This window comes from Cibotium barometz, chromosome 54 (assembly GCF_041138505.1).
Source record: "Cibotium barometz isolate CiBa-2024 chromosome 54, ASM4113850v1, whole genome shotgun sequence".
Taxonomy (NCBI): Eukaryota; Viridiplantae; Streptophyta; class Polypodiopsida; order Cyatheales; family Cibotiaceae; genus Cibotium; species Cibotium barometz.
The window spans coordinates 38,793,374-38,937,552 of record NC_141099.1 but is presented as its reverse complement, the minus strand read 5'-3'; the positions used below and the strand labels follow the sequence as shown (position 1 = coordinate 38,937,552).

At 46.1% G+C, this 144,179-nt stretch overlaps 2 protein-coding genes across 3 annotated transcripts; one reads left to right on the top strand and one right to left on the bottom strand.

Annotated features, from left to right (window-relative positions):
* Positions 1-27,955: 27,955 nt before the first annotated feature.
* Positions 27,956-97,565, top strand: ZR3 (Zim17-type zinc finger protein). The gene is made up of 2 exons (XM_086790027.1): positions 27,956-28,156; positions 96,684-97,565. Exons 1-2 carry the CDS (start codon positions 28,090-28,092, stop codon positions 97,259-97,261), a joined length of 645 nt encoding a protein of 214 aa, XP_086646153.1. The 5' UTR covers positions 27,956-28,089; the 3' UTR covers positions 97,262-97,565.
* A 15,660-nt stretch (positions 97,566-113,225) lies between these two features.
* Positions 113,226-143,220, bottom strand: LOC147608131 (uncharacterized). 2 transcript variants are annotated; one of them, XR_015264601.1, is made up of 3 exons: positions 143,019-143,220; positions 114,277-114,392; positions 113,226-114,186 (listed from the first exon to the last, which is right to left on the bottom strand). XR_015264601.1 is itself a non-coding variant. In XM_086789913.1 (2 exons), the coding sequence occupies exons 1-2, from the start codon at positions 114,434-114,436 to the stop codon at positions 113,618-113,620; spliced, it is 729 nt and encodes a 242-aa protein (XP_086646039.1). In that variant the 5' UTR covers positions 114,437-115,024; the 3' UTR covers positions 113,226-113,617. The 2 variants fall into 2 exon arrangements, 1 of the variants encoding a protein (XP_086646039.1); XM_086789913.1 differs by lacking the exon at positions 143,019-143,220 and having other exon boundaries at positions 114,277-115,024.
* Between the last annotated feature and the right edge of the window lie 959 nt (positions 143,221-144,179).

The window sequence follows — 144,179 nt, the reverse complement described above, 5'->3', positions numbered from 1 at the left end:
ATACGAGAATATCCGAGATGAGGCTACAGAGAAAGCTTACAGGACCATGTCTTTGATGATGTAAATAAAGCTAGTGGACAGATACAACAGAGTCATTCGCCAACAGGATTGCAAAACAGGATTGCAAAAGTACATGAGGAGAAAGAGGACGATTGGGCATACTATCTTTATAAGGAGATGGAGAATTACTTGAAAGCCCACCAATCAAAGATATGTAACCCATACATCCTCACACACAGGTTCTCAATCACGTAGCAAAAAGGCCTCTCAAAAGGAGCCCGAACCAGAGGAGCAAATGCAGTTTTGGTACTATTACAGGAACAACCCAAATTAACAATTAAAAATGTACAGGAAGGGCAAGCTATCTTGATGGAGACCAAAGAGATCATAAAGCAGATCAAGAAAGAGCGCAAGAAGAAAACATATAAGAAGATGAGAGGAGTGCACAGATGTTGGTGTGGAATCACAAAGACTAGAGGATGAAGTGGCCACAAAAATCAAGAGAATATTCTCAGCCATACCACATAGGAACCCTAGCAACAAATCACTCCTCCGACAAGCCCAACATAACTCATATTTACAGACTTATCTCCTCTCAAGGAATCAAGTCTGGCAGACACGCAAAAATGAGAGAGCTCAAGAACAACCAACACTAATACAAGCTGAGGATGTGGAGGTGGCCACAACCTTAATACAGGAACCAAAGGCTTCCATGGAGGCCTCCAGAGGCCTCCATGGAAGCAAGTAAACAACAAAGAACTCCAGAGCCCTCAAGTCCAAGCAAAAGGAGAAGATTAGAAGATGAAGAAAGATTGCCCCAGCTGGCCTCCCTGCAAAACATCGACTATCAACAATTCTTTTTGCAAGAGACCATGGAAGGGATTGACGAGTTGCTTAACCAACCATAAACTGGGCTAGAGGCTGAATCAAGCACAAATACAAGAACAAAGGGTTGGGCGGTGCCACCTCCTGTCAACACATATGCTCCACGACCGTAACGCCGCCCTCTGAAAGCAGGTGAAAGATGCATCCACACAAGTACAGAGTTTAAAAGCTAACTTGGAAGCAGCTGAGGCTACCCACAAAGATGTCATCACATGAAGAGTTTGAAAGGTACAGAGGAGCAGGAGAAAAGGTACAATGCCAACTTGGAAGCAGCTGAGGCTACCCACAAAGATGTCATCACATGAAGAGTTTGAAAGGTACATAGGAACAGGAGAAAAGGTACAATGCCTTGGAGAATAATAACTTGGTCTCTTAAGCCAAACAATAGTACAAAGAATCAAGGAGAATGTTGACCTCAACGCCAAATTGGAACAAGCAAAGCAACAGCTCTAGAAAGAAGTCACCCACACAAAGGAGCTCACGACACTTCATGCACAACAAGTATAGGAGTTCCAAGCCAATGCCAAGGCCAAGGAAGAAGCATTGCAATGCCAAATCACGCAGCTAACAGCACAGATCAAAGCAAAGGAGGAGAGGGAAAACCATTTAAAACAAGAAAGTGAACACACAAACAAGGCTCATCATGCAGAGAAGATTCGAGCACTTAATGAAACAATAAGTGCAAGCCAGGTAGAAGCACATAAAAAAGAGTTGGAACACCAAGAGACAGTGACGTAGCTTACACAACAATTACAAGACACTCAGAGGCTGGCGACCCAAAGGCTACAATAGATTATCGAAGCTCAGGAAAGGGAAGCAACCGCCCGGCGGGCCCACGAAGATGCAACAAGAAGATTCGAAGATTTAGATGATGTAAGGATGGTCAGAGAAATGTCCATTTCAAACCTCCTTAGCAACACAGACTCTTGCCTACAATAACTCGAGCGTCAGCTCTGCTGGCGGTCCAAGAAAGAAGTTAACGACCGGAGCCAAGCGATGATCTCCGTCTCCTCCTTGAGCGTGCCTCCGAGTTGGGTCAGCTGCCAGTAACTCCTCGGGCCCCTCCTCAAACTCTTTCCTTATTTTTGTCTACACTAACACTCTCTCTACTTCAGTATGATATAAATCTATCTAAAGATATAGGCCTAGGAGAACTAACATTAATCAAACAAAATACTGAAAGAGATGCTAATCCTATTGTAATCATGGAAATTTTGAGGGGAGACTTAGTATTAACTAATCCCCAGGAAATCTTTTTCTATCCTCTATATCCTATCATGCTAAATGTTCATAGTTGGTGTCATGTTCTCCAAAACTTAGAAATTTTGGACACAATAGTGTCAAAAAATTAGACCTATTTGTCCCAGATGATATTCCAGAGACGCCAGCCAACTATGAGGTAGTAGCACATAGTTACCAATGGGTTATAAGTCATGGGTGGCTAGAGGTATAGCGCACTCACCAACATCTAAATCTATGTGAGTCCACTCTATATCATCCTTTGGGCATTCTTAAACTCTACACTAATATCTATAAACATTTAGAAGCCATGCTAACAAATGTGCAATATAATTTTGATGCTACCCACATAGAATATCCCACTATCAATGCCGAAGAATTCCAGACTTACAAGACTTTATTAAGTCTCATAAGTCTAGCCACCTGCCCCCCTAGAACAGGTCAGGGTCAAGAAGAATCTTCTTCTTCATTTTAAAAATCAACTTACCTTGTATATACTAATGTTGCTAGTAAGCTACTTAACCCATATCCTAACACGCCACCTACTAACACCTCTCAAGCTGACTGTATTTTCTCATCTTTCCATCCTCCCAAAATAGATTTTCCCACTAACCCTCTCGCCCCCGAGGAGGTACTAGCACCTCACTCATCTCCAACACACGGCAATCTCAAGAGGTACGACACCCCATCCCACAAGATAATCTTGAAGCATTTACTGATGATACCATCTTGGATTCTTTATCAGCTGCAGAGTACGAGGGATTCATTCGTGCGGGCAATCCTCTCTTGAAACCAAAGTTAATGTTCAAGGTACTCATGTAGATAATTCCATTTGAGCCCACACGCTGAATCATGCCAGAAGCATATTCAGAAATCACTCCAACAAAACAGCATAATGTACCATACGCTATCAGTGCCCCATGCCCTGACTTAGACGAACTACTTCCATTGGCCGGAGAGGGTACATTATGGGGCGAATGTGGTAAAGCACAAAGCTGGAAAATCCTCACTTAGCTGATTTGCTTGAGATACGCATTGTTACATTCATGATTAGCTACTATTTCAGAAGATGGCAAAGGGAAAATCCTGTGCACACTAGAGGTGGCTACGCCACCATAATCACCAATGAAGAGCACCCCCAACTGCAAGATTTTGGAATATAGCCAGAATGGAGGACGGAGTACCTGGCAATTCTAGAATACAGCCAAGTGTAGATGAACGCCAAGTACGCGCCACCAACATTGCGGGTCGATCCATTACACATGCCAAGTAAAAGAAGATGGACGCCAATTAAAAGAAGATGGATGCCACTGGAATTTCATGAAGCCAAGAGGCGTGACTAGCATGTGTGCTACAACTTCCCCATTTTCATACCAGCAACATTTGCAAACATTCAGGAACAAAGACAACAGATACTTACATGGATCAGGGCATGGCGCAGAATTCTAGACCCCCGTTATTGTAGCTAGCATTAGATTTTTGAGATTGGTGTTGGTGCTGATAGACCAACCAAAGGAGCCCTATGATGGCTATGAAGCAGAACACTTGAAGTTCGACATGAACCAAGGGCCATCCAATACGGGAATCATGCTTTACTACCACCGATTCCGATGTCTTCCAGGCTACATGCATATCACTTTTGAAGACATGGTGGATACAGGATTCTAGAAATCACATTCAGCATTTTGACACACACTCAAGAAGCTCCAATCCATGAGGAACTTATACTGACATAAGTTCAGTGATTGACTAGGTCTTTAGACCTCGGTACAGGTTCTGTAGATAGAACCTACATTAGGAAGGGGGGGATATTATGGATTAACAAACATGATCCTCCAATTGAGGACATTAATAAGTATCATGAAATGGCACTATAAAAGTTATACATTATGAGAGATTGGCCACCCAAGGCCTAGTAAGTAAGTTTTGGACGCCCAAGTGCGAATAAGGACCAAATGTATATAAGGAATTTTCTCACAATGAAAAGACACAATCCCCTTTATGCTATAGAGAGCTTTCCCTTGTGTCTTGAGAGAGAGAGAGCATTCTAGCATTGTTACTCTTTTATGTTTATGTGATTCATGCTTGTGTGTGAGTGTGTGTGTGTGTGTGTGTGTGTGTGTGAGAGAGAGAGAGAGAGAGAGAGAGAGATTGCCTTATGCGACGGTGCGAACGACTCTACGGTAACAGCCTAGAGGTGGGCCTTGGAGGTTGGAGCTTAACAAGTGAGCTTGGAGGCCTCAAGGGACTCAAGTTCGAAGCATTACATATCAAACACCTGACCATTGTGTTTGAAGAATTAAGGAAAAACCAACTCTTCAAAAATGCTAAGAAGAGTGAGTTTTTCCTTTCTGAGATCTATTACTTGGGTCATATTGTTTCTACAGATGGTGTGAGTATGGATCCAAAAAAAGTTCAGGCAGTAATAAATTGGCCTCAACCCAAGAATATACATGAGTACATAGCTTTCTTGGCTTATGTTCATATTATAGGAGATTCGCATTTTGCTCACATAAGCAAAGATTGCACAAACAAAACACACAGACAAGATAACTCCTCAATTGATTTATTCATGTATTCCATACAATTATAGCAAGCTAACGAGCACCGCTTGACGTTCCAGTATGACTAGTTGCGACTCTTCATTAATGTGTACAAACCGGCGACCGCCCATTACAATGAGCGACAGACCCTTCGTAGAGGACTCAGTAACAACTACTAGATCCACTGCAGTCCATATGTGTCAAAGGTGAAGAATGGGAAGGTAAGAGTGTGCATGGACCTCAAAAAGGTCAATTCCACCATCATACCCGATCATTATCCCTTACCCTTCACTGAATATGTGCTCAAATGAGTTGCATTGAAAGGAAACCTAAAACTTCCTTGATGGATTCTCCAGCTACAACCAGGTGTTGTATCAGCTCCAAGGATTAGTACAAAATAGCCTTTGCCACCATAGAATGGGGAACTTACACATACCGTGTCATGCCTTTCGGGCTGACTAATGTTCCTAGTACCTTCCAGCGCCTAATGTGCACAGCCTATAAGGAATATCTTCGTAAATTCCTTGAAGTCTTTATGGATGACCTCTATGTCAACTCCTCATGGAAGGCACAGTGTTAGAAAGATGCAGGCTATATCGCATTTCATTGAACCCACTAAAATGCCTGTTTTGGGTTAGGCATGGAGTAATCCTAGGACACATTGTCTCTTGACATGGAATCTCGACGGATGATAGCAAGGTGTGGCTCATCCTTAAGCTGCCCCCACCCACCAATTTTAAGGGAGTCCAGCATTTCATGGGACATGTTGGCTATTATCGGCGTTTCATTTTTATGTATGCTACTATAGCTCGACCTCTTTGTGGACTCTTAATCCTTTTTGAGTGGAGAAGGAATGCCAACAAGCTTATACTATCTCAAGAAAGCCTTGGTGGGTGCTCCTATTCTAAGGTCCCCCAGCTAGGACATTATCTTTCATGTCCACATCGATGCCTTTGCCTTTGTTGTTGGATGTGTGCTGGCCCAACGTGGTGAACACAAGATGGATTTCCCCATTAGCTTTGCCAGTCGCCAACTAAACAAGGTCGAGAGAAATTATACCATAATGGAAAGGGAAGGGTTGGCCATGGTCTACAATGTTAAGAAGTTTCGCCACATTATCTTCTGGAGCGACCAAGTTTATCATCTTTGTAGACCATCAACCTCTTCTATACCTAGTAAATAAGCCATGTACAACAGGAAGGATCACCAAGTGGCTACTGATCCTACTTGAGTTGGACTTCACCAACACAATAAGGAAGGGCTCACAGCACATCCTAGCAGACCACATGTCAAGAATCCCTAACGGTGAGCCACCCGTGGGAGTTGATAATGATTTACTAGATGCCGCCCTATTCCAATTATGTTTAATTCCTGAGTGGGGTGAGGAGATAACACATTTTCTAGCTAGTGGCTTACCGATTGACCCCCCCTAAACAAGGACCATGCCCAATGTCTCATTAAATAGGTAGCCCCCAACCAACTTATTGCAAGAGGCCAACTCTACAAGCAAGAAAAGACAAGATTCTCAGATGCTATGTTTGTGAAGACAAATATGTCTTCCTTCTAGAACAGGTTCACTCTGCCTATGTTTGGGGGCACTTTGTAGTAGATATCACTGCACGTAAAGTCCTCACATTTGGGCCCACCTTAATGGCTAATGTAGAAAAATACATCAAGCGGTGCGATGAATGTCAACGAGTGGCAATCCCCCGCTTTAAGGATAGCATGCCCCTAAAGCTTGTTATGTCCTTGTAACCATTCGAAAAGTGGGGAATTCATTTCATTGGGCCCATTAGCCTCGCGGCTAGGTACACTCAAGCCTGATGTATAATCATCGGCATGGACTATTGCACCAAATGGTTTGAAGCTCAAGCTACCTATAAAGTTGATGCGTGCTCGATCGTAAAATTCCTGTATGAGTCAGTCATCACACGCTTTGGTTGCCCCCTTGAGCTTGTGAGTGACAATGAAACGCACTTCATTAATGAGGTAGTCCAATTCCTCTTACAAGAATTCCTTGTCACTCATAGAAAATCTTCCCCATATTGCCCTCAAGCTAATGGCCAAGCTGAAAGCACTAACAAAGTTTTATGTGCCAATCTCACCAAAACAGTTGAGGCCAGCTGCAACGATTGGGAGCAAAAGTTGCCGGTAGCATGCTGGGCCTATAGAACTTCCTATAAGGCAACTACTACTAATTCCACACCCTTCAATTTGACCTATGGTATTGAAGCGGTTATGCCAACGGAGTTCTTGGTCCCAAGCTTACGCATTGCTGAACAAGAGAAACTCATAGGGAATGTCTTAGGCTGTCACCTTTTTGAGCTTGAAAAGCTCAACAAAACACGTCTCCTAGCTGTATATAGCCGAAGGCTAAGGCATAAACAATGATTCAACAACCAGCTAAAAGATAAGAAAATGAACGAGGGCAACATGGTCCTCCTCTTAAGCACAAAAACACACAAAAAGAAACTCAAGCTCAGAAGCTTAGGACCTTTCCTAGTCATTGAGATAACCCCATAAGACGATGTGCGCATAGAGACACTCGATAGTGTTAAAATGGCAGGATATTTCAACGGTAGCAAGCTAAATGCTACTATGGCCCCCTAACCGAAACCACCCTAAGGGCCATTCATGACAAAAAACAAAGAAAAAATAACCACAACGAAGAAATGAAAACAGCAGCCCAACAAAGAGGCTAAAGTGAGGCAAGCCAAGCTTAGGCAGAAAAATATCATCAACATGGCCCAAGTAGTCGACCTCAAAGAGGAAGAATGGGAGGTGAATCCTACTCGGTTATGGTTTAGGAATGACCACCAACAAGCTTCGCCCAAAAATTAGCTCTTTTAGACATAATGTCTAATTACAATTTAATGTCTCACGAGACACAGAGTTCCCTTGGGGAACCCCCACCGAAATATACTCCTACCCCACAGTCACAACAGTGGTATCTCAAGAAGTTCACTGCTTAAGCACAGTCACACTTTTGTTCCACATTAGAAATAATCCCTTGGAAGGGAAGTTTTATATGATGCCTGTAGGAATAATGCACGAAGAGATACTCCTCGGACGGGGTTGGATGTGCCACAACAAGTGCAACATTGGCTGGGATGCAAGGGCGGCTACCCTACAGCTTAGCCTCTGGCCAAGTTATTGTCCTCGTGAGATAGACAAAGAACCCGTACCCGCGCTGCTCCCTCATACCAAGAAGACCCCCCTCCACCCAACACCATCATTCCATACTCCAATCCCCACAAATCCATCCCACTCAAAAAGATGCCGCTCATTACTCCAAACACACCACTGCCTCTCACATCCTCTCCACCACCCCACTCGGCAAGCAGCCCAATCCCACATCTCAAAAGCCACCCAAGCTATTGACCCACCACAAAAAACTAACCACACTAACACTTCTAACAACACTAACAAACACATACAGGGCAAGCCTTCTCGACAATGGGTACCTAAAAGGCTTCTAAAACGCAAGGGTATTATGAGGGCACTACTACTTTGTGGATCCCCTGATGATCCAACTCTCATCCTCCTCCACTAGCACTCCCCCTCATAGGCAACTGATTTGACAACACAAGCCCATAGGGTACAGGACAAACGCCGGCCCAAACACTCTCCAAGGCCCAACTATCCTCAATCACACCCTCTGCCTTGCCCAACAACAACCTCCCAGTGGATCCCAAAACCTCTACTATAAGCTCAACATTTCTATGAGGGAAATCACCACATTTGGATCCCAAATCACCACGGCATCGACTCCCCACTCTTGTCACTCTGCAATCACCCACCCTTCAATGGAAACCCAAAGTGGCCTCCACCACAAACACTACACAGGAGAAAGGGAAGCAAAAGCTTCATGATGAACCCTTACCCCCCCAACATAAGCAACCCTAGTAATCCATACCAAAGATATACCCTCGACGTCGGCTACTCCTCCACTCATCATTGTCAAGCTACCTCGTAGTACTCCCAATCAACCCTCAACCACTCCTATCTCAAGTACTCTCTCGTTACCAGCCTTTGAACTCCCCACGTAAATCCCAACCTCGACATCACCTAATTGGAACTAACTACTCCATTTGGCGAATTGGGCACGCAATTAGTACAAAACCAACAATGGGGTGTTGGCAACATAGCCCAGTACAAAACCTATTTGTAGGGTGCCCTTTAAAAAAAACTATTTGCCACCATGGCCGTACCATTCACCCCTACCTTTGCCACGACGAGACCCTTAAGAACTTCAAAGTTGCCAAATTTACCATGGCCGTACCATTCAGCATTCCAGATGCCATGGTTGTACCAACCTCCACTTGAAGTGCCATGGCCATTCTATTTTCCTTCAGCGTTGCCACGGTCGTTCCATCCTTAGCTCCAACTGCCACGCCCATTCCAACCTTACCACACTCAAAGGGCATTGCTATTCCAACCAAATGGTACGCCCATTCCAAACAGATGCCACACCCATGCCAAATGCCGATCCAAATGGTACACCCATTTCCTAGAAATGACATGCTGCCCATACCATCCTCTTGCCATGGTCGTGTCCTTCTGGAACCTATATATATGGGGCCCACCCCCTCATTTCCTCACTTTCAGCTTTCAACCTACCCGAACACTCTTCAAATTTTTTCTCAAGCGTTCCCTTTCTGACACCCTCCCTTACCATGCTGCTGACACATCCGACTCCTCACTCAAAGTTCTCAAGCACCCCACCCTCAAGAAGAAGCCCCCGCGATGAGGGGACACTTTGAGGAGTACGACCACCATCCGACCCAGTTATCACACTTGGGGGAGTAGCTGATGAAGCAAGTTAGCAGATACACGGTCCACTCGTTCATGAAGAACAATCATAAAGTGGAGCATAAGTTGTTGTAATTCACTAGCTATAGGGCCATGGCAGCAGCTGATCGGGTCTGCCCACCATGGAGCCATGGGGACCTAACCTCTATAATTGTTTATATTTTACAGAGACTTACGATGCCAACTAGCACACAAGTCAAGTACTGGGTAATGAGGGGCAGGCGCAGATAGTTCATCTCAGCGTAGACCTAATCAGAGAAGCCATCCACCTCCCCCGACTATACCAACCATATGTGCAGCTTACCAACGCTCCGCAGTTGACGAAAGGCACTTTCAGGGGAACCACCACCAAAGATGGCGTGGAATGGAGAAATATCACCCAAGAAGAGCTAGTGATGCCAGCAGGGGCCCTTTGATTTTTATTGACCACCAGGTGGATTGACAGATTTAGCAAATGCAGCTTGTCAACATTAGCCAAAGTCCACCATGGGACGCCTGTCAATTGGGCAGAATAATTACATAAGGAGTTTCATGTAGTCTATTCAAACCCCCAAGGCAAGCTCGTAGCCACCACGCTCCTCACCAAAGTCCTTTACCACGCCGCAGGGTGGGAGGAGCTTCCCAGGGCCATACAACTAAATGGACCAGATGTAGTCCCCTCTGCTTCCCCCCAATCCTCTCCCCAATCACCATCACCAAAGCGCCATCACCCGGACCCCAAAGGAAAAGAGCCCATTTCCCCTAGTCCAACCAAGGCCCTACCCCCGAAGAGCAAGAAGCTAAAGAAGCAAAACAAAAGGCCACTGAGATAGGTAGGCTTTTTTGGAGCAGAATCTTTTTGAAACCCCACCCTCTGAAGGGTCATCTGATTTCCCCCCTCATTACTCTGAATCAGGCCCTTCCTCTCCTCAATCCTCCCATTTCAATACCACGGAGACCCTCCATTGGGCAAGGACTGGCAGCTTCAAATCCAACAAGGCGTATGCAGAAAGTGTTTGTGCAGCATATGGGGAACTATCAAACTTTGCCCAAGGCTTCTCTCACATGGGCCATGAGCTCATAACGCAGATGAGGGATTGCATTTACCGCTAGTAGGAGGTTACATCATTGGCACAACAAGAAATGTTGCTTGCCACAAGCTCATGAGAACAGCAAACTTCTGAGGATCTATACACATCTACATTGAACAATATCCATCTCCATAAGGTCATCGATGAGAAGGAGCAGCATTTAATCAATGCTCCCTCAACCATTTCAAAGCTCTAGCACTAGCTCCAAGTAGCACAGGAAGCAACACAAAGGGCTAACAATGACCTATCTCTAGCCCAAGCCGTACCTAATGACTTCCAGAGCAAAGAGCTACAGCTGCAAAAAAGAAGCCCTCAACAAGACAAATCTCGGCTTCCAGCGCTACCAGAAGATAACCGAAGAGATGCTCCACCAGAAAGAGGCCTAGCTGGAAGCCATGGAGGCAAGAGCAAAAGAGCCCCCACCGACGCCCTCTATCCCCTCCTCCAGTGCCACTCATAGGAAAGTAGATGCCTTGATGCACTGCGAGCTACTTGACCTCGCCATCCCTCCCCAAACCCCGTACCAGCTCCTCGACCTCCACTATAGGACAGTCTGCCTCAACCTGTTGCAACATGACATCTTCATCGACAAACCAATCTCCCGCACCACCTACGCATACATCCTAACCAAACTCCCCCTCCACAACATCGCCCTCCTCACCCTGTTCTTTTTCCAAGGCCTCATCTCCTTCACCCACCCCCACATCTTCTTCAACCATCCCACCCACCCTCTCCAGGCGAACCTGATGAGTTGGTCACACCTCCTCCGCTTTGGGATGCCCCGAGACTCGAACGACATCATCGATATCTCGGTCCCGAATGGCCTATGTACATACCCATATCCATCCCACAAGATAGTAGAAGTCCTTCACTATCTCCACCACAAGGGTTGGGAGATCGTGAATGCCGCTTAGCGCTCCCTTCACCGAGACGAGCTCCCACCTTACTCTGCCAATTTGCCTCCTGATCCTTTATCGTAGTTGCCATATCCAAATGCAAGTCATGGAAGCCACAAGAATCATGTAGTTTGATGACTTGCACGTGGTGTTCCCAATGGAGTTACCCCCAAGAGGAAGCTGCAGAGCCCAAGGCCTTCTTCATATCACACGACCCAAAATACTCCAACAAAGAAGATAACGCTAGCGACCACACCGACAAAATGACGATGGAGATGGAGCCCCAAGATCCCAACCCCTTAACCTCCACCTCCCTCAACTCCACCCATCAACCTCCACCCCCCCAACCCCTCTCACCCAAGCACCAGCACACACAACCACCCCCACCTAGCACCACAACCCTCCCTCTCTTCCCCTCCCAATTGGCTACACCCATCCGTTTCCCACTCCACCTCCCTCACCTCCCACTTTAACACTAAACTTAGGCATGCCTACCACCCTTACAGATATACCCTCAACATCAGCAATGCCTCCCCCCATCCTTCTTGCCAACCTCACCACGGTTTCCTCTTGATCACCTACCCCTTCAACCTCATCACCACCGCCACCCAAACACCCCTCCCCCCCACCCTTGATCACCTACCCCTTCAACCTCATAACGACCGCCACCCGCCATCACCTACCCCTTCAACCTCATCACGACCGCCACCCCTCCCCCCCACCCTTGGAAGAAGGCGAGATCCCACCACCGCCCACTTGAGCGTTAGGAAGTCGACCCTCCACTCAACCCACTTAACTGGAATGACCCACTCGATAGAATGGAGTTCGAGCAAGAAATACAGATCCTGCTCGGTTGACAACTATAGGTGGAGCCGCTCACAAGGGTCACGGATTGCATGGACATCCACGTCCTACGTCGAGGTGTGAGCATCCCCCTTGACAAATAGGCAGCTACCATCGGCCACCCGCCATTGCTGCTCGCCCCATAAAAATCAATATTGGGCGAGCAGCCGACCTAGAGGCGACCATTCTTATTGAAGCCCTACATCTAGGAGGATTACTACAAGGTGCCCCACCCACTTTAAATAAACCCTGAGTACGTGCCCATCTGACGAAGATGGACCTAGAACCTCTTCCACAAGGAGCAAACAAAAGAGCCCAAATCTACTATTCAACTTTCCATGGTTTTCTCCTCCGACGCCCCAACAGCCGTGCACAAAAGAAAGCGTGTTAAAGTGCACGAATTCATCAGAAGATATGGCCAGGTCCCAAATCCTGCGGTGGTTACCACTATCAGATTTTTCAATTTGATCATCACACTATTGGAGACATTCCCCGATTGGAACCACTACCATGAAGATACACAAGGATTGGCCTTCGACATCAACAAAGGGCCAACACTAAAGCAGATCTTTGGCTATTATAAGCGCGTCATGTGGAAGCCAGCATAACGCCTCCAAATCTTTGAAGAAATGATGGAAAATACTTTCTGGACTAGCTACCATGTCTTCCATCAAGCCCCCCTTACTCCTACCTCGCGCCATGATTTTGGCCGAGCCTATTCGATCTACTACCACTATATCTATCCAGCTCCAAGGACGGACCTGAATTAGGGAGGGGGTATGTTAACCACTCCAGTTAACATTATTTTTCAAGCGTGGCTACGCTTCTTGTTGTAACTTATCTTTTTGTAATGACACAAAGCGCTAAATGGTAAAAGAGATATGGGACGACTGAGCTTACAGCTTTTGTAATGCCGGTCATAGAAAAGAGATGTACATAGAGCTAGGAAGCTAGTTTTGGGCCCCCAATTGTAAATGGGCAGTTGGCCATTGTAAAATGAGAGCTCTTGTATATAAGACATTTTATGAAATATAAAAAGGGACAATCCCATTAGTCTCATTTGAGTTTTGCCTTTCTCTCACACACACTCTCTTGAGCTTATGGATGCTTGCATGCTTGCATGCTTGCTTGTAGTGTTGGTGCTTGCATGCTTGATTGTTGTTGTGTGTGCATGTTAGGGATGGTGATGATCTAGGTTCTCCTCTCCTCTCCCCTCTCTTGTCTCTCTACCAAGGTCCCTCTTGCATGCATGTGGCATGGAGTGAAGGTTGAGCTTTCCATATCTCCCTCCTTTCTTGCTCTTCACCTAGCTCTTGAATCTCCATTTGGGTGACACAAAGTGGTGGTGGAGTGAGCCCCTAGTGGCCTCACAAAGGGGAGTTAACCCTCATTAGGGTTGGCTAAGTGCACATCTCCGAATACCGTTGCATGGCTGTTTCCCTTCTTCTTTCCCTCTCTTGTGTGCAATGTTGTATGTTTAGCTTAACAGTGTGAGATAAGTTGTTGATGCAAAATAATTTTTCTTCTTTGTATGCAGTCCTCCTGTGTATGTAGGAGTACATGAAGGTAATAGCATATTGTAATACTTCGTATGCAGCCCTGTATTAAGAGAGATGTACACACTGTACGCATCCTTTCTGCAACTCTAAGTACCAATCTGCTTTGTGGAAAAAGAGAATGTTATCACCAGTAGTTTTCCCACTCTTGTATGGCACAGCTTAAAAGGAATAGTGTGGGAAACGATTGGGCCTACTGAATCAATCAGGAAAGGAGGAGAGAAAATGATGCCCTAGTTCTAGCCAGAGAAGAAAGAGAGGAAATCCTTTCGCTTTTGTCCAAATGAGAGAGAGAGAGAGAGAGAGAGAGAGAGAGAGGTTCCTTCACTTTAATCCTTCTGTGCGAGAAAGAGAGTATTGTCCTTCTGTGCGAGAAAGAGAGTATTGAATGCTTTAGTTCATTGGTGAGGAGAAGAGAATCCAATGCTTCAGCCCATCGATGCCTGAGAGATAGACCAGCGCTTTGCTTTGTCAATTCCAAGAAAGCGAGGCTAAGTCCAACGCTAGTCGGCTATCCTTCTCCTGGCATGTTGACCACCTTGTTGTTGTATATGCAAGCAAAGGCTCCAGGAGTCACATATGTGGCCATCGATGCCTTTTATTTTAATGTGTCTGAAATTCCCATGTAAATGATATTGGATTCCATTAATGATTAAAGTCATCATTTGGATAGAATTTATCGACTTGTGTGCCCATTAGGGTGTTCACACCCATTTTTAATGTGGGTGTGAACACTCCACCTTATAAAATTTACCAAAGTCCTAAACATAGATTTTAAGATTTTTGATGGCCAGATTTGGCGCTTGCAAAAAGCCAATAACTAATCACAAAGCAAAGGCATCCACACAACCTCCTAGCCAGTAGTTATGGGTGCCAGCGCTATGAGATCAGACATAAGCACGCATGCAAGACACGAAATATGCCATGCATCTAATAAATCTTTTACCTCTCCACATACACAAATGAAATGCATATGCAAATATACATTGGAAATCCCCCGTTCTCAAGCCATGTATCTCACCCAAGGATCTAATCATACTAGATAACCCCAAGCACCAATGTTCCCAAACATACTCGTCACACCTCCAGGCCTACTAGTCACACTAACACTACCAAAAGATCTACTGATCATATCACCAAAGCTCCCATCCCTCTAGAAATACCAACCCATACCATAGGACTACTGATCATATTAGTAAAGCCCAAACGCTAAACATCTAAGGGTGATTCACCAGTCATACTGGTGTCCAAATGCATAGAAAGATCCAGTGAGAATCCATCTTTGCATTTATTTAAGGATACCTTATTGTTCAAGGAGCCAAATAGTGTAGTAAGGTTGACAACGTGGAAAAAAGTCCTGAGGTGGTGGGAAATGATGACTCTAATCCTCCAGAGGTGATGTGAGCATGGGCAGTGACCACTATGTCGGAAGCATTAGGCTCCACATAGCTTGGTGGCTCTATCTAATGTCACTCCTCTTGGTTGCTCCTGCATTAGTCTGGAGGTCAGGGGGAGTGGGTGGATCTGCTCTCGAGGCTCTAATCTAGAAGAAGTTGGTGAGACCTCTCTGTGTGGGTGCAGCTGATCTGGGCCATAGTAGGGATTCCCTATATGTGTGGGGCTCCAAAAGAAATTTCCCCAAACATCTCTGGTTTGGAAAATCCATGATCGTAGAGTGTGGTCCGAATCCCTCTCGGAAGAGGGCACTCGAACCTCCCCCTAATCTCATAGTATATTGGGCATCTACATATATAATGAGCCTCTGTCTCAGCCTATGTATGGCAAAGCTGACATGTCATGTCTTGTGGTGCAACTGCTCTCGGCCCATATCTGGTTGTCTCCACTCTCAACTGGTGGGATGAGGTGCGGATCTGTCCAATCGCACACTGCACCCTGAATTAGAGATGTATATACATGTAGTGCGGGTGTATGATGAAGGCATCCTCCATCATGTGAAGAAGATAGTCTTTGTAGAAAGCTATCTTTGTCCCTAGGGGTTGGAGGGGTGGATGCCAGATCCTCTCCTAAGTATCCAATCTCACAATGTCCTTCCTGATCACCCTATTCAGTTCTGTGCAATTGAGAGCAAACAAGGACGGGCCTCTATGCTGTACTGAAACGGTGGAAGTGCCCCCATCTGCATGCCATGCATACCAAACCAAGTGCTCACCTATGCATACCAACATTGTGTGTCTCCATCAAGTGCCAACTATCTCGACGACTCTAGGGAAAGCTGGGGGTATCTATCTAGTGAGAGCTCTGTGCCAGTATGTCACTATCTAGAAAAGAGTCTGTGTCACAATAGGGGTAACCCCTATCTCTGCTCGCACAATTTCATGTGACACTAAAAGCTTACTCTTGATCATGTGCGAGATCATCATCACTAGTGGCCTCTCCATCGGCTTCCACCCATCATATACCTCTCTTATATCTACCACCATAGCTAACTCCCTTCTCCCTCTCCTCCTGTGATATAAACAAGGACCCTAAATGGGAGCTCCATACAGTAATGCAGGTGCGACTAATGTGTCAAACAGCCAGAGCTTTGTCCTCGGCTCCTGAACTATATTTGTGAGCAATGTCTCTCAAGTGAGCCCAAAGTTGCATACCCTTGCATCAATCTGGCTTTAGCTACCTTCCGCTTAGAGAACTCAAGCCCGGCAAAGGTGATCCCATGATATACATAAGAGGCCACATACTCCATGAGCTACCCACTTTATGTGAACATGAGAGAGAGAGAGAGAGAGAGAGAGAGAGAGAGAGGGTAAATTTCTTGCAATTATTTGAGAGAGTTCTTGGTGAGAGTCTTTTGGTGGTACTGAAGATCGATAATGTCCAAACTGGACCCAACAATTGTCCAAAGGGTTGCCTACATGATAGCAGAATGTGGAGAGATGTGATGCCAAAATATGGTTTAACAAAATTACAAGCCCAAAGAAAATACTTTAGAGCCCTTTAAATTAGTCATGGAAGATTCGATATATATATATAAACATACCATAAAAAATTAAGATGCAAAAGTTTAAGACATATGCTGAAGTTTCTGCCCATGAGATATCTTGGAACCCTTCTAAACTGAGAGCAAGTACAACACTGAAATTCCCTTTCCAAGTAATCAGTTTTTGGTTCTAATGTCTCTTATTGGTCATCAACTTTGATATCATATGGGGTTATAAACAGCCCAAGGAACATGTGACTCTGCTTGTATTCATACTTGCATTGGTAGAAGCACCAAGGGAGACACAAGTACTTATGTGATATTGAAAAGTTGTGTTCTTGGCTCAACTTCCTTATGTGATAGTGTGTACTTGATAAGCATCAGACTTATCACATTGTTGTTCTTGTAGTGCATGCTTCTATTAGTTTTGAAGTAGAATGTGAATCATCCTTAATATATTTTTGACAGTATGTAAATGATGGTGTGCATCACTTATAAAACACTCGATATTTATGTAATCGATCCCTTGTATCAACTCTGATCAAATATAATTATATGTTCATGGTGTGGACCACTATGCATTACTGATCGTGTCAAATGTGACCGTTGTTCTCCCCATTGATAAGGCATGACCATTCCTAGAGTTCCTACATGCATTGTGGTGTGCAAAATCTTTGTGGGTGCATGTGCAAGCTAAATGATTGTTTTTTTTAGATGATTCTTAAGCATATCTATGTATGTAGTGGACCCATAGTTAACTGGCTTTCTAAAGGAAGGTGTTAGATTTTTTATGCTAATGCTTGTTATTTCATCACTACTTCCTACCTTGTGGTTTGCAAACTCCTGCATGTGTGGGCATTTCAATGTGCATAGTCTTGCAAACTCCTGCATGTGTGGGCATTTTAATGTGCATAGTCTTGCATACATTTACATATTCAATTATTAGGAATGGTTCTATGTTGTACGAGTATATTTGGTGAACCGAGTTCTTTATTGTTTTCACTAGTTCAAATGACTCCACTTTAATGGTAGTTTTCCAGTGAATAGGTGAAGCTTCCAAACAATGATTGGTATGTATAGTAATTTTTCAATGTATAATTTTATCCTATTAAAGTCTATATAGTAGTCTTGTTCATATAATTTTATCCTATTGGGATTGGAGGTACTTGGCTTGAATCTGCCTCCCAGGGATGCAACTGTGTGCATCCATACATGCCATTGGTTAGCTCAATTGGCAACAACAAGCTGGGGGCAAATGGAGGCTGGCTATACTCCTGACGTGCATGATGAGCAACCCAATCGGGAGAGCTAACGATAGAGCTGTGTTGGGCGGTGGAGGCAAGCAAATGGGTATTGCCACCTTATAATAGTAGAAGGGTGCTAATCGCATGTAGATTGTGATACAATCTTGTTCATGCCAAAAATGAGGCCACGTTTGAGTTGTTGGATCTCCTCTTCAAGGGTGAGGATGCGGCTATGGAGGATCTCCATGTCATTAGGAGGGGGGGTTGAGCAAGAGCAAGTGGTGGAGGTGCCACCTTGATGGAGGCTATAGAGTTGTGTGTCTTCTTCAATTTTGGTTTCTCTTGGTGGGTAGTAGAAGAACAATCGCGGAGGATGAGGTGGTAACGTGGCTTTTTTTAGCGTTGCAAGAGAGGATTGTTGTCAACGGGGTAGGATAGTGTTGTGTGGAGTTGGTGCATGAACATGGCTTGCACTACAATCTGTAGTGGCATTGCCTCATTCTACATGGTGTGGATGCCACCATCATACACCTCTAGTGACAACTCGGGGGTCACTCATAAATATGTAAGCATAGCACGTGGGTTCAACAGAAAGGGTTTTTAAATCCCTTTTTTACACATTTTTTACATACAAAAGGGTACCGTTGTTGAAAGGGGGTATTTATAGATTGAATAGAAAAAGGGTGTGTTTTAGTCATGAAAAAATTACAGATAAGGGGTTTTTTAATTAGGCCTTGAATACACATGATACAGAGAGTTTACATATAGTGAACCTCTCGAGGATGACAACTTCTGGTAGTTGACCATCTAAAATACCATAAGGCACTCCTTCAGCTATGACATATTTGGATGTGACTACACATGCACCCTTAATTAGTAGTAGGCCCACCGCTCTACTGGGTTGAGGAACATCTTTAATCTCTACTCCAAAATCATTTGCTCTGTTGTTCAAGTTCTGAGGCAAAGGAAACATATCTCCTCCCATGCAATGAGGTTTATCACAGTAGGTACTGTAATGTCCCCATTCTCCACAATTAAAGCATTGTATACTCCACAACCCCTTCTCCCTTGCCATGGAGCTTGTCCATTTTGATTTGATTTAGAGCCAACTCCTCTACCACCAATTGGTCTTGTTCCTTGTCCTCTACTTTCACCACCAAACATGTTAAGACTTATAGTTTTCATTAATTCACAACAACTTCATGTAATTCCTCTTTCATGGAATCATCCCTCCCCTTTAATTGAAGAGGAGATGGTTCTTCTTTGGCAATAGAAATGACTTCATTGGTGATAGGTCTCTTTGTTGAATCTTCCTGCAACCTTAATTATCCAAGTCTCTTCATTTTCCATTCTTTTTCTCAAGCAAAGCGAACATCTTCATCAAAACGGAGACAATTCTTCAATTCTACTTTCAATTTGAGATTTGGTTTAAGTTCAGCCACAAATCTCTCTTTCTTTATCATTTCGGGTGGAACTTTAGGATGCAAGGCAACTCCCCAGTTGTTCCATAATTCAGCAAACTGAATCATATATACTGATCCACCTCTTGATTAGGTGCTTGTTGCTGATAATTACAAAGTTCTAGGATCCCTTTCCCTAGCATACTGTGACAAAAATACAGCTTTCACTTCTTTGGATTCAGATTCACTTGCAACCATGTTTTTACCTCTCCTTTAAGACAATAAGCCAAAATTTGTAGCAAAACTTCTGGAGTGTTGCTATCTTTCATTAAAGCTGTAAATTCCAAATCCTCAATAAAACGGCCCGCATCTTCATTTGGTAACTCAAGGAATTTAGGAAAATCTTGAGCCATTTTTGGACCATGTACACACACACACACACACACACACACACTTATCTTTGAGTCCTTTTCCAATCATCTCAATTCCCAAGAAACTCCTCAGTGGGGGAACCAAAAAAACGTACAATGGTCGGGCTCCTTTCAAATGCGATGTCTGGCCTTTTTCATGCGCTATCTTGCTCATCGGTCCATCCATGTGTGATGTCTGGACTTGTTTTACCTCATTCCTTGTCCACATAATGTCTAGTTATTAAATAATTTCCTTGTGTGTGTGTGTGTGTGAGAGAGAGAGAGAGAGAGAGAGAGAGAGAGAGAGAGAGATTTTATTAACGTCTTCCAAAAGACCGAACTCGGCCTATGAGACAAATCGGTGTACCTGTATGGGGTATCCTCTGTCATCCCAACAAAATGAAAAAGTACTGAACTAAAAAGCTGAATCTCGGTGTGTAATAAGTACAATGAGTGGGGGAGGGGATGGAGCTCTACTACTAGGAGAATGCAAAGCTATATGCATGGAGTATACAATCATGATATGCAACCTAGCTAGCTCCATCCTGTACCATACTGGGGGTATGAAATGGTATACATCAATGAAGGGGGTGTCCACAGCTCCCTGAAGAACATGCCTGGGTGTGCTCTGAAGCAAGCCAGTCGCTCCGCACCCTCTCTGTGAAACTGAGCTCTGATCTCTGTCATCTCTCTCTGGTATAGGCGTGGTGTCCGAAAGCCAGGTGTCCTCTGTCTCCTGCGGGCTCTGAGTGTCTCTGCTCTCTGGAGAGTAATTCCCTGCTGTGTAGGGGCTGGGAGTGGGGTGGATCTCTGAAAAAACGTAGTAATCTGTGTCTGTCGTCCCCCCTCTGGAGCTGTCTGAGCCTGTAATGATGTCTCTCTCTGACGCTATATGTCTAGAATGAATCTCCCCAGTATGCGCTGGTCTGCTGCCTCAAAGATCTGGCGTAGGGAATGGGAATGTGGCTCTCTGAATAAAATGGGATATCTCTCTCTAATGGCTGTATATGCTCTGCATCTGCATACATAATGCTCCTCACTCTCCACCTTCTCTCTGCACAATCTGCATACCCTCTCCTCTCGGGGGATCCGTGCTGCTCTGCCAGTCTCGATCTCCAATCGATGTGATGAGACTCTAAGCTGACCAATAGCTACTCGGGAGCCGTGTGGTAAAAAGCCCTCCATGTATCTAGGCCTTCTATGAATCCATCATCAGTGATACTCATGAAGTGATCTCTGTAGTATAGCATCTTCGCGGTGGAAGAGGCTGTGTAGGTGATATCCATGTCTCTCGTGTATAGAGCTGCCAAAAGTCCTGTCTCAATACTCTATTCCTCTCACTATGAGAGAGACGGATATGTGGTGCATCCCTGTCGTACTGGAATGGTGGTAGATGATCCATGTCTAGGCCATGCTGTGAGAACCAATGTGTGACCTATGCATACCATGATCCTCTGTCTCCTGCCTCAGCCAGCTGTCTAGCTGTCTAGATGCCTCAAAAGCTCTATGACAATCTGTCCTGTGGCATCTCTCTGAATCTGTCTAGCAGGCATATAGTCTGAAATATGGGATCATAGGAGGCGCAGCAAACTCTGCTCGGATAATGTCATGAGGTACTGACGGTTTGTTGCGTATCATGCGTGCCATCATGAGGGCCTGTGGTATCTCTATCTGTGTCCACCAATGGGTAGCAAGGCCTGGTGCCCATACTGTTGCTCCATACATCAATGCCGGTGTGACTAATGTGTCAAATAGCCACCCCTTCGTCCGGGGCTCCTGAAAATGCGCTTGGTGGCACTGTCTCTCTAGCATAGCCAATGCTACATATCCCCGTGTCAATCTAGCTCTGGCTGTTGCAGAGAAGGTAACCCCTAGGTACACACCGTGTGGCTGCAGAGAAGGTAACCCCTAGGTACACATATGATGTCACCACCTCCACCTGGCGTCCTGCGAGAGTGAATGTCAGAGCTGACTCCTGCCCTGTCTCGATGTATGAAAGACCATAACCTTGGTTTTCCCAAGGTTCACAGTAAGACCCCTCTGTGTGCAGAAATCATCGAGTGCATGTAGATGCTGCTGTAGACCACCTGGAGACTCAGACACTAATACAATATCATTAGCATAAAGCATAATATGTACTGAGGTACCTGCTAAATCAACTCCATCTCCGCCTCCCTATGTAATGAAGTCAGCCACCTCATCAATGTATAACCCAAATAGCGTGGGGGAAAGTGGGCATCCTTGCTTCACACCAATGGTGCTAGCAATAGTCTCGGACATACCTCCTGGACATCTGACTCGCCTAAAAACCTGCTCATATAATGCATAGATGCCCCATGTCATATCTACTGGTATGCCAAGAGATTGCAGGCGCGCTGAAAGAGCCTGTCTCATGGTATTGTGTCAAATGCCTTGCGGAAATCCACAAAGCAGCAATAGAGCTTTCTCTTCCTCACTCTGGCCTGATCAATCATACATCTCAAAGTGAATACATGGTCAGTGGTAGAGAAAGCTCTCCTGAAGCCTGCCTGCCCTGATGAGCGTAAACCTGCTCGCTCAGCATATAAGCTAAGCTCTTGCTCCAACACTGCACCATAGAGTTTGGCCAGCACGTGGCCAACCATAACCGTCCTGTAGTTGCTTGGAGATCGAGCAACTCCCCTATTTTGTGAATCGGCACAATGGTGTGCATCGTCCACTCCACAGGCAAACCCTCTGCTAGTGCCCTGTTAAACAGGTGTGCAAGAAAAAGAGCCAAAGAATCTACTGCATATATGAGATGCTCACCCTGCAGGCCCATATGGTCGGCGGCCCGTCCATGCTGTAGGCGGCGGATAGCTTCCTGTACCATCGAGTGGGTAAAGAAGCTAGCTGTGGTAGGTCGAGGCTCCTGTGTGGCTGAGGTATAGGTGGCTGCTGTGGGGCGTGGTATAGGCCCTCTGCATATGTGTGCCATGTCTGTGGGTCTGCAATAGGTGTCAGTGTCCGGGGCTCTCTGAAGTGCCGCCATGAGACAGGGCTATCTCTACTCATGAAGAAATGAAAGATCTCTAGCTCCTGTATCTCTGCGAAGGCCCGCCTTTTGCGGTGAGTAAGTCTCCTCATCTCTCTCCTCGACTCCTGCTCTGTGATGGCTCCCAAGGCTCTCTGTATGCGGAGCCGTGAGTATAGGGCTCTGCACTCGTCATCATACCATCTATTCTGGGGCCTAGTCCTAGGTCTCGCAGGCTCTCCTGAGTGTACACGATGTGGGAAGCTCTGTAATGCAGCCGTGTGTAGGAGTGATGCCAGCTGGGCTGTAATGGTATCCATAGGGGCCAGGGGATCCATGAGTAGGAGCCCATCCTCTACTCTGCCAGTGTATATGTCTGCCATGTCATGTGTGAAGTAGATGGTAGTGTGTGGTGTCGGTATGTGGGGGGCTGGTGATACTGGTGATCCGGCTAGTGAAAATGCCAAGTATGTATGATCTGCCCCAATAGGACGAGGTGGAGAGGTGACAAGCTGTGATGCCTCCAAAGACCCCATAATGTAGTCTACCACCGTGCCTCCGGTCCGTGTATGACCCCATGTGAAGCATGTCAGCCCTCCTGATCCCGGCCACTCTAGCATCCCGTTATAAATAACGAGACGATGCCTGCCTCCCAACTCTAGTAAGTGGTCCCCATAATGTCCTCTGTCTGGTCTAGTGTCCTCTGATGCCCGACTAGCCCCTATCTCCTCTGGATCCACAGGGTGGAGGATCTCCATGTCATCATAGTCATACACCTCACACTATCTGCTCTGTGTGTGGGCATTGAAGTCACCCGTAAGGAATACTTCCCCTAGTCTAGAATAATGCATAATCTCCTCTGTGACAGACAAGTGTATGGCGAGGCTCCTGTCTCCTCCTCCTATGGCATGTCCTCTGTAATGACATAGGAGGATCCTCATGGAGAAAAGTAACATAGAGCTATGTATATAACCCTGTCCTGTGAGAGCTGTAAGCTGATCCACATGTATCTAGCCTCTGGATCCTGTGCTACCACTCTTAGTCTCCCTTGTAGCTCCCGTTTGAATAGAACTGCTACTCCACCCGACCCTCTCGAGGTACCCTGGCGTGTGGTCCTCCTGTATGCTGACTCCCACTGGAATCCCTCTACTCGAGGTAGCCCTCTCTCTAGGCTCTGATGTGTCTCTGTCAGAAGTATGATGTCTCTCCCCACCATAACATGCTCCAGTCGTCCAGGCTGCACCCATAGTGAACCATTACAGTTCCATACTGCCATGTGTATCTCTGTCAGTGGCCTGGTCTGTGTCCCATAGGCCCCAAACCGCTAATCCATGGGCCGGCCATCAATGATGACCCGACCATCTCGATAGAAGGCCTTCTTGCCTTCTCTCCTCGCGTGTAAGACTCATGGCATGCAAGCTCTCCTATGCTCAAGATGTATCCTCGTGAGATCATCATCCAAGAAAATAGGAGCTCCCTCTAAACCTCATAGTATGACCCTCTTCCTCATGAAAGTGACCCTCTCCGTCTCTCCTGCAAACTGTAGGATGAGGGCTCACTTGCGTGTTGAGTCTTTCCCGGCTCTCCATGCTTTGGTGAAGGGGAGAGGGTGCTCTTCCCTCTGTAGCTAAGCTTCATGCATACAGAAGCTGTCCATCTTTCTTGGGAGTGGAGTCGGGTGTCTCGGCTATACCTGTGACTCGAATGTTGAGGCGACGGGCATGCCTCATCTTCTCCTCCTCAATGGTGGTGTGAATGATTTGGTGTTCTTCCCTTTGAGTCTCCTCCCTCACTTCTTTACGGATGTTCTTCTTCACCACCTCAACCCATCTTGACTGCTTGGCTTTGAGTTTTCCCTCCATGTCCTTTGTGATCTCCTTGGAGATCTCTTCTTTGATGGCCGTGAGAGTGTTGTCGTTGATCTCCCCTTCTTCCTTCTCAGTATTCTTGATGGCTACCATTTCCACTTTCAATGCACTCACCTCCTCCTTGAGTGCCGTGTTCTCTTGTTCGAGGTTCGTGACCCGTGCTTCGAGAGCCATGATGTGACGGTGTAGTTTGTTCTCCACCTCATTGAGGTTGGAATCGGATGTCTTCTTGTTCTCCTTGATTAGTGCCTTCATTGCCGTCTCGAGGGCCTCGAGTTTCTCTTGGAGACTCGGGGCCATTCCTCCAGATCACTCTGTAGTCCTTCCCACAGGCAGGGAGGAAAGAGAGAGAGAGAGAGTTATGTTGCTGCCTTGGGGGCCTGAGCAAGGGTGGGTGGGGAAACAGGGCCAGCCACCAGCGTAGTGAACAGAAGGCCAGTGGTGGGCGGTGAACACAGAGAGAGAGAGAGAGAGAGAGAGAGAGGAGAGAGAGAGAGAGAGAGAGAGAGAGAGAGAGAGAGAGAGAGAGAGAGAGAGAGAGAGAGAGAGGGGGGGGGAGTGAAGCGACGGGCACAGGACAGAGGAGAGAGGCGAACAGTGAGAGAGGGGGCGGCGGAAGCGAACAGTGAAGTGCAACGAGAGCAGAAGGCGCAGTGGGCGGCGAACACAGAGAGAGAGAGAGAGAGAGAGAGAGAGAGAGAGAGAGAGAGAGAGAGAGAGAGAGAGAGAGAGAGAGAGAGAGAGAGAGAGAGAGAGAGAGAGAGAAGTGACGGACAAGCAGCGAACAGTGAAGCGACAGGTGGCGCAGGGCAGAGGAGAGAGGAGGGCAGCGAAGGGCAGAGGGAGCAGCGCACATGCAGAGGGAGGAGAGGGGGTGAAGGCTTGGGGGGGTGGAGGGGGGTGTTAAGGTGGGTGGGGGTGGAGCGTGTAAGTGAGAGGGGGATGGCAGTGGGCGGAGGGGGCAGTGCACAGGCGAACAGAAGGCGCAGCGGGGGCGGTGAACACACACAGAGAGAGAGAGAGAGAGAGAGAGAGAGAGAGAGAGAGAGAGAGAGAGAGAGAGAGAGAGAGAGAGAGAGAGAGAGAGAGAGAGAGAGAGAGAGGAGGGCGGAGAGTGAAGCGACGGGCATAGGGTAGAGGAGAGAGGCGAACAGTTAGAGAGGGGGCGGCAGAAGCGAACAGTGAAGCGCACGGCATGACCCAATCGGATGGTGGATTCAACTGGGTCACGCTATGTTGGATGCCCAACCTCATGCCATTTTGACACACGGCATGACCCAATCGGATGGTGGATTCAACTGGGTCACACTATGTTGGATGCCCAACCTCATGACATTTTGTTTACATTTCTCTCCCTCTCCCTCCCTTTCTCCCTCTCCCCCTCCCCCCTTTTCACCTTCACCTTCACCTTCTCCTTCCTTCCTTCCCTCCCCCTCCCCCACCCCCTCTCCCTCTCCCCCTCCCCCTCCCCTTTTCTTCCCTCCCCCTCCCCCTTCTCCTTCTCCTTCTCCCCCCTCCCTCTTCCTCCCCCTCTCCCCTCTCCCCCTCTCCCCCTCCCCCTCGTCCTACTTCTCCCTCTCCTCCTATCTCCCTCCCTCTCTTCCTCTTCCTCATCCTACTTTTCCTCCTCTCTCGCTCCTTCTCCTCGTCCCTCTCCCTCCTTCTCATCCCCCCCCCTTTCCCCCCTTTCCCTCCTTCTCATCGCGCCCTCCCCCTCCCCTTCTCCCCCTTCTCCCCCCTTCTCCCTCCCCTCCCCTCCCCTCCCCCCTTCTCCCCCCTTCTCCCTCCCTCCCCTCCCCTCCCCTCCCCTCCCCACCCCGCCCCACCCCTTCTCCTTCTCCCTCCCTCCCTCCCCCTTCCCCTTCCCCTTCCCCTTCCCCCTCTCCTTCTCCCCTTCCCCTTCCCCTTGCCCCTTCTTCCCCTTCCTTGTCCTTCCCCTACCTCCTCCTCCCTCTCCCTCTCCCTTCCTCCTGCCTCTTCTTCTCCTTCTCCCTCCCATGAAATTACAAAGCTAAGAAAAAAATTTACAAAATTAAACATTTAAAATTATGGCCATGAATCCTCCAAATAAGCTCGATACCATTTGGGGGGGGGGAGAGATAGTGACTTTATGTGCATGAATAGCACATAAATTTGTATCTTCAAACAAGTTTGTTATTACTTGCTTCGCTCCTTCTTGGAGTGCACCCACTGCTTGAGAAGTAAAGTGGACCCCTTGATAATATCGATATGCTATCTCCTGCACCAACCTCTCGAATGGAGCCCTTTGACACACTAAGTGAGTCATCTTTTGAAAGTGACGGATCTCCCTTAGCATAGCTGTGCTGGAGCGGAAGCCACACTTCTTCCTTGGAGGGTTTACTTCGATGGCGGGAGGAGGTGGCATAAATGGTTGTACCTTCTTCACAATCTTCACCTTGATCGTAGGGGAACTTGTTGAAGGTCTCCTCATCCCATTGTGTGGTTACACCGGTTCCCTTTTCTTGCTTCTCAAACACGAGCTTCTTCATACCTTTGTGTTCGTTGGTTGGCTTGGCTTTGGGTGGCAACTTCTTGTGCTCACTTGACTTCCTTTTGCCATGCTTTTCCTTCTCCTTTTCTTGGATTTTCTCCATTGTGTTGTGGCGCTCATCCATCTACCTCTTGATTCAATAATCTCCTCTTTGAAATGCTTTCCTTCTCCACTTTAGCATCCTTATGCTTCTTTGGAGGGGGCAAAGTGGTCGTTCTTGCTATGGGAGATTGAGTGGGGAACTTGGGCGATTGAGTGGGGAACTTCTTCTAGTTATGGTTGATAGACTTCTTGGCCATAAGCGTCAGTTGGAGTGACCCTAGTCTTTGGATCTCATCTAAGCCCTCAAAGAAATATGGATCCGCTAGAAGAGGTCGAGGTGCCCTACTACCTACTAGATTTGACACCACTAGCCTCCATCGTCTATACAAACACATGACCCGAATTAATATATATTACAAACCTCCACAACCACTCATAAAATTCGAAATATCGAATTTAATTCCCTTGAATACAATACTAAAATAGCAACTCTATGGTATACAAAAAAACTATAAAAAATCAGAAACAACCACCACCGTGGGAACAATTCTATGGTATATAAAAAGAAACTTTAGTAAATAAAAAAGCCCGTGCGATCAACAAAGATGTTGACAATTTGAAAGCCTAGGGTCCTAATCTTCATTATGTCACTATGTCCTACAAAAGGGACGGATCCAAAAATTGTGAACCTCTTAAATGGGTTAGAAAACCAACGTACAGGATTTCTCTGTGTTGATCATGAAAATGTGAGTAAAAGACACCCACTCCCTTATATCACCATCTCCCGGTAGACACCCTATGAAAAAGCGGACACTCCGAGCCCATTGATCCGAACGTACATGGCTCTGCGTAGTTTGGTCGGCCAGTTTCGATCGAAGGCACGTTCACTCGCGCAGCGTCTTTCTGGTGAGCCCTTTTGTGCCTGTGTTTGTGGGCTCCTCTGTATATGTGTGTGTGTGTGTGTGAGAGAGAGGTTTAAGTTATCACTCTCGGGACTTTATTACATGTCCATGGTTTTATTCAGCTCAATATTCTGCATGCTTTCTGTGTACACAAGTATGAAGGAAGCTAAAGAGATAATTTTTGAAGGTTTTGCTGGCTTCCCGTTTGCAGAGGCAGGCCATATTAATATAGGCATCTTCATAGGGTGCTCTCTCCCACCACAGGTGTGCACATATTCTACACTGCGTGCAAAGCCTTGTCCCTTCATGACTCATGAGGGCTCACAACATGGTCTTCTGTAGCACGACCTCACGTAGACTACCTTGTACGAGTGTCCTCAATGGTCATGGCACATGCATCCGAGGATGGATGCTTGTGACATCCCCCCTTGCTTATCTTGGACTGGAAGGGTGGAGTGTCTCCGATGACGCTTTGACAATCATCTTGTCTGCACAATAAACCAGCAATATTGACACGTGTGAGATGGGGGACACTTAGATATAAAATAGGTTGAGCTAAAGGTTTGTGTGATTGTGGTTCAAGGGGTGGTAACTACATTACTTCCTAGTAATAAAGTTGATAACATCAAAGGATAATTTTGAAAAAATGCTTCATGTTACATGGTAACTAGATCTGAGATCAATCTTTGTGAAATATTTTGCACCTTGAAGAGGATCAACCAGGTTATCCATCCTCCATAAAGGATACTTATTTTTAATAGTGAGTTTGTTCAACCCTTTGTAATCAACACAGAAACGCATACTGTCGTCTTTCTTCTTTGACAAAAGAATGGGTACACTCCATGGAGACTTAATCGGTTGAACAAAGCTCCTACTCAAATACTTTTGTAATTGCTGAGCGATCTCGTCCCCTTTTCTCTAGCTAAATTGATATCGTTGTTGTTAGGAGATGGGATTGCTATCAAGCAACAAATCAATCCCATGGTCAACTACAGGTTTATTTGGTTGCTTTTCAGTTGTGGACAACTGATTAGAAGCTGTGGAGAATGTCATATCTTTGATTATACACATGTGGAGGAACACCATGGAAGGGTAGGTATAGACCCTTGTGTGTGTTCCAGGCATGGTTTAGTACATGTGGAAGGACTCCATGGAAGGATTGAGATCCTGGTGTGAGCTCCTGGCATGATTGGTTACATGTGGAAAGACTCCATGGAAGGATTGAGATCCTGGTGTGAGCTCTTGGCATGATTGGTTACATGTGGAAGGACTCCACTGAAGGATTGATATCCTGGTGTGAGGTCTTGGCATGACTCAGCACATGTGGAAGGGCTTCATGGAAGGGTGGATACCCTGCTAAGTTCTTGGCATGTTGATGAAGTCTCATGGAAGGGTGGACACCTTGGTGAGCATTCTTTATACCTGTATGGGCGGTGCCAGAGACGGGGTCGGTGTACAAGATGAATAAGTTGGGAGATGGAATCCAGAATATTATGCATAAAGCATTTGTGTGTGTTTTGACATGCATGAATGACTTGTCTCTTGACTGCCTGGACAATTCTTGGTATTTCTGCTTGTGATTGTCCATGGGTTCCGAGGACGCGTGGAAACCTGAGGACGCATGTGTGCACACCTGTTTGGGATTGAGGCGGTGGTCTCATGTGTTTTGTAGGTGGTAAGTGACCCCAAACTCAATTTACAGCTTATGTTTTATTATACTAAGGTTTATGAGTGTAGGTGTTCACATACACTTAAATTTGGACGGACAAATTATAAAGTGTTCACATACACTTAAGTTTGGGCGGATAATTTTTAAAAGTGTTCACATCAAGAGGACCAGTATATGCCTGCTATAGACAGATTCAAAGAGATGCCACAGGACAGATTGTCATACAGAGTTTTTGAGGCATCTAGACAGCTAGCTGAGGCAGGAGACAGAGGATCATGGTATGCATAGGTCACACATTGGTTCTCACAGCATGGCCTAGACATGGATCATCTACCACCATTCCAGTACGACAGGGATGCACCACATATCCGTCTCTCTCATAGTGAGAGGAACAGAGTTGAGACAGGACTTTTGGCAGCTCTATACACGAGAGACATGGATATCACCTACACAGCCTCTTCCACCGAAGATGCTATACTACAGAGATCACTTCATGAGTATCACTGATGATGGATTCATAGAAGGCCTAGATACATGGAGGGCTTTTTACCACACGGCTCTCGAGTAGCTATTGGTCAGCTTAGAGTGTCATCACATCGATTGGAGATCGAGACTGGTAGAGCAGCACGGATCCCCCGAGAGGAGAGGGTATGCAGATTGTGCAGAGAGGAGGTGGAGAGTGAGGAGCATTATGTATGCAGATGCAGAGCATATACAGCCATTAGAGAGAGAGATCCCATTTTATTCAGAGAGCCACATTCCCATTCCCTACGCCAGATCTTTGAGGCAGCAGACCAGCGCATACTGGGGAGATTCATTCTAGACATATAGCGTCAGAGAGAGACATCATTACAGGCTCAGACAGCTCCAGAGGGGGGACGACAGACACAGATTACTACGTTTTTTCAGAGATCCACCCCACTCCCAGCCCCTACACAGCAGGGAATTACTCTCCAGAGAGCAGAGACACTCAGAAACCGCAGGAGACAGAGGACACCTGGCTTTCGGACACCACGCCTATACCAGAGAGAGATGACAGAGATCAGAGCTCAGTTTCACAGAGAGGGTGCGGAGCGACTGGCTCGCTTCAGAGCAGACCCAGGCATGTTCTTTAGGGAGCTGTGGACACCCCCTTCATTGATGTATACCATTCTATACCCCCAGTATGGTACAGGTTGGAGCTAGCTAGGTTGCATATCACGATTGTATACTCCATGCATATAGCTTTGCATTCTCCTAGTAGTAGAGCTCCATCACCTCCCCCACTCATTGTACTTATTGCACACCTAGATTCAGCTTTTTTAGTTCAGTACTTTTTCATTTTGTTGGGATGACAGAGGATACCCCACACAGGTACACTGATTTGTCTCATAGGCCGAGTTCGGTCTTTTGGAAGACGTTAATAAAATCTTTCTTTCTTTCTTTCTTTCTCTCTCTCTCTCTCTCTCTCAGCAAGCGACCCCTTTTGGCTTCTCTTCCGGGTGGTTGACTGCTGTACAGAAGGTTTCAGGGCTGAGAATTGATGCTCCAAAGGCTCTTGGTTCAAGGCAAACAACAGGGCACCCATCTCATCTCCTCATAGCATGTTTGTGGGCTGAAGACAATGCCGTTCAGTCCAAATTCAGCAAGGTTCTTCACAACAGATTTGAAGGCAAATAGTATCTAAACCTACGTGAAGCATGTGGCTTTAAGGGTGGAACCTTCAGGTGGCCAGAGCCAAGGTTTTTCATGGTTGGTTATTCGGGACAGCACCACTGTGAGGGTGTGATCCCATACTAGAGAGTGGTTGTGCCCGAGGAGCTCTTGGAAGGCTGAGATTGAAGTCTCAGGCAATTGTTTGATTTGTTTTCATCATATTCTAGATGTATTTGGTGCCAGTCTGAAGAGTGTTTACTCTCTGGCATCCGTTCTCTTGTACTGGAACACTCTGTTTTGGTAATAAAGATACCTTGGGGGGGCTGGCCCAACTTCAGCCCCTAGTGTTGTGTTTTGTGCAGTTTTTCATATTGCTGTTTTAGTGGTTTCAAAGTATGATGATGTATTGTCGGATGCTATGTATTATGCTAGGATGTTATGTATGGGATAAGGTTTTCTGTGCACACGCTTTTGTATTTGTGACAACCAGTCGTGGAGGCTGCACAATTAGGCGGCCAGGGTATAGTGGCTGCCCAGCAGTCAGCCCAACCATGCGTAGGCGTGACAGCCCAGCAAAGGGGCAGCCAGGTCATGGTGTGAAGCATAGTTTTGTTGACGGAAAATGGAGAGTTTAAGGTATAAAGACATAGGGCAAGAACAAGAGAACCCTAGCACATCCTGCACTTGGATGCCACGTGGACATCGGTACGTAGGTGGAGGATGTGGAGTGGTAATTGGCTCGTTGTGAGCTATAGTTGGAGACGAGTCAGCGAGGGTTCCACTCTGAGCCTCCAGGGTTAGGTGTACAAGTCTCGTACATAGTCTTGGTCAAGTTTGCAAGTCCTGCACATGGAGCAATGCTAGTCCGTATTGTGAATTATCCTTTGGATGAAGACAGGTGGTTTGGGCATTGATAGTTTGCAACTAGCTACAAGGGCACCTAGAATATCAATAGATGCATGCAGAAAAGCATGGAGTGTAGGGGCATGGGTTTACCCATGTTGCCTTACACTTGGGCCACTTTGGGCAGCCCATGGCCATAGCTTTGGCCCACACAAAGCCCCACCCTTGGCATAGTCATCCACCTCTTATAGGGCATAGCCATAGTTGGTCAGCCTCTACAAGGCTTAGGCTATGGTCAGCCAGGAGCAAGGCGGCCAGGCCTGACTCCAATTGGCCAGCAGCCAGACACCAACAGCTTGACTGCTATGTGGGAATAAGTGCGAGCTTTATGGTGATATTATTCAGGTTGTGGAGCTATTTAAGCAGGCCGACAGCCTATTAAGCTGACCGACCAGCACTCCTTGGACCTATTAAACATGGGCTACCAAATGGTCAATCTATCTCATTATTCATAGAAGTGCTAAAGACTCCAAGGGCTAGGACAGCCAAGGGGAGCCTAAGGCAAAGGTGAACTTGAAGGTCAGAATCAAGTCATCTACAGGCTGGAGATTTACAGCCAAGGAAGGTCTCCAAGAAGTCAAGTCTTTTCATCATTCAATAAAGCAAATACTTGGTGGGGGCCCTTCAGAGGGTATTTGGGACCTAACAATCGGGTGTACTTGTCTTTGTTCTTCTTCTCTCTTACTCGCTCTCTGTCATGGCCCTGTGAAAATGGAGCAGGACAAGTGTGGGCATGGTGGTTGCAGAGTCAGAATATTTTATGATTCACATGGGGGGTGCCCGGACAGAGTTTAAGATGTGTGGACATCCCTAGGTGTGAAGGGGGGGAAACTAAAAACATTAAACTTTAATGTTTAATAAAGTTTGCCCCTAGGCCTTAGTGGCCCTAGGAACTTATTAAAGTTTGGGGCCCTAGGGATTATTTTGGGGGAGGAGTGTTTCTCTCTCCTCTCTCTCTCTCTTCCCTTTTTGGGGAGTCGTGTAGCAAAAGTGGAGAGTTTCTCTAGCGCATGAAGAGAAGCGTGGAAAAGCACAAGGAAGTTGCAGGCGGCTGCTGTACATGTGTTCCTGCTGCTGTTTTTCTATGTACTGAGTGTTGAAGAGGGCTGTACAACAGCCGTACGCCTCTGTATGACTGCTGTACTGTTGCTGCAGGCGGCGTCAAACTGAGGAACAGAAGCTGCCACAACAGGCAACTGGTCAACAGAGGACAGCGGGTTCAGGTACAGGCCGTACAGCCCTGTACAACAGCCGTACAGTGTACGGACAGGGCTGACGCAAGCTTTTTTGAGTTCTGTAGCTGCAGGCGGCGCTTGTCAGGTGGCTGGACAGACCTGAATACTCTAATTCAGGCTGGTACAGGAGTGGACAGCAGGCTGTTTGTGCAAGTACAACTCCTGGCACGTATCCCGAGGCGGTACAGACGGGTACTGTGCTGATTTTCAGATCTGTATTTTTCAAGGACAGCATAAGAGTGAACATCAGGAGGAGGATACAGGCAAGTACAAGCACACGTGTGAAGCAGGGTTGTGGATACAAGTGCCTGCAAGTACAGATTGGTGCTGTTGCTTCCTCCAGTGTTGTTTCACGAGCTGAACTTGGTAAGCTCTGTTTCTGTTCATCTATCTCTCTTTCTACTGCTTGATGTCTGTTGCAGATATGTGTTATCTGGTCCCTTGTGAGAGGAGGGGTATGGCAGATTGACAAGGGTTGAGACAGAGACTGGACAGCACATGTATGTTTGAGCTGAGAAGATGTATCATGCACTTGAGTTATGCCAGATGTATGCCCATGGCTGGCCTGCTTAGTGATCTTGGCTGATCAGAGGGAGGCACAGTGTGTTGTTTGAAGACACAGATCTGTGTGCATAGATCCTCTGTGCTGAGAAGGATTTGTGGGCCGTCAGATTGGACTTACAGGTGTAAACTCTTGGCTGGTCTTTGTGTTGTACTTAGCCATTCATTTTATTATAATTGAATAAAGAAATACCGCAAGGGGCGCCAAGCTTTGGGGCCAACAGGTGTCGCTGTGTTTTCAGATTTGGGCACTCTAGCTCCAATCTGTGTTTTGTTTCTCATCTAGACTACAAGTGGACGGGTGATTGCTTCTACCGCACTCTGGTTTTCTATCAGAGGCCGGTTTCAAGGTTCCGTCCCCGGGACCAATCATCAACTTTCTGAAGGGGGTGAGCTCGTGGTTGCTTTGAAGAAAGCCATCACTGAAAATTCAGCAATCATGTCTGATACAGAGGATGAGTACTTCTATCATGAAGAAGAAGAGCAAGAGACTTCTCCTGAAAGAGATGTATCTGAAGATATTTTTGCAGGAGAACAAGCTGCAGATGTTGAGCCTTATGAGGATGTAACACAGCCAGAAGATGTGCATGGTAATGAGGATGATGATGCTCGTTTCAAAGATCGCTTGGCTAGTGTTATGGATACTTTTATGCAGCTCACACAAAGCGAGAGATTTGCTGAATTTTTGAGATCTCGCACAGAACCCCGCACAGAGCCCCAGAAAAAGAAGAAGAAGGTTCGTTCGAAGAATCTTCCTCAGGGTCATAGTGGTGCCATCCCACAGGAACCATCTTTTGGCCAGTTTCCGAATATGCAGCATGCTTATGGAGCAAACTCTCAGAGTTCCTTCTATGGACAGCCACCTATTCCTCAGCAGAATATGCATCCAGGTTATTTTGGTGGTGGCTCGGTGTTCCAATCCATGACTGGGGGTTATCCTCAGGGAGGCATGGGTATGTATGGGCCTTTTGGAGCCAATTTTCAGCCTGGCATGCAAGGGAATATGTATGGTGGTATGCAGTCCGGTATGGCTGGAAATATGTTTGCAGGCATGCAACCTGGGATGCAAGGCAATATGTTTGGTGGTATGCAGCCAGGTATGCATAATGGAATGTATGGAAACATGGCTGGAATGTATGGTATGCCTGGCATGGGAATGGGAAATGTTGACCCAATGATGGGTATAAATGTTGGGGGCAGCAATCTTACGAAACCACTTCCATATGATAATCTAACGCCTATGGGAAAGGCGAAGGATTACAAGGAAGGGGGAGCTGCAGTGAAGTTTGACACTTACAGTGGGGCCAAGGATAAATTGAAGGCACTTACCTTTTTACAGCAGTTTGATGCTGCTTTTTCTGGTGGGAATTACATAGAGTCCTCTAAGGTGAGGAAAGCCGCCACTTTTCTCAAGGGCAATGCTTTGCAGTGGTGGTCTACTCTTCTTTTGCAGGGCATAGCACCCACCACATGGGTCCAATTTAAACAGGTTTTCTCTTCTGTATGGCTCACATCTACATTTGAGGTGGATGTTATGACCGCATGGCACAAGCTGGATGCTTCAAAGTGTGATAGTTTGGAGGATTATAACAAGAAGTTTTGGGAAGCTCTACTCCCAGTGACTTCTTATCGTGCCGTGCCATTATCTGAGCAGGTTGAGAAATATTGTTGTGGGCTGCCCAAGGAGGTACGAGATTACTGTATAAAGACAAGAGTAACGAACATGTTACAGATGATTGAAAATGCTATGACAGCTAATGTGTTACTCACAGGTGGTTCATTTGGATTTAAAGGCAGTAAGAAATTGGGCAAGAAAGCTGAAAAATTTGGACATGCTTCTCGTGATACTAAAGGGTCTTTAGAGACAAAGTATAAGAAGTTGCCAATGCCCAAGAGGACTTCTGAGGAAAGACAGGCTTTGAGAGATGCTCAAAAGTGTTTTTACTGTACTGAAGAGGGGCATATGTCATTCAATTGTCCCAAAAGAACGTCCAAAAAGGACCCTGACAATAAAGGAGAGCCCAAGCCAAAGAAACCAAAGCCTTCTGCAGGCTTAGTTCCTGATCTTGTGGGGGAGCAGCTAGGTGGTGAAGCTACAGAGTTGTGCAGGGCATGGGGCAAAGTGAGAGATCAGAATGCTTTGATCTTCTTTGACACAGGTGCTAGAGCCAACTTCATTTCACCAGACTTGGCTGGCCGATTGGGGATTCGCGCAGAGGAGATGGGGCCGTTACATGAGGCAAATATGGCTTGTCCAGGGTATGCAGAACCCGTTACTCCTATCATTGGGAAGCTTCGGCTTCATTTGCAGGGTTATGTGGACAGCGAAGAGTTCTTCATCATGCCTTTGGATGGCTGTGATGTTTTGTTGGGGATGCCATGGTGCCACAGAGTACATGCGGTGGTGGATACTTACAATAGGACAATTACTCTGACTCATAGAGGGAAAGAGCATGTATTGGATGTAAAACTCAAAGGGGAATCTGTTCCTATTGTATCCGCTTCGGCGATTTCATCAGTAATGAAAAAGCATCTTTCCGCGTACTTGATTTATGTAAAGGATGCACAGGATGATGAGTCTAAGTCTAATTTGTCAATGTTAGATAAGGACACGGCTGATTTCTTGAGTGGATTTCAAGACTGTTTTTCCGAGTTATTGCCAGGAGAATTACCTCCTGAGAGGCGAGAAGATCATGCCATAGATCTGATTCCTGGTAGTACTCCACCGAATAGACCGCCGTATCGTGTTAGTGCAGCCCAACAAGAAGAGATTATGAGTCAGGTGCAGGAGCTATTGAATAAGGGGTTGATTCAGCCTAGCTCATCACCCTTTTGCTCACCTGTGCTCTTAGTGCAGAAGAAGGATGGTTCTTGGCGCATGTGCATAGATTACAGGGCGCTGAATAAGAATACCATCAAGAATCGATTCCCCATACCGAGGATCGATGACATCTTGGACCGCTTACAGGGCTCCACAGTTTTTAGTCGTATTGACTTGAAAAGCGGGTATCATCAGATACGCATTAGACCCGAGGATGTGCATAAGACAGCATTCCGAACCACGTTTGGGTTGTATGAGTTCTTGGTTATGCCCTTTGGTTTAACGAATGCGCCTGCCACATTTAACAGAATGATGGACAGGATTTTCCGGCCTCATAGAGAGTTTGTGGGCACATTCTTTGATGATATGATTGTGCATTCACGAACTGAGGAAGAGCATAGAAGGCATTTGGCCATTGTGTTTGCAGAACTCAGAAACCATAGGTTGGTGGTTAATGGCAAGAAGAGTGAGTTCTTTTTGCAGGAGATACATTTCTTGGGGCATATTGTGTCTGGTCATGGAGTCCGCATGGATCCAGCAAAGGTTGAAGCAATACTTAATTGGCCAGCTTTGAGGACCGTGCATGATGTACGCAGCTTTCTAGGATTGTGTTCCTATTACAGGCGTTACATACGGCACTTTGCTGAAATTGCTTCGCCTCTTCATGCTTTGACGAAGAAAGCAACTCCGTTTAGATGGGCTGATCGGGAAATTACAGCATTCAAAAAGCTCAAAGAAAAGCTTACTTCGGACCCAGTATTGGTGTTACCGGACCTCCGAAAGGCTTTTGTTGTCCAGTGTGATGCATGTGGAAGTAGCATTGGTGCAGTTCTCATGCAAGAGGGACATGTGATAGCCTATGAGAGTAGAGTTTTGCAAGATGCTGAGAAGCATTTACAGGTGTATGAGAAAGAGATGTTGGCTGTAATTCACGCTCTTTCTACATGGAAACACTACTTGCTTGGGGCTGATTTCACTGTACAGACAGATCATCAGACCTTGCGTTACTTCCTCACGCAGACTAAGCTTTCAGAGAAGCATATGCGTTGGGCAAACTTTTTGTCAATGTTTCACTTCCAGATTGTCCATGTGGAAGGCAAAAAGAATGTAGTGGCAGATGCTTTGTCACGCAAGTCACAGGTCTCTGCAGTTTCACTTGCTTATCATCATGAGCTTGATGAAATGAAAGAGCAGTATGCCCATGATGAGGATTTTGAAAGGTTGTATGATCAGATGTCTGAGGGTCAGCGGCATGAGCATTATACTCTCAGAGATGGGTTTTTATTGATGCATGGCAGACTGTGTGTTACCAGGCCATTGCGACTCAAGGTTATGATTGAAAGTCATGCTCCACCGTATGCAGGTCATAGAGGTATTGATGCCACGGTCAAAGCAGTGGAGACTTTCTTTTATTGGCCAACCTTGAGAAGAGATGTTGATGCCTTTGTGAGGCAATGCATCGTATGTCAGAAGGTAAAGTTTGACCGTCAGAAGACACCAGGGTTATTACAACCTTTACCTATTCCAGATAGACCTTGGGAGAGCATTGCCATGGATTTTGTATTTGATCTTCCACGGACACAAACGGGAAATGATGGCATCTGGACTATCATATGCAGGTTCAGTAAGCAGGCTCATTTCATTCCCGTGCGGAAGACAATTAAAGTGGATCATATGGTAAAGTTGTTCATGGCGAACATCTTCAAGTATCATGGCTTGCCTACGTCTATCATTAGTGACCGTGATCCACGGATGACGAGTTTGTTTTGGAGAGGGTTGTTTGACAACATGGGTACAACTCTCAAGTTTTCATCGTCATTTCATCCACAGACAGATGGTCAGTCAGAAGAGGCTAACTCTACAGTGTTGGATCTTCTCAAGTGTTATGTGTCAGAGCACAAGCAACAATGGGAAAAGTATCTTCCTTTGGTGGAGTTTGCATATAACAACACTGTACATAGCTCGACAGGCAAGGCGCCTTTTGAGATTGTAGAAGGAGGGAAGAAGGTACCGCCCATTTTGCATACAAAGGATAAGATCTTTGAGGCTAATCAGTATGTGGAGAGCTTGGATGAAGCTTATCGGAGAGTAAAGTTGGCCCTCCAGAAAACTCAGCAGAAGCAAAAGAAAGCCGCAGACCGTCACAGACGTGATTTACAGTTTGCATTGGGTGATTGGGTTCTTTTGCGCTTTGAAAAGGCTAGACTCAAGAAGATGAAGGGTAAAGAGCGCTTATTCCCTAAGTTGAGCATGCGATATTATGGGCCTTTTCAGGTTTTGGAAAAGATTGGTGAGGTAACCTATCGTTTGAAGTTACCAGATCACTGGAGGATTCACAATGCTTTTCACGTGAGTCTTCTTAGACCTTTCCGTGGGGATGTGCCTGAGGATGTATCAGATGAGGCTCAGCTGGAAGTTGAGGAACTTGATGAGGTTCTGATTCCAGAGCAGATACTGGCACATAAAGAAAGGAAGGTACGAGGTAAAGTTTCCCGTCGCTATCTTGTGAAGTTCAAGAACTATTCACCGATGGATGCGAAGTGGATGGAGGAAGGTGACTTAACAGATTCACCTCAGGTTTTGCAGCTTTATCTCGATGCCTTTGAGTTAGAGCCGACTCTTATTGTGGCTCATTCAGGTTCAGCAGAGCATGGGTCTGGAGCATTACCTGATGCTCAAGAGGGGGGTAGCACCTCCACTCCCTTGGTACAGACAGGCTTAGATGACATCTAGAGGTCGCTTGGTGCAGATTTTCTCTCACCCGAAGGTACTGAGGCTGACAGTACATCTGTTTATGGAACTTCTATGATATATGTGTACTAGTCACATGGAGATTGTTGTGGATATGTATGGTTCACAGTGGTATACAACTTGGACTATTACTATGCCATTGGATTGCAGTGAATGATGATACATTTGTATGGCTCAGAGAGATTGGGACGCTGATCTTGCCATATTGTATATTTCACTTTGGATATTTTGATGCATCACCAGAATGCAATCGAGGACGCTTGCCATTTTTCAAGAGGGGGGTATGTCATGGCCCTGTGAAAATGGAGCAGGACAAGTGTGGGCATGGTGGTTGCAGAGTCAGAATATTTTATGATTCACATGGGGGGTGCCCGGACAGAGTTTAAGATGTGTGGACATCCCTAGGTGTGAAGGGGGGGAAACTAAAAACATTAAACTTTAATGTTTAATAAAGTTTGCCCCTAGGCCTTAGTGGCCCTAGGAACTTATTAAAGTTTGGGGCCCTAGGGATTATTTTGGGGGAGGAGTGTTTCTCTCTCCTCTCTCTCTCTCTTCCCTTTTTGGGGAGTCGTGTAGCAAAAGTGGAGAGTTTCTCTAGCGCATGAAGAGAAGCGTGGAAAAGCACAAGGAAGTTGCAGGCGGCTGCTGTACATGTGTTCCTGCTGGTGTTTTTCTATGTACTGAGTGTTGAAGAGGGCTGTACAACAGCCGTACACCTCTGTACGACTGCTGTACTGTTGCTGCAGGCGGCATCAAACTGAGGAACAGAAGCTGCCACAACAGGCGACTGGTCAACAGAGGACAGCGGGTTCAGGTACAGGCCGTACAGCCCTGTACAACAGCCGTACAGTGTACGGACAGGGCTGACGCAAGCTTTTCTGAGTTCTGTAGCTGCAGGCGGCGCTTGTCAGGTGGCTGGACAGACCTGAATACTCTAATTCAGGTTGGTACAGGAGTGGACAGCAGGCTGTTTGTGCAAGTACAACTCTTGGCACGTATCCCGAGGCGGTACAGACGGGTACTGTGCTGATTTTCAGATCTGTATTTTTCAAGGACAGCATAAGAGTGAACATCAGGAGGAGGATACAGGCAAGTACAAGCACACATGTGAAGCAGGGTTGTGGATACAAGTGCCTGCAAGTACAGATTGGTGCTGTTGCTTCCTCCAGTGTTGTTTCACGAGTTGAACTTCGTAAGCTCTGTTTCTGTTCATCTATCTCTCTTTCTACTGCTTGATGTCTATTGCAGATATGTGTTATCTGGCCCCTTGTGAGAGGAGGGGTATGGCAGATTGACAAGGGTTGAGACAGAGACTGGACAGCACATGTATGTTTGAGCTGAGAAGATGTATCATGCACTTGAGTTATGCCAGATGTATGCCCATGGCTGGCCTGCTTAGTGATCTTGGCTGATCAGAGGGAGGCACAGTGTGTTGTTTGAAGACACAGATCTGTGTGCATAGATCCTCTGTGCTGAGAAGGATTTGTGGGCCGTCAGATTGGACTTATAGGTGTAAACTCTTGGCTGGTCTTTGTGTTGTACTTAGCCATTCATTTTATTATAATTGAATAAAGAAATACCGCAAGGGGCGCCAAGCTTTGGGGCCAACAGGTGTCGCTGTGTTTTCAGATTTGGGCACTCTAGCTCCAATCTATGTTTTGTTTCTCATCTAGACTACAAGTGGACGGGTGATTGCTTCTACCGCACTCTGGTTTTCTATCAGAGGCCGGTTTCACTCTCTTTATCTCTTGCACTCTTATCTTCGCTACATTGTGCAAATCGTCAAGATTCAAGGTGCTGAATATTCCTTATCAAAGTATACTCCTGTCTGTAAGCTTCCGCATGTTCCACACGGGCACCATGTGCTTGCTCCCATCTTTGCAAATCTCTTTAATAGAACCCTTTTTGAAGGCTTTCCTCCCTGCTAGACCACAAACACCATTGTTATAGAGGGAGGGGGTTAGGTTGGCTGGACTACCCTCCTCCTTATCAGCACCGTCACCATCATTGTACTCCCTAGCATGGTACTTGGAGGTAGTTGAGTGGTTTGATGCACATGGCCTCCATACGGATTCTCCCCCCCATTTTTAGTAGTCTGGACTCTCCAGTACGATAGGGGATTAAGTGGATTATCTTGTTGGATCTTCTAGGGGTTCACATACATCGGACATGGGGGTCTCCTTCCCTAGAGCTTGGCATGAAATCTCAATTTTATAGGGACTACTTCCTGAGAAGAGGAGGAGGAGAGAGAGAATCTTTACCTAACCTACTACTATATATTACTGAATGAATGAGTAATTACAATGATTGTCATAGATCCAATGTAGATCTAGACTATGAAGCTATGAATGAACTTATGCTTACTGTTCTCCACTGTGCGTTAATGGAAAACGCTGATTTGAAGATGTACTTGGCTGATCCAAACTGTTAGACTGCATGTCCTTGGTCTGGGCTCTGCAATCTTTGTCTCTGAATGATTATGAATGATCCATGACTTGCCTTTATATAGGAAAGTGATAGCAAGTCATAATCAGGTCGGTTTTCACTTTTCAGGCTATAAAAAGTCATCAAAAATGTCATAAAATGTGTTCATATTGTGTCCATAATATGTCCCAACCATTGGTACATGTCCTGGGCACCTTCGGGCACCTATAGGGCCACCAAATTGGCTCCAAACTGCCCATATATGACCTCTAACTTTGCCCTTAAGGCGGCTGTAAGGAATAATCATGTCTATGTGGCACCGGATTAACTTGTGCACGTGACAACTTGTGTGTGTTGAGTTCTTGAAGTACTATAGCTAAGTGCTTCTTGTGTTCCTCTTCATTTTGTGAAAAGACAATAATGTCATCAAAGAAACTTCCACAAAATTTTCTGTGTTTACTGAAAATCCGACCCATCATTCGGTTGAAGGTTACCGGAGCATTAGTCATACCAAAAGGCATGACCAAGAACTCATAGAGACCAAAGGTGGTGCGGAATGCAGTCTTTGAGATGTCCTCCGGTGCAATCCGAACTTGATGATACCCACTTTTTAGATCAATGCGGCTGAAGATTGAAGCTCCGCTCAGTGTATCCAAGATATCATCGATTCTTGGAATAGGGTATCATATTCTTCACAGTGACCTTGTTTAGGGCTCAATAATCCACACACATGCGGAAAGAGCCATCCTTCTTTTGTACCAGCAAGACTGGTGAGCAGTAGGGAGAGTGGCTAGGTCGGATCAAGTCCTTCTCTAGCAGTTCATTTATTTGTCTCATGATCTCCTCCTGTTGTGAAGCACTCACCCGATAAGGAGCTTGATTCGGAGTCGAGCTTCTTGGAATGAGATCTATCTTGTGGTCTTCAGGTCTTTCAGGTGGGAGTTCACCTGGAAGAGACTCACGGAAACAATCATTGAATTGTTGCACAAAATTCATATGCTCAACATTTACATCATTTTCAGATTTACTTTCTGAAACCGATCCCGTCAGGTGGGAAGACTCCGTTGGACACCCACATACTTAATAGCACAACTTTAAAACCACAAATTTGAAATGGACAACTTAATACAACTTGAAATTGAAATGAAATGAAATGGAAAGATGGACACCAGCACTGGGGCCGGAAGGGGCCGATTCCCCCCTCAATATATGATATATTTATTGGGAGTATTTAACAAATACAATGCTCCATGGGTTCCAAGAACCAGATGATGTCCATGTTCATATGAAAACAGTACCAAACAAATAGGCTCGAAGTCGAAATTTGATGTAGATGCTCGAAGCAGAACGACCACTAGCATGGTCCAATCGCTACGGTCCTGTGCTTTCACTGACTCCGCGGAGAGCGCCTCACTGGTGTTCCGAGACCACGCACAAACAGGCGCTCTCGTACTAACGCCTGGCTCTCCCGATCTCAGCACCTTTGGACCAAGGTTCTCCAATAGAGCTTGGACAACCCGGCACCGAACGGGTGTTGGTCGTATAGGGAGTCGAGAATCCCTTATCAAATTTAACACAAAAATACTTTACTCAAATCTGAAATTCACTTACTTGTGGATGGCAGATAGAGAAATCCAATACCCATGTGTGCAGTTACTTGAGTGAAACACCAGTTGTTGCCACTTGAAGATGTGCAACCTTGTTGAGATGGCACAGCCGCCTCGTTGAGAAATTAACGCAGCCACTAGGTTAAGTACAACCACAAAGACCACAGCCGCCTGCTGTGATGAGGGAAGGAGTACCCACTGGCGAGAGAGAAGATGCTTGGCTGCTGTGTGGAGGAGCCGGCTAATCTGAACGTGCAGCCTTCAGTAGATGGTGAGCCGTCCTGTTGGAAGACAGGCGCCTGAGGTAGCTGGCGCAGAGAGGGCAGCCTGTGCAGTTCGGCTACGCCTGGCTGCAACCTGCGCAGCCCACCTGTGGGAGAGAAGATGTAACTTGGTTGAACACAATGCTAATCAATACACTTAAATACACTAAGATTTGAAGGACACTTGCTCAAATACAAGAAGTAAATTGCTGAATTGACAAGAGGCACACAATGAGCCGGAACGGCCGACCCCTCCCTTGAGTAAATTGTATTACTATTGGAGAAATTCAATACATAGCTTCACGGGCATCCATTGTCAAATCCTCCATGCCAATGCATATGAAATTCAGCATTTAGAAAACAATGGTATGTCGATGTAGATCACCAAGGAGCTACCTTGATGCCCGGCCCGACTTCAGTGCCCATATTCTCTACCATTGGCTCTATGTTCTACCAAGCAAGGTAGCAACATCTTCAAGAGCACATAGGACAAGAGAAATACTACACAGGGCGGCTAAACAAGGAGTCCTGCCCTTCTACTGAGTAAGTAATGACAATACATTGTCCAATTACCTTACTAGTCTTCATAGAAGTTGTTGCAAGCGGAAGTCTTCGCGTTGGAAGCTTTAGAAGTGTTGATATCTTCGATTTGCCGCAATCCTTCGCGACAAAAGTCTTCAAGAGGATGAAGGGAACCTTGGGAAAGCTTCCCCTATGGTTCAACTTGAGAAAGGAAGGCTGAAATTAGGGTTTTCAGCAAAAAGACCAGAAATTACAGCAAAAATGAGAGCTGTTTTGCTGAATTTCAGTCATTGGGAGTGAGTAGGAGAGTGATTAGCACTTGGAAACACTCTTGGAAGCTTGGAAAACACCCTAGCAAGTTGGGTATGGCTATGGAGAGCTTGGAAATGGAGAGAAATGGTGGAAAAACAGAGTTTTCAGCCTCCAAAAATCCTCATGAAGAGAAAACACGAATTTCTCTTAATAAGTAAGTGAATTGGGGTCCAATCAGGTGAAGGGACATGGGGAGATGCCCATTTATGAGTAAAAAGGGAGGATCAGGTCCTGGACATTGAGTCTTGTCCGCCTCGGGACTTCAGTGAGTGTGAACTTGGAAGCGGTCATAATTTATACGTGACTTTTGGGCGCCCAAACTTTAATGAAGTGGGAACGCACTCACTTATAAATATTTGCTAAGTCCTAAGGGCTATTTGAGCCTAGATTGGGTAATACTTACCACCTGTTCACATGCCGCACAACCATGTCAGCAGACAGTTTCACACGCACGGTTCACGGGCGGGCGTCCCCTTACCCGGAACTACACATTGGTCAAGCAAGCATGAAAACAGCACGCAATTTCAATTGCAAGCAAGCACATAAAGATGCTATGCAATGCAGCATTGGCATGAGCAATTTCCGTTCATGAAACCATATAAGACCAGGCGTTTCCAGGCAAGTATACGCAATACCAGACCCAGTGGAAAGCCAATCCTCCAGGCGTTTCCGGGCATGTACACAAAGGCACAAGTCCCAGCGGAAAGCCAAGTCCTCCAGGCGTTTCCGGGCATGTACACAAAGGCACAAGTCCCAGCGGAAAGCCAAGTCCTCCAGATATTCCGGGCATGATAACATCAAGTCCCAGCGGAATATCATATCCAACTATACAGCATGACACGTGTCAATCACGTGCATAGGCATATTCCATAAGCCAAGGACACTAATCCAATATGTACATAGTGTGAAAGCAAGAGTGAACCATTCGGGTGGCCAAATGGTGACAGAAGATGTGATAGGTGCATGTAGAAAGGTATGCGCAGCCAGTTATGAAGGGAAACACACGCACAGCTGCCTGCAAGAGGAGGCAGCGCAGCCTGTTATAAGGGACAGCACACGCCTGGCTGCAGCCGCCTGAGAAGAGAGAGTCACGCAGCCTGTCAGCACCCGCCTTGGAGCAGAAGCACATATAATTCAGCAGCCGCTTGGGAGCCTGGGGAGGTGTTTGGTTGGAGCCTGTAGTGCAGGGGAAACAGTCGCCTGAGAGAGAAGCATGCGCAAAAGGGATGGTCGCCGGTTAGAGAACGAGCGCAAGGTAGAAGCGATTCGCCGGGTGGTGATCTCCACGCTTGAAGGAGAAGGTTTTTTTATTATAAAACTTAAGGTGGAGTTACACTAGTGATTTCCACGCTTGCATGTGGGTGAGGAGTGTGGGTAGGTGACCATGCCCACCCCCACACTCACTTAAGTGGGGCTCCCCACCTTGGCCCCTAAGTGGGTGCCCACTTTTAAATAAATGTGAACACTTAACCTTATAAAACAAAAGGTTAGGAATAAAATATTAAAAACAACATGTGCGACATACTTACCACCTGTTCACATGCACCAAAACTTGTCAGAATACAGAGCAGACTTCACGACTCACTGGCAGGCGTCCCCGCTCAGTAAGTAACACGTCAAGCAGGCAAACAGCACCTGTCAGCGCCGATTGCACCTGTCAGCGCCCTTCATCTGGCATCGTACTGTACGTGTCTGCCTGCATACAGCCGACTGCACCAACATACGAAGTGTACCAGCTGTACCTGGTCGCCGTGCTCTGTACTGTGCTCAGTACAGTAAACGTACCTGCACAGTACTTGCTACGCATATCTGTCAACAGTCGCCTCCTGTTCAGTACTGTACTTGCTCGCCCTGCTTCAATACTACTTCCGTATAGTACCAGTCGATTGTACCTGCACAGTACAGTCAACTGTACTTCTTCATTTGGTGGACTGTACCTGCATATGTTCATTTGGTACCACAACCTACTCAGTACAACTGTGGTAAGCATTACAAATCTTGTTTTTTGGGCATTTCTATTTTCTCTGTGAAAATCTACAGGCACTACAGGCAGACTTTCTTGCAAAGAAGTCTACAGGCTTTTTGCACAGTTTTGGGTGCAGTAATTTTGGGCATTTTTGGGGCATTTTGGCATTGTGTACGCCATTTTTGCTGCCCTACTCAGTCATTGGTGCATTGAGCTGCACATTCAGAGGATTGAGAGTGCAGGCATATTTGGGTGAACTGTATTCAGTGGAGTACAGTTGTTTTCAGGGTTCTTGCGATTGGATTTTTTGATACACAGGTACAACATTGTGCATAGGTATAATGGCAAATCAACAGCAGAGTGATATATTCACGTATTTGTCTAAGGAAGACAAATTGGACGGCACGAACTACTCCTTGTGGAGTTTTATGCTGAAAAATGTGCTTGTGGCAAAAGGTCTTTGGGATTTTGTTAGTGGTGATGAACCACGTCCAGGTCCATTGGCTCCAGAGACTCCTCCCCAAGGGGGTGCTCGTGGATGAGGACAACAGGTATAGGCTCCAGGGCAGCCATTGCCTGTTCAAAGAACAAATGCTCAGAAGACATGGGATGCCAGGGATGCACAAGCTTTGTCACTCATTGCATTGTCAGTACAGAGGTCTATTATACCTCATATCCGTTCAGCTGGCTCTTCATAGAATGCATGGGTGACTTTGGAGCAGATGTATGCTGCTCGTAATGAGGCTCGAAACTCGTTCTTGAAGAGAGAGCTTGAAAATTAGAAAATGCATGAAGGAGATGATATGTCTAGCCACTTAAACAAGCTGCAAGATTTGAGAGAGCAACTCATCAATGTGGATGAGATTATTCCTGAGACAGCTTGTGTCCACCATCTTGCACTCTTTGCCAAGATCTTACTTGGCTTTTCATACCTCTTTGAACCTCAGCATGAGGAATGTTGCTGAACCTCTTAAGTATCAGGAACTTGTTGCTCTCTTGCTACAAGAAGAGCAAATGAGGAAGAATATGAATATGAACACAAGTGCTGAACAAGCATTTACTACAGGTCAAAAGGGGAAAGGAAAAACTCAGCCAAAGAGTTCAAATCAGAATTCAGGTGATGGTGGTTCATCTCAGGATACCAAGAAAGGTGATGGATAGTCCAAGAAGAAGGGCAAATGTCATTACTGTAAGAAGCCAGGTCACTACATCACAGAATGTAGAAAGAGGATTGCCAAAGAGAAGGCAAAGGAAGCTGGGATGTCTGTAAATGATGCCTCTAAAAGGCAAGGATATTTCAAGACTAGAACACGACTGACGACCTCGCCTGCGAGCTCCGCCTCCCCCCCCCCGCTGCTTCTCGCCATCGCGCCCCCCTCTCCCCCCCGCCAGTCCACCGCTTTCTCCTCCGTTCTCTCCCCCGCCTCCTTCATTGCGCCCCTCTTCGCCATCTCTCCCCCGCCTTCTGCCCCGCATCCTCCCCCGCCTCCCTCCTCGTTTCCCCCCCCGCCTTCTCTTCCTTCGCCACCTTCCACGCTGCCTTCCCCGCCATCCCCCCCGCCGCTTGCTTCCTTCCCCCGTCATCTCTTCCACCGCCTCTCTAACCCCTTCGCCTCCTTCTCCCCCGCCTCTCTTCTCTCCCCCGCCACCTCTCCCCCCTCCGCCTTCTCCTCCGCTGCGCATCTCTTCCCCTCCGCCTTCTCCCTCTCCTCCCTTCCGTCTCGCCCCTCCGCCCATCGCTAGCTCCTCCCCGCCTCAGCTTCCCCCCCCCCTCCCCCCCCGCCCCGCCCCCGCTATCCTGTAGCCCTCCGCCTCTCTTTTTTCCTCGCAGGGCTGTGTCCCTCCCGTTGGTGACCCCGGTTTCTGGCCTTTTCCCTCTGGAGGACTCCATGGAAGCCGCTCCGACTAACCCTGCCGATTCCGGTCTCCGTCTGGAGTTCACAGCTGAAGATCTTCAGTTGTTTGTTTCCACAGTTTCCGCTCTTGAGGCCTCCTCCTTGGTCTGCAAGATAGTGGGTAGCCGTCCGATGCGGAGAGAGCTTCGCGACCTTCTGCAAGGCAGCCTTGTTGGCGTGCCCGCCAAGATCGTCAGCGTAGATTTTTTGGGACGTGGCTACTACCAGGTGGATTTCGAGTCCCCACAGGCAGCTCAGATGGTGCTGGCTCGGAGCCCCATTGCCCTCCGCTCATCCCGGGCGTTCGTGGCGCGATGGACTCATGGTTTCGACCTCGCTTCTGACCCGCTAGCAGGCGCGATAGGTTTCCCCGTCACTATCTGCTTTCCTGGACTCCGTAGGGAGTACTTGCCCCTCTTGTCATCCATTGGCAAGGCGTTCGGGCAGGTGGTGGAGACGCCTCAGACAGCGGCTTCAGCGATTGCTCGGGCAGCAGGACTCCCGGCCATTCAAGTTGTGGTTCCGTCACCGGAGTTCCTCCCGAAGACGATCCTTCTCCCTTGTCTTTCTGGAGGACATCTGATACAGCGCGTGGAGTATTCGGGCCTCCCCGGCCAGTGTTACACATGTTGGGAGATGGGCCATCTCGCACGCGCCTGTCCCCGCAAGGGGGTTCATCCTTCACGCTATGCCGCCTCTGGACCCCCTGCAGGAGACCCAAGGGGTGGCCATCCACCTCAGAGACCAGACATCCCTCGCTCGCCACAGCAGGCGCCATCATCTGACGAGCAGGCCCCGGCGGAGGATGCCGCGCAGACCGAGGAGGCTGGCGGATGGCAGGAGGTTCGCCGGCGGAAACGCCCGGCCCGCAGGGACCGTCGCAGACGCCAGCAGGCAGCACAGGCTGGCGGACAGGTTGGCGGACAGGCGACTCCGGTTGGCGTACAGGCACCTACCCGCACTTATGCTCCAGTCAGGGATAGGCGGCCAGCAGGTCCCACCCCGATGGACGAGGATTCAGACTCAGTGCCCGTTGAGGCCGCTGGTGGAGCCTCCCACGTGGAGACCCCGCTCCCGCCTCCCCCCGCGGGGGGCCCCACCCCCTCCTTGGAGCAGATTCTTGAGGATCCCGGGCCGCACTCTTCGACCCCCGGCTCCCCTTCCCCTCACCCGGAGAGCACTCCTTCCACCCCCCCCTCTCCCCCCCCAGCCCCCCCCCTCCCGCCTCCCCCGGCGGCCCCCCCTGACACCTATCCTCTGGGAGATGCCTCTCCATCCTCTCCTCGCTCTCCCCCCTCCTCGCCGCGAGCCCCCATCCCTCCCTCGGCCTCTCCAGGATACTTCGCCAGACCACCCACTGCCCCGGGGCAGCGCAGCTGGGTAGGCCAGAGCTCAGTCCAGCGGCTGTTCCACCGCCACTCCGGGCCGGTGGAGATGGCGATCCTTGCTTCGCCCGCCACAGAGTTCTCTCCAGCCTCCCCTAGGGGGCCCCCGCGAGTGATGGGGCTACCAGTGGATTACGGTTTTTTCAGGTGCCTCCAGCTGGATGCTGGCCCGTTCGAGACACTGGTCGCGCCCTTGCGAGTTTGCGTGGTGTGCCATCCCTCTCGTTCTCCCTCAGTGGTGAGCAACATGGTGGCTTTCTCCTTTCCTCTCAGTGTTGCCCCAGACACAGCATGGGATTGCAACTGTGTAGAGAAAGTTTTGCGTGATCAGATACTGGAGTTTTCTCACCACTTCAGTGACTTGGGGCTCACGGACCTATTGCAGACCCGATTACACTCAGCCTGCATGAGCTTGTTTGGTATAGGAGACTGGCGGGCGGATCCGGTCCACACCTCAGTTGAGGCGGTGCTTCTGATTCTCCTCCATGCCGCACCGAGGGTGCAGCCTACCTTTAGATATATATATGCAGAGGATTGGTCTCACGCCTATGCCTTGGACAGGGCGAAGGCGGAGTGGGGCTGGACACAGAGACAGGTCACCCTCTTTTTGGAGAGACTCCGCACCCGGACAGACAGTGATTATTCTCCCTCCAAGCCGGTGCCCAAGACTCACAGAGTGGAGGGTAGATCATCCGGGCCGGCTGAGAGGGGTGAGCGAGTGGAGGCTGCTTCACTTGCCATAGCTCATCCATGAGGATCCTCTCATGGAACATCCAGGGTCTCGGTGGACATCGCTGCTACATTGGTCGGGGCAGACTTCGCCAGGAGATCCAGAGGGCTCTCGTTGGAGGACCCATAGATATCCTTTTCATCCAGGAGCACCACCTTTCTGTCGGGCGTACCCGCACCTGCGGGAAGATCTTGCCAGGCAGGAGTCACACTTTTTGGTCACCGGCATATGGCTCCCAGGGGAACCAGGGTGGAGTATGCATCTCAGTCAGCGAGCAGCTTCTATCCGAGGTTGTGGACTCTGGCATTCTGGTCCAGGGTCGTGCGCAGTGGATCATCCTTCGGGTTGGGGAAGACTGCATTGGCTTCCTCAACTTCTACGCCCCTAATGGGGCGACCGGGAGAGCCGAGTTCTGGAGCACCATTAGGCAGTCCCTCCCGTTGGCAGACCACTGGTGCCTCGGAGGGGATTGCAACATGCTGGAGGATGCAGAGGACAGGATGGGGGGCAGCCAGGAGACCATTCATGGGCCGGAGCTCGCTGCCTGGGAGGAACTAGTGCTACAGGTGAGAGGCCAGGATCCGTGGACTCTCCCGGAGTTTGGCAGGTTGCAGGGGAGTCTTTCTCGCGCTCGGATAGACGGGCCACAGGAGTTAACCTTTCCCGCATCGACAGGTTTTACATTGATGAGTGGGCCGGTGATAGAGGTGGCACAGTTGGCATACTTGCAGGCTCCTCGTTTTCAGACCACTTTCCAGTGCTTCTCCAGATCGAGGACCCCACGAGAGGAGAGCAGGGCCAGAGCGTCCGGATTCCAGATTGTCTCATAGAGGAGCCCGAGATTGCGATCAGAGTTGAGCAGGTCTGGCAGGAGCTGCAGTTCAGGAGAGGATCGACAGCCAGCGATCTTGCCAGTGGCTTGCAGGAGATCAGCCAGATGCTCAGACAGGCTGCCTTGGACCGGCTGGAGGCCTTCAGAGAGCAGGAGAGGAGCCTACGGAGGAGTCTAGCGTCCCTCCAGAGACTCCAGGAGAGGGATCCTACGAGCCCTTGGATCTCAGAGCAGATGGAGTCAGCTCGCACTGAGATCAGATCCATCGAGGAGAGGAGGGTGGAGTTCCGATTCCATGCTCGGGCTTCTTTTTGGACACAGGCTGGAGACAGAGTGACTCGAGATTTCTTTGAGGCGAGAGGGCCTCGCTTCAGACGAGAGGGTCTCAGGCGTCTTCGGCAGGCTGATGGCCAGGTTGTGGTGGATCCCCCCAGGGTTCGGGCTATAGCGACCGTTTTTTTATAGGGATCTTCTCTCTGCTGAGCCAGCAGATGACAGGGTGAGAGAGGCTCGGGAGGCAGTCTGGAGCTTCACGAGACCGGTTGTGCCGGCCCATTTGCAGCACTCCCTTCTCTCCCCCTTCTCGGATACGGAACTGGAGGAGGCTCTTCAGGCATTACCTCGGGGCAAATGCCCAGGAGAGGACGGTCTTTCGGTGGCTTTCTTCCAGAGGTACTGGGGCCTCTTACATAGGGGCTTCAGATTGGCATTCCAGGAGATTATGGAGTCCGGAGTCATGCCGGACAGCATGGCAGAGGGGTTGATCCACTTGATCCCCAAAGAGGGAGGAGACAGACTGGAGATTAGACAGTGGAGACCGATCACCTTGCTAGGTACGGCCTACAAGGTCCTAGCTAAGGCGATCAGCAGGCGGCTTCAGCCTCACCTTCCGAACATCATCCACTCCACGCAGACAGGCTTCATCCAGGATAGGAGCATTCTGGATAACATTTTCTCTTTCTGGGAGGCTACGGCTCTGGCTAGATTTCGACAGGAGGATCTGGCAGTGCTCCTCCTCGACTTCGAGAAGGCATATGATCGGGTGGACTGGGCCTTCTTGGAAGGCACTATGGAGAGGATGGGCTTCCCCCCTCAGTGGATCCGTGGGGTCTCTGCACTCTACACATCGGCTCATAGCCAGGTGCTGATACAGGGCGTGCGCGGAGAGAGGTTCCAGCTCTCGTGCTCGGTGCGGCAGGGGTGCCCCTTGGCGCCCTTTCTTTTTCTTTTTGTGGCGGAGGCCATGAGCACTTTTTTGACGGCACAGGATACAGGTTTGCGGGGCCTCCAGCTTCCCATCCGCACCTCGGAGGAGCTCCTAGACTCGGAGTTTGCGGATGACACTGCTGTCTATCTTCAGGGAGGTGAGGAGAACCTCCGCCGCTTCGCCTTAGCCATGGACAGGTTTTGCAGAGCTTCGGGCGCTTTGATCAACTGGCACAAGTCGTGTGGGTTGTGGGTCAGCTCTATGCCCCCCCCGACTTGGAGGCCAGTTGACGGTTTTCAGTGGCTGCCCCCCGGCACTACAGTGCGTTATTTGGGATGCTATGTGGGCATTGACATATCTCCGGAGCAGCAGATAGCCCCCCTTCTTCTGAGCATTCGGAAGAAGCTTCTGTATTGGAGTACCGCTCGTTTATCTCTGGCTGGCCGAGTAGTTGTGGCCAACCAGGTTCTGCTTGCTACTATGTGGTACATCACTTCTTGCTGGGCCTTCTCTCGGGCGTGCATTGGCCAGGTGCAGAGGCTCATCAGGAACTTTCTTTGGTCCGGTGGCGACGGGCGGCCCGCCAGGGCCAAGGTGGCATGGGCGGTGATCACTCAGCCGAGGGAGAGAGGCGGCCTGGGCATTGTTGATCCTATTTGCCAAAGCCGAGCATTGCTTGGCAAGTTGGTAGTTCGTGGCCTCCTGCCAGGCGCTGAGCCGTGGAAGGAGTTTCTTGTTTCCAGGATGCTCAGCCGCACCCCTTCTCTTAGCGGCCCCTGGACCCCCAGCATCAGGTGGATCTTTACAGAGCAGCGATCCAGAGGAGTGGGCCTTGGCTTCGAGGAGCGTTTTGCAGCTAGCCTTCTGAGGGCCTGGGCGCATCTGAGGCCGTCACTCTTCCAGACTCCCCCGGGCACCGATGAGGAGCGCCTGAGGCAGCCTTTGATCTGGAACCCCTTGATTCGTCTCCCCAGTGGCCATATGGTTGGATCGCGGTCTCACGTGTCGTGGGGCCGGCTGAGCTCTGGCCCAGCCCAGTCCCTAGACGACTGGATAGGTTTTCAGCAGCTGCCTCTAGAGGCTCAGGAGAGGAGACTCAGTGGGATGAGGGGCAGAGAGTTGATGAGACAGGACATTGAGGCGGCCACCCCCCGGGAGTGGCGGACCCCAGTACAGGACCCTCCACCTCCACTGTCTTTACTCGGCATGAGATCCTTCTAGCGGTCTGCAGCACAGCGGAGAGAGTCGCCCCACTCACTTTCGAGGTGGGAGAGGGTGGCCAGCTTCAGAGGACACGACTAGATTTGGATGGGCTCCAGGGATGTATTCTTCAGAGGGTGCGGGTGGTCGGCTTTCATCAGAGACAGTGGCATGTAGACCCCTCACCGGCCTCGATAGGGGAGGACTGTTCTTGGAGATTATGGGCTTGGGACAGCAGGCCTCTTATTCGCCTTCAGTGGGATCCAGGTGAGTGGTTTTGGCGAGATCCCTACTTGGCCCCTACCAGCCCAGGCATCCCCTTTTTTCAGTACACAGTGAGGCTGGGGCGGCGGATTCAGAGACACAGGATAGCGAGCACCCCGGCGGCGGCCGAGCATTGGCGGCGACAGGGGCTCTCCCCTGCCTTTCTTAGGGACTTCTGGCAGCGCCTTTGGGCCAGCTTCCGGCCCCGGAAGGTGACGCTGTTTCTCTGGCTCATAGCGCATAGAGGACTGGCTGTGGGGGCTTGGCTAGCTTTCGGCAATCACCCAGCGTCCTGCCCTCGGTGCGGCCATGCACAGGAGTCGCAGCGGCACTGCTTATGGGATTGCCCACAGGCACAGCAGGTCTGGCAGCGCGCTCTCAGGATGGTTTTTGCAGGCTCACCAGGTGAGATGCTGGTGACGTGGGGTGCGGTGGCTTGGGCCACGGACAGCGGCCCGGCCCTTGGATATGAGGACGTCCCTGGCAGTGCGACCATCGAGGTCTCTGACAGGGCGATGGCGGCGGTTCCGACGCCAGACTTCTCTTCGGCAGCCCCTCAGGAGGGGGTCGGGCACAGATGGGAGATGATCAGCAGCATGACGGCTTGGCACATTTGGAGAGCCCGATGCAGGGAGGCCATTGACCGCCAGGCGACTCCACCGGCGGAGGTCATACAGGCCCTCTGGGTGGACATCATTCACACCTTGAGAGGACACTGGGGGAAACTCCAGGGCGACTCGGATCGCATGAGAGGGCGCCGCAAGGCTTTCCTCCGCACTTGGCAGCCTGGCCCTTTCCTCACCGCGAGGGGCGAGGATGTCACTTGGCACTACAAGCCTCCAGTTTGGCTTTTCTCACCTCCCACATGTACTACTAGGTAGCCCCCCCCAGAGAGCGGCCAGCCACGGGGGTGGAGCTCAGGTGTTCACTGTGTTTTTTATCCCTCCTTGCGAGGTGAGCTTTGTAGCCTTATGGCGTTTTCTCATTAACTAATAGAAGGATCTTTTTTCCGAAAAAAAAAAAATGATGCCTCTAAAGCTCCTCCAGAGACTGCTTCTTTTGTTGAGGACAGGGATTACTGTTTCTATACATGCAGCTATGATGCCTCTTGGTCTTCACAGGCACTCAGTATGACAGAGCATGCATGTACTTGGTATTTTGATAGTGGTGCCTCAAAGCATATCACATCTCGCAGGGATTTGTTTTCTCATGTTGGCCCTGCCCCTGTTGGCAAAACTGTTCAGTGTGCCAACAATGCTTCATATCCAGTTCGTGGCATTGGGGAGATTCAGCTCACAGCCATTGATGGCTCCATTCTCCGCCTAACAGATGCCTTATATGTACCAGGGATAAAGAAGAATTTGTTGTCCATTTCTTCTTTAGCACATTGTGGTATGCAAGTCCACTTTGATGATGATAAATGCATGGTCAGAGACAAAGCTAATGCTTTGACCTTGATGCTTACTGGTACATTATGTCATGGACTTTATCAGTTGGATGCATTTCAGCCAGTGGATCAGTCTGCTTATAATGCATTCACTCTTACTCCAGCTATGGTTGATGCGGAGTTATGGCATGCTCGCATGGGGCATGTAAATTTTGGTAGTCTTATGCTTATGCAGCGACATAACATGTTTACAGATCTACCTCTCATGGAGAAGCCTCCAGATCACATTTGTGAAGGATGTATTTTGGGAAAAATGCATAGGTTTTCCTTCCCACGTGATCAGGCTCTACGAGCAACTGCAAAGCTGCAGCTTATACACAGTGATCTTTGTGGTCCCATGTAGACGAAGTCATTAGGTGGTTGCTTCTATTTTGCAACATTTATTGATGACTTCTCTCGTATATGCTGGGTCTATCCTTTGACACAGAAATCACAGGTATATGATGCATTTTTGGCCTTTGTAGCACTTGCTGAGACAGAGTCAGGATGCAAGGTTAAGACTCTCCGTTCTGACCGAGGGGGGGAATATATGTCACACATGTTGAATTCCTTTCTTGAGAGTAGAGGTATAAAACATCAGTATACTACTCCTTATACTCCACAGCAGAATGGGGTTGCAGAAAGGAAGAATCGGTCACTCGTGGAGATGGCCAGATGAATGCTAAAGGCAAAGAGGCTACCACATATCTTTTGGGTGGAAGTTGTCGTGTGTGCTTGTCATATTTTGAATCGATGTCCCACAAAGGCATTGGTTTCCATTACTCCTTTTGAGGCTTGGCATGGCCGCAAGCCTTCAGTATCACATTTTCGTATCTTTGGGTGTCTTGCATATGCACACATACCCAAAGAGTTGAGGAGGAAGTTGGATGATAAAGCCACAAAATGCATTTTTGTTGGGTATAGCCGTGAGAGCAAGGGCTACCGGTTATATGACCCACTATCCAGGAAGATATTCACTAGTCGGGATGTGATTTTTGATGAAAAATCAGAAATATCTGGTTATGATGCAAATCAGGCTGAAAATGATGTGTTTGAAGGTCTACTACCTATGGAGTTTCATTCCACAGTTGGTGATCCAACTCATGAGGGTACAGGACAGCCAGCAAATGATGAAGGTGGTGCAGAAATTCAGCAGCAAATTGAGCCAGAAGCTGAACCAAATATGGGGCAGCAGGCACCACAGGTCAGACACATACCTAGATGGTATTTGAGGACATTACAGGACAGCCATTTAGAGGGTCCTCTTGCTGGTCGTACTCGTAGGGAGACACGGACCAATGAACATGCACACATCATGGATTTGAATCTGGTTATGGCAGCCTGTTTACAGGATGATGATGAGCCTGATTCATTTGTGGATGCACGAGATAATGTGCATTGGAACAAAGCCATGCAGGATGAGCTTGATTCTATTAAAAGGAATCAAACATGGGATTTGGTTGATCTGCCCAAAGGCAAGAAAGCAATTGGTACTAAATGGGTCTATAAGTTGAAAAGACATGCAAGATGGATCCATTGACAGGTACAAAGCCCGTCTAGTTGCAAAGGGCTATGCACAGAAGAAGGGCATTGATTATGAGGAGACATTTGCTCCTACATCCCGTATGTCGACACGTAGGTGTGTCATTGCATTGGCTGCACATCGTGGTTGGGTTGTTCACCAGTTGGACATAAAGACTGCTTTCCTACATAGGGACCTCGAGGAGGAAGTTTATGTATATCAGCCCATGGGTTTTGCAGAACATGGTCATGAAAGGAAAGTATGCAGGCTGAAAAAGGCCTTGTATGGTTTGAAACAAGCTCCACGAGCTTGGTATGCAAAGATAGATGCTTTCCTATTCACTCAGGGATTTGTGAACAGTCCATGAGAAGCCACTCTGTATGTAAAGAAAGAAGAGACAGATCTGCTGGTCATCAGTCTTTATGTAGATGATCTCTTGCTCATGGGATCAAATGATGACAAAATTGCAGCTTTTAAAGAGATACTGCAACAGACATTTGACATGTCTGACTTGGGGCTTGTACACTATTATTTGGGCATACAGTTTGTGCAGGATAATAGAGGCATTGGGTTCTTGCAATCTCGGTATGTTGCTAAACTTCTGGAGAAGTTTAAATTTCAGGATTGCAAGCCTATTAGTACTCCTATGGAGCCTGGGATGAAACTGTCACTACAAGATTACAGTATTTCCTTTGATGCCACTACATATGCTCAGGCTGTTGGGTGCCTTATTTACTTGTGTACTACATGGCCAGATATTCAGTATGCAGTCTCTCAGTTGAGCAGATTCATGCACAGCCCGCGGTTGTCACATTGGCAAGCTGTGAAGCGTGTATTCCGTTATTTGCAGGGTATCTTGTCTCTTGGATTGCTTTATCCTGAGGGGGGTGACGTGCAGTTATACGCTTACAGTGATTCAGATTGGGCTGGTGATTATGATACCAGACATTCCACTAGTGGAAATTGTTTCTTTCTTGGCTCTTCATGCATTTCTTGGCTAAGCAAGAAACAGACCACAGTGGCCACTTCGTCTTGTGAGGCAGAGTACAGAGCAGCCTACATTACTACTGTTGAGTGTGTTTGGCTGCGTCGTCTCATGACTGATATGGATATTTCCGTGGAGGAGCCTACACCTATCTATACTGATAGTCAGAGTGCCATTGCTGTGGCCAGGAATCCTGTGTTTCATGCTCGCACGAAACACATTGAGATTCACTATCATTTTGTTCGGGAGAGACTCCAGGCAGGGGATATCAGTCTGATCTACTGTCCTACAGACCAGAATGTGGCAGACATCTTCACCAAGGCATTACCACGTCCGAAATTCGAAGCATTCCGCACTGCTTTGAATTTGTTTCCCTTTGGTGGATGATGTACAGTGATCACATATCACTCCAGGGGGGTTTGTTGGGTTTTATGCTGTGTATGCACCCAGAGGAGTGCTAGTGATCATCAGTAGATTACTGGGGCACTTTTTACTTCAGTTAGTGGAGGTTTTTTCTCCCAGTTTAGCTTAGTTTCACTTATTTTATAAGTGTTTTGGTCCACCCGGCACATTTTATGGCCGGACATGTGAACACATCTCTTTAGGTCACTTATTATGTGGCTATTGTACTTCACATTTCATCATCTGAATATACAGCAGTCGTGTTCTCTCTCTCTGTTCTCCACGCCTGTGTTTGCAGCATCTCCAAACCCTAACCCTAACAGTCCATAGGCCTTCAACAGTTCCAGGCACGAGTCTCCCTATGGTGTGACAGTCCCATAGGCAAAACATGGCACGAATACTGGCTCTTCCATGGCGTGACAATCCCATGGGTCGAGCGCAGTCCAGGTCATACACGGGTGGCACCAGTCTGGCTCCCGTCCATACGACACCATCCTGCTAACACACGGGTGGCACCAGTCTGGCTCCCGTCCATGTCAGCAAAATACTGGCCTCTTCACATGAGACACCGGCCTGGCCTCAAGTGAACGAGACGCAAAAACTGGAGATGGACCAAATGGTTGGCCAATTGGTGTCATCCCCCCGGGCTTCTAAAGAGTTGACCTCAACTGAAAAGCCTCAAGATATTCCTGCAACAGCTGCGGGTAATCAACAAAATAATCCTCATTTACCCACTTGGCATCAATAGGCAAATAATTCTTAAACTTCACAAGGTATCTCCTGGAAAGCTTTCCGGCAGGTAGCTTTCGCTCCTTGTGAAAAACAATCTGTTCTGGCTGGAGGATCACCTCAAGCTCTTCAATCTTTGGCGGATCTTTTGTGTGACAGGCTCATCAGGATCTGGCCCCACATATTTCCGAAATAGACTCACATGAAAAGCATTGTGAATCTTCCAGTGACTAGGTAATGCAAGCTTGTATGACACTTCATTGATCTTCTGAATCACCTTGAAGGGTCCATAATAGCGAGGAGAAAGCTTAGGATATGATCCTTCTCGTCCTGGCCTCTTCCGAAGCCTAGCCCTCTCAAATTTCAGCAATACCCAATCACCTTCTTTGACTTCCATGTCCCTTCTATGCTTGTTAGCAGCCATTTTATGCTTATCCTGAGATCTTGCAATGGCTGTCCGCACCTGACCAAAGGCAACATCCAAGTCACGAACATATTCATCAGCTGCAAATATCTCATCCTTAGTACGAAGGATGGGTGTCAATACCACTCTGCCATAGACAATCTCAAACGGAGCCTTTCCCGTGGAAGCATGGATCGTATTGTTGTAGGCAAACTCAACAAGTGGAAGATACTTCTCCCATGCACTTTTTTGATCTGCCACATAACACTTCAATAAATCCAACACGGTTGAATTTGCAGCTTCACTTTGGCCATCCGTTTGGGGATGATAAGCTGATGAAAACTCAAGCTTAGTGCCCATATCATCAAATAAAGCCCTCCAAAAGAGGCTTGTAGTCCTGGGATCTCTATCCCCAACAATGGATTTAGGCATACCATGATGTTTGAAAATATTAGCAAGAAAAAGCTTTACCATATGATCAGCTTTGATGGTTTTCTTGACGGGCAAGAAGTGAGCTTGCTTGCTAAACCTGTCCACAATAGTCCAAATAGCATCATTCCCATGCTGAGATCTAGGCAAATCCATAATAAAATCCATAGTGATGCTTTCCAAAGGTTGCGAGGGAATAGGCAATGGCTGAAGCAAACCTGGAGGTTTTTGCCTGTCAAATTTCACCTTTTGGCAAGTAATACATGCACGCACATAAGCGTCAATGTCTTTACGCATGCTTGGCCAAAAGGAATATCTCTGAATCATGCGAGTAGTAGGCATGATACCTCTATGACCAGCATATGGTGGAGCGTGACATTCGTCCATAACCTTTGGACGCAAATCCTTCACCACACATAGGCAATTATCCTTCATAAGATAACCCTCGTTGATAACATAAGAGGCATGTGAATGACCAGCCATCAAATCAGTCCATATATGGCAAAAATTAGCATCCAAATGATACAAATCTCTCATAACAGATAGGTTGCCATGAGAGGCAATTGAGACTCCAGCAACATAAGGTCTCCTGGATAGTGCATCGGCCATCACATTTTTCTTTCCTGGAGTATGCACAGTCTGAAAATGAAACATAGAAAGAAAATTTGCCATTCTCATTTGCTTCTCTGAAAGCTTTGTTTGAGATAGAAAGTATCTCAAGCTTTGATGATCTGTCTTGACTACAAATTCAGCCCCAAGAAGATAATGTTTCCATATCTTTAAGGCATGAATTACAGCCAAGAGCTCTTTCTCATAGATATCCATATGAAGCTCGGCATCATGCAAACGACGGCTCTCGTATGCAACTGCATGTCCTTCTTGATTTAGGACAGCTCCTATGCAATCACCACAAGCATCACATTCAACTACAAATGACTTGTGCAAGTCAGGAACAATCAAAACGGGTCCACATATGATAGCATGCTTGAGCTGCAAGAAAGCATCCTGTTCCTTTGAAGTCCATTTGAAAGTGATTTTCTTCTTTGTGAGATCATGTAGAGGAGTGGCAATCATGGCGAAATGCCTTATGAAACGCCTGTAATACGAACATAATCCCAGAAAACTACGTACTTGATGTACGTTTTGCAATTCGGGCCAATTCCGAATGGTCTCTATCTTTGCAGGATCCATTGTAACTCCATCTTTAGATACAATATGACCCAGATAATGAATCTCTGAAAGGAAAAACTCACTTTTCTTGGCATTGATGAAATGCTTCCGCAACTCTTCGAACACTGTGACCAAATGAGTTGTGTGTTCCTGCTCATTCTTGGAGAAAACCAAGATATCATCAAAGAATACTCTTGTAAATTTGCGATGGGGTCGGAATATCCTATCCATCATTCGATTAAATGTGGCAGGAGCATTAGTGAGACCAAAAGGCATTACCAAAAATTCATATAAGCCGAAGGCGGTCCTGAATGCAGTCTTATGGACATCTTGTGGCACCACGCGTATCTGGTGATAACCACTCTTCAAATCAAGTCTGCTAAAGCAAGCCGAACCATCAAGCTTATCCAAAATATCATCAATACGCGGAATTGGGAATCTGTTCGTGATGGTAAGCTTGTTTAATGCTCTATAGTCCACACACATACGGAATGATCCGTCTTTCTTTTGAACAAGAAGCACAGGAGAGCAGTAAGGTGAGGAACTGGGCTGAACCAAACCTTTCTCTAAAAGCTCGTTTACCTGCTTCATGATTTCGTCTTGTTGTGCAGCACTCACTCGGTATGCGGGTTTGTTGGGTGGAGAACTACCTGGCACAAGATCTATGCGATGATCTTCGGGCCTTTGGGGAGGTAATTCACCTGGCAATGAATCAGCAAAACAGTCGTTGAATGCATTAAGAAAATTCAGCCTATCATTAGACATAGCATCCACATTCTGATGATTTGGTACAAGGCTATCACGAACAAAAAGCAAGTACGCAGAAAGACTCTTTTTCATTGCTTTATTAATTTGGATGTGTGATACAAGTGGGATGGAATCCCCTTCTTTGCCAGCATCAATAAAATGCATGCGGCCTTTATGCATAAAAGAAATCATATTAGACTTGTAGTCTTTGCGGGGCTCAAGCCTATGGTGCCACGGCTTGCCCAACAATACATCACATCCATTCAGTGGAGCAACTAAGAAATGTTCATGATCAAGGTAGCCCTGGATATGGATGCGCAACTTCCCTATCAAAGAGGTAACCTGCACCTCTGAGGTCCCATGTTCTCAACCTCAATACCCAATGCAGCTGCCATTCGCATAGAGATGAAGTTGTCAGTTGCACAGTCATCAAACATGAATAGTGCGGGCTGATCCTTGATTTGCCCCCAAGCCTTGCAAACCATTCGCTCTTTTGCATCATGACCTGTTTTTCCTTGCACATCAGGAACTGCATGTACATTAGCCTTGGTCTGCTTGTCCTCGTGCTTTGGTTTGCGATCTGGGCATTGTCGAAACATGTGGTCTTTGCTACCACAAGAAAAGCATTTTCCATCCTTGGCATATTGCTCTCTTTGCTCCGGGGTTAAGCCGAATTTGTTCTTCCTTGGGTCCTGATCGTTAGATGTGTTATTTTCAATTTTACCACCCTTGTAGGTGTCCCGGAAGTTCTTTTTAGGTGGCTGTCCACCCTTTTGCTGATTTGGGACAGCCTTGTCTTTCCCCTTTGAACCTCCTTGATCCTGTTTAATCTTGAGCACCAATTGCTCTGTAGCAAGAGCAGAAGCTGTGAGTTGTTGCAAAGTATGTTTCGGGTGCAATTCTATGCCCGATCGATATGCTGGTTGCAGTCCAGAACGAAACTTCCTCTTTCTTTCATCCTCAGTGATTTGCATAAAGGGAGTCACTTCCAACAACACTTTCCATAACTTGTTAACATACTGTTGCACGCTTTCATTATCTCCGTGCTCCAACCTGTCGCACTTTTGAGTGAGAGTTTGCTCTGCATTGGGTGGCAAGAACTGAGCATAAAATCTATCCTTGAATTCCTCCCAAGTAAAAATGGGATCCTTGGTGATCTTTTCAGTGATCCACCAATGAGCAGCAGTCCCTTTCAAAAACATGCTAGCATGGCGTACCTTTGACTTTTCAGTAAAGTCCTCATCGCTAAAAGCAATGTCGAACTGTGCCACAAATGCTAACACCTTAGAAGCATCATGTTCACCATGGAAAACATCAAATTTAACAGATTTGTCACGTGCTTTGAATTCCTTGAGCTTTCTGGCATGAGGCTCATGGTCTTCTCTTTTTCTTTTCCCCTTATCCAACGGGGCAGCCCTATCTGCATGGGCCGTCATAGAAGTTTCATGAGGCACGGTGGCATGTGCTCCACGAACTCGAAACTCAGATGCATGTGACTTGCCTGCATATGGCAATGTCTCTCCATGAGACAACTCAGAAGGCAAAATTTTTCTAGAAGCAGAGCTGTCACCATGAGATACATGTCTTGCATGCATGTGACTTTCATGCCCTCCATGAGCACTGGCATACATATATCTGTCAGGCTTAGTGCCTTGTGGAGAAGATGCATGTCGAGAGGTGACTGTCACCTCTTCCTTTTGCATAAAAGATTTCAGCCTTTGAGATGCGGGATCTCCATGCTTCAAACGAGGTGGATTTCTGAATTTCAGCTCTCCGTCATCCCCCTCTTTGATATCACCTTTGCGGAGGAGGTAGGCAAGTGCCAACTCCCTTGGTTTCTTGCCCACTTCCCGTGCCATTGATTCAAAAGTTACATCTACCATTGCATCAGCCTTCCTGGCTTCAATAGCACTTTGCAGATGGGGATCTTCATGCAAAAACTTTAACTCTTGCTCTTGAGCTTGCAAAAGTTTTCTCATATGTTCCATTTCAGCCCTCATAGCATCAGGCTCTTGTTCAAGCATAACTGTCTTTCCTGGAGACAGTTGACCCTTTGATTCACTATCATTAATCCTTTCAAGGGGCTTGTGTCTACCTCGCAGGGCATCAGACCCACGAGAGGCACTAGATGGACCCCTCGAATTAGGCACTTCCAAAGGGTTGCCTTGGCTGTCCATTGTGTTTAAAGTTTGCTAAAAGCGGGATGTCCAGTACACAGGTTCGTTTCCCCACTAGGAAGAGGGAAACAACCGTACTCTGATACCAATGAAACCGATCCCGTCAGGTGGGAAGACTCCGTTGGACACCCACACGCTTAATAGCACAACTTTAAAACCACAAATTTGAAATGGACAACTTAATACAACTTGAAATTGAATTGAAATGAAATGGAAAGATGGACACCAGCACTGGGGCCGGAACGGGCCGACCCCCCCCTTAAAATTATGATATATTTATTGGGAGTATTTAACAAATACAATGTTCCATGGGTTCCAAGAACCAGATGATGTCCATGTACATATGAAAACAGTACCAAACAAATAGGCTCGAAGTCGAAATTCGATGTAGATGCTCGAAGCAGAACGACCACTAGCGTGGTCCAATCTCTACGGTCCTGTGCTTTCACTGGACTCCGCGGAGAGCGCCTCACTGGTGTTCCGAGACCACGCACAAACAGGCGCTCTCGTACTAACGCCTGGCTCTCCTGATCTCAGCACCTTTGGACCGAGGTTCTCCAATAGAGCTTGGACAACCCGGCAGCGAACGGGTGTTGGCCGTATAGGGAGTCGGGAATCCCTTATCAAATTTAACACAAAAATACTTTTACTCAAATCTGAAATTCACTTACTTGTGGATGGCAGATAGAGAAATCCAATACCCATGTGTGCAGTTACTTGAGTGAAACACCAGTTGTTGCCACTTAAAGATGTGCAACCTTGTTGAGATGGCACAGCCGCCTCGTTGAGAAATTAGCGCAGCCACCAGGTGGCTACAACCTGCGCAGCACACATGTAGGAGAGAAGATGTGATAGGCGCCTGTAGAAAGGTATGCGCAGCCAGTCATGAAGGGAAACACACGCACAGCTGCCTGCAAGAGGAGGCAGCGCAGCCTGTTATAAGGGACAGCACATGCCTGGCTGCAGCCGCCTGAGAAGAGAGAGAGTCACGCAGCCTGTCAGCACCCGCCTTGGAGCAGAAGCACATATAATTCAGCAGCCGCTTGGGAGCCTGGGGAGGTGTTTGGTTGCAGCCTGTAGTGCAGGGGAAACAGTCGCCTGAGAGAGAAGCATGCGCAAAAGGGATGGTCGCCGGTTAGAGAACGAGCGCAAGGTAGAAGCGATTCGCCGGGTGGTGATCTCCACGCTTGAAGGAGAAGGTTTTTTTATTATAAAACTTAAGGTGGAGTTACACTAGTGATTTCCACGCTTGCATGTGGGTGAGGAGTGTGGGTAGGTGACCATGCCCACCCCCACACTCACTTAAGTGGGGCTCCCCACCTTGGCCCCTAAGTGGGTGCCCACTTTTAAATGAATGTGAACACTTAACCTTATAAAACAAAAGGTTAGGAATAAAATATTAAAAACAACATGTGCGACATACTTACCACCTGTTCACATGCACCAAAACTTGTCAGAATACAGAGCAGACTTCACGACTCACTGGCAGGCGTCCCCGCTCAGTAAGTAACCCGTCAAGCAGGCAAACACAAAAATACATGTCATGCGAAAACAGTTGCAAACATGCAAAACATGTGTGCATGTGCAAATAGTAACATGGACATATCTCCCGTTCATGGAACAAGTACAAAATATCTGTCGGCACAAAACTGGCACGACGTAAAACATAAAAACCTGGCCTTCCTATGGAGTGACAGTCCCATAGGTAAGACACTGTTCCAGGCACGAGTCTCCCTATGGTGTAACAGTCCCATAGGCAAAACACGGCACGAATACTGGCTCTTCCATGGCGTGACAATCCCATGGGTCGAGCGCAGTCCAGGTCATACACGGGTGGCACCAGTCTGGCTCCTGTCCACACGACACCATCCTGCTAACACACGGGTGGCACCAGTCTGGCTCCCGTCCATGTCAGCAAAATACTGGCCTCTTCACATGAGACACTGGCCTGGCCTCAAGTGAATGAGACGCAAAAACTGGAGATGGACCAAATGGTCGGCCAATTGGTGACACTTTCTTGTGCAAAAACCAAATAACTGCTAATGGAACTTTTCATTGCTTTCTTAATCTGTACATGACCAACAAGAGGAATGGAGTTTCCCGGAATTCCTACTTCTAATGGAATATTCTTTCCTTTATGAGTAATCTTGATTTTATCTTCATTTGGGCCGTACACAGGTACAGCTTTGACCTTGCGCATCCAAGGCATTCCCAGCATTACATCACACCCTCGAGTAGGGCCTATGAGAAAATCCACATGATCCAAGTAGTTTCCTATGTGAATCCTCAAAGGATCCTTCACAGGGACAACTTGTGCTTGTTGACCAAAAAGTGTCAGCAATAGTGGTTATACCTTTGTCTTCCTCCATTAGGCCAATGGATCTGGCCACCTTTTCAGAGATGAAGTTATGAGTAGACCCAGAGTCAATCATAACTACCACAGACTGATTTCTCAACTTACCAAATGCCTTCCATGGTTGTCTTTCTTTGGCGTCGTGGCTGGCTTCTGGAACTTGCACATCAGCTATGGTACCAACCTTAGGTTTTGATGTTTCTTCTTTGGTCCTCTTCTCAACATCCTTCTTTTTGCATTCCCAAGCCATGTGCCCTTTCTGTCCACACTGGAAGCATCTTCCTTCTTTGATGTGTTGCTCTAGCTCCTCCTTTGACGCTTCTTGAAGATTGGTTTAGGCTTTTTGGTTTGATCTTTGGAATTGGATGATTTGGAGGTTACTTAAGGCTTCTTTTCTGGCTTCTCTTGGTTCTTTGTCTTCTTTAAGTGTGCCTCCTCCGAAGGAGACCCCTTCCTCTTTATCATCCACTTCATGTCACGAGATTCTGCATTCAATGCAAACTCCATGCAATCCTTCAGAGTATCTGTGTGTGAAATATGCATGAGAGGATGTAAGAGAGGATTTAAACCTCCCTCAAACTTAGTGGATCACTTCACTATCACTGATGTCAATGTATTGAGCAGCTTTGAGGTAGACCTCCGAAAACTGATTAATGTACGTTTGCACATTATCTCCTTGCTGATCCAACTTATCCCATTCTATGCACACCTTCTTCTTGAAGTCAGTGGGCAAAAACTGAGTTCTAAACATCTCCTTGAACTCCCAAGTTTTTGGATTGAGATTCTTGGTAACAAGTGTTAGATACCAATAACTAGCAACTTCTTTATGATGTATAGCTATCTGATGGAGTTTAGATTCTTCTAAGAAGTTCCGGTTCTTGAAAGCCAAATCAAACTCCCGGATGAAGGCTAAGATCTTTGAGATGTCACGGTCCTTCCCATCAAAGTATGGCAGTTTCACACTTCGATCTCCCAGCTTGCAGGTCTCTTTCTTCTCTTTCTCCTTGGTATCTTGAATAGCTGCCTTTTTCACCATCATGGGTGACTCTATTGGTGATATAGAGGAAGCTATGATGTAGGGCTCCAAGAAAACAGCTTGCCCAGATGGATTGGGACCAATGATTCCCTTCTTATAGAGGTATTCCTTTGCAAACAGCATCGGATCACCTAAATCTGATTTCTTCACGTCATCTTCAAAATGAGATACCTTGGAATGGTTGATGGCCTTCTTTGACACCACCGCTTGCACATCTGGATCGGTCAGCAAGTCCTCCATTTCTTTGATTCGGCGATGGAGCGCCTCCTCACCATAGGCATGAGAGTTACGCTGTATTTCTTCATTTTGGCCAAAGGATCTTGAAGTTCGTGGAGAATCACCACTTTGCCTTGTTTCCCTGTCAGCACCACCACCTCTTCTTCTTGAAGAAGAGACTTCCATTGACTCACTAGGATGAGCCAGCGATCTTGATCTCTCTCTGTGGGTTGACATCTTCTTCTTTAGTAGCAAAAGGCTCATTCCCAAGGATTGTCTTCAATCACCAACAAGGTAGGGAAGATAACACCGCTCTGATACCACTGAAACTCGCTGAGGTTGCGTAACAAGCTTATCACTGCTAAATCACATTAATCCACTTTTAATCATGGCTGAAAATTGAAGTAAAACTTGTAAATTTTCAGCCAACAATACTTGAGCCAAATAGATGGAAGAATAAATGAGAGAGAGAGAGAGAGAGACCACACAGCATAGACCCAGAACGGCCGGGCTCCTTCACAGGAATATGAATTTTTCCTCCAGAATTTTACAAGTGTATGGGCTGATTTGAATCAGCATGGTACCGCCATCAAACAAGATAGAAAACAAAGCCGTTGGAATCTCCTAGTTTGTATGTGGTGGCCTACCACACACACACGTGTTGGAGAAACTCACCCGTCTGTGTGCCACCCCAATGGCCTACCAATGGGTCACACAACCGGTTCTCTTGTGGCAAGGATGCTCACAAGAGTGAAGTCCTTTGATGAAGAAAATCAGCAAGCTCTTCTTCAACTCTTCAAAGCCTCTTCTTGAGTAGCACCTCCATCTTCACATGATAACCTTCTCTCTTGAAAAATGGTTCTCTACACTTGGTAGAGAAGAAGCTAGTCTTCTTGCCCTCCTGCTCTCAAAAATGCACAAGTTTACATGAACTCTCCTCCTCCAAAATGAAGGGAATCACCTTCTTTTATAGGTGAATTCCTTTCTAAAAAGCTTTCTTAGTTCAAAATAGAAAAAGATCACATGTTAGGTTGCATGGGAAACTTTTACACATGTTTTAGTTTGCATGGGAAACTTTTACACATGTGTGGGAAACTTTCCTTTGTCAACAAATAGAAAGAGTTAGTTCTCTTTCCCTCTTTGGAAAATAGAAAGAGATGCTTATTACTCAAGTTCTAAAACGAATTTGCATGTGCAACTGAAGAGAGAGTTGCTGAGATGGCCTAGGCGAGTCGTCATGCCACCTCAAAAAAATAAAATTTAAATTATTAAAAAAAAAATTGCGTAGGGGGTTTTCGACTGCTCTGATTCCGATTCCAGTCTCTGTTTTCCGAAAAGATGAAGGGAAAGGCCTCAAAATCAACCTCCAACTTGAAAGGTACATATCTTGTAAAACTATCAAAATTGAAAGTAGTTTAAGTAAGAAACATACTTAATCTCTTGCAAAATACAAGTCGCTAGATCAGCAACCAATATTATGCACAAGTTCGATGCTTTAACATGAATGCCTAAATGTTCAAGCATTCTCAAAATCAGCATCTAATGCAATATCTTCAAATAGCTTATTGTGCATGTGCCTAAGGTGAGTACCATCCGTTCCATACACTTGTATCCATCTATACGCTCTCCCATAATGGTAAGAGTCCATAGTCCATCATGCTTATGAAGCATGTCCAATCATACTTCCCCACTTCGGGATGAAAGCATGTTGTATGCAATATTATGCTCTCCCATTTCGGAATAGAAGCATGTCCAATCATGGTTCCTTGGAAAAGAACACATGTCCATGTTAGAAGTCATCTCCTGTCCAGTTTTATACACCAGGGCCTTTGTTGTGGGTGTGCCCGCCCTAATGAGGTGGTTTATCATTTTTCCCCACTCTCCGCATTTTTTTCCTATTTTTTTCCATTTTTTTGTGGCTTGGGAGGCAGCCCATGTGCTGGCCGATTGCTGAACTGGTCCACAACTGCATCTGGGAGGTGGTCGACTGCTGTTGATCTGGCCGACTGGAGATGTGTCTGGTCGTGGAGTTCTCAGGGCCAGTTGGCCTGCTGTAGGTAGTCGACTGCACATGTGGGGGCATATAAATAGGCTCCCAGCCCCCATACCACACTTGTATCATATTCGGGATCTTCTTGTGTAAATCAGAGCAGAGTTACACGCCTACATCTATCTCTCTCTTGTGCTGTTTTCTGCCTGCGTTTTTTTTGCTCGTGTTCCCAGATCTGGTCATCATCTCCGCTACATATTCTGACATGGTATTAGAGCCCTAGGCTCTAGATAGTTCTTGGGATTTGTGTGAGCAAGAGGGGGACTGTTTTGTGGCTGATTGGTGGACTGTTTTGGACTGTTCGGGAAGAGGAGAAGCAAGAGGAAGGCGGGCTGATTTACTGGACAGCCACTTGCAGGTATTAGTTCTCCCACCCACCCCTTTCAGAGTACATCCCCGCAATGGCAGATCTGTTTGAGATGGCCGAGAGGCATGTGAAGATCCCGACACTCCCCACGTTCCTGGTGGACCGTCAGTTGGACGGAAGCAACTACGGCATATGGAAGGTGATGATGGAATCTGTTCTGGAGTCCTACGACCTCGTCGATTTCGTCGTTGTTGGTGTTTCACTGCCGGAAGTAGAGGAAGGGGAGTTACCGTCGATCCGAAAGGACCGGGAGGCCCAGACACAGATGTGGGATCGTGTCAACGCCAGGGTCCGTTCGTTTATTTTCCTCAACTGCACACCATAGGTAATCAATCATGTAAAGCACATGACGCTGGCCAGAGGTATATGGCAGCATTTGGCCTCACTTTACAACAGGGTATCGCCCATGAAGAGGATTTCCTTGGAAGTACAGATGCGGGTTATGAGCCCTGCAAAGTCGTCGACGATGCGGGAGCATATTAACAAGCTGCAGGCTCTTCAGCAGGAAGTTCTTCAGGCTGGGAAGGAGATATTGGCAGAGGACATGGCCATCACGTTGCTGTCACATTTGCCCTCTTCGTACTCAGCATTTTACTCCTCTTTGATTACCAGTGGCAGGCTCAGCACCATCACGTGGGAGGAGCTTGTGCCCATGGTCCTGGACCAGGAGGAACGATTCACGAACCCTCCTCAGGGTGGAGGTTCGGAGGCCTTTACTGGCCAACGGTCGAAAGGCCGTAACTCGGGCAAAGGGAAGGCTTCATCGGAGAAGTCTTCTGAGACGAAGTCCGACGCTGACCGCGAGAAACTGAAGGCAGAGAGGACTTGTAATGATTGTGGCGAGAAAGGCCACTATTGGAGGCAGTGTCCCAAGCGGAAGACCGAGAAGGGTGAAGATTCCTCAGTAGTAATCATGAAGACTCCGGCTTTTGTGCACCTGGAGGTGATGGACACCGATGTTTCATTTTCTTCAGGCAGGGAGGACTCTCCGCAACGGATACTCGGGAATGGATTCTCGATAGTGGTGCTTCCAGGCACATGACTCCTTCCCGTTCCGGTTTACAGGATCTCTGCAGGCTTTCTGGTCATATTCTTAGTGGGGATACGTCCACTATCCTAGTTCACAGTGAGGGCAGGATGGAGATAGTTCCCGATGGCAGAGGGGGGAAGCTTTCCTCCCAGGTGTTGTATGTTCCGGCACTTGGTTTTCATCTGTTGTCAGTGCATCAGGTTTGCAAGACTGGCGTACGGGTGGAGTTTGATGAGCATTTTGTTGCTCTCCGGGACAAAGCAACAGGCCAAGTGGTTTGGGAAGACGGAGTGGAGAATGGAGTTTACAAGCTTTCAGCACTCTCTCTCCCAGGTTCTCAGGTTTGTGATGAGTGGCAGTCTGGTAATGGCCACTTAAGTGTGGATACGCTGCAGGTGCGGGCTTTCTGAGACCAGGTGGTGGATAGCTTGCCAATAGATGGCAGCAGTTGGCAGGAACTTTCCAATACTGATGTTGGTAGTTCTTGTGTTCGTGAGTCAGAGGAAACTGAACAGGTCACTTATGCTCTGATGTCTCGTCGTGTTCGGGACATAGAACCTCCAGTAGATGAGGATGTTCTTTCCACGGGGACCTTTCGGAAAGCCAGGCAGGTGGCAGGTGCTTACTTGCAGAAGGAGGTGGTTTCTCCAGGCTTTGTGGTTCCGGATTCAGAGGGGGTGGTTGACAAGTTTCATCAGGTTTCCAGGACTTGTTTGTGCGCCGTAACAGGTGTTGATCCTTGTGAGCAGTGTGATGCCTCTTTGACTCAGAAGCAGGATGGTTCATTATTGATGTGGTTGATGGACACCAGTTTGGACGAGAGCTTCCTGATGAGGCAGTTGAGCTCATGGTTGCGGATGTCTCTTTGGATTGCGTTTCCTGTGGTTTCTGCGGCATGCGAAGGATCATGGACTCTTGTACACAAGAGGGGGATTGTTGGATGGAGTCCGACTCCACGGCTGGAGTGACTTAGTTTGGGGAGGAGATCCGGACTCGAGGAGATCTACTTATGGCCCAGGAGCAGTTTTACGGAGCAGTAGGAGGTTACATTGCAGGTTTGGGCTTCCACAGGAGGAACCCATGGTCATCCAGAGGCATTTTGTTCGTGAACAGATCGTTGCTGATGACATCTTGCTAGAGTTCTGTTCGACGGAGGACAGTACGGTGGACCTCTTCACAAAGTCGCTCTCTCAGGACTTGCTCGGGCGGCACCCCAGCTCCCTGTGGTTGGTTTCACAGCCAGGAGAGCTGAGAGGGGGTGTTAGAAGTCATCTCCTGTCCAGTTTTATACACCAGGGCCTTTGTTGTGGGTGTGCCCGCCCTTATGAGGTGTTTTATCATTTTTCCCCACTCTCCGCATTTTTCCCCTATTTTTTCCCATTTTTCTGTGGCTTGGGAGGCAGCCCATGTGCTGGCCGACTGCTGAACTGGTCCACGACTGCATCTGGGAGGTGGCCGACTGGAGATGTGTTTGGTCGTGGAGTTCCGAGGGCCAGTCCGCCTGCTGTAGGCAGCCGACTGCACATGTGGGGGCATATAAATAGGCCCCCAGCCTCCATACCACACTTGTATCATATTCGGGATCTTCTTGTGTATATCAGAGCAGAGTTACACGCCTACAGCTATCTCTCTCTTGTGCTGTTTTCTGCCTGCGGATTTTTTGCTCTCGTGTTCCCAGATCTGGTCATCATCTCCGCTGTGTATTCTGACAGTCGAATCATGAAGTCTGCCATGCTAGGTCAGACAACATGTCCAAGTTTTATTAACTTCAAAATTCTTGATACAAAATTCCCTGTAAGCTAATTAGGGTATTGGATTGGGGATTTCTCACAAGTACAGGCGGGTGACATACCCACAAAGAAATGCTGCAAGAACTGTACAACAATGTATATGGACAGTAAGCATAAAGGAGAAAAGAAGATCACTGCTGAATGTCACCAAAAAAGGTAGTACATCACGTGGAGCAGCATGAGGGAGGTCCCGTAGATGCTGCCTATCACTGCAGAAGCTGAAAAGAGAGATAATAATGATGCTAAGCCTAGCCACCTTTATATAGGTGGGAGAGGAGCTAGTTGGCCAGTAGAAAATCAGAGGACTGGCCGACAATGCAAAAAAATCTGAAATAATGTCTCAAAAAGACAAAAAATATATAGTGCCTAGATGCATATGCAGGGCTTTATATGGAGCCAGATACAAGCATGAATGTGCATGGGAAATTCCATCTGGGAATGAAATAATTTCCAACATGCTAAACTCACGAAACTCAGGATACAGAAGGTGGTGTGTCATGTGCACAGTGTGTATCTACCGTGTGCTACACGCATGCAAGACTAGCTTCGAGGTTTGAGGAAGCTTGGAGCTAGGCAGGCTGAGTTAGGGATAGACTAACGGGCGGGCACCCAAGTATGGACGGGCGGGCGCCCAAGTGTGGACGCCCGATAACCGGCCAAGAGCCTATAAAAGGGTGGCCAAGGTTAGTCATTAGTCATATAGAGTCTTGCATGTTTTGTGAGAGCTCTATGGTTTGGAGCCTGGATCTAGTGCAGACGTGCACTTGCTTTACGCAGCCGAGGCCGACAGCAATCTCGAGGCCCGCGAGGGTAGCTTTGTGGCGGTATGGGACCTCGCGAGGTGGAGATTGGTCGGTACGTCAACCTAGTTAGCTCAGCTTGTGGCTCGGTGGGGACAGCCAAGACTGTGGGCTTGCCCACGGCGGTCATGGTTGGGAGGTGAGTCAGGCCTGCACCCCCTTGTTGTTTGTTTGTTTGCAGGTTTCGAGTCTCGTACCAGGAAAGTTCCACGAGGAGTGCCGGTGGGGATTTGACAGTGGTATCAGAGCATGCCTCGTGAACGAGCAAGTCGGTAGGTAGAGAAGATGAGGTTGAAGAAAGGTATGTGTTTTAGAAGCTTGTTGTTTTGTTATGCATGCTGCTGTTTTTTTTCCAGCTAGTATGTGCTTTTTCATCAAAGAACCCATGATGGAGAAGGTGGTACCCGTTCACACCATTCACTTGAGGGGGGTTTGTTGGTCATGTCCACTCCCCGCTAGTTCAGGTGTGAACCCAGCTTGCTCACGGCACTTTTTCCCTGTGATTGGACACAGGTTTTTTCCCCGTGTAAACACACTTATGTGTGTTGGGCACTTTGCCCTAGGCCTTTTAGTACTCACTTGTACTTTCATTTCACATCATTATTGAGTACATCTTTTCCAGCACTCACGTTTCTCTATGCTTGAGGTTGTGTGTGTGTGTGTGTGTAGGCTAGCTTCCCTCCTACCCAACAAATGTGAGTCCACGTGATCTGGGAGGTGCTCTTAAACCCGTAAAAAGTGATATTGGCCCCTGAGGAGTGGAGAGCACACAAAAGAATGAAATGACAGGTTTTCGATATTCTAATGCGCCACATTATGTGAGATTTTAATGCCCAAGAAAATGGAAAAATTACACCTGGAAAATGCTGCCATAAATGATGATGTTGCTGTAGGAGAAGCACCAGGGAGAAGGTTGCTGTCATCATACGAGAGTCTTCAAAGGGGAGCGGCTGGTCCAAGCAGAGAGAGTGGACATCAAGAAGCACACTCGAGCTGAAGGGCTGAGGCGGGCTGGAGCCATCAAGGAGGCAGTTGCAGGCTGGTGCACGCGGGAACAGGCATGAACAGGTGGTGCCCGGTAGTTGTGGCTCACGGATGGGTTTTTTTTTTGTATTTACACCTTAGGCCCTTAACGTTTTTTGTTTGTGTTGTGTTTTTTTTAAATAAAAAACATCTACTCGTTGTGTGACTCTCAAACGGGTAGTCGGTTGGAGCGAACCCACGAAGGGGTGTGGCTACTCGATGGAGGGGTAGGAGAGGTGCCTTCCCATGAAGGGGTACCGGATGAAGAGGTAAGCTCCCTTATTGATAGGCTGCATGCTGTCTTGCCTCTGTGCAAGAATTTTCTGCATATGGTTGGCCCGGCATTAATCAATAAAAATTGGGAGTTTGGGGTTGAATTTGATGGGGCATTCTCTCTTGCTCTTCCATTCAATACCTACTACACTCGATTTTAGGGTTAGAGTTAGGACTGATTTTAGGGTTAGGGTTAGGGTTTGGGCATGTCACAAGGTGGAAAGAAGTTTGCTCTGATACCACTCTAAAGCTTTTATAGCTTAATTAACATGATTAAAGACTTGATTAATGAACATAAGACAAACTGTCATGGCCCTGTGAAAATGGAACAGTACAAGTGTGGGCATGGTGGTTGCAGAGTCAGAATATTTTATGATTCACATGGGGGGTGCCCGGACAGAGTTTAAGATGTGTGGACATCCCTAGGTGTGAAGGGGGGGAACTAGAAACATTAAACTTTAATGTTTATTGAAGTTTGCCCCTAGGCCTTAGTGGCCCTAGGGAACTTTTAAAAGTTTGGGGCCCTAGGGATTATTTTGGGGAGGAGCCACTTTTGGAGTGTTTCTCTCTCCTCTCTCTCTCTCTCTCTTCCCTTTTGGGAGTCGTGGAGCAAGAGTGAGAGAAGAAGCGTGGAAAAGCTGTGGAAGAAGGAGGCGGCTGTGGAAGACTGCTGTTGCTGCTGTTTTCTTCTGCATATCCAGCCGTACTACCCACGTGTGCAGCCCGTACTTCACTGTACGACTGCAAGTACTGTATTGCTGCTGTAAACTACTGCAAGCGCTGTTTTCTCTGCTGGATTCTCTGCGCACAGGCCCTCTACAGGCTGTACCAGCAAGTACACAGCCAGTACCATACTGTACGACTGCCGTACAGTGTACGGACAGTCAGGTACAGCAAGTATCTGCTGCAGGCGGCGCATGACAGGTTGTTGGACAGGCTTGGTTACACAGATTCAAGCGACCAGAATCAGGACAGCAGGCTGCTTGTGCAAGTATAACTCTTGGCACGTATCCCGAGGTGGTACAGACGGGTACAGTGCTGTTTTTCAGATCTGTACATTCAAAGTCAGCATAGAGGTGAACACAAGGAGGAAGGTACAGACAAGTACATGCACATATGTGAAGCAGGGTTGTGGATACAAGTGCCTGCAAGTACAGATTGGTACCGTTGCTTCCTCCAGTGCTGTGTCACGAGCTGAATTTGGTAAGCTTCGTTTCCGTTCATCTATCTCTCTTTCTACTGCTTGATGTCTGTTGCAGATATGAGTTATCTGGCCCCTTGTGAGAGGAGGGGTATGGCAGATTGACAAGGGTTGAGACAGAGTTTGGACAGCATATGTATGTATGAGCTGAGATGATGTATCATGCACTTGAGTTATGCCAGATGTATGCTCATGGTTGGCCTGCTTAGTGGTCTTGGCTGATCAGAGGGAGGCACAGTGTGTTATTGTGGAACACAGATCTGTGTGCATAGATCCTCTGTGCTAAGAGGGATTGTGGGTCGTCAGATTGGACATACAGGTGTAAACTCTTGGCTGATCTTTGTGTTGTACTCAGCCATTCATTATAATTGAATAAAGAAATACCGCAAGGGGCGCCAAGCTTTGGGGCCAACAGGTGTCGCTGTGTTTTCAGATTTGGGCACTCTAGCTCCAATCTGCTTTGTTTTCACATCTAGACTACAAGTGGACGGGTGACTGCTAGTCTACCGCACTCTGGTTTTCTATCAGAGACCGGTTTCAAGGTTCCGTCTCCGGGACCAATCATCAACTTTCTGAAGGGGGTGAGCTCGTGGTTGCTTCGAAGAAAGCCATCGCTGAAAATTCAGCAATCATGTCTGATACAGAGGATGAGTACTTCTATCATGAAGAAGAAGAGCAAGAGACTTCTCCTGAAAGAGATGTATCTGAGGATATTTTTGCAGGAGAACAGGCTGCAGATGTTGAGCCTTATGAGGATGTAACACAGCCAGAAGATGTGCATGGTAAAGAGGATGATGATGCTCGGTTCAAAGATCGCTTGGCTAGTGTTATGGATACTTTTATGCAGCTCACACAGAGTGAGAGATTTGCTGAATTTATGAGATCTCGCACAGAGCCCCGCACAGAGCCCGAGAAAAAGAAGAAGAAGGTTCGTTCAAAGAATCTTCCACAGGGTCATAGTGGTGCCATCCCACAGGAACCATCTTTTGGCCAGTTTCCGAATATGCAGCATGCTTATGGTGCAAACTCTCAGAGTTCCTTCTATGGACAGCCACCTATTCCTCAGCAGAATATGCATCTAGGTTATTTTGGTGGTGGCTCGGTGTTCCGATCCATGACTGGGGGTTATCCTCAGGGAGGCATGGGTATGTATGGGCCTTTTGGAGCCAATTTTCAGCCTGGCATGCAAGGGAATATGTATGGTGGTATGCAGTCCGGTATGGCTGGAAATATGTTTGCAGGCATGCAACCTGGGATGCAAGGCAATATGTTTGGTGGCATGCAGCCAGGTATGCATAATGGAATGTATGGAAACATGGCTGGGATGTATGGTATGCCTGGTGTGGGAATGGGAAATGTTGACCCAATGATGGGTATGAATGTTGGAGGCAGCAATCTTACGAAACCACTTCCATGTGATAATCTAACGCCTATGGGAAAGGCGAAGGATTACAAGGAAGGGGGAGCTGCAGTGAAGTTTGACACATTCAGTGGGGCCAAGGATAAATTGAAAGCACTTACCTTTTTACAGCAATTTGATGCTGCTTTTTCTGGTGGGAATTACACAGAGTCCTCTAAGGTGAGGAAAGCTGCCACTTTTCTCAAGGGCAATGCTTTGCAGTGGTGGTCTACTCTTCTTTTGCAGGGCATAGCACCCACCACATGGGTTCAATTGAAACAGGTTTTCTCTTCCGTATGGCTCACATCTACATTTGAGGTGGATGTTATGACCGCATGGCGCAAGCTGGATGCTTCAAAGTGTGATAGTTTGGAGGATTATAACAAGAAGTTTTGGGAAGCTCTACTCCCAGTGACTTCTTATCGTGCTGTGCCATTATCTGAGTAGGTAGAGAAGTATTGTTGTGGGCTGCCCAAGGAGGTACGAGATTATTGTATAAAGACAAGAGTAACGAACATGTCACAGATGATTGAAAATGCTATGACAGCTAATGCGTTACTCACAGGTGGTTCATCTGGGTTTAAAGGCAGTAAGAAATTGAGCAAGAAAGCTGAAAAATTTGGGCATGCTTCTCGAGATGCTAAAGGGTCTTCAGAGACAAAGTATAAGAAATTGCCAATGCCCAAGAGGACTTCTGAGGAAAGACAAGCTTTGAGAGATGCTCAAAAGTGTTTTTACTGTACTGAAGAGGGGCATATGTCATTCAATTGTCCCAAAAGAAAGTCCCAAAAGGACCCTGACAATAAAGGAGAGCCCAAGCCAAAGAAACCAAAGCCTTCTGCAGGCTTAGTTCCTGATCTTGTGGGGGAGCAGCTAGGTGGTGAAGCTACAGAGTTGTGCAGGGCATGGGGCAAAGTGAGAGATCAGAATGCTTTGATCTTCTTTGACACAGGTGCTAGAGCCAACTTCATTTCACCAGATTTGGCTGGCCGATTGGGGATTCGCGCAGAGGAGATGGGGCCGGCAAATATGGCTTGTCCAGGGTATGCAGAACCCGTTACTCCTATCATTGGGAAGCTTCGGCTTCATTTGCAGGGTTATGTGGACAGCGAAGAGTTCTTTATCATGCCTTTGGATGGCTGTGATGTTTTGTTGGGGATGCCATGGTGCCACAGGGTACATGCGGTGGTGGATACTTACAATAGGAAAATTACTCTGACTCATAGAGGGAAAGAGCATGTATTGGATGTAAAACTGAAAGGGGAATTGTTCCTACTGTATCCGCTTCAGCGATTTCATCAGTAATGAAAAAGCATCTTTTCGCGTACTTGATTTATGTAAAGGATGCACAGGATGATGAGTGTAAGTCTAATTTGTCTATGTTAGATAAGGACAGGACTGATTTCTTAAGTGGGTTTCAAGAATGTTTTTCCGAGTCATTGCCAGGAGAATTACCTCCTGAGAGGCCAGAAGATCATGCCATAGATCATGAGGTTCTGATTCCAGAGCAGATACTGGCACATAAAGAAAGGAAGGTACGAGGTAAAGTTTCCCGTCGCTATCTTGTGAAGTTCAAGAACTATTCACCGATGGATGCGAAGTGGATGGAGGAAGGTGACTTAACAGATTCACCTCAGGTTTTGCAGCTTTATCTCGATGCCTTTGAGTTAGAGCCGACTCTTATTGTGGCTCATTCAGGTTCAGCAGAGCATGGGTGTGGAGCATTACCTGATGCTCAAGAGGGGGGTAGCACCTCCACTCCCTTGATACAGACAGGCTCAGATGACATCTAGAGGTCGCTTGGTGCAGATTTTATCTCACCCGAAGGTACTTAGGCTGACAGTACATCTGTTTATAGGACTTCTATGATATATGTGTACTAGTCACATGGGAATTTTGTGGATATGTATGGTTCACAGTGGTATATAACTTGGACTATTACTATGCCATTGATTTGCAGTGAATGATGTTACATGTGCATGGCTTAGAGAGATTGGGACGCTGATCTTGCCATACTGTATATTTCACTTTGGATATTTTGATGCATCACCAGAATGCAATCGAGGACGCTTGCCATTTTTCAAGAGGGGGGTATGTCATGGCCCTGTGAAAATGGAACAGTAGAAGTGTGGGCATGGTGGTTGCAGAGTCAGAATATTTTATGATTCACATGGGGGGTGCCCGGACAGAGTTAAAGATGTGTGGACATCCCTAGGTGTGAAGGGGGGGAACTAGAAACATTAAACTTTAATGTTTATTGAAGTTTGCCCCTAGGCCTTAGTGGCCCTAGGGAACTTTTAAAAGTTTGGGGCCCTAGGGATTATTTTGGGGAGGAGCCACTTTTGGAGTGTTTCTCTCTCCTCTCTCTCTCTCTCTCTTCCCTTTTGGGAGTCGTGGAGCAAAAGTGAGAGAAGAAGCGTGGAAAAGCTGTGGGGGGGTGGTGGCGGGGGGATGGGTGGTGTGCAAGTCAGAGTGAAAGAGAGGTAGGGATGGTGAGCTTCAAAGGGGGGTGGCAGGATAGAGAAGTTGGGGAGCTGCTATGCCGAATCCGGAGATCCCATCTAGTCCATGGTGCTAGTACCTCGTGAGCAAGGGAAGGAGGTGAGGGCTTCAGAGGAGGCCCATGGGGACACATGTTGTTATAGATAACAAGACCATGTGCGTCTCCCAGCTCTAGGAAATGTCTTTCATACATCGTGACCTCCTCACGGTCTTGGGATGATCCCTTGTCACTGAAGTCTAGCTCTTGTAGTCGGATCGTCTAGATCAAGTAGTGGGACCTGGCGCGTCCTTGTCTTGGCGTTGAAGCCCCTAAGTAGGACTTTCCCCACTTGTGAGAACTCCATAATATCCCCATATAATGGTAATTACAGTGACTGGCCATGCCGTGTGGCATAAGGGACGTGGCTTGGTGCAAAATAACACACATCAATGTGGATGACTCTGTCCCCAGTAAGCTGTAGCGGCACCCAAAGATACTATGTCCTTTTCCTACTGGACGATGCTGAGAATCTATCATCTAATAAGGACAACTACCCCTTCCGAGCCACGTACTTTTCCTAATGATGTGCGGGTCTTGCCTTGGAAAGCTGACTCCCACTTGAACGTGGCTATGTATGGTAAACTCCTCTCAGGGCTCTAATAAGTCTCTGTATAGAAAATGATATCCCTGCCTGTGAAAGTTTCCCTTAAACCTCTTGAATTCGACCACAGAGCGCCCTTGCAGTTTCATAATGCTAACCTCAAGTGTTTGGTCTCATAGAGAGAGGGTGAAGATTTGCGGGACTCACAAAATCTTAATTATTACTATGTGATGGCTAGGGCAAGAGGCCATCTACCTCTTTGGCCTTAACATTAAATGCACACTTATCCACTCTCCTAAGAGTGGGTTCACACACAGAGAGGCACATACACACATGAGACTCCAAATCCCAACAAACCCCCCTTTGGAGCGAAAGTGGAGATATTTGAGAAACCTTCAATAGTATCTTCGTCTGCCATGTCGGGAAATTCGTTCCTTTAAATTTCTCCATTTCGAATGTGCTCCTATTTGACTCCATGGAGGTCATTGATGGACAAGCAATGCCATGTTTATTGACAGAAGCTCTGCTGGATGTGGACTGCCATGTGGTTGTTGCTGATGTGGAAGCAACATGTATGCCGCAGGTGTTGCTTAGGTAGGAGCTGATGATGGGCAGCTCAACAGACAGTAGTGCTGGTGACAGCGAGGCACTACGCTGCGTGAGAACTGATGGGTGGCGGATCTAGGCGGCACAGTCAAAGGTGGGCGAAATTGGCGGAGATGGGTGGCAGTGGCGGTAGCAGAGGCAGTGACGGAAGCGGCAACAGTGGCACGGTGGCTACATCAAAAAAGGTGTCACATGCACTCTGCACTGTGGCTCATCATCATCAGTGCAACATTGTAACCGTATTAGTACCATTTAGGCTGATATTTGTCGTATGCCATGATCCCATTGTAATCCTCAGTCCAGGATAAGTCAGGCACGAGCTACATAGGTCATTCTCAGCCATAGCAAGTCTGTCAGTCAGTCTAAGTCCCTTAACCCACTTAGAGACGCATTGTAACTCATCATCATCAGTGCAACATTGTAACCGTATTAGTATCATTTAGGATTATATTTGTCGTACGCCATGACCCCATTGTAATCCTCAGTCCAGGATAAGTCAGGCATGAGCTACGTAGGTCATTCTCAACCATAGCAAGTCTGTCAGTCAGTCTAAGTCAGGCACGAGCTACGTAGGTCATTCTCAGCCATAGCAAGTCAGTCAGTCAGTCTAAGTCCCTTAACCCACTTAAAGAGACGCATTCATGCATATACAGTCAATAGAAACCTTAGGGTCTGCATCAGAAAGCATGTTGCACATTGCACATCATTCATGCATAGCATCTAGATCATTGCAGAAACCCCAGATATCATCTAGTATTTATCAAGATATTTACTAGGATTTTTTTGGTATTTTTTCCATTATTTTCAGCATTTTTCACATCATTTATGCATTTATGTTGGACATGAGCAGTTAGCCAGCTGAGTAGCCAGCCGACTAGCTCCTTGTGTCCATATAAATAGAGTCCTTGCATAATCATTCACTCATTCAATCATATTCAGCAATCAGCATTCAGGCGCATCAGTCTTCAGCCTTGCATTCACTTCAGGCCTATGCGTTTTGGAGAAGCGTGTCATCCTACAGCTAGAGGAGCATCAATGCTTGTGCATTCAGCCCTCCATCAGCAAACGCAGCAGTTCTCAGCATTCAGCCATCAGTAAACCTTGCGTTTTTCTGCATCCATACAGTTTGCAGCATTCATCATATCATTGTTTTGCTCCAGCCACTTGGTGAAGGTAAAACGCAGCATTCATATGCATTTTCAGCATTCATACTCAGTCTAGAACAGTCCCAAACAGCCCCTCTCTCAACCTCAGCTTTGCATCCCCTTCTCATTCCATTGGGAAGAGTGCATAGGCTTGAGATTGGACATCTTTGGTGCTTCTCCAGCAGTGTACCGTTCAGCCCAACACTTGGTCTTCAGAGGTCTTGTGTTTGGCTTATCGTCAGTCACACCGTCAGTCTCTTTAAAGATAATAAAGCAAATACTATCTCGGTAACGGGATAGGGGGCCCTTCAGTGTGTAATTCGGGACTTTCAAGGATTCAGAGGGATGAGCTTAGAAGTGAGAATAGGTGTTTTGGGTGTCAGGGTTTCGGTCACCAGCTTAAAGACTGCCCAACTCCTGCCATGTCAAGAGGACAGGGAAGTCAAGGACTCAGAGTGCAAAGACCAACCCTTTCGTATCAGTCAAATCAGGGTCCGTCTCGCCAAAATCAGGGCAATCCCAGGAGGACTCTAGCTCAACCATCTGCCTCTGTTCAGAGTAATCTCAGAACTCCCTCCCAGAACTGGGGTAACCAAAGAGAAAGAGTTCCGTCCCAATCTGCAGCAGCCAGAGCAGTTACGATAGTAGAAGTAGTGGAAGAGGAAAGAGATCAGATCTATGCCACGATTGAAAACCAAGGGCCAAATCATCAATTCTCTGTCATCCATGCTCCAGCTGAGTATAAGGGTAAGCCATTTAAGCGTTTGATTGATTCAGGCAGTACTCATTCATTTAATTCCCCAGGATGCTTGCGTAAGCTAGTCTTAGAACAGAAATCAGGGAAACCTATGTAAGTTGAATTGGCCAGTGGGAAGATTCTTTTCACTCACCATGAGACAGATCATATTGAGTTTAATCTAGATGGGAATGTAACTGACTGCCAGTTCAGAGTCTTACCTTTGGGAGTTTTTGACGGAATCCTTGGAATGGATTGGCTGCACAAAAATCAAGCTGACATTCACTGTCACAATGGAGCCATTTCCTTCCGTGACCTTCACGGGAACAGTTCTCATCTCTCTCTCATATCTCTTTAAAGTTTGAAGTCTTAAAGTGGATTGCTAAACTTGTGAAACTCAGGATACAGAAGACGGTGTGAGCATTTGTGTGACAGGATCCTCCAATACGAATACTTCCGTTGCATGTTACATTGGTATCAGATTCAGCTTGTCCACACACCGTATCCTAGCGTGAGGACATCCTTGGATAGTCAGATTGCGTTTCGGCACGACCACCGGCTTCAGCATCATGTCTACAGAGGAGAGTACCCATCAGCCAGAAGAAGTCTCCCCCGAAGGAGACCTTGCTCTTCCGACTACAGCAGACACCATAGCTCTTCTTAAAGCTCATAACCAACTGCTCATGGAGCGTCTCCAACTCTTGGAGGCAGCAGCAGCACGTCCTACTCCGCCTCCAACAGTCCCCGACTACATCTCTCTCTTCTTTCAGATGGAACAACAAAGAAGAGAAGACGAGGCCCGAAGGAGAGAAGATAAAGCAGAAACAGAAGCAAGAAAACAACAAGAAAAAGCAGAAAGATGGGACTATGAGGAATCCCAACGCAGGATCGACGAAGACCGGCGTCAGGCTGAACTCGCCGCTCGGGAGCACCAACGAGAGCTCGATCGAGAACGTATGTTACTCGAGCACCAAAGGGAAAATGAGGCCATTCATATTAGATACGAGCACCTCTCTTCAGCTTCCCCCACCTCAGGTGCCACTAGCCAGTAGTCCACAGTATCAACTATCGTCATTCAACCAAATTTCAGTAAGTATGATGGTAAGTGTGATCATTTAGCAGTTAATCAGTTTATTCATCAATTTACTGCTCATTTTTCACTAGCTAGGATCACAAATCCTCGGGATAGAGTCCATGTAGCGGCTCCCCATCTAACTGGTGAGGCAGTCACTTGGTGGCAGCATTGGTCTAATCTATATACGAACCAGACCACATATGTCACAACTTTTAACTGGGATACCTTTGTCCATGACTTAAAGACTAGATTCCTCCCGCCCCAGTACATGACCGGTCTGGCAGATGAGTTCTATGGACTCAGACAGAATGGATCCCTAGTGCTTCAGTTTTCTGGCAAGGTTATTACTTTAGCACAGCAGTTAGGGCTATCTGCGCAGGCCAAGATGGATTAATTCATTCGTGGATTGGATCCTAACATTCGGTTCACAGTCGCAACTTTGAACCCAGTACATATGACCGGGCTTTGACTCTCGCTCAGAATGAAGAAATGAAAATGAACGGAGGCAAGCCCAAGCAGTCATCCTAGTCCAGTACCAAACCCCAGCAGTAGCAATCTGCTGCATAGCCAGGGAAAGGTAATGTATCTTCTAAAGATGCTAAGAAGGACGGCAGTAATAGCTCCAGTTCAGGGGGTAAGAAAAATAAAGAATCTAAGCCTAAGAAAACCTCTGATGAAAAGGCTAAAGCAAGCATTATTGGAGGTTATCTTCCTCCAGAGGAGCAAAAGAAGTATTAGTTAGAAAACAAATGTTTTTTCTGTCACATCATAGGGCATGGTAAGAAGGATTGCCACAAATGGCAAGCGGAACAAGCCGCCAAAGCTCCTTTTGCCATAGTTGCCACAGCCTCCCCACCTCCTCCAGCCCCGCCTACTACCACCAATGCGGTTCAACTGTTACCTTCTATGCATCCTAAGCCATCCGTGGTATTTGATGCTAAGCAAGAGGGTGAGAGTGATGCTGCACAAAAAAGCCTCATCTGAGCTTATGGCTTTACCCAGGGCCGACAGTTTGTAGTCCTTTTCGATATGGGGAGTTCTGAAGACGCCATCTCTCCCCAGCTGGCTAACAAAATGAGCTACACATTAGTTCCATATCATGTGAATGTGGACGGGTTTACACTTGGTCTCCGCACCCACATTTCTCAGAAGGCACAGCAGTTTGCCTTTGATATTCAATAGGTCTCATTCCAACGAGATTTCATTGTCTTGCCTCTGTTGGGGTGTGACATGATCTTCGGAATTCAGTCTATTCTTGATTGGGGGCAGGACACTTTTACTATTTGTAAAGGTTTTCATGAGCCTGTCATGATTCGTGGGGATAGAAGCATTCTTGGTATCCCATTGATTTCGCATCTCCAAGCCCGACGAGCTATCCGCAAGGGAGCAGAAGGAGCACTACTTTATGTTTGTGCTCAAAAAGCCTCTACCCAATCGGTAGCAGCCATCTCATCTTCAGTCCCTCAGTTAGTAAACCTCTTGTCCAGACATCATGACATTATGCTCAGGGACGATCTCCTGCCCAGTCTCCCACCCTCTCGCCCTAACGACCATCACATTGATTTGGTCCCTGGATCCGATTCTCCTAGTAGGTTTCCCTATCGTCTTTCCAAGACCTTAGAGAACGAGTTAGAAAAACAGTTATCTGAGCTCCTCCAAGCCGGATTCATTCGGCCTTCTTCCTCACCATTTGCTGCACCCATCCTATTTGTCCAAAAGAAGGACAAGTCTGCACTCCTTTGTGTAGACTACAGGGCATTAAATAAACTCACCATTAAGAATAAGTTTCCCTATGCCAAGGATTGAGTACATTTTGGAGCGTTTAGACGGTGCTAAATTTTTCACTAAGATCGACCTCAAGAGTGGTTACCATCAGGTCCGCATTTTTGAAGCTGACATTCCAAAAACAGCTTTCCGGACATAGCGTGGTCACTACGAGTTCGTAGTCATGCCTTTTGGGCTTACAAATGCACCCGCAACCTTCAACAAAATGATGTGCAGGATTTTCGCAGTCCTCATTGGGAAGTGTGTTTTCATATTCCTTGATGACATACTAATCTTCTCAGTCACTGCGGAGCATCATGAGAAAGATGTGGAGAAAGTCTTGCAACTTTTGCGAGAGAATGAGCTCTACATAAACGCCAAAAAGTCTGTCTTCGGCGTTAAGGAAGTTCAATACTTGGGCTATATCATCGGTTCCGATAGGATCAGGCTGGATCCATCAAAGGTTCATGAAATCTTAGATTGGAGACCGCCCAAGAAATCCGCTCATTCGTAGGTCCTTGTCAGGCTTATAGCACCCATGTCCATCGGTTTTCCAACCTTGCAGCACCTCTTACCGACTTGCTCAAGGGGGTGAAGACTCGAAAGCAAAAAGTCTTAGTTACAGGCAAGACACTTGATGCATTTCGTGCACTCTAGAAAGCCGCCTCAAAAGCGCCTATATTAAAGTTAGCATCTTGGGATGAACCTTTCGAGGTCATTACCGATGCAAGCAATGTAGCCATAGGTGCAGTTCTCCAGCAGGACAATAGACCCGTGGCATACTACAATAGAAAGTTGGATGTCGCCGAAAAGAATTATTCGGTATATGACAAAGAGCTTTTGGGTGTGATCACAATGCTCAAACATTGGAAGAATTTTCTTTACGGACAGGTTTTCACAGTCAAAACAGACCACCAAGCAATTAAGTGGCTTCAAACCATGTCCAGTGCCCAATGGAGTGATCGACAGGCCAGGTGGAGTCAACTCTTCCAACAGTTTGGAGGAATGATTGAATACATCCCTGGTAAGCATAACCCAGTAGCAGATGCTCTTAGTCGAAAGGCCAGCATCCAAGCAGTCCAGGAATCTACCATTCTCGAAATCACGGGAAAGGACTTAGATAGCATGAAAGACCAATATGTCGACTCTCCTGAGTTTGGTACTCAGTATAATTTGGCCCTCAATTCTGAGCCTGGCCACTATTCAGTACAGAACGGTTGGTTGTTCTACAAGAACCGCCTCTGTGTCATTCGGGAAAAGCGATCAGCTCTTCTCCATAATGCCCATGACTCCTTAGTTGGAGGACATAGGGGTATCAATAGTACCCTTGAGAAATTAGAACGGTCCTTTTATTGGCCAAAAATAAGGCATGATGTATATTCACATGTTCAAGCCTGTAAGATTTGTCAAAAGGTAAAGGTTCCACATACAAAGAAGGTTGGTTTACTTCAACCTTTGCCTATCTCCGACGAACCTTTCGTTGACATATCTATGTGAAGGAGCTAAAGAAGCTCAGCTGAAACAGTTAGGGTTTCATGTGGGAGACTCACACAGAGAAGAAGGGGGAGAGAGAGAGAGAGAGAGAGAGAGAGAGAGAGAGAGAGAGAGACATGTGGGGATAAGTCAACTCACAAAGTATGAGTGTGTGACTCCCCTATCACACATGTATATTTGCTCTAGTGCACATAGTGCACTTAGTACTTTTAATGTACTTATGGGCTTGTACACAAGGGTGGGCATAATGCCTTTACCCCAACAACCTCCCACTTAAAGGCAATGTGCCCTTAAGTGAAGGAAAAGAAAAAATCAGCATGTACATGATAATATACAAGGCCATATCAAGGCTGAAACTGGCCTCATCCAATGCCCATCAAGTGTCTGCAATGACCAAACCGCTCTGGAGGCAAACTCTTTGTCAACAGATCAGCCGGGTTGTCATCCGTATGAATCTTGACAAGCTGAATCAGCTTGTCCTCTATCACCTCTCTGATGAAGTGATACTTCACATCCACATGCTTCGTCTTTGCATGAAAGACAGGGTTCTTTGCCAACTGGATGGCACTCTGACTGTCACAATGCAACAATGGAATATTCCCTGTAAAACCCAAATCAACCACTAACCGAGATAGCCATAATGCCTCCTTGCCTCTGTGGCTGCAATATACTCGGCCTCTGTAGTAGATAAGGCAATGCACTTCTGCATCCTGGATATCCATGACACAGCACCTCCTGTGAATGTAAACACATAACCGGTAGTAGACTTCCGGTATCTGGATGACCGGCATAATCCGAATCCGTGTAACCATGCACTAATGCATCCTGTTTGCCAAAGCAGATGCACATATCCTGTGTGCCCTTCAGGTATCTCATGACACCTTTCACTACTTCCCAATGCTTCTTGCCAGGGTTGGCCATGTATCTAATAACCACTCCCACTGCAAATGCAATGTCCGGCCTGGTAGCAACCATGGCATACATGAGACTGCCACAAGCTGAAGCATACGGAATCTTGGCCATATCAGCCCTGTTACTATCCGACTGTGGGTTGTCCATAGCACTGAGTTTCACATATGGAGGCAAAGGAGTACTAGTCTTCTTCCCCCTCTCCATATTGAACCGTTGCAAAACTTTGCCAATGTATTCCTTCTGAGACAAATACAACACATGCTGATTTCTGTCCCGAAGTATCCGCATACCCAAAATGTGATTTGCATCACCCAAATCCTTCATATCAAAGGTCTGATGCAGCCTCTTCTTCAAGGCATCCATCTCTTTACGAGATTTCCCGACAATCAGCATATCATCAACATACAAGATGAGGATCAATAGACTGCCATCCAAAGCTTTCTTGGTGTATAAGCAGTGATCTATGTCACTCCTCTTGAAATCCTGGGATTTCATGAATGTATCAAATTTATGATACCATTCCCTTGGTGCCTGTTTGAGCCCATAAAGACTCTTTTTCAGCTTGCATACAAGCTTCTCCTTTCCATTCACTGCATAACCCTCTGGCTGTTGCATATATATCTCCTCATGGAGATCACCGTGAAGAAAAGCAGTCTTCACATCCATCTGAATCAAATCCAGATCATCATGAGCAACCAAAGCTAATACAGCTCTTAAGTGTGGTCATTTTGACCACTGGAGAGAAGATCTCATCAAAGTCCACACCATATTCCTGCTTGAAGCCCTTAGCCACTAACCTGGCTTTGTATCTTGGCTTTGCATCAGGTGCAACTTTGAGCCTGTAAACCCACTTGCATGGCAAAACCTTCTTGCCCACCATTGTTGGAACGCAAAGCCTTCAGTGTTTTGCCAGTTTGATTCTCAACATGAGCAACAAACTTCTCAAACACTGAGAATGTATCACTCTTCAAACGAAGAGGATAAACCCACACCTTGCGTGTGGCATCATCAATAAAAGACACAAAATATTTTGTCCCTCCCAAAGAAAGCTGAGGCATCTCACATACATCTGTATGCACAAGCTCTAACTGAGCATCTTTCTGTCCAAGACTGGAGTTGCCTGCCATATATACAATGCTCACAAAACTGAAAACTTGAGAACTTTAGAGAAGGCAAGTAACCAAAACGAGACAATTGCTCCATTCCTTTGACACTCATGTGTCCCAACCAGCTATGCCACATAAAGATTTCCGGCAGCTCGGTTGCATTTACATTAGCATGGTGACAAACACCAGCATGCATGAAGTAAAGAGTGTCCACTTTAGAGCCTCTGGCAACAACCAGTGAGCCCTTACTAATCTTCCACTTTCCACTACCAAATGTGGTAACATAACTAGCATCATCAAGCTGTCCAGTAGAAAGCAGGTTCTTCTTGATCTCAGGCACATGCCTGACATCATGGAGCATAAGCTGTGAGCCATCTGAAAAGACAAGCCTCACATCACCTCTGCCAAGAATCTGGCATGCATGGTTGTCACCCAAATAAACTACTCCTTCATTGCCAGCAGTATACTTGACAAACAAGTTTCTGCAACCTGTGACATGAAAGGAGGCACCTGAATCAATGATCCATGAGTGCATACCATGACCATCTCCTGCATGGAGTGAATGGACATCAAGTGAAGACATGAATAGGACTTCATCCTCACTGTTACCTGCATGTGACACATTGACTTCTTCAATCTTGACTCCACTTTTGCCCTTTGGCTTTGCATCTTTGGCTTCATCTTTGTCTTTGTCTTTGCCTTTGCCCTTTTCCTTTTGATCATTCTTCCATTTGTAGCATTGCTTTTTGAAATGTCCCTTCTTGCCACAATAATGGCATTCCAAGTCCTTTTTGGAGCGGGACTTGCTCCTTCCCCGTTCTTGGCTTTTACCCCTTTGCTGGGATCTCCCACGTGCATTTATTGCATTGGACTTCCCAACAGAGTTGTTCTTCCTGTTCATCTCCTCTTGAAGGAGAGCACCCTCCACATCTGCATATGACAGCATAGCATTTGAATTGCTAGTGGCTGTCCTGAATGTGTCCCAACTCTCTGGCAAAGTGCATAAGAGAAAGGTGGCTTTGAACTCATCGTCCATTGCCAACTTTTGATTGATGACCTGGCTGACAACTTCATTAAACTCATTTAGATGGGCTGTCATAGATGCCCCTTCCTTCATTTGAAGACCTATGAGTTTCTTCAACCAATACACTTTGCTTGAGGCACTTTGCTGGGCATACAAGTCCTGCAATCTTTGCCACATTCCCCAAGCTGTCTTCTCTTCACGTATGCTGAAAAGTAAAGAGTCTGACACAGACAACATGATGGTGGATCTTGCCAGCTCATCCATATCTTCCCATTCTTCAGCAGTAAGAGAAGCGGGCATTACACCCCTTTCTTTGATGGGCTTGTGCTGCTTCTTCTGGAGCAACACATTATAGCACTGGGTTTGCCAAATGTCATAATTATGTGAGCCTTCAAGCTTCTTGATGTGAAGCAATGAAGAGCTCTCACCTGTGGTTGCCATAGCAATATGCAACCTTTGACACAATCAATGCCTGACTCCCTGCAAGATGTGCAAACACTGCACCAAAGCACACAAAGTGCTCACAGTTGTTCTCCCAAAGTTTATCTCCCACTGCGGAAGCACGAATGCAACTCTCCTCCCACTGTGAATGTGATAAAATCACCAAAATCTGGTTGCTGCAGATTTATGACAGCACCTTAGATGTGCTCTGTTCCCCTTCCAAAATATTGTACAACAGTACTAAGTGCTCACCAATGATGTACCAAATCTGTACCGGCAAGTACAGCAGCTGAAAATGAGCCTTTTCCTCACTCAAATCAATGTACAGCCATGCCAAAACTTATACAAAGTTGTACCAAATTTGTACTAGCAAGTACAGTAGCAATAAATGCTCTCCTGGCTGTCCAAATGAGTGAAAAATCAGACCTTGACAGTCCCCACCATTGCATACAACAGTCCCGGACAGAAATTGGGCAAAAGCCCCTTTGTTGCAAGTGGATTATTGAGGGTTCAAGGCATAGAAGTCTTCCCTGTTGCTTTGCCAAGCTCAACAAGCACAAAATCTTGAAAAGCCCTTTGATTCAAGATCAATTTCTGATCATGAATGGTACATTAATGCACATGAAGGCATCCAGAGTCTTCACAATGCTTCCCCCTGGCCACATATACATCCAATACATAAAAGCCCCTTGATTTACTGGCACGTTGAGTGTTTGACAGGCATCAACACATTGCCTAAAGCATCAAATGCCAGTGCCTGCATGCAAATCAACCCAATTGGCACAAAAGCCCTTTGATTTGCACTCCAATTTCCTGCAATTTAGCTGCGAATGTGAGATTGCTCACATCATACAGCATGTATGAATGCCCAATGGCACAATTACATCAAAAGCCCCAAATGTTAACACCCAATTTCCTGCCAATTGACCCCGAATGTGACCAATGTCACCCAATGTTGCCAATTGTGCTCAAATCTGAGCCATTAGGACCTGTACCTGCTCAATTGATGATAATGGACATGCAAATCCCAAAATTGAAGCAAATACCTCTGAAATTTCTGATTTCTTGCGATTTGCAGACTGAATTTCTTGATTTCTGTTGCAGGAAGGGGGGCGTCGTATTTGCTGACTCGTGTGCTGATGCTGCTGCTGTGCAGGTACGGATGCTGCTGTGTGCTGTACGGCTGTTGAAGGGAGCTGCTGCTGGACTTGGTGTTGCGAGCTGAGAGCTGCTGCTGTGCAGGCTGGGAACTGGCTACGCTATGATGCTGCTGCTGCGCTGTGGTGCGCCTGGCTGAGCAGCAGCTGTTGGCTGCCTGGTTGGGCAGCGTGGCTGCTGCTGCTGGGCAGCAGCTGAGCAGCCCACGTTGTGGTTGGGCACGCCTGGCTCAGCTGCGTGGTCTGTTGGCTGCCTACGCTGGGCAGTACGACCAGCAATAGACAGGGCTCTTCGACCAGCTAAGTAAGACCAGCAGGCGCACAATAGACAGTGCGACCAATAGCAGGGTGATCACGTGCAGATGGTACGGCCAGTAGGAAGCGACCAATAGAGTAATCAACAGGGGACTGTGAGAAGAGGGAGGTGATCAAGCTCTGATACTAGTTGAAGGAGCTAAAGAAGCTCAGCTGAAAGAGTTAGGGTTTCATGTGGGAGACTCACACAGAGAAGAAGGGAGAGAGAGTGAGAGAGAGAGACATGTGGGGATAAGTCAACTCACAAAGTATGAGTGTGTGACTCCCCTATCACACATGTATATTTGCTCTAGTGCACATAGTGCACTTAGTACTTTTAATGTACTAAGTGTACTATGTACTATAAAACTTATGGGCTTGTACACACTATAAGGGTGGGCATAATGCCTTTACCCCAACACTATGGACTTTGTAGGGTCTCTACCAGCATTCTCCGGATCCCGTAACACTCAGTGTTTCACCATTGTGGATTGCTTCAGTAAATTCTGCATGCTCATCCCATGCAAGCATACGGTCACAGGTGAGGACGTGGCCCATCTTTTTCTCAAGCATTGGTACCCAATTTGTGGTTTGCCTGGCACCATTACATCAAATAGAGATTCCAAGTTTACCTCGCATTTCTGGAGGGCATTATTTGAAAACTTTGGAACTAAGTTGCAGTTGTCTAGTGCATTCCATCCGCAGACAGATGACCAAACATAAATTTATAACCAGCTGGCCTTTGATGTTCTCAAGTCATATTGTCATGACCAACAGTCCAAATGGGCACATTATCTTCCTTTGGTCCAGGCTATCTTGAACGACACTCATTCATCCAGTGTCGGACGGACTCCATATGAAGCAGCCTTTGGTCGTCGTTTCTCTTCTCTTTTGACAAGATTGGTGTCTCCATCTCTAGAGGCTAATAAAACCACGGAAGCATTTTCCGAGATCATTGAGTCAATCAAGGACCGCTTGACCAAAGCACAGGAAGCCTATAGCAGCCTGACGTGGTAGACGAAGCAGGAGTCATTGAGCCCGAGCAGATCCTTCTTCATCGTTGGAAGCATGGTTCCGGTCGACGGATATGTCAGTTCTATACGAAATTTCGAGATCGAGGTACCCACAAAGCCGTATGGCTAGACGAGGAATTCTTTCAAGAGTACCCCTGGTTGTTGGCGGACTACTTGGAAGCCATGAACCTGTCGCCAAGCTAAGCAGGAGGGAATGTCACATGCACTCTGCACTGTAGTGCATGGTGACAAACTGGCTCATCATCATCAGTGTCAGGCACGAGCTACGTAGGTCATTCTCAGCCATAGCAAGTCAATCAGTTAGTCTAAGTCCCTTAACCCACTTAAAGAGATGCATTCATGCATATACAATCAATAGAAACCTTAGGGTTTGCATCAAAAAGCATGCTACACATTGCACATCATTCATGCATAGCATCTAGACCATTGCAGAAACCCGAGATATCATCCAGTATTTATCAGGATATCTACTAGGATTTTTTTGGTATTTTTTCCATCATTTTCAGCATTTTTCACATCATTTATGCATTTATGTTGGACATGGGCAGTTAGCCAGCTGAGTAGCCAGCCGACTAGCTCCTTGTGTCCATATAAATAGAGTCCTTGCATAATCATTCACTCATTCAATCATATTCAGCAATCAGCATTCAGGCGCATTAGTCTTCAGCCTTGCATTCACTTCAGGCCTATGCATTTTGGAGAAGCGTGTCATCCTACAGCTAGAGGAGCATCAACGCGTGCATTCAGCCCTCCATCAGCAAACGCAGCAATTCTCAGCATTCAGCCATCAGTAAACCTTGCGTTTTTCTGCATCCATACAGTTTGTAGCATTCATCATATCATTGTTTTGCTCCAGCCACTTGGTGAAGGTAAAACGCAGCATTCATATGCATTTTCAGCATTCATACTCAGTCTAGAACAGTCCCAAACAGCCCCTCTCTCAACCTCAGCTTTGCATCCCCTTCTCATTCCATTGGGAAGAGTGCATAGGCTTGAGATTGGACATCTTTGGTGCTTCTATAGCAGTGTACCGTTCAGTCCAACACTTGGTCTTCAGAGGTCTTGTGTTTGGCTTATCGTCAGTCACACCGTCAATCTCTTTAAAGATAATAAAGCAAATACTATCTCGGTAACGGGATAGGGGGGCCTTCAGTGGGTAATTCGGGACCCCATACACAGTGTACACTGTACAGTTCTCATCTCTCTCTCACATCTCTTTAAAGTTTGAAGTCTTAAAGTGGTTTGCTAAACTCGCGAAACTCAGGATACAGAAGACGGTGTGAGCATTTGTGTGATAGGATCCTCCAATACGAATACTTCCACTGCATGTTACAAGGTGGGAGCAAGAGGAGAGGAGAGGAGAGGCAGAGGGTGAGGCCGGTGGTGGGAGTGGGAGCAGAGGCCGAGGGCGGCTGATTTAGCAGGCTGTGGATACCATGTTAGAAGTGGGGAGATAAGGTAGAGAGTGTGAAGGTAGTCGTGGAAAGAGAAAGAGTGAAGATTTGCATGAGGCACAAAAGCTTAATTATTATTGATGTGATGGTTACATTATATAATTCAAGAGGCCATCTACCTCATTGACCTTACATCAAATGCACACTTATCCACTCTCCTAAGAGTGGATCCACACACACATAGGGGCACACAAACATATGAGACTCCGAATCCCAGCATAGGTACAGGGGAGATTCCATTGTCTCTCTGAGAGGGGTTTGGTCCACTCGCACAGGTGATGGCAGTATGATGATGAGAGATGCTTGGGCATGTACTTGCTAGAGCTCAGACATTACAGGGATGTAGTATTGAGTCAACATACAGAGAGGCAGACCCAACATGATACTTCTCAGAGGGCCATTACAGATTTTTCTTTAGTCTACATGCATCCACGTCAGACCACCCGCAGGAGTGATCCATTCCCCAGAGGGTCCTCAGTGATCGAACTTCATCTATTTTGCGGGCCAGATGCCCCAACCGACCTTCCACCTGACAGATACATCCAGGAGGCTCTTCAACACCATGACATGATTCCATCAGAGAGGCCTGGTATTCCCTTAGCCATCAGATCAGTATTGGCTTTACCTCATACACAGGGTCATATGTAGATATCACATGTATATGCACTAGTGATAGTTGTTTTTCATTTTCTTTCGGTTACTTTTTCCATGGCTCAGTGTACTCATGGTATCATTGTATCACCCATGATCTCAGACCCTTGGAGTCCTTTGTAGACGTTAGTATTACTTACTTTCTGTCTTTGTTTCTTGATCTCCACGTTTATGTGAAAATTGGGTCTCAAATGGGTCTTAGTTCCAACTCTTGAGTGATGTATTTTATTCATCCCAATCTTCATTCTCTGCATCTCACGCTTCCTGGCATGCTTCTCGTTTTTGCATCATCTGCTTCATCATGTCTCACCATGCAGCAGGGGGGTGGGGGGGTGGGGGGGGGCGGCGGGCGGCAATTAAAAAGCGCATCTGTGCTACAGTGGGTCATTCTAAATGACTAAAAATGACTGGTTCTTACAGAAAGGGAACCTGATTGTCTTGCAGCTGGCTATGAATGAACTGCTGCTAGTTTTGCATCATGTGCTTCATCATGTCTGACCGTGCAGGTGAAAAACACATCTGTGCTACAGTGGGAACTTAATGTGATTCTAAACGACTAAAAAGGCCGGTTGTTACAGAAAGGGAATAATGTGTCTGCAAGCTACCCTTGCCAAGTGCTGCCTTTGAGGCTGTTTTGCTGATTAAAGGCTGAAAACTGTTTCCGAGTCTGATATGCAACTGTTGGGGAAAAAGTTTCTTGCTAAAAATGAGCAATTTTATGTGATATGTTTCGAGCATGCCTGAACCCATGCTTACAGTTTTGGTGTTCTTGTTTGGTCTTTTTATTTCTTGCTGATTGATTATAGCTTTTGATGGCATTGATACTAGTGGATTTGATGTTGTAGGAGATTGCTTAGAGGGACCTTCGGGGTCCCGAAACACAGAAGCTACCCTTGCTAAAAGAGCACTACTGGGCAATATTTGTGCCAGGTGGGATCCGGCCTGTTCTTCAGTCAAGGCAATGATTGCGGATAAGCTATCTTCACGAAGAGGGTACAGCAGTGAGATTTCTTTGGTCGATGTGGAGAATGGCAACATTGGACCAGACAGCACTAGTTGCACTGATGAAGGTCTTCAAAAGAATGATCAACACAAGCATGCTGATGTAGTCGAGTCAGAAAAATCAGGCCCAAAGGTTTCAGAGCGCCACAATCTTGCGATGATTTTCACATGTAATGTATGTCAGACTAGGTCCGCAAAAACAATGAGTAGGCAGACCTACGAGCAAGGAGTGGTCATCGTGCGATGCGGTGGGTGCAAGAATTTGCATCTCATTGCGGATCGTCTTGGCTGGTTTGGAGAGCCAGGTAGCGTTGAGGATTTCCTTAGGCAGAAAGGGGTGGAGATAAGAAAGGGCACCGAAGAAAGCTACGAGTTTTCAATGGAGGACCTTGCTGGGTGGAGTCCTCCTGCAAAGGAGTAAGGGTTTTCTTGCAATTGTCGGTTAGGTTCTCCGAGCCCCTCAATTTTGTGAAGAAATGTCAAATGGATGAAATTTTGTCCTACTCAAGTGAAGGTTGTTTTGGCTGCCTTTAAGTAGCCTCTCCCCTAGCATGGCTGATCTCGTGGGTGCCATGTCAAAAGGTTTCTTTCTGTAAGCGACTTGTTTTTGGTTTCTGACTCATGGTAATGAGCAGAAGCCTGCCTTACATCTGTATTAATTGCCTCTTAGAATGGTTGGACTAATGGAAAATTTTTAATACTCAATATATATTATCTTATATGTTGTTTTGCTGTCTCTTAGTTGTGTTCTTCCCTCGAAACATAATGAGAATGCATGCACACTTTGGTCTTTGTTTGGAGTTTCGAGTCAAAATTGGAGTCTAACAAGGCTTGATGTGGGGCACTATTTGATATATGGTAGTTGTGAGGAACTCACGTATCAAAAACAAGAAAGAAACACCTGAATTGAGGATGCAATTAGTTGTTGCCAATGACAGATCATTATTACCTTTGCTAAGAAACCTGCTCTTCTATGTGGAATGATTAACATTCTAGTGATGGTCACCATAGTTTGATTAAAAATGGTATAGCCAAAGCTTCAAATCAAGCGTTCACTATTCTCGTTTGAAGGTTTTGAGGAAACCTATCAATGAAGGAATAACATTAGGTGAAGTCACTTGCAAAGCTTAAGTTCACATTGATGTGATGGGTAGCTTGCTTTTGAGTTGTTAGGCCCAGTTCTCGACCTTCACTATCACTACTATTACTTTAGTGGCAACGTAGTGGTTGCGACCCTAGACAAGAGAGGAGCCAAAAATATAATGTGTGTGTGTGTGTGTGTGTGTGTGTTGAGACTTTGAGATTGCATTGCGTACGTAAAATAAATAAGATAAAGTCCATGATGACCAATCAAAAGACAAGGTTAAAGAAAAGAAATCAGTAGGAAAAGAAATCATGGAAAGAAAAGATACTTGCAAGTGATATAGGGACCCATGGGAAAATTGGGAGGAGGAATAATGCCACCCCAACAACAAGAAATGCAAGACAATTATAACAAAGAAGGAACCCCTTTTCGACATTAGGGTTTTATGTTCTAGGAGTACTGAGAGTACTCCTCCCATTTGGATGTCATCTTGCTATAGTGTCCTTGCTCGTGGTTATTATACACACAAATACACTATGGTCCATAGTGTCTTTTTGCCTATGGTTATTATCATACACACACGCACACCACACTCGCCCATGGTTATTCTCTCTCTCTCTACTTTTCTGCCACTCATCGTGGGGTATAAATGGCTAGTAGGATTGCCCTTAGAATGCTATGGACCCATTTGGATTAAGTCTTTTCGTAGATTGGTCTCTCTAGATCAATAAAGTCAACGTTAAGCGGCTCGCTTTCTCTCAGAGACACACACCAACCAACACTCACCCAACATCTACATGCCAGCCCAGCGTGCCCAACCTGTAGTGCGTCCTACCTTGCCCCCACCTTGCTTGTCTATACACCTAGCCTTTCTCATGCACACTTGTAGCCAGTACTTGCAGCCACCTTTAGCTCCTTAGCCATGGTTCTAGCCAACAAGCTACAAGGCATTTACCAGTGAACTCCAGGGCCATGCAAGAATACCACCAACAAGGTCAGTTGTGCTCACATGCTTACAAAAGTTTTATGTAATGCAATAGGCATGCTTCCACCTCTAGGGCCTAATGAGATCATCAGTGCAACCACATGAAGCCCATAAGAAAAATATCTTGGGAAAGAGGTTAAGAAGAGCTAAAGTAGAAGTGATTATGATGTTAGAATAGCTTAGGGTGGCCGGGAGTGATGCTTAGACTTCATGTTTAGACATGGTAAGCATACTAAAAACACTATGAGCTACTCTAATGAGAGGTGAGTAAGACTATTGATTTAAAGATTAACATAATGACGGCAAGACGATGATAATAGCATCTCCATTGAGTAGAGGCCTTTAAATAGGCACGGGTACATGTGTGTAGCTCAAGGCATTTCCATTGAGTAGAGGCCTTTAAAGAGGCACGGGTACATGTGTGTAGCTCAAGGCATTTCCACCAAATGGTGGATTAATCATCCCTATTCTTCATCCCATGATTCTAGGCACCTCTCCTACAATTTGGGCTCTCTTTATGGTGATTTAACCCCGCTTGAGCTAGGTGCCTTTTTTAAGGTAGATTTTATGGCTTTTCACTTCTTACATTTCTCAATTACAATATCTAGATTGACTCTAAGGCTATAGACTTTTCATCATTAGACTTACATGGCTCCCGAATGGATGGATAATGATATTTCCAATAGACGCCCCCTCAATGTTATCCACCCCTCTAGTTATAGATTTAATCTATTTTGTTACATAGATTTTCACCACTTAACTTTGGGCGATGTTTTAAATAGAGTAGGGAATAGGGGTGGCCATGTGGCCCTTGAGGCTTTCAATAGCCCAATCTTCATGAACAGTGTTAGCCTCTTCTGAAGAACCAAAGGCCTTCTCGCCTTTCTCTTCACAATAGTTACACTTCATTTTGCCTTTCTCTTTTGATGCCAGCCCAAGGATGGCCCTTTGTGTTGCCTTTTACTTGATCCCTCCCTTCATCTTCTATGAGGGTAGTAAAACAACTCCTTTTCAAAGGTAGGTTATTGTAGCTGAAGACCATAGTCCCATATGGCTCATTAGGCACACTTTTGAGTAGGATGGAAATATCCTCCTCATCAATGGGTGCTCCAATTGATGCAAGTTGTTGCATTAAAATTTTCATGTAATATATGTGAGTAGAGAAACCTTGATCATGTGTCATATCTACACCAAAGAAATTGATTTTCAATACAATTTTAGACTTTTTACAATTAACAATGATGCCTGAACATAAGTGTATTAGCAAAAATCTAGATTTGGCACACTTGAAAGTGTTTGGCTCTAGATTGCTTATATTCATGTTCCAGATGGAGTGAGAAGCAAATTGGATCCCAAGGCAAAAAAATGTATCTTTATTAGATACTCCCTTGAGCAAAAAGATGCTATAACCCCTCTATGCATGTAATCCAAGTGAGTTGGGATGTTATGTTTGATGAGTATATAGTATACACCAATGAAGGATTCTATAGAGGGTGAAGTAAAGGAGAATCATATGGGTGCCTTAAATGTTGAGCATCAATCATAGGCGTGATGTAAATCTGCGTAGGTAGCTTGTCTACTAGGCAAGTGCAGCAAGCATGCACAACATTTAAGTTGCAATGTCACATCTTGAGTTGTCCTTTGTGGTAGAGCAAAGGGGCATTATATTGTGCGAGAAATGTTAGCAGTAACTAAGTGATTTTAGAATTTGGATTCGAGGCCATTTCAAGCCCCATTTTTGCTCTATAATTTTTTTGCACTCTATGAAAATGTTAATTTTAACTATGTATGCCCCATTTCTAGTTCGTTGAAAAGTTGCGGCATAAATTTGGTTACAGCATAGTCTGCAAAGAATCTAAGATTTACAGGTTTTTTGTGGATGTATGGTTATGTGACTAGCTCACATACAGCTTACTACGGTAACAATAATTTTACAAGACCATTGTGTTGGAGATTACTATAAATAAAGAAGCTTTTACAAGCACTATTTGTAATTAATCATGTTTAATAGTCTATCCCGAGAAGCTAGATAAGAACAACTTCCAAGCATGGAAGTTGTTAGGATGAGAAACTTCCTCATAGGAAAAGGATATTGAAATTTTATTTCAGGTGACAAGAAGGAGTTAGAGTTTCCGAAAGAAAATGTCACTCCTCAATAGGCACAAGCTTTTAAGTTGGGACATGAGAGAACCATTAAAGTGATGTATTGGTTGTTTATTAGCATGTTGGATACTATGAAGTAAGAGCTACATAATGTGCACAGGAATACGATGAGTATCACTAATTACAAAGGTAAAGGGATTGTGAATGCCCTTGGTTCTATTGGAGCTCATGTTGATAATGATGGCTTAGTGTCGATTACATTGACTGGACTTGGCAAAGAGTATGATCAATTTTTGACATCTATCCAAATTCAAGAAAACTTATCAAACTTTGAGGATCTTATCACTGGGGAGATGAATGCTAGGACTAAATCATTCTAGAAATATGCAAGAGTAGGTTCAATTAAAAATTATTTTTTCGAACTATGGTTGTAAATGGGCCAAGTCTCATATTTACCTTATAATTAGACTTTTAGTCTGAACTCTTTTCAAGCACCTATGATAGTAAATTATTCATGATTATGCATATAAAAATAGGGTTTCTATCCTCTTTTGTCGCACATGGGAAGAAGCATCATGCGCTTTTCTTTTGTGTATGCGCTTTTCTTTTGGGTATGCATGCGGGTAAAGTTCCTACGTTTTCTGTTTCGCTACATGTGTTACATACACTCAATTGGGGCGTCAGCTATTCGGGTAAAGTTCCTACGTTTTCTGTTTCGCTACATGTTACATACACTCAACTGGGGCGTCAGCTATTCAGGTGAGCTTTAATGAAGGCACATGCTTTTCTATTTCTCTCCTCATTGAACATGATTCCTAGCTATCTCTTGTATCTATAGTGCTTTCTTCTATATAAAGAGAGCTTGCTTGGGCATTCTATACACACATCAATCTCTTAGTATGGGTATCGCAATGTTATTCAACATGTAAGGCATACAATCTCTCTACTGAAGGGCCTCAAACCTCCTAGTGATTGTCTTGGTGGGCTTCTCTACTTGCACACATGGCCACTCTTGTGTTAGCTACCCGAAGGCAACCACCGTTGTCAAAGCACGTTAGTTTTTCTTGTTTTGCTATGTGCATTATCTTTTTTTTTTTGCCCTCATCCTTATGATGCTAATACGATTCAAAGTACAAATCTTCTTTAGATTATTACTTTGTCGTCTATTATGGACTTGCTCACCCAATATGATATACATGTTGTAGCATATTTGTAGGATTGATAGAATTTTAAGTGGAATATATACTAAAAAATTGTTGTTCTAAACATGATTAATTTACAAACAAAGGCTTTGGTTCTTATATAATTTTACTAACTAATTGCAAGCAACACTAACCCTTTTTGAGAGCTAGCTATGAGTATACTTGGGTCTGCCTCGGAGGAGCAACGACAAAAACTCAAGACCATTGGTATTGATACCGTAACTCGATCTTGGGCTCTAACGACGTGATTGGGGAGGTCATAAAAAATAGTCCTTATCACGATATGGACTCCCTACTCTTCAGCTTCTTGCTCTTCCTTAGCAAATATCCATGTGTTTGGTTCTACAATATATGGATGTTTGTTACAAATTTTTTCTACCTTTTTGTTGGCTTTCGCAGTTGGCATATAATGTTTTTCATTAATGAAGGTTTTATCTTTTGATGTTAGTTAAAGTTACTATCAAATGGTTTACTTTAACTTATTGATTATAGCAGTAAGCGTCACAAATTAAACTGTGAAGGTTAAGCATAGATGTTCTGGTTTAAATCAACGGTAGGGTATTTAGGACTCAAACACACACATACACTTCTTCTACTATAACTCGATTTAGTTTTGAGTTGGATATCATACTTAATCAACTAATTCATGGCTCATAGTCATAGTGCGCCCTAGCCTTAGGTTTTCAAGTTTTTCAATATCTAAGAGTATTCTATTTACTCATGTTCAATGTGCATATGCAGACACACTCTCCAGACTTCGAGTCTTAATTCTCTAGTCTTCACAAACCCTCAAAACTCAACGATGGGTGCCCCACACCTTCTCTCCGACTTGTGAGTCATTAAACCTCTACTCACAAATAATACTAAGAGTCTATATCTAGAGACTAGAGTTTTTAAGTTTGTTGTAGAAACTCAATGGACATAAGTATTAATTGACAAATTAGAAGTTTCTAATTAAAATTTGTCGTATAATGAGTAAAACTTACTATCTTTTACTCTAAATCTATTTTAGGCAATATCAAAGAAAGCATGCCTCCTAAAAAGAAGCTAAAGCAAAACACTAGTAGGAACTTGTTCAAGTGGAATGTCCCTCCTCCTAAAGATAAAACTCCAATTCCTCATGCTAATGTTAATGTGAGGAAGAAATTGATTTTGACCTTAATGATGATCTCATAGAAGATGTGGAATTGAATGGTGGGGACATAGAGGCTAATGTTGGAAGTAGCTCTAAAAATGCTACTAATGAAAGTGCAAAAGCTAGAAATTATCATGATGCATGAGAGAAAGTTTCCATGGGTTCATTGCATCCTAAAGGATGATAAACAACTAATGATATGTGAGTATTGTGAAAAGTATAGAATGAAAGAGCCTTGGGGTATTGGAGATGGGTGCACTACTATGCAACATGATGCTATCGTAGGTCATTTACCTCATAGTGATGTGCATAGGATTGCGGGGCCAAACTAGTTATGTGATGTGGAAAAACAAGCAAAGCCTATTCCTGTGCATGTTGCCAAGATAGAAACAAAGCTCCTGTGATCACAACAATGAAGCTTATGTATTTCATTTCTGAAAGGGATCTTTCTATTGCCACTTATGAAGACCTATGTGAACTTGCTTTGTTACTTAAGGTTCCAAACATGCCCCAAAGTAGAGGATACGCTTCATACACAAGCTGTTCTTTTGGCTATCAATTTCTTGATGCCTTTGCGACACATTTGCTAGAGATGCAAACAGTGTGTTTCAAGGATAGTCCATACTACTCTATCATGCTTGATGAGCTCGTAAAGATGGGGGATTGGACTTACATTTGATTGTTAATCCATGCCCTTATCTGCCAGCAGCTCTTTATATGTAACTCCCAATGTTTTGTGGCTGGCACAGAAGCAGCAGCAAGATGTGCAGTGAGAGAGAGAGGGAGGCCCTGAGAGACCTCGAGAAGGCCAGCCGTCTGAGCTTCCCCTCATGGACGGGTTCAGATTGTGACGGTTGGCACGGCATCACCTGCTCCCATGATGGGCGGGTCACCCAGGTGGAGATCACCACAGGCCTCATGAGATCACCTACTCTGGGTGTGGAGATCACCACAGGCCTCATGAGATCACCTACTCTGGGTGTTGAGATCTTCCATCGTCACTTGCGAGTTTAGTTTCATTGGCGGTGCTTGAGGTGAGGGAAAGCTGTTTCCAGGGTTCAATTCCTCGGCAATTTGGTCTGTTGAGGAACTTGAGCAAGCTTTCCATTGTTCTGGGATCAGGCGGGCTTGACGGAGACATCCCCCCCGAGCTTGGAAACCTGTCCCGCTTGGAGTATCTCGACCTCCATGGAAATTCCTTCTGGAATATCCCTCCACAGCTAGGAAATTTGACACGCCTGGAGTACCTAGATCTCAGTCAGAATAGCTTCTATGGCGGTATTGCCCCGGAGTTGGGATTTTTGATAGGTCTGACACACCTCGATCTCAGTCAGAACCGCCTGTACGGGGCACAATACCCCTGGCCCTAGCGTCCTCAGAACGCCTGATTCACCTTGACCTTGGCCTAAAAGACGTTACTTTTGGCAGAGCTCAGAGAACAGATGATTGGAGTCGCAATACTTGGACTTCTCGGGAGTCCAGCTCCCCCCTCAGTCCATGCCCTTCTGCTTTGATGCTTTTAATCACAATCTTCTCCACCTCGACATGTCTTCCACTGGTCGTCTTGACGGCACCTCCTTGCTAGCCTATGCTAATCTCTCTTAGAGCCTCCAACCTAGCTTACCTCTCGCTATCAGAACGTTTAGCTCGCCAGAGGCCTTATCCATCTTCCAGCTTTTCCTCCTTGTTGGGTCCGAACGTTTAGCTCGCTAGAGGCCTTATCCATCTCAGACAATGGAGGCATCCCCGATTGGATCGGAGATTTCAAAAGCCTGCGGGCTCTTGATGCCTCGGGGACCTTCCTGCTGTCAGGTGAGAGACCACCACTTGTAGCTAATTTATCCACCCTGCAATCATTACAGTTGAGCAATAATCTTTTACATGGGCCCATCCCAGCATCTGGTATGTGGAGGGAGCTCTCACTCCTTGACATCTCTTGGAATAAATTATCCGGCAAGCTGCCTGATTTTCTTGGAAAGCTAACCTACTTTCAAGCCAATAACAACAATCTTTCAGGACCATTGCCTCCCAACCTTGGTAACTGGACCAGGATCCGTTATGCAAATCTTGCCAACAACAGTCTCAGCGGCATCATTCCGGCTTCCATCAGCAACTGGACACAACTTGGGCACCTTGATCTCAGCCACAATCAGCTCACTGGATGCATTCCAGATTCTCTTGGGCATCTTCACAACATTGGCATCGTTGTTGCACCTGCTGATACTCGACTCCAGGCTTCATTTGAGAACAAGGTGGTTGCTGGAGTCGAGTCTGAAAGTTTCTCCATGGAGAATCTCGTTGCTTTGCTTCCTATGATGTTTGGGTTGTTTCTCCATGATGTCTGGCCTTGGCCTCTCTAACAACCAGCTTTCGGGTTTCATTCCCACATCTCTTGGAAATCTTTCATCTGATCAATCTGAACAGCTTCAATCACTGGATCTTTCTAGGAATAGTCTCTCTGGAGCTATGCCATACAGTGTCCTGATGATGAAGGTGAGGTTCTTAAACTTGTCTATAATGAGCTTTCACCAGGGAGTATTGCCAGTGAGATCTGTAATTCAACTGCTGCTTCCTACCTTTCCTTGTCCAGAAACATGTTGAGAGGGAACATGCTAAATTGTTCCAAGGAAGATACCAAATTCCCTTTGTATCTGGATTTATCTCACAATCTAATCTCTGGTGGCTACAACATTCAACCATGACTGTGTTCTGGCTCAAGCTTGGCAACAACAATCTTGAAAGCTTGCAGTGGACCGCAAATATTACGGGCAAAACTGCTTGTAGGAGGGCCACACGGTTTGGAGCTTCACAATAACCAATTCAAGGGGGGGATGCCTAGTTCTCTGAGGAATTTGAGCGAGCTGGAGCTACCGGATCTGAGTCAGAATAGTTTAAATGGAACGATTCCGAGCTGGATTAGTGCAGACTATTTGCCTTCCTTGCGGGTGCTCGGACTGAGAAACAACAGGCTGTATGGATCCATCCCTACTGGTCAGACCAGCTTCTCCAGACTTCAAATCCTCGACTTGGCAAACAACCAGCCATCGGGCAACATACCCTCGGGTCTCTCTCATCTGCAAGCCATGGTAAATCCCATCCCTGAGGACGATGAGGGATCGGAGGATCTATACAGGGATGAGATCACCATTGCAATCAAAGGAATCCAGCAGGAACTGGTTCATATGCTGACTGTCTACACAATTTTGGATCTGTCTTCAAACTGGCTGAGTGGTGAGATCCCAGGGGAGATAGGGGCTCTGCGCGGCCTGGTCTCTTTGAATCTCTCCCACAACATGTGGGGCTCCTTTACCCAGAGCATGCCCCACTAGCTACCCCCTGTAAAGGAGCTGCCACCTGCTGCATCTAGCAACACCCAATCATGAGGCCAAGTCTAGTTTGCAACACTATTTTCCATTGCCTTTCTTGATTCTAGGTTTCCTTCTCGGATTCCTGCCTACTATCTTCCTCGTTAACTATTTTGTGCCTTGGAAGCGCTTCTTAAGGTTTCCCATAAGGCCTTTTGGTCGTCCTACCCCAGACAACATTGAGTATCCATACAAGAACTTTTATAGACAAATTCATATATAAGGAAAAAAAATAATATGAATGCTTTAACTTTTAAGAGTTTTAAAGTATGAAATTTAATTCATACAAGCAAAGTATTAAACCAAGTTTTTGGATGTATTAAACCAATGTTTTGTACGTACCGAAAAAAGCATTTTAACATATGAAATTTTTTTCATATCCGAGAAAAAAAAACAATCAAAGGTATGAAAAAATGATCATTTATTTCGTACATATGAAAAAAAATTACATGTTAATCTAAACATATGAAAAAACCTATAAGACCTTTCAAACATATGAAAAGACTACAAGTTCTTTCAAATGTATATGAAAAATAAGTTTTTACTCAAACTTATGAAAATTTTAAGTTTTCGGATGTATTAATAAAGATGTATTCTCACATTCATATAATCCTATTTCACATATGCAAGGCTCATAGATACTAATATAAGGTGTATCCTCACATTGAATATTCAATTTAACTTAGAAGAGCATGCTATTTTCAACGTTTATTTTCGCCAATTATTTGAAACAATTAAAACGCTTACAAAACATTTGAAAAATGCCTTGTCATTTCTTAATGTAATGTGAAATTTTGAATATCTTTAGAAAAATTGATTGTGATATTTTGTAAAACTCAATTCACGACCTCACATAAATAATATACTAAAGCTAGAAATACAAATATCTTAATGTTCCATATTAATATGACCACTTTTCTATAAAAAGAAATGGCTACCAATTTAACATCTACCAAATGTCAAAAAGGATCATGATATTAGTTTATTTTTTTTCTAGTAGACGTGGAACCTTACCCCACAATCCACACACACATTCACATACCACAAGGAGGCACCTTCCTTCCAAATATTGGCCAAATTTGACACTAGATCATTTGGGCAAGAGCCACACAAACCTAAGCACCCACCATGAGCCTCGAACAAGAGCCCACAATGATAACATGGGTGGAGCTACTTCACCAAAGTACCCCTGGTGTAAAGGCAAGAGCCACAATCAACACGAACACCCCCAAAGCACATAGATGGTGTTTCTCTCAAAGAGGCTAGAGGAGACTTGAATTCACGATCTTTCAATTCTAAGCCCAAGACTTTACCACTAGACCAACTTTCAACGACCGATATTAGCTTATTTACCGCAATATACAAACTTTTTATAGCTTTCTATGTAAGAATATTCTCAATGATATAAAACACACTAACATGTCTCTAAATCAACTAGAGTGTTGTAGGTATTTCATTAAAGGTAGGTTGATTTCAAAGGATGCATTGTAGACAAAGTTATGGGGCCAAGAATGGAAGACAACATTCATCTCAATAGTGAGATATCCATTGGCTTTGGTACATAGCCTTTACGCCTTTACTTTACTAACCTTATAACAATGATAGTTCGGACCTCACAATTTTACACTACATCAACTACTAAGTCTACCCACATTCTATGACAAAGGATCCACCATAATTCCTTCTAATTTTGTAAGATGCCAATTAGATTGAAGTAAACACATTCAAATAGCTTGAGCATCTAGACACCAATATAAGCACTTTATACTTGCTCTATTATGTTTCAGTTTCTCACATATTGTTTGTCCACAAATGTATTTCTTGATTGAAACCCAAGTGCAAGACATTCTATTACAAACATATTGCGTTTTGGCTAGAAGCATACACAAGGTTACATCTAGTCAACAGCAATACTCTAATAACCTATTAGATTCAAAGAAGCTCCAATTCGCCATTAGAAAATCCAATGCCATATATGCATCATCATGTTAACTAATACCAATAATCATGGGTTACATCAAAAGTCAAAGCTTTTAAGATCTACATAATATAGGGTTACAAACGAATCGAGGAATGAATTGAAAAGACAATTTAGAGTAATCAAGATGCAAGTGTAAAAGAGATTGCATCTTACAACGGTCAACAACGAGCTTACGGTCTCCATACTCACAAGTTTTCAACATGCGCTTACATTACACCCCTTCTCAAATCAATTATACTGGGCATTGTCCACGCTGCAATGTGCCTTCTTTTCTTCATGCTAAGCTACTAATAGTGATCCTCTTATTAAATGTCATATTATTTTTCATCTAGCTTCACGTGATCTTGCTATGATCACAGTTGGCTCAAGTTTCCTATGCAAGTCTTTAGGAGACCATAATTTCATGTGGTTCATCTTTGTAGAAAAGCTTTTCTTTTGAAATCCATAAGTCTTATCAAAGGTCTCAACTTCTCTCTTGCAACTTAATAGAAGATATATAAACCACTTTGATAATTATTATATCAAAGTAGAGAATGGATATCCAAATAAATGCGGTCACAAGATCAAAAAAACTTCCTCATCATGATATGTGCACATTTACAGAAACAAAAACCTACAATTCGAGGTTTACATTTTCCTTATGTGAGCAAATGTTTGATGTGGATGTCCCTGACAAAAAACTTAGAAAATATGGTCATGAAAACCATGTGATGCATAAAGTGTACTTTTTTAGCCCCATCAATCATACCACCAACAAAATCCTTAATGAGGATTTTCATAACAGTACTACATATATTAAATTCCTTTGTCTAGTTCTCTACACAAGATCGTTTGTTAGCTTATGATCAAAACTAGTGAGCTTTTTTTTGCAAACAAGAGGAAACTAGACACGCAAAATACTAGATCCGAACAAATAGTATTCTTTGTTTGATAATCAGAGTGATTATCAATTCAAATTGTCATCTTCGTTGTTACTCAACTCTCTCTCTCTCTCTCTCTCTCGTCGTGCATTCTCTTTCAAGTTATTAGAGCCATAGGCGCCTCGCAGGCAATCTCCTGGCCCTGGTTTGGGATGTTATGTCAGTCTCATGCTCACCCAACGTTACTCAACCCCCTACCGATGGAAGATTTTGCACCTTCTCCTTTGAGCATCGTGATTCTTTGCTTGGCTCGGCTTTGCGGCCTTGCTAGGTGACATCTCATTTTGTGGAAGTCCTTGGCCTACCTCTCTGCCTTTTCTGATGGGTGTGTTTTACTGTGTGTCTTCCTCCTAAATGTCTCTGGTAGCTTTGCTTTCTGAATCTCTAAAGTTGGATGGTTCAAATTACCCCACTTGGAGTGAAATACGTCTTGATGGATTCTGTTCTCAAGATTTAACTCCATGCGGTCTTACATTAATCACCTCAAGGAACTTCCGAATTATTGACAGTGGTTCAACTCAGCATATGAATTTCACATTTGAGGTGCTTCTTGATTTCTCTAATTGTTCATATTCAGTTGTCTTTATATGCATGTCTCCTCCTCCTCCTCCATCCCTTCATTAAGCTTTTCTCAGATTATATCTAAGGGATCGACGACATGGAAACCTTCAATGAGACAACAATGATGGACGTGTAATGGGTTGACATGATGAACCCTAACCTCGCACATGTTTGGCATGCATGTACATGTGCTAAAGCTCCACAAGGAGGGTTTTGAAGACATGTGAATGCCTGTCTCTGCATCTCCCGGGCATTCCAGCTCTTGAAGCCCCATCTGAAAAGGGCTCTAGATGAAAAGATGCATGCTTTGATGCAAAAGCCTGCAAACCTATGAGGGCAAATTTGAGATTCACAACAGTAGTAGAGGCCAGTATGGACCGCATATAAGAGATGATATGGATCATGCAAAAGTAAATGGAAAACTTCTATGAGGGTATGGAAGATAAAAGCCTGTATGCCCTGCTCTTCTACAAGGATATTGAAGAAAAAGCTTAGAAAAAGCTTTGCTGAGCTTTTGTGAGTGTAGGTGGAGAAAGGTATCTGTGAAAGGTGTATGACAATGCAATTCCCTTGTGTTTCCTTCATCCAAATGGGTTATCCTGGCGTGGAAAGTGTCCAAATGGAGAGGACGTACGTTTGGAAACTGTCTTTTGTACATATACACTGTGCAGTATAAAGTTGGGATAAGGATCTAGGCTTCCATGATTCACAAGCCCTTAAAATGCACTACCACTAGAAGGACCTCCTCTCCTTATCTACATTTTACATTAGCAATGTTCGTAGTAGGTAGTCATTCTACAGCTGAATTGATGTGGAAACGCTGCATACACTACAATACCATCTTAAACAGAACAATGCCATCCTAGGCTCTGGTTAAATTTAAAGGTGCTAGTAGGTGGGCCCATACCTGCCGGTCACCGAGTGCAAACTTTTGTGCTGTGTGTGTGAGTTGGTGGCTTCACTCACAAAACTAATAAGAAAGAGAAGCAAAATCTATTTAAAAAATGGAACAGAAACAGATATTTTTGGCGTTATAAGTAATATTACAATCTTAGTTACTATTTATATATTCTTTGGCAAATCTGATTCTCAGCTGAAGTGAATAGTGATGATAGTGAAATCGCAATGTATTACATACAGGCTATATCCATCAAAGCTAGAGCTATGTACAATGAAGGTGATACTAGCTTGACCTATTGGACCTATTGGACCACCCCAAACATCAACATTTTTGGTGATCTGAGATGGGTCATTCGTCAGGAGACACCAGGAGAAGACCCTTAACTAACAAGCCAGTGTTGTACAATCAACTATGTGAGAGGCTTATGTGAGAGGCTTACAGGATGTTGAAGGGGGACACCCTTGACCAACTTAGAGTTGTAGCTTGTCACAAGCATCACACTGTCACACTGCATATGACATTGGGAACTAAAAATGGTTTCACTTCAGCGCTCAGGTACTACGCGCTTACGTTTGAGCTGGAATGCGTAAGGCTGAGCATCGTGCGTGTATAAAAAGTTGTATACACAAGAATCCTTGTATCTTCAGTTCTTTTATCTTGTATAACATATTACTTATATCAGAAGCCATAGCTATGATGTATATGGGTTAGTCAAGTGTTCATGCATTCACAACTCTTGCATGTGTAGTACAATACATACCATGCACATGCACATGTTATGCATGTGTTGTTTGTGAAGAGGACTCTACTCCTAACATGTATTGTTGACAAAGTGTGTGATTTTTAGTATCTTACCTTCATCCACCATTGTGCCTATGTTCAACATTAACACACCAAACTCCCTTGTGGGAGAGGTAGTCATGCATGCATGCAGCCATTCAAAAGTAGTAACACATATATGCATGGAAAAACGACTCTTCAATCTGTTACAAATATGATGCATTCACGTGTTTACGTCCTTGAAGAAACACGTGTGGATATGCATGTGTTTGGGTCAAGGACTGTTTGGATTTTCCCTTCAAGAAACATAATAGTGCTAGGTTACAGAACATAATATGGATGATACGTATCAACCTCCATTCAAGAATTATATCACGAGTGGCAATGCAGCTTGTGTCGTGTACTCCTACAACAAAGTCAATGGTACTGCACATTATGGGGACGCGGATCTTCTATGTGGAACAGTCAGAAAACTATGAGACTTGAACGGGTAATTTTAAGTTTGAACCACTTAAAACAGAGGTTACCCCCTCTTCAAGATATGCACCACTTGCTCTCTGATTGGCATCATATGTGGGATCTACATGCATTTGATGTCAACACCCTTTCTACCTTCATTTCAATAAAAAGGTCACTCTTGCCAACAAGGTATCCAAAAGCATGCAAAATGCACAGATTTTTGATGTGAAAGTTGTATGATTATATTGAACATCACTCTGAATGACAAGAAAGGTTGGGAAGTTTACATCATAATTTTATAAATTTGCATAGAGAAGAAGCAATCAGACCTGGGAGAAGTACCCTTTCACTCTTCAAAGGAGTCCCACCTTGATCAACAAACACCTACACACACATTGTGCTAATTACCCCTTAAAACAAGAAATGAAATGTTTTCTTTTACATAAGAATGAAGCTATTCAAGCAAATCACCTTTGTATGATTGATAGTTCTCTCATCGTGCCGTCAACTTGAAGAGTTCTTCATACAAGAAAACACAAGTTAGATTGGGTAAATTACTTGCATTGAACATAACTGCTCTTTCAAAAGATAAATTAGACAATGTAATTAAATTTACAAACTCTGAAGCTCAAAAAGTAAGAAGGTTTGACACGTACCACTTCTTTCCAACGTATGCTCTGCCTGCGCTCAAGGTTGCCAATTATTACTATTGTTTCCTCTATAGCTTAGCTGTCCATCCGTTTACCACCTCAACACATACCTTCCAATCCCACCAAGTACCATCTTCCCTTGCTACTACCAGATCTCCTGTATCCAAATCCTTGCACAAGAATCCTAATCGAACCTTGCGTGTTACTTCATTAACCACCCTTACAATAGCCATGTGAGAAGTTGAGGAATCCTCAGTAGGCATTACAATCACAATGTCTCCTGCCTCCAACCATGGTGGAACACAAACAGGTCTTCCAATCTCTAATAGGCGGCTGCGAATTGTGAAGTCTTGCATTTCATAAATAATTTGCCCACATTGAATTCCGGACGGCATGAAGAAACATTTGTCGCATATATCATGCACATTTTGAATGCCCAACATCTTTTGTGAGTACTCGCTACTCCTAAGAATTCTCATTCCAATTGCTTCATTTATTGGAAGAACACTTAAATCATTGCCCAAGTTGAAGTACTCTACAGTGGCAAAGGCTTGAAGTTCTCCGAGATGTTCATGAGAGAGGACCACAAATTTTTGCAACCTGTAAGTTTGGAAAAAGTGATGTGCATGGCTACCCACAAGACCTCCCGTACTATAACATTATCTGCAACAACATAATCCCTTCAAGAAAAATCTTTGAGTAGCACATTTTGTAGCCCACCAATGCAGAATCCCTATAGTAAGTGCCAAGTTCATGATGCTCCCACAGACTTAACATCATGACTTTACGCTTTGAGGGACCAACCAATATTCCTTTCCTTTGCAATATACTTCTACATGGCATGGAAGACAATGACTCAGCTTTCTTTAATACCTCTACTGCAACTTTCTCTGATGATGCAACTAATATGCATTTATTATGCCATTCCTTGCACACAAATGCTATACTTTCATCACTTAGAATGTGTTGAGGTGCTTCCAACAACCTATGCATTTCCAAGACGCATTGCTCGTTTGGTAGCAATCCATTTTTCTCTGCATATAGCTGATTTTTAACTCTTGTGAATAAGAGTCTACTATGATACTGCATGTATGTCATCTCATTGCTGTGATTATTTGTGAATATTGAAAGATAGCTAGATATACTTCTTTCGAAATCATAGCACCAACAATTATCATGTGATCCATGTCGTAAACCATCATCTAACATTTTCACATTTCCTATCCAGAAACAATGCGAAGCACATTAAATTTTTGTTGAAATCTAATAAAGAAATTCATTCATGAGATATAAAGTCATGAAAACCATACCTGCAACATGTTCCAAAGGCGAAGAATTTGCTCCCTCTGACTCTTCAGTGAGAATACGCCATGATAATAGAAGCTTGCGTGCCACCTCTATATCCTTCAACTTCCATCCTTCACGCCTAGTATAACCATAAAATATGTGTACTATATCTGTGAGCAACATTCCAACACTTCTGAGCACATTAGGTATTCCTTCTACCTTATCTAAAATATATGGCAAACACCACTATACAAATTTCTGATTCTCTTCTGCTTTGTACAGTCCATGGTGCTTGGTTATGTTGTTTGGCCATCTTCCTGCAAAGACTAGTGTCTTTGGTACTAATTTTGAAACCTCTTTCAAAGCACCATCTATTGCTTTCTTTGTTTCATTAGTCGTACCCTAAAGCATTGTTTTGAATGTACTTCTTAAATAGGTTCAATGCAAGTATATGCATCACATCATAGACTAGATCGAGGCAAAGATCAAAGCCATATAGGTGGTATAACCTCCATAGACATGATTCTCCAAAAAGACCTACATTGGTCAGAATTTCTTTCTTTTGTTTCAATGTCCTTGCCCTCTTCACTTTTTGCAAGGCTTCGAGCATATGTTCTATTTTTCTTTTGGCTGGTGGATACCTTCCTTGATACCTATTCTCACCATAAACATAATAAGGTATCTTCACTTAGTTTTTGTGTAAGTGGTTGATCTCTTATGCACCCACTCTTCCCACCATTCTTAAATAGCCCAAGTTTAGACTGTGCTAGGTGATCTCCTGTCCATAACATAAGCATGCCTCTAAGTAAGCATGAGCCTTCATTTGATTCTTGAAGACATTCACTAATCTTAGAGCAAGGATAATTGAATCTAACATCCAATCCATCAATGAACAGCTTCTCAAGATCATTAAGCAAAGGCACAAGAAAAAGACCAAGCAAGTCTCCATGCTTTTTCTCAAGCTCAATCACACTAAATGGCAAGAAAATTATTGGCGATGGCCCTACTGTTCCTCGTTTTCCCCCATTTAGCACAACCATTTCAATAACACCACTATCTTTCTGTGTTGTGGAGGCAGCTTGAAGTCCATCCTAGTGACACATCAACGCAAAATTTCTTGGATCTCCCTATGTAAGAGGATAAAAAATCAGCATTCTACAATGCTTGCAAACATGAGAACAAAGAAAATGCTTTTTTAAATGTCTCACCTTGATCCTTTTTTTCTTATGAGAAACAAGTGTTCTACACCGTGAACAAGAGAATTTGTATTCTCCATCTTCATTGCATCCAATGTCCAGCTCTTTACTTCTCATGGTTGTCGGAAATGTTCGATAGAACATTTTGCAAGCTTCAATTGGGCAAGGAAAAGGAAGTTCCCAATATTTCATTGGGTTTCAAAAATCTTGATACTGTCGAACCTTTTTCCCATCCCAAAATTCATGTATCGCATAGGGCTGCTCTCTCATCTTTACCAAGCCATCTATCTCTTGCTCTCCACATTGCGAGAATCTCATGGCAATATGTGGATGATCGACACAAAAGTTGCAGTTGAGCTAAGATAGACATGTAATCAAAAGAAATCATATCTTTTTGTGGACTTTTACACACATCACATCTTTCACAACACTCTCCACAATATCTCTTTAAGCCACGACATGAGGATATGCTGGCACATTGACACTGTATTACCTCCCCCACATAGTTATCCTCTATGCTTGGGTAATACAATTTTGGGAGTGTTATTGACCGCCTTTTCCTACGCAAAGCTTCCACCTCTCCAAGGGGATCATTCCCATTTTCTTAGAAATTCGTAGGAGTTGTTCCATGTTTTGTGGCAATTGGTTGCCATTCAAATCTCCCTTCCATCCATAGGCTTTTCAGCCAACAGTGTTACTAATGATTTTCTCTTCTTTTGGCCAACACATTGTCAAATCCCCATAGGATCTCCTCGTAGAACGCTTGTCACGTGCATCCCGCACTTGGATGCCACGTAGACATTTCTGTACAGAAGGTGTAGGACCTGGGATAGTGAACTGGTCCCATGTGAGCCCAGTCCGGGACGAGTCAGCCAGGGATCCATCTCAGTCGTCCAAGGTCAGGTGTGCATTGTCCTGCACATGAGTCCAAGGTCAGGTGTGCACTGTCCTGCACATGAATCAGTGCCAGTCCGCGCTGTGAGTCTCCCTCTGGAATGATGTCAGATGTTCTGTGTGTCTAGTTTGCATCTGGATGCCAGACCTCTGTGGGCATATAGGTTTGCATGTAGAGATGGGGCCAGCCCATAGGGCTACCCCAGTGCGAAGAGTTGCACCCTTAGTGTGGGCATGGGGGAGGTGTAGAACCACCCCCAAGGGGCCAGGAGAGCCCAAGCCGTGCCCACCAGCCATGGCATGGGCTGGAAGGGCTGTCGGCCAGCTTTAATGCTGCTGGACAGGCAGCCGACAGGGTTAGAAACCCTACCCAGCAGGTCGGCCAGGTGTAGGGGCAGTCCCACACCCATGCGCAGAGTGCCCAGCAGCCTGGTACTGTCCCACACAGGCATGCGTAGAGTGGCCAGCATATTATATAGTGTGAAAGCATTTTATTGAAAAAGACCTAGTCGTGGGGTTTTATTAAGCTGGCCGACTGGATGCTAAGGGGAGTATAAATACTCCAGCCAAGAATCAATGAAGCCATCTCATAATTCACCAAGTGCTCAAGCAAAAAGGGGCTAGGACAGCCAAGAAGTTGCTAAAGCAAAGGGGTGAAGGACTGAAGGTCAAGGGCAGGATTCTCCAGCCAAGAAAAGGTCAAGTTTCTGTATTTTGTTTTCAGATTTACATCATTCTAATAAAGCAAATACACCATCCGTGGTGGGGGCCCTACAAAGGGTAATTGGTACCCAATACTGTGTCCTCTCCATCTCCCCTTTCTCTCTCTATTTTCTGCACATCTCCTTTCAGTTTGTGCGTTAATTCCGTCGCGAAAAGAGTGCTGATTTCTGAGTTTTGAAGTACCGATCCTTCTCCGAAGCTTCCGCATATTACAGTGGTATCAGAGCTCACTTCAAGGACAAAGATTCAGCAAAGAAATCCAGAAAATTTTTTCGCTCATGTGGTTGGTTTTTAGACGCCGGTGGACTACCCCTTTCGGAGTGACTCCTGTCCCTCGAAGGACGGTTGGTTTTTAGCCTCCGGAAGCCTCCGGAAGTCTCCCACACAGATAGTGGATGGTCAGATTGCGTTCCGGAAAGGAATTGCATTTTCCCGCTATGGCGAGTTTCGGCGACGAGAGAGAACCAGAACCATGGGACCAGAGTGCACCAGGCAGCCCAGCTAGGACACCCGGCTTGAGTGTCACAGACATGTTCCAGCAGATGATGCAAGCAATCGCAGACCAGACAACCAAGTTGGATGAGCAGAAGGCGCGGATTTTGGCTCTGGAGGAGCGTTCTCGCTCTCCAGCGTCGCGTTTTCCATCTCCTCCTCCCTCTCCTTCCGTATCCCAGATACCAGATCCTCGTCACAGGGACCCTCTCGCGGGGTCATAGCCGCAGCCAAGCTCCTTGCTTGAGATGCAGATGCGTGCATTGGAGATTCGACAACGAGAAGACGATGCCATGCGACGAGTGGAACACGAGCGTTACCTCAGAGCTTTGGACGCCAGATTGACACCGACGGCGCCCTCGAATCATTTTCCCGAGAAAATGAATTTCAGTAAGTATAATGGTAAACTCGATCCCACTACTCTGTATTCATGGTTACATCAATTTGAAGCTTACTTTGCCGCAGTTAGGAAAACAGATATTGACAAAGTGATCTTAGCTAGTTGGTACTTGGAAGGTGAGGCCATTCCTTGGTGGACTCAGTGGGCTCATGCCCACACCAGAGCAGGTATGGCAGCTTATGTGTGGGACGAGTTCGTCCGCGACCTTAAGCAGCGGTTTCTACCGCCCCACTACCTTGAGCAACTCGAAGACGAGTTCAGGGGAGCGCGTCAGAACGCGCAACCAGTCCTTCAGTTTGCCAATAAAATTTCGACCTTGTGTCTGCAATTAGGCTTATCTGATACGGACAAGAAAGGGCAGTTTTTGTATGGCCTGGACACGCAAATCCAATGGGAGGTGCGTATGTTTAGGCCAGCCACCTTTGAGGACGCACTCTCGCTTGCGCAGAGTGCAGAAATGAAACACAATGGTGGCAAGCCCAAGACTTCCCAGCCAGCTTCTCCCAAGGCTAACGCCTGGGAGGGCAAAAGCCAGAACTAGACGGGGTCTTCCCCAGGACAGAGCCCGGGAGCCTCTGGCTCCAAGAACTCGAACAATGCGTCTAAGCTTACTCCAGACCAGAAAGCGGAGGCAGGCAAGACAGGTGGCAAGTTGAGTGCTGAGGAGCTTGCTCAGTACAGGAAGGAGGGTAGATGTTTCTTTTGTCACACAAAAGGACATACTTCTCGGGATTGTCCGAAGAAGCCTCCAAAGGCCGCCGCCGCCTCCATAGCTTCCGTGGTGAGCACAGCTCCCACACAGACCCCAGCGGCTACCCCTAGTTCTTCAACCCCCGGTGCTTCAGTTGGAGCAATTATTAGCCGGGAGCTCGAAGATAAGCAGAAGGGCGCCCACGACCAGGAGTATGAGCGCAACGAATTGCTCAAGTCCTTTGGCTACATAGGTGGCCAGAGAGTCGTTGTCTTGTTTGACAGCGGCAGCACGGAGGATGTGATCACGGAACAGGCCGCTAGGCGTGCCCGTTTCGAGCTGACTCCGGTGGACAAACAAGTTGAGGGTTTTAGCACAGGTATGACAACGAGCGTCAAGTATGAAGCTCTAGGTGCTAAGTTAGTGATTCAGGGCATAGAGTTTGTGCGTGACTTTATGGTTGCCCCTCTTGTAGGAGGGGCCATAATTTTGGGTATCCAGTGGTTTCACAAGTTTCTTCCTGATGTCAAGTGGGACAAGCACACGTTCCAGATCGATCGGAATGTGTCAAACACCCCGGTGACCATTTAAGTGTGAGCCAGGTATTCCAAACTTTCCGCTCATAAGCCACTTGCAGGCTAAGCGAGCAGTCAGGAAAGGCGCACAGTGTGCGATGATTTACATCCAGACAGCCCAGACGGTGGCCAGTGCTTCCGAGAAGTACTCGGTTCTCCATGAAAAGTTCCAGAAGATTTTTCTTCGGGACAATCTCCCTCCCCAGCTTCCCCCGTCCAAACCGGAGGATCACAAGATTGACCTCCTCCCAGGCTCGGAACCCCCGAGCAAGTTCCCGTATCGCCTTTCTAAGGCAATGGAATCGGAGTTGGACCGCCAACTCCAAGAATTGTTGCAAGCTGGCTTCATCTGCCCCAGCGTGTCGCCATTTGAAGCACCGATCTTGTTTGTCAAGAAGAAAGATGGGTCTTCTCGGTTGTGTGTCGATTATCGTGCACTCAACAAGCTGACTATCAAGAGCAGATTCCTGATGCCTCGAATTGACTATATTCTCGAGAGGCTGAATGGAGCTAAGGTGTTCTCCAAACTGGATTTAAAGAGTGGGTACCACCAGGTACGGATTGTAGAGGGGGACATCCCCAAGACAGCCTTCCGTACAGAACGGGCCCACTATGAATTTGTGGTTATGCCATTTGGATTGACAAACGCCCCAGCTACATTTAACCGCATGATGATGCGTATTTTCCGAGAGTTGATTGGAGAGAGTGTGTTCATATTTCTGGACGACATACTCATATTTTCAGCTACAGTTGAGCAGCATGACATTGATGTGGAGAAAGTCCTTAAGTTGCTGGAAAGCAACGAGCTCTATGTCAATGAAAAGAAGTCAGAATTTTATCTGTTCCAGGTACATTACTTGGGATATATAATTAGTGTTGAAGGCATTCGACTTGATCCGGCTAAAGTGGCCGAGATTGTTAACTGGGAAGTACCTCAGACCGCTTATGACATTAGATCATTTGTGGGTATATGCCAGGCATATTCCACCCACATTGACAAGTTTTCTGATCTCTCGGCAGACCTCACCGATCTGCTAAAGGGAGTGAAAACAAGAAGGCAAAAGATTCGAATGACTCCAAGAGCGTTGGAGACATTCCAGAACCTCAAGGTGGCTTTGTCAGAAGTGCCTTGTTTAGCCCTTGCCTCGTGGGACGAACCATTTCAAGTGATCACCGATGCGAGTAACATCGCAATTGGAGGTGTATTGCAACAGAATGGTCATCCAGTAGCTTACATGTCTCGTAAGTTACTGCCCGCCGAGAAGAACTACTCAGTCTATGATCGTGAACTCCTAGCAGTTATACAGGCCTTGAAACATTGGAAACATTTCCTGTATGGCCATGACTTTGAGGTTCGCACTGACCATCAGGCATTGCGCTGGATTCAGACGATGCCAAGTGCACAGTGGAGTGATCGACAACACCGCTGGAGTCAGATATTCCAGCAGTTCGGTGGCATGATTGAGTACCTTCCAGGAAAGGCCAATCCAGTGGCCGATGCTTTGAGCAGGAAGGGACAAGTATCTGCGATTCAGACCACTAGACTTGACCTTGTTGGTACAAGACTAGAAGACATGAAGCACACGTACGCGGATTCCGAGGAATTCGGTACACAGTGGGAACAAGCATTGGATGCCACAGGACCATGCCATTTTCTGATACGCAATGGTTGGCTTTTCTACAAAGGCCGACTGTGTGTCATGAAGCCATTCCGGGCAACTCTTCTCCATGATGCCCATGACGCCATTACAAGTGGTCATAGGGGCATGAATTCGACTCTGGAGAAATTAGAACGGCAATACTATTGGCCAAAGATGAGGCGTGATGTGTTTACATATGTACAACGCTGTGACATTTGTCAAAAGGTGAAAGCTCCTCGTGGAAAGAAGATAGGGTTGTTACAGCCTTTGCCAATTCCTGAGGGTCCTTTCCAGGACATTTCGATGGATTTTGTCACAAATCTGCCTCCCAGTCCGAGTAAGCGTAATACGCAGCGTTTAACTATTGTTGATAGGTTTAGCAAATTTGTTATGCTTATTCCTTGCAAGGCCAATGTGACCGCCGAGGATGTTGCCCAGCTATTCATTCGGCATTGGTACCCGATTGGCGGGATTCCTAGGACCATAGTGTCAGACCGAGATGCCAAGTTTACCAGTCATTTTTGGACGGCATTGTTTGATAATTTTGGTACTAAGTTGAATTTTTCCAGTGCATTCCACCCACAGACAGATGGCCAGACAGAGATATACAACCAGTTGGCCTTTGATGTGCTGAAGTGTTATGTCCACGATCAGCAAGGTAAGTGGGAATTGTTTTTACCTTTAGTTCAAGCTGTTTTGAATGACTCTTTTTCTTCAGCTATTGGCAGGACTCCATATGAGGCAGCGTTTGGAAGGCCTTTCCAGTCGTTGTTAACCAGGACTTCGTCTTCAGTACCGGAGGCGAACAGAGTGACGGAGTCTTACCAGGAGATCCTAGAGTCCGTTAAAGACACATTGGCTAAAGCGCAAGAAGCCTACACTCGACAGGCCAATAAAGACCGAAGGGACATGAAGTTTTCGGAAGGGGATTGGGTGTATCTTCGGATTATGAAGCAAAGATTGAAGCAGGTGGGCAAGCGATGCCCAAAGTTGTCCTTCAGGAGCTTCGGACCATTTTCCATCCGGAAAAAGATTAATGAGGTGTCTATGCAGTTAAAGCTACCTCCGAGTTGGACTATGCACCATGTATTTCATGTCAGTTGGTTAAAGCCATATGCAGGTCCACCCCCTTTAGAGGTCAAAGACGAAGCGAAACCAGACATTATTGATGAAGCAGAGGTAATGGTTCCAGAACAGATCCTTCTGCACCGTTTCAAGCATGGCTCAGGCCGAAGACTACGACAGTTCCTCACGAAGTTTCAGGACCGAGGAACTCATGAAGCGGTATGGCTCGACAAAGAATTTTTCGAAGACTATCCGGCATTATTGACGGATTATTTGGAGGCTATGCAGCTTCCGTCAAGTTAAGCAGAAGGGGATGTCACGTGCATTCCGCACTTGGATGCCACGTAGACATTTCTGTACAGAAGGTGCAGGACCTGGGACGGTGAACTGGTCCCATGTGAGCCCAGTCCGGGACGAGTCAGCCAGGGATCCATCTTAGTCATCCGAGGTCAGGTGTGCATTGTCCTGCACATGAGTCCAAGGTCAGGTGTGCACTGTCCTGCACATGAATCAGTGCCAGTCCGCGCTGTGAGTCTCCCTCTGGAATGATGTCAGATGTTCTGTGTGTCTAGTTTGCAACTGGATGCCAAACCTCTGTGGGCATATAGGTTTGCATGTAGAGATAGGGCCAGCCCATAGGGCTACCCCAGTGCGAAGAGTTGCACCCTTAGTGTGGGCATGGGGGAGGTGTAGAACCACCCCCAAGGGGCCAGGAGGGCCCAAGCCGTGCCCACCAGCCATGGCATGGGCTGGAAGGGCTGTTGGCCAGCTTTAATGCTGTTGGACAGGCAGCCGACAGGGTTAGAAACCCTACCCAGCAAGTCGGCCAGGTGTAGGGGCAGTCCCACACCCATGCGCAGAGTGCCCAGCAGCCTGGTACTGTCCCACACAGGCATGCGCAGAGTGGCCAGCATATTATATAGTGTGAAAGCATTTTATTGAAAAAGACCTAGTCGTGGGGTTTTATTAAGCTGGCCGACTGGATGCTAAGGGGAGTATAAATACCCCAGCCAAGAATCAATGAAGCCATCTCATAATTCACCAAGTGCTCAAGCAAAAAGGGGCCAGGACAGCCAAGAAGTTGCTAAAGCAAAGGGGTGAAGGACTGAAGGTCAAGGGCAGGATTCTCCAGCCAAGAAAAGGTCAAGTTTCTGTATTTTGTTTTCAGATTTACATCATTCTAATAAAGCAAATACACCATCCGTGGTGGGGACCCTATAGAGGGTAAACCGTAATTGGGACCCAATACTGTGTCCTCTCCATCTCCCCTTTCTCTCTCTATTTTCTGCACATCTCCTTTCAGTTTGTGCGTTAATTCCATCGCGAAAAGAGTGCTGATTTCTGAGTTTTGAAGTACCGATCCTTCTCCAAAGCTTCCGCATATTACAACGCTCCTGGTAGAAGACTCGAAACCTGCAAACAAACCAAACAAACATGAAGGGGGTGCAAGCCTGACTCACCTCCCAACCTTGACAGCCGTGGGCAAGCCCACAAGTCTTGGCTGTCCCCACCGAGCTACGAGCTGAGCTAACTAGATGGACGTACCGACCAATCTCTACCTCAGGACGTTTCATACCGCCACGAAGCTACCTTCGCAGGCCTTGAGACTGTTGCCGGCCTCGGCTGCATAAAGCAGGTGCACGTCTGCACTAGATCCAGGCTCCTGACCATAGAGCTCTCACAAAGACACATGAGACCCTGTATTAACTAATGACTAACCTTGGCCACGCTTTTATAGGCTCTTGGCCAATCATCGGGCGTCCACACTTGGGCACCCGTCCATCCATACTTGGGTGCCCGCCCGTTAGTCTATCCCTAACTCAGCTCCCTAACTTTCATATGAGAAGGCAAATCCAATTCATATGCGATTGAACCAATCCGTCATGTAATACGAAATGGTCCACAGTATCTAAGGGATAATTTCGGAGATCGACTTGTCCGAAAGTCTCGGAATCTTTCGCAACTCGCAAATACACCATCATTCCTTCAGAGAACTCTCTGGGTGATTGATGTCTATTAGAATAAAATCTGTCTCTGTCTTGAGCACTTCTAGTAGATTCCTTCGCAACTTGTAACATTTCTTGCATATCTTGCAAAAAATTACGTACTGCATCATGTTGAAGTCCTGAAAATCCCACTGTCACAGGTGATCTAAGTTGAAAACCATACATAAGCATAAAAGGACTAAAACCTGTACTCGTATGCTTAGTACTATTATATGCAAATTCTAACATAAGAAGATAATCCTCCTATGAACTACTCAGATTAACTCTTTCAGTCTGGCCATCAGATTGAGGATGATCTGAGAAACTTAAATTCAAAGTTGTTTCCAACTTCTCAAAAACAAGTCTCCAAAAGTCACTTGTAAACTTAGAGTCCCTATCACTCACTATGACTTGCGGTAATCCATACAGTCTAAACAATTGCTCGATAAACTGCCTTGCTAATTGCGTAGCTATAATGGTCTTTCGGGTCAGTAAAAATCTAGCCATTTTTGTCAAGCGATCTACCACAACCCAAATAGAATCGTGGCCTTGACTTGTTCTTGGAAATCCGGTAATAAAATCCATGGAAATACTTTCCCATTTATTACCTGGGATTTGCAAAGGATGCAACATCCCAGCCTGTCTAAAGCGTTCAGCTTTATTTGCTTGACAAACTTGACACTTGAGAACAAAATCTTCTACATACCCTTTCATCTTTGGCCAATAAAAAGTGTGTTTCACTAACGATAATGTCTTGTGTACCCCAGGGTGTCTAGCAGAAGGGGCGTCATGACACTCCTTAAGAATCTTGGACCTAATCTCCGGGATCTGTGGTACACAAATTTTATCATTACGGAATAGTAAACCATTTCAAATCATCCACTGACCTTCTGCAGCCTGAATAGTAGGCTGCCCAGTCATTGAGTCTTGGTCAATCAATGAGCTCCCGTCTTGGATCTTCTGCCAAAATGGACCAAAATAACTATCAATCCTGTAAAGCCCTCTCAATGACTGAAATAAGTCAATAGTAATCTCGGTGTGAACGACAAGTATTCACCTCTCTAATTCGACTAAGCGCATCTGCGACACTATTCATGGACCCCTTTCAATAATAAGTGAACCATTCCACCAAGAGTCTTCAAGAAGGTACAAGCAAAGCGAAGCATTCAAGGTAATGCTTTTGTATACACTCCTCTTTAAACTTTAATTTATAAAACAATCCATTGACAAACAATTACTGGGTATAGATGTCACAACTCAAAATTTCCATTCAATCCTTATTTCTCACAAAACAATATCACCCTGGACTCTCCATTGAGACTAGCACGTCAGCAACGAGATCCAGTAAAACAGATTACAATAAGTTTCTCGTCATCATACATATATATCTTCCACGACATACGCATGGGTGTTCTTGGCACCGCGAGCCCGTGCATCGCCTGGTCAGAACCCTCCAGGATCCTCCTCAGGTGTCCTGGCACTTCACTCAGGGACCGCTTCGTCGGTCCTCGCCTATCGTACCGGAAGCACACCATTTTACACCCAGGCTGGTCACAAGACCTGGGCAGGTTTTTGCCGTGTGAGCCGTCCTTTGAACACTCCCCGCCAGCTGTTGTAACCGAACTTCCCTTAGAAAAACACATATACCAAATGCTTCCTCCAACATTCTGACGTAAGACAGTCCTTTAAGAAAACAGGGTTTCTATGCAAGTTTTTAATTTTGATTTTCTTTTTTCTTTTTTCTTTTTTCCATGAAAAGATCCTTTCATTAGTTATAAAAAAGCCCAATGGACTACAAACCCTCTCCTGCTCATAAGAAGGCAGAGCAGAGACCAATCAAGGCAGCTAGGGAGACTCTCCCTAGGTGCAGAAAAGTACAAATAAACTGAGAGGCTATATCATACAATAGGAGGGGGAAAAATCCAAACAGGTGGCCTGTAGTGCTAGCGGGGGTACCCGCGTGTAGAGTATAGAAAGGGCTGCTACGCCAAGTGGTGTGGAAAGCCTGGTGTTGCAAGATCGCTCGATCCGAGTCGCCGCGGATGCGGTCATACTGTCCTCGCAGGGTGTGAATCAACTCCTGCCAGATAGCCCGAACAGTCTCTGTTAGTGGCTCCAGTCTCCCCTCAAAAGCCCTGAAACAACGGGCTCTCCAGGTGAACCATATGGTGAGACTGTTGAGGAGCTCCCATCGTAAATCCCTCTCCTGTGTCCAGCCGGCTGTCGAGAAATCCGGTGAAGGAACAAGGTGAGGCTGGCCCCCAATGAATCTGATGGCCTGGCTGGCCTGCTCCGTCTCGCATCCCATAGCTAACCCTGACGAAGTCGACCAAGCAGCGGCTCCCCACGTATACATTCCCTCTGGGCCAAAATGCGCAGAATCCTCAGCCAAATCTGCTACGCCTATGGACAGTCCCATAGGCAATGTCGCTGTGTCTCCAATGGGTGGCTGCATCGGACGCAGGCTGGCGGAAGGCCACTGTAGACAAGCCAGGTGCCAACTGCAGAGCCCCTGTGGGCAACCAGCCACTGGAAAGCCGAGATCCTGCGTGCCTGTCTGCTAGCCCAGAGCCTGGTCCAAAAATCCTCCAAGAACTCCTGTGAGAGTCCCTGTAGCTGCCAATGCTCCGATGCAACTGGAGAGACCATCCTCCTCGCAGTCAAAATATGCCTCCCCAACCGAACACTGTACTGGAAAAAGATGATCTCTGTGGCCTCGGGGGACGCATCGTACTCGCCAAGGTCCCACTGGAGCCGGGCCAAGGGACGCGCAGCATATGGCCATATGCGCCAATCAGAGTCCACATCTGCAGGGTCTGGATCAATATGCCACTTCCGAGAAGCGATGGCCACTACCCGTATCCTCTCAAAGATGCACTCTGCAACCAAAGGTGACTCCGCCTCCACTCTTTGAAGTCTGCCCTCATCCTGTATCTCATAGTAGAGGCATCTACCATCCTCAGTGCAAGCTCTGACAGCAATCAGGATCTCTAACTATGTAAAGGCTCCCATCCACCGTGGGGCCGCTGGCTCGAAAGGCGTGAACCACTCCTCAGTGAGTGCCTCCTGAATGTCATCCCTCATAATCAATCCCCCTCTGAAGTGACTCAGCCTCTCTGCCTGGATCTCCTCCAGGAGACTGCAAAAGGCCTGTCAATCTCCAAAAATGCGTGCTGGGCTTGCCGCCAATGGTCCCTAGGCTAGACGAGGCCGAGAACCCAGCATATGACCCTGCTCTGTGCGTACCGCGGGGCTCCAGATGAGCGGTTGTCTGGCTCGCTCCTCATCACAAGTGGGAGGTCTCTGAGAAAGCCCTGGTCTCAGCAACTCCCAAGCTCGCAGGATGCTCAAGGCAAATCTGTCCTCCCATCCTCTACTGAGGCCTGTCCTCCTCATCTCTATGAAGATCCACCGTATCTTTGGTGCCCAAGTGCCCCTGCTGGGGGAGCTCTAGCCTGCAACCGCTGAAAAAGAAGCTCCTTCCAAGGCTCAGCGCCTGGAAGCAGCCCCCGAACAATAAGCTTCCCCAACAAGGCTCTACTCTGATTAGCTCGATCTATAATGCCCAAGCCCCCCTGGGCCAGCGGAAGAGTAATAACTGCCCAAGCAACCTTTGCTCGGGCCGGCTGACCATCCCGCCCTGACCAAAGAAAGTTCCTGATCAGCCTCTGTACCTGGCTGATGCAAGAGCTCGAGAAAATCCAGCAAGACGTGTGTCAGAATATGCAGCGAAAATGATAACCAAACTTGGGTAGACAAGAGCAAGTAGACTGCAGAAAATAATCAGCACAAGAAACACAGAGAGAGAGGTGTGTAAACTCTTCTCTATACACAAGATCCCGAAAAACTGAATGAGAAAGTGGTGGGGACTGAGGGGCAATATATACATCTCCATGTGAGCAGTCGGCCAGCTACACAGATGGTGCCCACGATTGAGAAAATACCCACGACTGCTGAAAATAGCAGTCGGCCAGCAATCTGATGCCTACGCCTGAGCAAAACAAGTCGGCCAGCACTCCTAAAGCCCACGACTGATGTAGATCCAATCGGCCAGCAATAGGGTGCTCTTGGCATCACTTGGCAGCCATCCAACCACCAGGAAAAAATGGGAAAAATAGGGAAAAAATACGGGGAGTGTGGAAAAATGATATACGGGCGGGCACACCCACAACAGAGGCCCTGGTGTATACAAATAGACACGAGATGACTTCTAACACCCCCTCTCAGCTCCTGGCTGTGAAACCAACCCCAGGGAGCTGGAGTGCCGCCTTAGCGTAGCCTGAGGTAGAGACTTCGTGAAGAGGTCCGCCGCATTGTCCTCCGTCAAACAATAAAGTAGCAAGATGTCACCCGCCAAGATCTTCTCACGTACAAAATGATACTGTATCTCTATATACTTGGTCCGGGCATGGGTTCCGAGCAATAGCTATACAACTCTGGTTATCACACTGGATGACTGTGGGCTCCCTCTGTGGAAACCCAATCTCGCCTAGCAGCCTCCGCAGCCATACAACCTCACAAGCAGCACCACAAGCAGCCCGATACTCTGCCTCTGTCGAAGAAAGGGCAATAGTTGGCTGCTTCTTGCTGCTCCAAGAAACTGCTCCTGAGCCGAGGGTAAAAGTGTATCCTGAAGTAGATCTCCTCGTGTCTGGATCTCCTCCCCAATCTGAGTCACTCCAACCTTGGAGCTTGACTCCATTCCCTCCTGTGTAAAAGAGTCCCAGATCCTTCGTACTCTGCAGATACCGCAAGATCCGCAATCCTACGTCCCAATGAGTCTTCAATGGCGTCTGCATAAAAGAGCTCAACAGCCCCACGGAGAAGCTCAAGTCCAATCTGGTGTTCAGCAACCAGATCAATGAACCAACCAACTTCCGGTACTGCGAGGCATCAACTGACTCACAAGGATCTGTAACGGTTAACTTTGTGTTCGGGTCCATCGGCGAAGTAATAGGCTTGCAGTTCTCCATCCCAAAGGCCTCAAGCAACTCATGAACATACCGCTGCTGAGAGACGGAAAACCCCCTCTGGGTCTGCCAGATCTCCAATCCCAAGAAGAAGTGGAGTAAGCCTAAGTCGGTCATCTCAAACTCCTTTGACAAGGTAGCCTTCGTCACTCCAATGTGCTCCACATGACCGCCGGTGAGAATGAGATCATCCACATAAAGGATGATAAGTGTGACCATGCCGCGTTCCCGAAAGAGATACAGGTTCGGATCTGCAACCGATCTCTGAAATCCAGTCCGAATAAAGAAGGAATCAATCTTCTGATTCCAAGCCCTGGGAGCCTGCTTAAGACCATACAAGGCCTTACGTAACCTGTAAACCATCCCTTCCGATCCTGGAACAATAAAGCCTGGAGGCTGCTCAACGTACACCTCCTCCTGCAGGTCACCATTAAGGAACGCAGATTTTACATCCATCTGGTACACGGGCCACCTCTGAGAAGAAGCAAGGGCAAGAACGGTCCGAATCGTGGTCATCCGCGTTGTCGGTGCAAAGGTATCCTCGTAGTCGATGCCTGGCCACTGAGCATAACCCTTAGCCACGAGCCTGGCTTTGTGTTTGTCCACCGACCCATCAGCCGCGTACTTGGTCTTAAAGACCCATTTGACACCAATGACTGACCGCTTCGACGGCCTCAGTACCAACTCCCAAGTGTTGTTCTTCTCGATGGCGTCAAGTTCCACCTGCATGGCTTCCCTCCAAGTATCCTGTGAAAGGGCTTCCTTTACGGAAGTGGGCTCTTTATCCCGCATGATACGAGACATCAGAGCATAGTTCACCTGAAGAAGCTCCGCCATGTTGCTTTTATCTCGGACTCGATGTGATCTTCGAGGGCCGTCCTCTGTGGTCCACTCGGAGGGTAGCTCCGTGACACCTGACTCCCGAAGGGTGTCTAACAACCACCTAGGTACTCGAACAGATCGTGGAGCCTCCTGTGATCGCGGGGGCTCAACTCCAGCTGCGGGCTCAACCTCCTGTGATGACTGAGGTGAATCAACTGGAGTGGGAGACTGGGAATCATCATCAGACTCCTCTGGATCTCCAAGAAGTGGCGGCTCCTCGACAGTGGATGCTGGAACATGCTCGTCAAAGACCACATCCCGGCTGACAACAATCTCGTTCCTCTCTGGATCATACAACCTGTATCCCTTGGAAAGAGAGTTATACCCCACAAATACCAGCTTGCGGGACTTGGAGTCAAGCTTCCCCCTCTGCTTCTTCGGAATATGTACATACGCGTCACTCCCAAAGACACGGAAGTGCGAGACATCGGGTTTCCTGCCAAAATATGCCTCAAATGGAGTCATATGGGGTACAGAAGTCGTCGGAGAGCGGTTAATGGTATGGACAACTGTTGCCACAGCCTCACCCCAAAGTGGACGAGGAAGATCACGATGCTCCAGCATGGTCCTCGCCATCTCCACCACAGTCCTGTTCTTACGTTCAACAACTCCATTCTCCGAAGGCGATCCTGTATTGGCCAATTCCCTCTTGATGCCATGATCTGCACAAAACCGGAAAAATACAGTCGAGGAGAATTCACCTCCTTTGTCAGCCCTGAGAGTCTTGACCTGGAATCCAGACTCTTTCTCCACCATCACGTGCCAATCCTTGAACCGAGCAAAAGCCTAGTCCTTCTGGGAAAGAAAGTAGACCCACGTGAATCTGGTACAATCATCAACAAGCAGCATGAAGTAGAGAGATCCTCCCAAGGATGGTATCTGCTGTGGTCCACACAAGTCAGTGTGAATCAACTCCAAAGGTTTCGAAGCCCGCCTGGAAGCCTGCTTCGGAAAGGATTCCTTGTGCTGCTTACCACATATACAAGAACTGCAACGTCCTTGCCTAGTACCAACATCTGGCAAGCCAACCACCATCTGGTCCCGGAAGGCGCGCCGCAAAGCATCCACATTTAAGTGGCCAAAACGAAAGTGCCACAAATCTCCAACCTGAGAGCCTGTCAATGAGGAGAGTGCAGAGTGCTTGTAGATGCCATTCTCCACACCGCTTTCCCAAACAACTTTGCCTGTCTCACGGTCCCTTAGAGCAACTGAATGCTCCTCAAATTCCACCCGAAAGCCAGTCTTGCATACCTCATGCACTGACAAAAGATGAAAGCCCAGAGCAGGGACATAAAGAACACGGGAAGCATGCTTGCCCCCCTTGCCGTCGGGAATAATCTCCATCCGGCCCTCACTATGTATCGGAATAGTGGAGTTATCGCCAATAAAAATACGACCTGACTGCCGTTTCAGATCCAGGAAGAAGTCACGGGATGGAGTCATGTGCCTGGAAGCACCACTGTCAAGAATCCATTCCCGGGTATCCTTTGCGGTGAAGCCAACTGCCTCCTCGCTCGAATGATGAAGCATCGGAGTCCACCATCTCCAAGTGCACAAATGCCGGAGTCTTCGCAGCTGAGGCTGAGGAATCAGCACTCTTCCCTGTCCGCTTAGGGCACTTCCTCCAGTAGTGGCCTTTCTCGCCACAATCATTACACGATCTTTCGGCCTTCAGCTTCTCTCGTTCTGGATCAGGCTTCTTCTCAGAAGACTTCTCCGGTGAAGCCTTCCCTTTGCCCTTGTTGGTATTACGGCCTTTCGACCGTTGGCCAGTTAAGGCCTCCGAACCTCCGCCGTGAGGAGGGTTCATGAAACGTTCCTCCTGGTCCAAGACCATTGGCACAAGCTCCTCCCAAGTAATGGTGCTGAGCCTGCCACTCGTGATCAATGAGGAATAGAAAGCGGAATACTAACCAGGCAAGTGGGAAAGTAACATGATGGCCATATCTTCGGATGATATCTCTTTCCCAGCTTGAAGGACTTCCTGTGCTGAAGGGCCTGCAGCTTGTTAATGTGTTCCCGCATAGTCGAAGACTTTGCAGGGTTCATAACCCGCATCTGCACTTCCAAGGATATCCGCTTCATGGGTGACACCTTGTTGTACAAAGAAGCCAAGTGCTCCCATATGCCTCTCGCCAGCGTCATGTGCTTCACATGGTTGATCACCTGTGGTGTGCAATTGAGGAATATAAACGATCAGACCCTGGCGTTGACACGGTCCCACATGTGTGCCTGTGCCTCTCGGTCCTTCCTCGTCGATAATAACTCCCCTTCCTCAGCTTCCGGCCGTGGCACCCCTATGATAATAAAATCAGCAAGGTCATATGACTCCAGAACTGACTCCATCATGACCTTCCAGATGCCGTAATTGGACCCGTCCAACTGAAGATCCACTGGGAACATGGGGAGAGTCGGAATCTTCACGTGCTTCTTGGCCATCTCTAGTAAATCTGCCATCTCGAAGAGTAACCTGAAAGGGTGGGTGGGTGGGAAAAAATCTGAAAATCAGAAAATATGCAAGTGGCTGTCCAACCCCTTTTGCCCGCCTTCCTCTTGCACCTTCTCTTCCCGTTCAGCCCGAAACAGTCCACCGATCAGCAACCTGTTGCTCCCCCTCTTGCTCAGAAAAACGCCCAAGATCTCCTAGAGCCTAGGGCTCTGATACCATGTCAGAATATGCAGCGGAAATGATAACCAAACTTGGGTAGACAAGAGCAAGTAGACTGCAGAAAATAATCAGCACAAGAAACACAGAGAGATAGGTGTGTAAACTCTTCTCTATACACAAGATCCCGAAAAACTGAATGAGAAAGTGGTGGGGGCTGAGGGGCAATATATACATCTCCATGTGAGCAGTCGGCCAGCTATAGATGGTGCCCACGACTGAGAAAATACCCACGACTGCTGAAAATAGCAGTCGGCCAGCAATCTGATGCCTACGCCTAAGCAAAGCAAGTCGGCCAGCACTCCTAAAGCCCACGACTGATGTAGATCCAGTCGGCCAGCAATAGGGTGCTCTTGGCATCACCTGGCAGCCCTCCAACCACTAGGAAAAAATGGGAAAAATAGGGAAAAAATACGGGGAGTGTGGAAAAATGATATACGGGCGGGCACACCCACAACAGAGGCCCTGGTGTATACAAATAGACAGGAGATGACTTCTAACAACGTGATATACCACAGTCGCTAAAAGCACCTGATTTGTCACCACCACCCTCTCAGCCAAGGAAAGCCGAGCTGTACTCCAATATAGAAGCTTCTTCCGAATGCTCAGAAGAAGTGTGGTGATCTGCTACTCAGGTGTCCCAGATACCGCACTGATGTGCCAGGAGGAATCCATCTAAAACCCGGGTCTGGGCTCCATGCCGGAGTGGGAGCGCTACTGATCCAAAAAGCCACTGTCTTGCGCCAATTGATCAATGCTCCCGAAGCCACACCAAAAACCTGTAGAGACTACTCTGCCCTCTGTAGATTGGCCTCCTTGCCATGCAAAAACAATCCCGTGTCATCAGCAAACTCAGAATCAAGCAAGTCCTCACCCCGGATTGGAAGCTGGAGTCCTCTCAAGCCACCCTCCTCTGCTGTCAGATACATGCTCATAGCCTTTGCAAAGAAAAGAAAAAGGAACGGCGCGAGAGGGCATCCCTCACGGACTGATCTGGTCAGCTCAAAACTCGGCCCCCGTCCTCCTGCCATCAACTCCTGGCTACGGGCTGTGGAATATAGAGCCGCCACTCCTCGAATCCAGTCTGGCTCAAAACCCACGCGAAGCATAGTGCCCTCCAGAAAACCCCAATCGACTCTATCGTATGCCTTCTCAAAATCGAGAAGCATAACGACCAAGTCCTCGCCGAGAAACCTAGCTCGGGCCGTCGCCTCCCAGAAGGTGAAGATGTTGTCAAGGATACTGCGCTCCTTGACAAAGCCTATCTGGGTAGCATGAATCAAATCCCCAAGGAAGGGCTGGATCCTCAAACTCAAGGCCTTGGCTAGGACCTTGTAAACAATACTGAGGATCGTAATAGGCCTCCACTGCCGAATATCATCTGACCCTCCCTCCCCCTTGGGGATAAGAAAGATCAAGCTCTTTGAAAAACTCTGTGGCATCACCCCAGTGTCCAAAACATGCTGAAAACCCCTGCGGAGGCCTGGCCCCAAAAGGTCCCAATAGCGCATAAAAAAGGCAGGCGTCAAACCATCCTCCCCAGGGCAACTATGACGCGGGAGGGCCCTAAAAGCCTCAACAAGCTCATCCTCTGAAAGGGGCGCACCCAAAGCTGTGTGCATACGATCTGTGACCCTCCTCTGCACATGGGTCCACTCAGTCGGTCTGCAAGCATCACGTGCCTCCGTGGTTGGCTCCGCTGAAAGCAGGTCTCTGTAGAACTTAGTGGCAATAGCTCGAATCTCCTCGGGCTCAGTGGCTAACGATCCGTCTTGCCTCCTAAGCTGGCGTACTCCTGCTCGAGCATGGCGGGGTCCGGTGATCTCAAAAAACTCCCCATTCACTCTATCACCAAGCTGAGTCCACTGAGAGGCCTGGCAATGATAGTAAAACTCGTGTCTCTGCTCCTCTGCCTCTCGAACCTCCTGACGTGCCTGGCTCAGCTGGGACGCTACCCACTCACATGTGGGCTACTGCTCCTGAAGGCGCTGGAGCGAAGCAAGGCTACGTCTCAAGCGACACTCCCGCTCTCGTGTCTCTCCTAGCCGTGTCAAGGCTGTAGCGTGCAAAAAAGAGTTGAGCTCGATGAGCCCTGGGCACACTAGCCTGCTGCATCCAGGTCAGAGCTCTGGCTATCCTGCCATATCCTCTTAATGTCCTCAAAAAGACTGGGGTCTGTAAGTATCCTCTCTGGGATCCTCAACTGCAAGCTGGTCTCCTGTGTTCCTCCTCAAGAGTCAAAATAACTGGCGCATGGTCTGAGAAAGAGATGCCAGCAAGAATGCCAACCGAGCCACCACGCTCCCCGACCCTGTTGCCCACATAGAAGCGATCAATCCGTGATAAATTAATCCCTCCCTTCCGGCGATCCGATCGAGAAAAACTAAGACTGTCTTGAGAACGGGAGAAAGCCTCATGCTGCCATGCATCAGTGATCCGCAGTGTCATACAAAATCGCTCCCAAGCTACAAGCTCCGTGCCGTGCACTGTAACATGACTGCCTCCCACCCTATCGGACGGGTCCTCAAGCATGTTGAAGTCTCCCCCAACACACCAATGTGCGCCTCGGGCAATGCATCTGTAACAAGGGTCCACAACTCTGCTCTGGCACTAGCATGATTGGGTGCATAGACATTGAGCACACCAATGTGCTCATCGTGCATCCTCAGAATAACATATTGCGCTCTACCAGGCACAATGACCCCACGATCCACAATGGCCTGCCACCATGCATCCGCAATGACCATACATACTCCTCCCTGCCCTCCCAAGGGGCCAAAACCTGCAGACCAAAAATTGTCCCATCCACCAGGCATCACCGAACCATATCTCCAAATCCTGCTCTCACTCAAATAGTGCTCCTGCATCATCAAAATATCAATACTGCCCCCAACCAGGCATCTCTGAAGCTCCTGCCTCAAGCAACCACGATAACGTACATAGTGTGCGCCGCCAAGGCCTTGTACATTCCATGAGATGATCCTCATGGATGACCTGCTGAGGTTGAGGCTGTCTCAGCCATACGGCGGGCCTTCGCAAGCGGCTTGGATGGAGAGTAATCCCCATCCGAGCGACTACGAATCTGCCCACCCACCGGTGTGCTGCAAGAGTCTCAGACCAGGCGCCAGTGGTTGTGTCTCATAGCGACTGCCTCCCGCTCGGAGAAAGAATCCTCATGTATGCATACATAGCCAGGGTCTCGCGCTACGTCTGCCACTATGCGAACCACCAAGTGTCGATTCCTGGAGGCATCCGCACTCCCGGTATCAAAGAAATGTGCCAACTCCCAGAGTCGGCCTACCATGTCTGTAATCTCCAAATCGCTCACATGGTGAGAAAACTCAACTGCCTGTGTCTGCAAAATACTAATAGCAAGATCCAGAGTCCACTCCCGGTCGCTAGTGCCGCAAAGAGGGAAGGAGAAGGCCACCGCTGAATCAAGTGCCTCCTCCCCTCGGCCGGCAGTATCACCACATGAACTCTCATAGGTGCTGGCTCATGGGGGCCCTCTGCTCCAAATAGGCGTGTAAAGGAGTAGTCGAAAGCCTCCGAGCACTGTCTAGTGTCGAGACTACTCAACCGACTGCGGATAGAGAATATCCGTGAAGCACGAATCGGCATGGTAGGTCTCCTCTGCGGTACACGAGCAAGGTCGGTGCTCAGTGCCCACCGGACTGCAGGTGAGCGCCAGGGCACTCCCAATGCCTCCCGGGGAGCTGAGGCGAGCGGAGGGGGAGGAGGGGGGGGAGAAGGGGGTGGGGAAGGAGACGCTGAAAATGCGGGAGCGGGAACGGGAGGAGGCGAGGGTGGAAGCGAGGCGGGAGGGGGGGACGAGGGAGGGGGGGGTGGAGGTGAAGGAGGGGACGCTCGCATCTCCTGATCCTTAGTCTGCACTGGGGTCTCCTCCTGGAGGGGAGCAAAGTTGTTTCTCACTGGAACCCAATGATGTTGAGGCTGTGTCTGCTGCTGCGTCGGTCTCGGGGCATGCTGCTGTGGCTGTCTCCCTCTACGACGCCCCTGTCCAGGCTGCCAATCAGAGGTCTCTGTGGGCTGAGCAGGTGTCCCGGAGGCTGTCTGCCGAGCTGCATCTGTGGACGGGCCATCGGAGGTCTGCTGTTGCGGTGAAGGTCGGGCTCTCCTGCGAGGACAGGCTTTGGCCAGGTGGCCGACCTGCCTGCATATAAAACACTGGTTCAGGAGCTCCGAAAACTCCACTCTCTGATCGATCCATCCCCCCCCCCCATCCTAGGTAACTGAATGACCTTCGGAAGGGAGGAGATGTCAGGAACCAAAACTTTGACCGAAGGCAGCAGGCCCTTTGCTCTAGCCACCACTGAAGCTGCTGTGGGGCCAGTCTCAAGCACCGAGCCCACCAATGATCCTATCTTGGAGAGGAGCGGAAGGTACTCGCGGCGAAGTCCAGGAAAGCAAACTGTGACATGGAATAGGCGCTCTCTCTGTTCGACCGCTGCCGGGTCGAAACCATGCTGCCAATGTCTGAAGAAGGTCCAAGTGCCCCTGATTTCAAGGGGACTCATGGCTAGGACCTGGGCCACGCTCTGGGCTGTCTCAAACACAATCTCGTAATGGCCGCGGCACTTACTGAACGTCTAGGATCTTGCCCACATCTGCAAGAAGGCGGGCCTGGAGAAGATCCCGGATCTCCCCTCTGCTGTGGCGGGTGCCAACTATACGGCAGATGGTGGAATGTGCCTGGAGGCGTTCCACCTTTGCGGCGAGGCTCGCTTCCTCTTCTGGCGGAAGAGAAAGCCTGATGGGGGTATCCTCAGGGACGGGGGAGGGGGCTGCGAAAGAGTCCCTCTGAGGTGGGGCGGGAGGGACCTCCGTCAGAGTTTGAAGCTAAGTCGAGGGCGAAGCGGGACGGGGGGGAGCGCAGAGCAGGGAAGGAAAGACCGAAAGCGAGGTGGGGAGAGGCGGATGACAGAGGGAGGAGAGGCGAGGGGGAGCGGGAGCGGAAGGACGCAAGAGGGGGGAGCGAAGGGCGCGAAGGACGCGAAGGAGCAGGCGAGCGCGAAAGGAGGGCAGACGGGCACGAAGGGGCAGGGGGGCACGAAAGGGGCAGGCGGACGCGGGAGGGCAAGCGGACGCGGGAGGGGGGACAGGCGGGAGCAGGGGGGGAGGCGAGAGATTTAGCGAGGGCGAGTCAGCCGGCGTCTTAATCAAAATGAATATTGCAAAGAGTCCCATCTCTCCCTTTGTTTTGGGGTTTTGATTTTCTTTTGAATACAATGAGTATATCTTAATTCCGTATCCCAAGACTTCTAGATCACAAGTCTGGATTCCCAAGCAAAATTTCTCGAATTCTGAATTCTTGATTCTCAGATCAAAATCAAAGGTCTCAACTTAGTTTCAGATTCGGTGGGTGATTTGAGTGTAGATTACTGAACTGGTCACATCATCATTTCATGAAACTGACGAAGGAGTTACGTCTTGGTCATAGTCTGATTCAGGGTTTGAATCTAGAAGGTTCTCCCTGAACTATCTTTCTCGAAGGTAATATTTCAATTACTACTTTACTGAATTCAAAATTAATCACGAATTCTTATGAGAAATAAATTAGTCATTTATCTAAAATTCCGACTTCGATAGTTTTTTTGAATTTTCTCATTACCATCCTAGAGAATATGAAACGGTAGAATTTTCTCTCACAAAGTATTTTCTTATTCATTTTCCAATATTCATGGGATTTAAACATAGGATTAAAGAGAACTCTTATTTTGGTATAAAAATTCTGTATGCATCTATTTATGCATAAAATCTGACTTCTATGGAAATAACACTTTTATATAAAAGAAAATCCTTTTATGCATCTATTTATGCATAAAAATCAATATTAGTGAAAGTAACACTTTTACAATAAAATTTTCTTTTATGCATCATTTTATGCATAAAAATCCATTTTGATGAAAGTAACACTTTTATAATAAAAAAAATATTCTTTTATGCATAAAAATCAATATTGATGAAAGTAACACTTTTATAATTAAAAAAATTCTTTTATGCATTTATTTATGCATAAAAATCCATTTTGATGAAAGTAACACTTTTATAATAAAAAATATTCTTTTATGCATCTACTTATGCATAAAAATCAATATTGATGAAAGTAACACTTTTATAATAAGAAATATTCTTTTATGCATAAAAATCAATATTGATGAAAGTAACACTTTTATAAAAAAAAATATTCTTTTATGCATCTATTTATGCATGAAAATCAATATTGATGAAAGTAACACTTTTATAATAAAAAATATTCTTTTATGCATCTATTTATGCATAAAAATCAATATTGATGAAAGTAACACTTTTATAATTTAAAAAAAAATCTTTTATGCATCTATTTATGCATAAAAATCAATATTAGTGAAAGTAACACTTTTATAATAAAAAAATTTTCTTTTATGCATTTTATGCATAAAAATCAATATTAGTCAAAGTAATACTTTTATAATAATAAAAATTCTTTTATGCATCATTTTATGCATAAAAATCAATATTAGTGAAAGTAACACTTTTATAATTTAAAAAAAATTCTTTTATGCATCTATTTATGCATAAAAATCCATTTTGATGAAAGTAACACTTTTATAATAAAAATTATTCTTTTATGCATCTATTTATGCATAAAAATCCATTTTGATGAAAGTAACACTTTTATAATAAAAAAATATTCTTTTATGTATCTATTTATGCATAAAAATCAATATTGATCAAAGTAACACTTTTGTAATTAAAAAAAATTAACCAATATGCATCTTTCTATGCATAGAATTTATATCTAATGAAAATCACTCTTTTATAATAATAAAAAATAACCAATATGCATCTTTCTATGCATAGAATTTATATCTAATGAAAATCACTCTTTTATAATAATAAAAATTAACCAATATGCATCTTTCTATGCATAGAATTTATATCTAATGAAAATCACTCTTTTATAATAAAAAAAATAACCAATATGCATCTTTCTATGCATAGAATTTATATTTAATGAAAATAACACTTTTAGAATAAATATATTTCTACTGTGCATTTTTCTATGCATAGAATGAAAATGACACTTTTAGAATACACAAACAATAGGGATTATTCTTTTAGAATAATAAAAGATGAAACTTATCTCACAAAATTTTAGAAAATTTCGCCATAACCTCATTTGTATGACTGACCGTTTTTTCAAATTTTCCTACTTTAATTTACTTAAAAATTAACCCCAATTGATTTTAAGCACTCTAAACTAATCAATTTTCACTTTTAAAAGAGAAACAATATGAAAAGTTTAATTCCAACTATTAGATCACTTACCTAGGATAAAGAAGGGCTGATTTTAAGAATGAGAGAGGGGAAAAGCCTTTCCAACAAGGCATACCATCCATTTATCATTTCAAACAAAACAAAAATTAAAAAACCATTAAAAGAATAAAGAAAAATATAAGATTTCTAACTTACATGAATTCTGGGAGCTTTCCTTTGGCTTGATGGTTTGAGGGATCTACTCTTGTTTGCAACAAGAGTGGCCACCAAATCTTTAGAAGAGAGAATGGTCAAAAACTAGTGAATTATTAAGAAATTCACAGTTCTTGGCTTTCAGGAGGAGTAGAGTAGAATTTTCCACATCAGTTTGGTCAATTTTTTTGACCATTTTTAGGTCAATTTAGCTTACTTTTTGGAACTAGTCTTGAATTAGGAGAGAAGAGAAATGAAATATCTCAATTTTTGATAATTTAAAACTCCACCACACATGTGAAATAGGCGCCTCCTTCATGAGGAAAAAATTCCCATTATGAGGTATCAAAAATCCATTTTTTAGTATTTCCTTTGGTCCTTAGTCCACTCTTCATCTTATGTGAGTATTTACTCATTTTTGGGGGGATTTTCTTTATTTCTTCTATTTATCTTCTCCACACATTTGGATGAATCTGATTGGCCCCTCAAAACCTTAATTTAAAATTTTCAGAAAATCTGGACCCTTAGGATAAGACCTCTTAAATAGATTATACTTGATTTCTAATGCACCTTCTGAAAATCTTTTTGAACTTTTATTTCGGGGGAACTTATTTTAATAAGAAGAGATATTTTTTCATCCAAAAATATTCAAAATCTGAATAACCTCTCTCTAGAATATTTTCTCTCTCTAGACCAAAACAGGTAGAAACAAGATCTTTTATATTTCTGAAGAGGGAATTGATTACATGGGAAGATGCTGGACATCTTGAGAGGCTGGGGAGAAATCTTACATTCTCTCCCACTTGAAAAACGCGAGATGTCCTTCATCTCACAAACTGAGAGTAATCCCGCAACAGTTCGGCTTCTTTCTCCCAGGTGGTATCTTCAAAAGGATAGAGCTTCCATTTGACCAATAATTCTCTCAGAATTCTGTTCCTGAGAACCTTTTCTCGAACATCAAGGATTTCTTCAGGTTGGAGTTCCATCTGCCCTTGGGTTGAAGAAGTTAAGATTTCATCTCATCAAGCACATGATTCGGGCTTGGTACATACTTTTTAAAAGGCTGACATGAAATACATTATGTACTTTGAGATGAGGAGGCAGAAGAATCCCAAGAGATAGAGAACTTCTTTTGGGACGTACTCGAATGAAGACCATATCTGCTTCTTCGAATTCTCTGTCTGTCCTCTTCTTATCTGCATACTGCTTCTGTCTATCCTGGGCAGCTTTTATATCTTTGCGAATTGACTGTATCTGCTGCTCCATATCGTCAAGCATTTGTCTGGACATCTCGACCCTAATCAATGGGTCGGACCAAGTTAATGGAGTTAAGCAATCTTGTCCATACAGAGCTTTGAAAGGGCTCATCCCAATACTTCGATGATAAGAAGCATTGTAGGCGAACTCGACTAGGTGCAGATAGCTTAGCCACTTCTTGGGTTCCCTACCACAGCATGACCGAAGTATATCTTCGATTACTTGGTTTACTCTTTCTATTTGACTATCGGTCTCAGGGTGGTAAGCTGTGCTGAGATCCAAGAAAGTTCCTACTGCTTCAAAAAATGCAGTCCAGAATCTTGACGTGAATTTGGGATCTCGATCACTTACTATTCTTCTAGGTAGACCATGCAATCTGAAGATTTCCTTGAGAAACACTCTGGCCACATCCACTGCAGTGTAGGTTTCTTTTACTGGAATCAGATGGGCAATTTTGGTTAGTCTATCAACTACCACGAAGATGGAGTTGTAACCTGATTGCATTGAAGGTAATCCAGTAATAAAATCCATACTGATGCATTCCCACTTCATCTGGGAGATGTCTAATGGATGTAACTTCCCAGGCATTTTTACTCTCTCGGCCTCGACTTTTTGACAGGTCAGACATTGATGTACATGATTAAGCACATCCTTTTTTAGACCACGCCAAAAGAAGCTTTTCTTCACAGACATGTAGGTTTTGATGAACTTGGATGTCCTGCAATAAGACTGTCATGGGCTTCATTCAGAATTTGACCCTTAGTTCCCTCATCATTGGGAATGCATAGCTTGCAATTATAATACATAATTCCATCATCCAGGAATCATAAGATGCATACATAAGCTAGCATGGGTTAGAGTAGAATGAGCATAACAAAGTCACTTTTAAGGGCATGACCACCCAGATATGGCCACAAGAAGCTGACCCATTCTTTGTGGGAAAAGGAAGCCATCTCGGGATAACCATGCATGGGTGGAATGCTTATAGGAAAGTTAACTTTAAGGATGAAAGAGAGCTTGCTGTTTGGGTAAGGATTGTTTGGCTAGTTTCAATTGATCGTGTTGGCTACTTTGCCTTCCTAGGGTTTTGCAAAGTCTTGGTGTAACAAGGATGTGTGCAGGGCTACAAGGGTTTGGGGATTCAAGTGAGAGGAGATTTGAGGAGGTAGTACAGGTCCTTATGAGATATGTCTCAAACCATGAAGTGTCTTCTTATGAACCATCCAATGCCCATTTCTTCTAGGACCTCTCAGTGTCCTGCAGTAGAACCCTTGATGGACTTGTGAAGGGAAGAAGGCCTAAGATATGGGGCCTTGAACTAGTCTTTCTCACAAATGTTGGCTTGCTGACTATGTAGAGCTTGGCAGTCTATAGATAATGGGCACCTAGACCCAGTGTAATAAGCCGTCACCTGTATGTGTGGTGACCCTCGTCCAACTGACTATGTAGAGCTGGGCAGTCTATAGATAATGGGCACCTAGACCCAAGGTAATAAGCGGTCACATGTATGTGTGGTGACCCTCGTCCAACTTGCTACACCAAGGAAAAAATCCCATATGCAATGCCATCACAATCACAACATATAAGGAATCAACCTCTGTGTCCACCGCAAGACCTTAATTAGTTGGATGCAAGAAGAAATGGCCTATCATCCTCTTGGAATGGCCTCAATTGGAGCTTACTATAGCATCCATGATAGGCAATACATATGAAAGAGAAGCCAACATGGGGTAAACAAGCTGAAATTTCCTACTAAAGCATGTTCCAGTGGGCAATTGCAGACATTTCTTTCAAAATCATATACAAAAAGGTTTACGCTACATACTTAACAGCAACAAATGGGTTTTGAAAACATACTCTTAGCATGCTTTTTTGCGGAGCTGAGCAGGCCTTGACTCCAAGAAGCGTGCTCACATGCACTGGTCCATTGCTCTGCCTCAAACAAACACCCTTGCCTTGCTTGATCTCCGAGTAAGCCCCTTGAAAGTTGATGCAGTATACTTCTCAAATAGAGATACAGCTCGAGAGCTTCTGCGTTTGAAATTTCTCAGGCTGATAAAGTTTGGTAATGGAAGAGAAAATAGACGAGCTACATATGAAAGCTTTGATGAGGAATAGTGTATTCGTAATTTTTTACTTTCCCACCTCATATATTTTTAGAGTACGCACATACATAAATTGAAGGCACTAGATCCATTACCACTTGGATAGCACCTATGATACTTGGGCAAGAGCCGGCCATAACATTACCACTTGGATACCACCTATGATACTTGGACAAGCGCCCGCCGTAACAGTAACCTCGTAGGGGATGGCACGGAGTTACTGTAAGGGATAGATCCATTACCACTTGGATAACACCTAAGATACTTGGGCAAGAGCCTGCCGTGACACTAACCTGGGTTTAGGTCTTTGGAATGGACAACTTGTGGTTGTGGCTCCCTTGAAGTAACTCCGTGACATCCCATACGACAACCTCTAGCCTCAACCTTTACCATTAGAGCAACTTAAGGTGACATATCTATATAAATAATAAATCATAATATATTTATTTATCTATTTACTTTATTATTTATTTATAATATACATATATATAATTTTGGCCAAGAACTAAGAAAACGATCTAAGAGCTTGGTGGATCCCACATATCTACTACAAGGTACAAGCAAATTCAAGGTAGCATCAAGATGTAGCCAGCAAGGTTCAAGCCCACGACCATGATCTCGGGTTCATCAAAACTAAAGGCAATGTAGCTAGCAAGGTTCAAGCCCATGATCATCATCTTGGACTCATCAATTGAACACCTTAACAACCGAGCTACCAGTTGCCTGAAGTTAGTCTAGTCACTATAGTGGTAGTGTCTTAGGCTCATAATCAAGAGGTTGTGGTTCAAGTCCCCTCTAGCCTCTTTGGGAGGGACAACTTTGCTACTTGGGGTGTTTGTGGTGGTTTTGCCTTTCCCAAGGGTACTCCTATAAAGTAACTCCGATCGCCTCACAACATGAAGTAACACGTTGC

Excerpts from the sequence above, each read along its gene's own strand:
- ZR3 (XM_086790027.1), top strand. The coding sequence starts at position 28,090 with ATGGCTCTGCGTAGTTTGGTCGGCCAGTTTCGATCGAAGGCACGTTCA. Across the intron at positions 28,157-96,683 it reads ACTCGCGCAGCGTCTTTCTG|GAGATTGCTTAGAGGGACCT; the intron begins GTGAGCCCTTTT and ends TTGATGTTGTAG.
- LOC147608131 (XM_086789913.1), bottom strand. The coding sequence starts at position 114,436 with ATGTTGCTCACAGATATAGTACACATATTTTATGGTTATACTAGGCGT. Across the intron at positions 114,187-114,276 it reads GCCTTTGGAACATGTTGCAG|GAAATGTGAAAATGTTAGAT; the intron begins GTATGGTTTTCA and ends GTTTCTGGATAG.